The sequence below is a fragment of the Candoia aspera genome, chromosome 2, assembly GCF_035149785.1.
Source record: "Candoia aspera isolate rCanAsp1 chromosome 2, rCanAsp1.hap2, whole genome shotgun sequence".
Lineage (NCBI taxonomy): Eukaryota > Metazoa > Chordata > Lepidosauria > Squamata > Boidae > Candoia > Candoia aspera.
In genome coordinates, this window is record NC_086154.1 from 217,574,522 (window position 1) to 217,718,161 (window position 143,640).

General features: G+C 38.1%; 1 protein-coding gene across 10 annotated transcripts; it reads left to right on the forward strand.

Moving 5' to 3' along the window:
* The first annotated feature begins 56,074 nt into the window (after positions 1 to 56,074).
* On the forward strand, positions 56,075 to 121,038 carry PJA2 (praja ring finger ubiquitin ligase 2). 10 transcript variants are annotated; one of them, XM_063295351.1, is made up of 10 exons: positions 56,093 to 56,164; positions 65,162 to 65,274; positions 69,091 to 69,291; positions 70,325 to 71,375; positions 74,690 to 74,875; positions 89,181 to 89,366; positions 90,748 to 90,859; positions 112,391 to 112,505; positions 112,710 to 112,831; positions 116,912 to 121,038. In XM_063295351.1, the coding sequence occupies exons 2-10, from the start codon at positions 65,232 to 65,234 to the stop codon at positions 117,038 to 117,040; spliced, it is 2,145 nt and encodes a 714-aa protein (XP_063151421.1). In that variant the 5' UTR covers positions 56,093 to 56,164; positions 65,162 to 65,231; the 3' UTR covers positions 117,041 to 121,038. The 10 variants fall into 10 exon arrangements, with proteins under 10 accessions (XP_063151424.1, XP_063151421.1, XP_063151419.1 ...); XM_063295349.1 differs by lacking the exon at positions 56,093 to 56,164 and adding an exon at positions 56,582 to 56,820; XM_063295350.1 differs by lacking the exon at positions 56,093 to 56,164 and adding an exon at positions 61,829 to 61,915.
* Positions 121,039 to 143,640: the final 22,602 nt, after the last annotated feature.

Here is a 143,640-nt window from a genome sequence, read left to right on the forward strand (position 1 = left end):
TTTGCAGTCCATTAAAATATTTGAGAAAGTGTATTGTTATTTCTGTCCTTTGGTGTTCTTCTTGTGCTTTAAAGCATGTACATTTCTTGACTCTTTTCTTCACTGCATAGTGGTTCTATTTTTAGCGTATTCCCATTTCAGGGCTTTTGACTGGAGATAAGGAAGAAAGTAGGTGTTATATGAGCTATGCAGTACAATACAGCATACCCTAGAGGAAAAATATACCGAAGGAGATGAGCTACCATTTGAGGTGAACTCCATCACAGGAAGTAGTTCAAGTGGACATAGTCAACTCAAAGAGTGTCAGGCATCTTTCAGTTGCTAGGGTCTGCCCTAACCTGTTGAGATGGGCTGCCTCAGGTGGTAGATGCCAAGGGTCCAATCCATCATTTCTGTGGCATTATAGCTTCCTAACTCAGTGTATTTAATTATATTAATGCAAGTCTTTTAAAAACATGCTCTTCAACCAGAAAGATTCCCAAAGCTACTCTAAACAGTTATAGTTAGGTTTTGTGTAAGTGGTTCATGGGGCATATTCCAAAATTCAGCTAATTGACCCAGTCAGTGCAGAAAATAAGGAAAATGACCCTGACAGAAATATGCAGGAACCATTACCTAGGCAAAAGGGGCTGAAGCATTTTTTAAAGTCCAGAACAATGAAATAACATATGGAAGTCGCTCAGGCATATGCCTCCCTAATTCACTAACCTATTAAAAGGACAAGGTATAGCAACATCAGACTTGCAAGATTCTGTTATTATAGCCAATCTTCATAAAAGTAGTTGCAGTTACCCTGTGAAGTTGATTTCCTGGTCCAGTCTACTTAGGGGGGCTTACAGTCAGTTAACCAGGAGGTTTGAATTAGTCCCAAACACCCCTAGTTCTCATTAGAATTAAACTACCTTACATGCTGTATGAATCTCTTCCTTGAGGATTCCTAGAAAGGCACTGCAAAGAAGGGCCTCACTAGGCAGCCTGTCTCTGTAGCCTTTCTGGTTTTTACCATCCGTAGTCATTTATGGGAATGAGAAGGGCAGCTTCCATGTATAGGGACTGGGAATATCCCTCCAACTCTGCAGATTGACCCCAATTGCCTCCCCACGGATTTTAAAAAAACCTGGGGGAGGGAAATTAAAGGTAGGAAGTGGGAAGGTGGTTGTAATCCCATAAATAATGTTTTTGAGACAAATACTAACTGATGGATGAATTAAAATTAATTCTTACTCCATGGGTAAGTAAGATTGGGGGGCAAAAAAATGCCAATTTTTTAAAAATGGTCAAAGTATGTGCTTAACGTGTTTGGCTCCAAAGTAATTATTTTGTGTCTACACCCTATTTTTGATCAGGGATAAACTAGGACTGCCAGATCTGGCCTGCAGAAATCTGAATGACAGCTTGGTCACAGCAAAGAGTTGGAGTTTTCCTAGTAGTCCTATCTAATGTTCAGCTTCACTACAAAATTTCCAGCATTTCTGTAATGTACCATATTTATACATAAATATTCATTGAATATAATAATGCTTCACAGCATTAACTTTGCAACAGAATCCCCTTTTCCACAAGTTTTTAACAGTGGTTTAACACCATAAAAGCAAAGTTAACTCCAATGCCAAGTTGACTGAAATATCAGCTAGGCTGGCTCCTTCCCTTTGCCTTGAGCAGAGAAAGGCAACCTGAGGCCATTCAGATGCGGAACCCCAGTTGCTATCAGCTGTAGCCAACATGGCCAATGGCAGGAGTTGAGGTTCAGTAACACCAGGGAGACTATTGCTGCTTTTTAGTGGCCTAAAAAATCAAAGGGTAAGTCTTCTTACCTTCTGAACAAGGTCTGACAAAATTGTCTTCCCTTTAGAGTAGGGGCAAGAGGCTTCCCACCAAGTCCTAAATTTCTTTGCAAAGAAAGGTCTTATAAGAAACCCTTGAGCAACCTTTCAGCACATCAAAGCTGGAAAAATACCTAAGTTTCCTTTTACCAATCAGTGCTTTTTGAATGTGTGTGTGTGTGTGTAAGTGAGGGGAGATTGCTTTCCCAACTTTTAAACTTTACTACCATTTCTCTTTCAGATTTTTCCTTAGATTCTCTCATTTTATGCTCTTTTGCATTATATTAATTCAGGAGAAAAAACACACTCTTGCCCTTTTTATTCTGCATTTTATTATTTTTGTTCTATAGTTTTCTCCCTTCTCCAGACATCTTTGTCTCAGTTTGTACAAAGTCACCTCAGCCAGCCAAGCGAGACTTTTATCTTTCTCTTACTGCTACCTCTGTAAAGTATTCACTGATACACCATATGAAGGACATTATAGCAAAAGAAATCACATCCTCTCTCTCTCTTTTAATCAAATATAACATGAAAAAGTAGGTCTGAAGGGATTTCATAAAAAACAGAGTCACTGTGTGTGAGTTGGGTGGCCTTATAAACTTGTTTAATAAATAAATAAACAATAAATTTGCAAAATTACTCACAGAAGATAAGCTCAATTAAAGGAAGACCTGGTGTGGGGGTGTATGTATAGGTATATGAGCAATTCTAGGATTTGAAGTAAATACAAATAATACCAAGTATAATTCATACAACTATATGTACAGTATAGAAGCAAGATGAAACAAAATAATATGCACCCCCAGTTCTTTTTTTAAACTGCATACTTCAGGATCTTAATAGTTTTATACAATATACATAAGACTAAATGTGCTCAAAACATTGAAGGAAGAAAGGAAATCTTTATTTTGCACATCTTACACCTGAGCTGTTGAATCTGAGTGGAATTCTGATTTCCACCCTGAAATACGGAGACACATACTGTATATACAAGAACAAGTAGAAAGAGATTTAAAAGGTCTTATTTATTTATTTATTTATTTATTTATTTATATTTCAAATTTCCATCACTGCCCATCTCCCCCAAAAAGGGGACTCTGGGGGGTTTACAATCAAAATTAAAACACACAAATTACAATACAATACTCTATAAAATAAAATAAATATACAATATAAAATATAAAATCCAGCAGCGAAGATCTTATTTGTTGGGAAAGATCTATAATAGCCACCCCCAAGCTGAACTGGTGCCACTCCCACCCCAAGCGAGGCGGCAGAACCAGGTTTTTTGTATAGATTAAGTTTGTTTCTCTCTTGCTACACTATAATCCCAGTATGAGGCACCATCTGCATCCATAACGTATTTCCATCTCTGTGAAATTTCACTTTGATAATTCTTTGTGCTTTCTGTCCTCTTTTGGAAAATAAATTCAGTTGAACCACAGTATTTGCCCTTTAAATTCAATGTGTCTCCTAGCTTTGTCCTCACTGATCTACTGTCACTTTTTCCAAATATATATACTGAAAATCTGGTTTGTTGTTTCAGGAAAATTAATAAGCTTGTTGATTTCTTTAAGCATAAACTCTTCATAAATTGTTAATAATGCATTAGTATCAAATTATAAAACTGCCCCATTTCATATTTTTAAAGCAAACTTACTAGCATATAGCTCAATGGACCAATCTTCCTTCTCATTGGAAGAATGTTTTTCTTCTTTTCCCAGACCCCATTCTCATAACTCCACCATGCCTATAAAATCACTCATTCATCTTGTTCAAATAAGAGTTTGTGATCTGGACCTTGCTAGATTCATATTTTATCTATTGTCTTCCTCTAATAAAATACCCATGATAATCTAACCAAAACATATTTGAAGAAAGCTTTCCTAACTCTGGAACTTCCTCTCCATGTAAGCTCAGTTGATACTTTGCTTAAATGTTATTTTGCCAGGTGTATTTGTTTGAATATATTAGTTGAATATATTCTTTTTGTGTTTATGCTATGTTCTTTTTGTTTTTTAATATCCCATTCCTATGCTTAACAATTCTGTTCTGTGTTCTTGGATTTTATTGTACTAGCTGTGAATGCAAAATTCCAGAGGTTAGCCAGAAGAGATGAGGAATTATTTTTAAACAAGCAATGCGCGGAAGTGGAAGAAGACAATAGAATAGGAAGGACTAGAGACCTCTTCCAGAAAATTAGAAACATTGGAGGTAAATTCCAGGCAAAAATGGGTATGATCAAAAACAAAGATGGCAAGGACCTAACAGAAGAAGAAGAGATCAAGAAAAGGTGGCAAGAATATACAGAAGACCAGTATAGGAAGGATAACAATATCGGGGATAGCTTTGACGGTGTGGTCAGTGAGCTAGAGCCAGACATCCTGAAGAGTGAGGTTGAATGGGCCTTAAGAAGCATTGCTAATAACAAGGCAGCAGGAGACGACGGCAACCCAGCTGAACTGTTCAAAATCTTGCAAGATGATGCTGTCAAGGTGTTGTTGTTTATTCGTTTAGTCGCTTCCGACTCTTCGTGACTTCATGGACCAGCCCACGCCAGAGCTTCCTGTTGGTCGTCAACACCCCCAGCTCCCCCAGGGACGAGTCCGTCACCTCTAGAATATCATCCATCCATCTTGCCCTTGGTCGGCCCCTCTTCCTTTTGCCTTCCACTCTCCCTAGCATCAGCATCTTCTCCAGGGTGTCCTGTCTTCTCATTATGTGGCCAAAGTATTTCAGTTTTGCCTTTAATATCATTCCCTCAAGTGAGCAGTCTGGCTTTATTTCCTGGAGGATGGACTGGTTGGATCTTCTTGCAGTCCAAGGCACTCTCAGAATTTTCCTCCAACACCACAGTTCAAAAGCATCGATCTTCCTTCGCTCAGCCTTCCTTATGGTCCAGCTCTCGCAGCCATATGTTACTACAGGGAACACCATTGCTTTAACTATGCGGACCTTTGTTGTCAGTGTGATGTCTCTGCTCTTAACTATTTTATCGAGATTTGTCATTGCTCTTCTCCCCAGGATTAAGCGTCTTCTGATTTCCTGACTACAGTCAGCATCTGCAGTAATCTTTGCACCTAGGAATACAAAGTCTTTCACTGCTTCTACATTTTCTCCCTCTATTTGCCAGTTATCAATCAAGCTGGTTGCCATAATCTTGGTTTTTTTGAGGTTTAGCTGCAAACCAGCTTTTGCACTTTCTTCTTTCACCTTCATCATAAGGCTCCTCAGTTCCTCTTCACTTTCAGCCATCAAAGTGGTATCATCTGCATATCTGAGATTGTTAATGTTTCTTCCAGAGATTTTAACTCCAGCCTTGGATTCCTCAAGGCCAGCTTGTCGCATGATGTGTTCTGCATACAAGTTGAATAGGTAGGGTGAGAGTATACAGCCCTGCCGTACTCCTTTCCCAATCTTAAACCAGTCTGTTGTTCCGTGGTCTGTTCTTACTGTTGCTACTTGGTCGTTATACAGATTCTTCAGGAGGCATACAAGATGACTTGGTATCCCCATACCACTAAGAACTTGCCACAATTTGTTATGGTCCACACAGTCAAAGGCTTTAGAATAGTCAATAAAACAGAAATAGATGTTTTTCTGAAACTCCCTGGCTTTTTCCATTATCCAGCGGATATTGGCAATTTGGTCTCTAGTTCCTCTGCCTTTTCTAAACCCAGCTTGTACATCTGGCAATTCTCGCTCCATGAACTGCTGAATTCTACCTTGCAGGATTTTGAGCATTACCTTACTGGCATGTGAAATGAGTGCCACTGTTCGATAGTTTGAACATTATTTAGTGTTTCCCTTTTTTGGTATGGGGATATAAATTGATTTTTTCCAGTCTGATGGCCATTCTTGTGTTTTCCAAATTTGCTGGCATATAGCATGCATTACCTTGACAGCATCATCTTGCAAGATTTTGAACAGTTCAGCTGGGATGCCGTCGTCTCCTGTTGCCTTGTTATTAGCAATGCTTCTTAAGGCCCACTCAACCTCACTCTTCAGGATGTCTGGCTCTAGCTCACCGACCACACTGTCAAAGCTATCCCCGATATTGTTATCCTTCCTATACAGGTTTTCTGTATATTCTTGCCACCTTTTCTTGATCTCTTCTTCTTCTGTTAGGTCCTTGCCATCTTTGTTTTTGATCATACCCATTTTGGCCTGGAATTTACCTCCAATGTTTCTAATTTTCTGGAAGAGGTCTCTTGTCCTTCCTATTCTATTGTCTTCTTCCACTTCCGCGCATTGCTTGTTTAAAAATAATTCCTTATCTCTTCTGGCTAACCTCTGGAATTTTGCATTTAATTGGGCATATCTCCCCCTATCACTGTTGCCTTTTGCTTTCCTTCTTTCTTGGGCTACTTCTAGTGTCTCAGCAGACAGCCATTTTGCCTTCTTGGTTTTCTCTTTCTTTGGGATGTATTTTGTTGCCGCCTCCTGAACAATGCTGCCAACTTCTGTCCAGAGTTCTTCCGGGACCCTATCTACTAAGTCCAGTCCCTTAAATCTATTCTTCACCTCCACTGCATATTCCTTAGGAATATTAGTGAGCTCATATCTAGCTGATCTGTGGGTCTTCCCTAATCTCTTTAGTCTGATCCTAAATTGTGCAAGAAGAAGTTCGTGATCTGAACTACAGTCAGCTCCAGGCCTTGTTTTTACTGACTGTACAGATGTCTGCCACCTTTGGCTGCAAAGGATGTAATCAATCTGATTTCGGTGTTGTCCATCTGGTGAAGTCCATGTATAAAGCCGTCTCTTAGGTTGTTGGAAGAGAGTGTTTGTTATGCAGAGTGAATTGTCTTGGCAAAATTCTATCAGCCTGTGTCCTGCTTCGTTTTGTTCTCCCAGGCCATACTTACCTGTAATTCGAGGTGTCATTTGACTGCCCACCTTAGCATTCCAGTCTCCTGTGATGAAAATAACATCTCTTTTAGGCGTGTTGTCCAGTAGGTGCTGCAGATCCTCATAGAACTGCTCTACTTCAGCTTCTTCAGCATTTGTGGTTGGGGCGTATATTTGGATCACTGTGATGTTAGATGGCTTGCCCTGAATTCGAATTGAGATCATTCTGTCGTTTTTTGGGTTGTATCCAAGCACTGCTTTAGCCACTTTACTATTAATTATGAAGGCTACTCCATTTCTTCTGTGGTCCTCTTGTCCGCAGTAGTAGATCTGGTGGTCATTTGATGTGAAGTGGCCCATTCCAGTCCATTTCAGTTCACTGACGCCCAGAATGTCTATCTTTAATCTTGTCATCTCACCAATAACCACATCCAATTTGCCCTGGCTCATAGATCTTACATTCCAGGTTCTGATGGTGTGTTGATCCTTAGAACATTGGATTCGCCGTTCACCACCAGCACCGTCGGCCGCTAGCCGTCCTTTCGGCTTTGAGCTAGCTGCGTCATCACGTCTGGGGCTAGTTGAGCTCATCCTCTGTTCCTCCCCAGTAGCATTTTGACCATCTTCCGACCTGGGGGTCTCATCTTCCGATGGTATACCGACATATCTCTGGTTGTACTGATCCATTTAGTTTTCACGGCAAGAATACTGAGGTGGGTTGCCATTACCTTCCCCAGGGATCGCATTTAGTCTGACCTCTCTGTCATGACCTTCCCGTCTTGGGTGGCCCTTCACGGTTTAGCTCATGGCATCATTGAGGTGCTCAAGCTCCAGCACCACGACAAGGTAACGATCCTTTGCTGAAGGCTGTCAAGGTAATGCATGCTATATGCCAGCAAATTTGGAAAACACAGGAATGGCCATCAGATTGGAAAAAATCATACCAAAAAAGGGAAACACTAAAGAATGTTCAAACTATCGAACAGTGGCACTCATTTCACAGGCCAGTAAGGTAATTCTCAAGATCCTGCACGGAAGACTTCAGCAATTCATGGAGCGAGAACTGCCAGATGTACAAGCTGGGTTTAGAAAAGGCAGAGGAACTAGAGACCAGATTGCCAATATCCGATGGATAATGGAAAAAGCCAGGGAGTTTCAGAAAAACATCTATTTCTGTTTTATTGACTATTCTAAAGCCTTTGACTGTGTGGACCATAACAAATTATGGCAAGTTCTTAGTGGTATGGGGATACCAAGTCATCTTGTCTGCCTCCTGAAGAATCTGTATAATGACCAAGTAGCAACAGTAAGAACAGATCACGGAACAATGGACTGGTTTAAGATTGGGAAAGCAGTATGGCAGGGCTGTATACTCTCACCCTACCTATTCAACTTGTACGCAGAACACATCATGCGACAAGCTGGCCTTGAGGAATCCAAGGCTGGAGTTAAAATCGCTGGAAGAAACATTAACAATCTCAGATATGCAGATGATACCACTTTGATGGCTGAAAGCGAAGAGGAACTGAGGAGCCTTATGATGAAGGTGAAAGAAGAAAGTGCAAAAGCTGGCTTGCAGTTAAACCTCAAAAAAACCAAGATTATGGCAACCAGCTTGATTGACAACTGGCAAATAGAGGGAGAAAATGTAGGAGCAGTGAAAGACTTTGTATTCCTAGGTGCAAAGATTACTGCAGATGCTGACTGCAGTCAGGAAATCAGAAGACGCTTAATCTTTGGGAGAAGAGCAATGACCAATCTCGATAAAATAGTTAAGAGCAGAGACGTCACACTGACAACAAAGGTCCACATAGTGAAAGCAATGGTGTTCCCCGTAGTAACATATGGCTGCAAGAGCTGGACCATAAGGAAGGCTGAGAGAATGAAGATAGATGCTTTTGATCTGTGGTGCTGGAGGAAAATTCTGAGAGTGCCTTGGACTGCAAGAAGATCAAACCAGTCCATCCTCCAGGAAATAAAGCCAGACTGCTCACTTGAGGGAGTGATATTAAAGGCAAAACTGAAATACTTTGGCCACATAATGAGAAGACAGGACACCCTGGAGAAGATGCTGATGCTAGGGAGAGTGGAAGGCAAAAGGAAGAGGGGCCGACCAAGGGCAAGGTGGATGGATGATATTCTAAAGGTGACAGACTCGTCCCTGGGGGAGCTGGGGGTGTTGACGACTGACAGGAAGCTCTGACGTGGGCTGGTCCATGAAGTCACGAAGAGTCGGAAGCGACTAAACGAATAAACAACAACAACAAGCCCTGAACACTGCTGTTCCAGTTATAAAACACCTTGAATCTCATTCCACTATCACTTGGAACTTGCAAGGGAAGTAGAAGCAATCAAAGGATGGATCGAGTCCGGCGGGCTAGGCCTGTTCACTTTCCCCAGCAGAAATAAGAACTAAGAAATAAGCAGAAATAAGAAATAAAGAGAGCCAGTTTGGTCTAGTGGTTAAGGTGCTGGGCTAGAAACCAGGAGACTGAGAGTTCTAGTCCCGCCCTAGGCACGAAAGCTGGCTGGGTGCCTTTGAGCCAGTCACTCTCTCTCAGCCAAACTCACCTCACAGGGTTGTTGGTGTGGGGAAAATAGGAGGAGGCAGGAGTATTAGGTATGTTCGCTGCCTTGAGTTATTTATAAAAAAAATAAAGACAGGATAAAAATAAACAAACTATAGATGGCTCTTATTGGAGCCTGCTGGCTAAGCTATAGAGGAGTTGTCTCAACAAAGAGCTGAGTGACCTTACATTAACTGACAGCTGTCCATTCTTCTCTGAAAGAGCTGGCTGTGCCTTTTTATGGATGTGGAATCTTATGTAAGGACTCATCTTCTGAAGGCAGAAGCAGGGCCACAACTGCAGGGGGGGCAACCAGGGCATGTGCCCCGGGTGCCACGCTGGGGGGGTGCCAAAATGAGCACTGGGGGGTGCCAAAATGAGTGCTGGGGGGTGCCAAAATGGGTGCAGAATCCATGTTTGCCCCAGGTGACGCAGACCCTAGTTGCGGCCCTGGGCAGAAGGGCTACATCTTAGGCAGAAGCAGGGGAGTCATTACAGCCTTCTCATTTGTATCTTAATGAGGGCACAGCAGTAAAATAATTCAAAGGCCATGACATTTGGGGGGGGGGAGGCATAACCTATCATCACCTCTTTGAAAAGTAACACAACTTTTGCTAGGAATCTTATAGACTCTTTGCAAAAAATAAAAGGCTGTTGGGAACAGAAGGAATATGCTTTATAGATAAAATAAATGGGCAACATAAAGCATGCCCAAAGAATTCTAGGTAGAAATAAAGAAGAATTTCTATAGAATACAAGAAGATCTTTATTGTAACAAAGTGCATAAATAGTCTGCCATACTCTATGGTTTAAGAGACCATTTTTTCTGGTAACTAAAATTGGTGTAAAAATAATATACTATAGGCCATCCATCTCCAATTACTAAAATTTCAGATGTCCTTGATAGTCTTTCATTTCATAATCATGAGTTACTTGGAAGCATAATTACCTTTATAGATAAAAAGACAAATTTTCTATAAGGAATTAATTGTAGCAATTTAAAATACCACTGTGAATCGTTAACATCTCTTAACAATCACCGAGAGACTCATGTTGTAAATGTTAGTAAGGCTATTCAAAGCATGGCATAAATTCATGATTTAATCATGTAATGCAGCACAGTTTCTGAAGCAATATACTTTTCCTAGGATAATATACATAGGACATGATGCTACAGTAACATTCTATAGTTTCTCAAAATAGGAAATGATCAAATATTTATGATAGAACAAAGTGGCAATAATAGTTTTATATTTAATGAATTGTTGTTTATCTTTTTCAAAGCCAGCATATACATTTTAGTGAGCTATAACCCAATCATGCTTCCAGGTATGTTACACCCAGATACAAGGATATCCATGATCTGTTTTCACAATTTCTGTGTTTGCTTTGGGAACAACCTGTGTAAAAATGGTGAGTCTGCAAGCTGTGAACTTAATATTAATGATGAGATAAAATTATGTGAGTTGAATCATAGCACAGTGAAAATTCTTAAGCTTTCTGTGACAAATCTGTGGCTGCTAACTATTTTCTGTGCCAATTCTCCATTCCTTTTTTCCCCTTCTCTCCAAAGAAAAATATTTTCACGTGAACTGCAGGTAACCAACGATAAGGAGGATGCACTGAAAGTAGTAGAAAGTAAGCCAGATTTTCCTTAACTGTAGGTGACATTCCTAATTATACTCAAGAACATAATTTCCTGCTAAGAAGCAGAGGATAGAATTATGGAGCAGAGGAAAGAACAGATCCTTTGCTCAACAGATGTTACATCTTAACAGGCAACATAGGACTGAAGTTTTTCCCTAATACTTGGGAAGCAGAGGATAATACAATAGCTGTGTTTCCTAGGAGATATGGTGATTATTTTTCTGATAATGACAAGGTGGAAAGGTCTTTATTCTCTCTGAGCCTTGTCTATTGCTTGTCCACCTATGCTCTCTCAAAAAAGTGGGGGGGGGCAGTAAAAATGCAGGTGGGGGTTGGCAAGGGAGGTTTTTATGGCTACAGAGATTAATGGGCTTGTTTTTTTTAAGCTTCCAGAAAAATTGCTATTAGAATTTTAAGAGTTCTTATGGAAACAAACATTTTACATTTTCAGGCAAAACTGGAAATTCACCAATCAAAAATAAAGCAGTAGTAGTTTAGTATGTATCCATGAAATCATGGATATTGTTCTGTTTTTTTCAATTCTTAACAAATATAAGCATCTTAAGAAAGTGAAGATGTAAACACTATACATGAATAACGTATCAGTAGCTGGAAGAATCCAAATAAAACTGGAAATAAGATCTTCAGGATACATTCATTACATTATTATTTCCAGCAACTAACTTGTAGAAGATGGATGCAAAGAATACAGGCCTCCTTTCTATGGAAAAATATAGGGACATATACTGTACCTGCAGAATTTTGTGGACACAGTCTTTTTACTACATTGCCTTTGCCTGAAAGAGATTTGACTCCATTAGATACTATGTGAAAACTGAAATAGTAGCTTTGTGGAATAGTGGATTCTGCTGGCTTTTGGGCTTTCACGAATATTCAACCTTTCTACTGTCTAGACTTGTCCAGTGGGACTTAAATACAGGTTTCTATTTCCCTGTTGGAGGGGAAGAATTATGGATCAATGGTAGAGTGCTTGATTTGCATGCAGAAGGTCCCAGGGACTATCCCTTGTGTAATTCAGCCTAAGAAAGACTTTTTCAAGATCATAAAGACCTGTAAAATAGAGAGGTGGATGAGATCTAGTGGTTTGTTAGGAAATGTTATCAGAGAATTATCAGAGAAAAAAGACAAAGGTAAGCTGGGTAGTATACTCTAGAGTAACCTGGGGAGTTAGAATGGTAAATAGGGAGGGTTGTGACTAGCAACCATTATTGCAACCATTTTCAAAATGCAGAACTCACATTCCGAATGATGGTCATTTTGTGAGAGGATCAACAATGGATTCTTAAAATTCCAGATGTTTCCACCAGCTAAAAAATTTGCCTGCCCTTGGCTTAGTTCTTAGGATCAACTGCCTGTCAGAACCAGTATGGAATCACTGAACAGATGAAGGAACTAAATACAAAAGTTAGGTAGCACTTGATAAGGCACTGGGAGAGAACACATTAGAATCTGGACGTAGAAAATACTATTCTTGTCATTGCAAAATCTAACCTGAATGGAGAGATTGTCCATTTTAATCCAATGATTAACTTGAGTAGGTAGAATTATTTAGCCTTTCCAGGCTTGGTACCTCCTATATACTGGACTACAGTTCTCATCATCTATCCACATTGTGACCATTGGTCATGCTGCTAAGAATGAGAATGCTGCTGAGATGCTGTCATATGGAAGACACTAGATTAGAAAAGATTGGCATACACCTATAGGTAATTACATAATTGTATCCCCTCTATTGTAGCTTTACAACCATACCTTAGTAACCTGCTTGATTTACATAGGTGCATTCTACTAAATTTGCCGTTTAAAAAGATAGCATTTACCCATGGAAAGTATGCCCTACTTGGAGGATTAATATATACATTGTCTAATTATGGAACAAGTATTTTCTAAGAATACCTGTGGACTAACAGCTGGTTAGTCCCAAATTATTCCATATAAACAACAATAGATAGTGTAGTTGTAATTTACTCTTATGTAGAAAGGATCTAGATATGAATGAGTATAACATGAATGCACAGAATAATATTACTTATTAGGATAAGAAGTCATAATTTTTCTTCAAGGAAATCTTGGAATTTTACATTATTTAAATTAGAAGTTATTTAAAATAAATGCGTCCTGCAGTGAAATATTCTACTGTATGCTCATTCTTAGTTTAGTATTCCTCTAGATTACTATATCATCCTCTAATTCATACACATTTTTTCAAGTTTCCTTTTGCATTTCACATTCAACATTTTAATCTGATGTTACTGAATATCCTTGGTTGTCTTTGTTGCAATGTTTTGGGGCAGGTGGATCCCCATTTTCATTTTTTAACTACTTCTGTATACCTGATGGTTACCTGAGCATGCTGAAACTTGCTTCTTGCTTTTTGGCTCAATTATTGTTGGCACACAACTGCCTGAATTCATTGTTAGAGTAATGTTACAGCAGCACCGATTTCTGATTCCTGTTATTTATTGAGAAATCACAGTTCTGTGATAGATAAAGAACAATTATTTTAAGAATGTTGTGTACATAACTGTGATACTGAATTTGCATTATATCTTTGCATACACATAATCTAATTTTAAAATCTGTCATCTACTCTATTTGCATGAGTTAGGATTTCATCTCCATACCACATTCACACAACTCAAGCTAAAACATACAAAACAAATTAGGTTTTACTATGTTTTCATAGCCATCTTAAAAGCCTAGACCTTTTTTGCACATAGATTTTTATCATCAAATAATAAAATGCAATATAAGTGTAACTGCATGTGTGAATGTGTGCAGGCTTTGAATGTGATGATATAATATTCTTCCTAGCTGAACCAGAGGTTATGTTAATTTAATTGGAATTCCAATTTTTATTAAATTAATATATAAAAATGGCATACTGTGAACTTACACAAGAGGTTCAGAAGATACCAGCTTCACTATAAAATAAGACATAGTGGGTCATAATTTTATACTGTCTGTAAATGGTAAAATCTATGTGGCACTAAAGATATTTAAATGCATTTATTGGTATGTGCCCAGTTTCTTTGACTTTCAAGGCAATGACTCTTATCTCCAGTGGAATATTTTAATAAAGGGTGAATTGCTGATGAGGACTGCTAGAGCAATGGGAGAAAAAGAGTTAGTTCTGAGCACTGTTATTGAATTGGCTAAACTTGTCCTTTCTTAGCATTAGCACCTTCTAATTTAGAAAGTTTAGTTTAATTTAGTTTAGTATAGAAGCATCTGCCAATTTGGGGAAGACTGGCTAACCTAAACATATTAATTTGATTCTAAGTATTTTTGAAAGTAGTCATTAAAAGTGTTGGCATATCCCAAATATATGGAATGTAAAGGTTTGATTCAAAAGTGCAGCATTGGTTGCTAAAAGGCAGATATTGCATAAATGAAAAAAAATAAAACTATGTCTGACATAGAATACTGATAGCATGAATAAATGGTATCTCTAGATGATAAGGTACATGTGATGGTATACAAGTAATTACAAAGATGTTCCAAGTCATTTGTACTAGAAACAATGACAAAGCCAAGGCCATATTTTGGGAGTGGCACAATATGCTGCTTATAGAGCTTCCATAAATAAATTTCAAATTCTTACTCTCTAAAAGTTGTAAACTAATTGTTGATTAGTTGAAAATAAAGCGTTCAAATTTCAAACATTTTGCTTTTGCAAGGGAATTGCTGGTCCTTGACAGCAACAAATAGCAAATAGCATTACAATACCAATTACAGAAATAAACAGTGTTGAACAAGGTAGAAAACAGAACATTAATACTACAAATAAATCATTAAAGATGATAACACAGTATACAAATTAATTAACAGCATGTCTCTATATACAGAAATGAAAATATATTTACACTTACAAAAGAAACTTAATTATTTAAAATATTGTGATGATCAGTATGGCTTAATACTACTTGAAGTTAATACCTGGCTATTCTATTAAAATAAAGAACACTTTATTTTTGCATACAGGAATATATTTCTAAGCATAGCAAAATGTTGGAGAAATTATATGCCCCAAGTTACATCCATGTTTGATAAAATACAAAAATGAGTATATACATGGAACATTACTGCTTGTTTCCCCATAGGCTTTATATTATTTCAGTGGCGAGTAGCACAGAAAGAAAAACCAGTGGATAGATTGCTTCAATGCCCATGCGTATAACACAGTGAACTGTTATGACTCAATCTGCTGACTAAATTTTATTGACAAGCAAATGCAAACTGCTTTTTGTTTCCTGATCATGTCCAGGAAACAAGGCTGTGCCAAGGATTAGCACACTAACCATAAAGAATGAGTATTATTATGTGAGTGACATCTTAATTAAGTTTAAGACATTGTTATATATAATGCAAAGCAGACCTGTAACTTGTTTAAATTAGATTATATTTCACACCAATAATGAACATTTGGGTTTTTCCTGCTGTTACCACTGAAAATTTTTAAATGTTGAAAGGTTGAAAAGTAGATGTAATTAATTAGTAATTCAAGTTGTCATACATACATACATACATATATAAAACTAAGGAAATCTTAACATAACTTTTGATCCAAAGAAGTATAAACAAAATTGTACACATTTCCATAAAATGGCACTTAGAAAAATACAGGTCATGAACTATAGAAAATTTGGGGGAATATATTATGTGAATAGAAGTACCTTTCTGCTAATATCCAGTATGTTTAGATCCAAGCCATTCTTACTGCAACCTGTATAATATGGAAGGTATTGCAATTTGTGTACAAGATCACCCAAATTATGTTGAGAAATCACTTTACAACTTGAGTATCTTTGAAATGAATTATTACTGATCTCATGATTTCTGTGATTGAGTTTTGTGTCTGGTTAGATTATCTGAGGCATATTGTTCCTAGGTGACCAGTACCTTCCCTTTGTTAGGGAGACTTAACTGATGGCTTTCGTTGCCAGCTACTGTATAACAAACGTTCTGGGAAGGAGAGAACAGTTTTAGAGAAAAAAGAATGTTTGATATAGATTGATATCATCATGCTAAATAACTATGGAATGGAAAATTATGGTTGGAAGAAAGGCACATTAAAAAAGGGAAAGATATATTGACTATGAAAACCCCTGGAATGGTAGCTATTTCCAAACAAATCCGATGTGGAAGTCAACCTTTGAGACATCAGCTGGATGTTACTAAATACCAATTATTACAACATACCTGTAAACCTCTGAGAATCACGTTTCAAAGGAAATCAAATTGGGGCAATTCCAGCATCCTTGACATATTTTATTGATCAATGAATTGTTGCCCATATGAAATTGTTTTTATGACAAGGGAAAATTTGAGTAGAGAGGAGCTGCTTTCTCTTTTTTCTGTATTTTACCTTTTCATGACAAATATATTGAGTTTATTCTTTGAAATAAAGGAAGGGTGGAACCAAAGACCATGTAATTTGGGGATAAAATGATTGAGGACCTCCTCCTGTACTTTTTCCCCCCAAATATGGTGAAAGCAGATGAGATCAACATTCTTGGTATATATTCAGATGGTTCCCTAAAATTAACTTCTTTTTAAAAATATAAAACACTTCAGTATTTAGCTGCCAGATGGTTAATGAAGGCAAACCAAGCAACTTCTATAATTCACAATAATGAGTATGGTAATGAGCCCGCATTATAAACTAAACTGCCAAATGATACATAGTACCAACTTCATATAACAAAGCCTTTGGAGTGGTTGATTCTAAAAAGAGAAATGATTCATTTCTGTGGAGAAATATATAACTAACAGCTTTCATTAAGCACTCACTCTAACTGGACAGGGTTTCCTATAAACAATTTTTAACTGAAAAAATTTGTAACTTATTGTAATGGAATGAAAACAGTAGATTATAAGTAAAAGAAACAAATTCAGATTTTAGTTGCAAGAAGAACACTGCATTATCTTCCACCTTCTTTTGCTATTAGATGAGAAAAAAATGACATTGATTATGTTCAATTTGATTGTGTCCTCTAGATTGGTTTGAGCTGCTCTGTAAGATTCAACAGGCTAGTATTTTGCACTGATTTACTCCCAAATTATGAATAGTTTGAATGTTACAATTGTTCCCCAAGATATTTGCTAAAGAGACATTGTAAAAAATTAAAGAGGGGGTATTCAAACACACCACGAATGTCTCCTAAACTTGTGAAGGAAACTAATTTCCATTTGCACTAATGAAATATTGTTAATGCTTATAAAACATTTATATAACTTCCAAATCATTGAGAACTGGGAATTCTTTAAATCTATGTAAACAAAATAAAAAAATAAAATCACAGTTGCAGCCTAGATGTTAGGTATGAGTTTTAAACCTGCACACCATTTCCTCTCCCTCTCATCTCCTTCACAGTACGCCCTTTGGTTACTTTAAAATAGAGTGAGGGTGTGGGGCTCTCCGCATATTGCTGAACAAGAGCTTCCTGCAAGCAGACACCACGGTTCATTGTTAGCTGCATGTGATGTTCATGCTAGATGCGGTATAATAATGCTGTAAGATCCTTGGCTAGTTACCTTGTTAAGAGTACTTTCTAACAGGACTGTGCAGTGCATTCAAAGGGGGATTTTTCAAAGTGCTTTGACATGGACAAATGCTTCCAATGCAAGCTCTAAGGCAGATACATTATCCAGAAGGCTCAGCACGGCTATTTTAAAGGACTTCCCAGATCGCCAGCATGTAGCATGTGACTCCTTTTGCTATGACTGCTAAAATGTAGGAGGAGACGACCTGAGAAAATCTTCGAAGGAGTTGTGCCAAAATTCTGGAAGAATCCAGCTGCTTGAGCACTTCACTGAAGGGCACTCTGTTCGTTGCAGTTGAAGAGGACTACAGCAGTGGCCTTGACGAAAGTATGCAAGAACGATTATGAAAACATCAGCTTAGCCTGGAAGCTCAAGACTGCCTCACCTTGACTCTCTTTGGTATAACAGGTAGGGGGAAAGAAACTCTTTGAGGCTTTCAAAATTCTGTTATATTCTATGGCAATAAAGTAGAGTCTGGTAGTTCTTGTGGTGCCTGTTTTCTGACTTGGCCTACCTCAAAGGGTTGACATCTCAACATGCTTTGCAAAATAACCCTTCAAATGCTTTGCACAGCTCTATTTTCTAGGATGACAGCTAAGACAATATACAGACATATATTGCATTAAGTCACAAACTATTGTTTAGTAGCTGATTTCATATATTATGTTAAGCAAAAACTAAACAAACCAAGACGGTGCCCATCTTCACCACACACCTCTGCCTGGGTTTAGTATTTCTTTCTTCCCCAGCATCTTCCCACACCCAATCCAATTTAGTAATGAGCTTTAGGGAATGAAGGTTGAGACTGAAGTCTTTGTCTAAAACTAAACAAAGGAGAAATTAATGTACATTTGCAAAATGTTCTCAGGCTGATCTGCAGTGATCACATGTAATTATTGACTTAACTTTCTTATTTTCCTAAAAAGATTAAGTTTTATCCACACTGCAGTGGCAAAACTATTGCAGATTCCTATAGGCTACATTATGCTCTTAACAATAATATAATTTAGCCTTCATAGGTCATGAATTCACCACTTTGACAGCAATGTAAAATACTAGCTTTTTAACTTCACAGCTCATTTTAAGCCCACTATACTATTTCCATGTCACATTCACACAGCCTTTTAAATGTTGTGGAAGAACAAGATTGGTAGAAAAAAAGTGAATCTCTACTGCACATTTATTCTGTTTTCATGACAGTTTAATCATTGAAGAGCTCAGCCAAAGAACCCTGGAGATAGTAGTTCACTAAAGCATCTAGGGATCTTGAATGAAGAACATCCACTATTCTCACAAAACAACTTTAGAAAATGTCATGCACGTTTACCCTACTTTAAGCCCAGTTTAATAAAATATGGGTACAACCTACCAGAAATTTCTCCACAAGATCTGTTAAAATCAAAGGGGGAAAATTGTTCTATACTTTTTTGTAGGTCCTATGCGGAAAAAATCCTGCGGAATTTAAACTAGAATTAAAGTCTATGCTTTCTCATAGTGAGCTAGTATTTCAGTTTTTAGATGGCTGAAGCTTTACTAATGATTGCATTTATAGCATCCAGTTATTTTATGTGTGTGTGTGTAATTTGTAATAGATTTGTACTATTTCAGAACAAGGTGGCTGTTTAATAAATAAATATTACTCAATGAAGATGGTAAGTTCCTATTCAATGCATTTCTACTCAACCATTATTTTGTCTTTTCCATGAAGATTATGGTGGAACTTGTGTTCTACCAGGAAATATTGAAAAGCAGTATTGATAGAAACATGGTCAGGGGAGTGTCTATTTATTTTGAATCTGTATAAAACACCAGGATTAACTCCATTCTAGGATACTGAAGGATTGCTGATAATCTGTCTGAATATTTATATATTACCATAGAGAAATCCTGGGGAACAGAAGGAGTACCAGACAACTGGAGGATGGCAGATTTTGTACCTATCATTTAAAATAGGGAAAAGGAGGATCCAGATTGCTATAGACCAATCAGTCTAACTTCAATGTCTTATAAATGATTTGTGAAAAGAATATGAGTTTATCTATCTACCTAGGATAAATTACACACACACACACATATACACACATAAACATATATTAAATTAATATAATATAATATAATATAATATAATATAATATAATATAATATAATATAATATAATATAATATAATATAATATAATATAAATAGTAAGAATGCTATAGACATACCATATCTAGAATATTGAGTTACAGTTAGTTTTCTCTCTTGGCTAATATGGCTCCACTTAAATATTTTTTTTTAATAAGACAGCTATAAAGAAGTCAGTTATCTCATTGTTTAACTTTTTTTGAAAAAAATAATTATAAATTATCCTTCCCAACCCAAAGGAACAATCTCAAAAATTTATAGATTACTAGAATTGGAAGTGTGTGACCCTCCTGTAGGTTTAAAAGAAGCTTGGGATACAGATTTAAGAAACAAATGGAAGAGACATAGTGGCAAACACTTTGGAAATCAGGTGGTTTTCTATCAGCTTCCATATAAGAGATGGAGTGGAAGATTTTACATTGCTACCATTTAGCTCCAAGTAGACTAGCACAAATAACCCATAGCTATTGGAGGGGTTCAAACAGGATGGAACATTTATAAATATGTGTGGACTTATGAAAAGGTGGTGCCTTATTGGAAAACAATATTCAAAGAATAATAACTAAACAAAAAGAATGTGTCCCAGAGTTGGGATTATTATATATTTTTGAGAGAGATAACTCGAAACTAAACAAAAAGGAGCTTATTATATTCTGACTCCTGGCTGCAAAATTGAGAATTGCTCAAAACTAGAAATTTCTAGATAATCCATCCTTGAATAATTGGCATGCAAAAGTATGGTCAATTGCTCTCATGGAAAAAAATTACTGATAAAATTTGAATGCTGACTTCTCAAAGGGATTAATCACATTTTTATTGGATCTGGAAAGATTAGGTAAGTTATAATAACTATTATAACTCTTCTATTGATAAATTGTGTTATTCTAGAAGATTTCAGCTTACACAACATATGACAGCTTTGAACACCCACAGCCACAAACAAAGATATAGTTCTCACAATAAAAGATGACTCACAATACATAATTCCCATGTAAACAATAAGATTCAGTGGAAAAGAACCAAGAGATGTGAAAAGTGTCCCAGGGTGGGAATGGCCAAGCCTTTACATACTGTGTAGGGAAATTGTAGTCCTTTGGAGCCATCATTTGGAACAAAGGTACTATCCCATCTTGATTCTTCTGGAATTCACTACTAGCCTGGCCAGCTAGAACTGTGACATTGGTAGGTATGCATGTGATTATGTGTATGTGTGGAGCTTTTAGTTTAAAAAATGAACAATAAAAATTGCAAACCTGTGTTTGTTTCCATATGTCCTGAGTCTCTGGATTAAAAAGAAAGCCTTTGGAAATGACAGCTGGGCAGGGTTATGATAGGACTCATCAAATTCAAAGGATGTCACACAAACAAAGGTGAAGAACAGCTTTCCCTTGTTCCAAAGCGCAGGAAAAAATAGTGGATGTAAACTACAGGAAGGAAGATTGCAACAATGCACGTTACTGAAACATCCTTCCGAGGAAGGCCTTTTCTGTAGTGGAATCAGATATCCAGAAAAGTGATAGATTCCCCTTTATTGGACGCCTTTAGGCAGGACACAGACAGCCATTTGTCAGGGAAGTTTTAATTTAGATTCCTACACTGATTAAAGAGGGGGGATGGGTGTGATGGTTTAAATGGCCCCTTCCAACTTTTTGATTCTGTGATTCTACTTTGAATATTCAACTATTTCTTAAAGATGTTTAATGTATGCCAACTAGACCTTATAAAATCCTAGTCAAATAAAGCTCTATTTCCTTAAAGAGAGTTAAGATTGAAGACATGTAAATTAGTCCCATACAAAACAATACATAGGTCTTTTCCACACTTGAGCCTTCAACTGCTTGTTTCTAGTTGGAAATGAAGCTAGGTTAAGAAAACCCATTCCAGATTTCAACCGTTTTCTTCATTTTGGCTACAATGATGACTTGATGATCTGTCCAAACTGTGTTTACCGAGGACCCTAAATAGGCACATTCCCCCATTCCTTTACCAGTCCCAGAATGGTAAAGCAAAATACCTCCCCCCCAGCTTTACCATTTTCCTATCACTTGGGTTAGAAGGGGAAAGTAGTAGAATTCTTGTCAATTTTACTTGATAAAAACAAGGCAAGTCCATTCTTATATAGTTTTCAATGAACTTGCAAACAAGAAAAGAAAAATGGGGGTGAGGGAGATCCATCACTGCACTATCAATGAACCATCTATTAAGTCCCATTTTTATACATCTTTGGGGCAAAAGCGTACCATTTTTAACATTGCAATGTTTTGTATATTTAAAACATTTGTTTTATTGAAATCTGGACAGCTCTGGAAATTATCTTCTTTTTTGAATGTTCACATTTTTAATATTTAAAGTTACAAAGAGGGTTACACTTAACTTTTTATTTGTAAATAAAGTTTTATTTTGTTTAACTCCAGTGAGATTAGTGCAGTTCCCCAGGAGGTAAAGAGGGCTGAATCATCTAGTCCAGAGGTTTACAACACCCTTAGTGTCTCAGTAATTTTTTCATGGCACTGATAGGCTCACAGTTCACACAGTGTTCAACAGATCTCCAGTATCACTGTGTTATCCTGCTGCACCCCTGAAAGTTCACAGTGGCACTCTGGGGTGGTGCGACAGGGTTTGGGAACCACAGATCCAGTCACATGCCTTTGCACTACATGACCAGGAGGTTGCAGTTTTTATTTCTTTCCTTCCTTCCTTCCTTCCTTCCTTCCTTCCTTCCTTCCTTCCTTCCTTCCTTCCTTCCTTCCTTCCTTCCTTCCTTCCTTCCCCAATCATAAAAAGTGCAGCACCAAGTCTGAGATCCTTATTTCTCATGCACACTGGGGCTATAAGTTAAGACTTAATTTAGCAGTAGAAACTATTAAGTTGCTACCCCAAAGCAGGCGGTGGGGCCAGGATAGAGGGCTTTGGGGAAAGGAGGTTTGAGATCTTCAGTCTCCTATTGTAGAAGTGCAGCCACTGGTATGCAGATCCAATTCATAATTCAAGTGCATAGGTACAGTAGTGTGAGAATCAAACTTGCCTCTGACTCAGAAAATGAAACTTCTTCTGAGTCAGAGGAGAAAATAGAAACTTACCAGGCTGAAACCAGGAAAATGAAACCTGAGGATGAGTCAGCAGCGCGGGAAGAGTCCAAGGTGCTGATTGGCCAGGATTTGGGGGAGGATTCGAATCCTCCAATCAGCGTGCTCCAACAACAGGCAGAAAAGTGCACGAAAGAGAAGGCAGCCTGATTGGATGCAGAAGGGTCCAGGTGCACGAAGGATTGGCATAAAAGGCAGACGCGCGAAGAGCAAGCTGCTGGAGACAACTGATCCTACAAGCCTGCAGCTTCAGCAGAAGAGTCCCTACCAGCATCAGAGACAGCGTCTGTTGCCAAAGAGGAATCAGCACCTTTGCTCTCCACTGAAGAGGACTTGAATCCTGCTTCTGCTCCAAGTTCCCAGTCTTGCTCCAAGTCTCCAGCCCAGAGAATCCAGCCTAGTCCAGGGCTTCCAGCTGAGTCTAGCCTTGCTCTGAGTTCCCAGTCTTGCTCCAAGTCTCCAGTCCAGAGAATCCAGCCTAGTTCAGAGCTTCTAGTCGAGTCCAGCCTTGCTTCCAGTTCTCAGTCTTGCTTCGAGACTCCAGTTACCGGCTTCCAGTCCAGCGTGGGTCATCAAGTTCTGTCCAGTTTGGCCCTTAGTCCTCAGAAGAGTCCAGGGGGCTCTGATCAGCCTCATCCAGTGTTCTAGTGTCAGTATAACTCAAGTACTGTTCCAGTTCGAGACCTGTTGTCTTCAGCTTCAGCAATACCTTGCGTTCCAGTCTCTTCTAGCCTTCCAGTTCCCATTGTGGAGTCCTGTTCCACTGCCTTGTCACCAGCTCCTCGGGCAATCCTGTTGGTGGCCTTGCCGTTGCCCAGTTGGGCTTGATTGAATCCAGTTCTCCTTGCTTCAAGGACTTAATTATTGTAAATATTTATTTAATAAATAATATTTTGATATTACTCTGCCTGGTTGCATAGTCTGAACAGGGCAAGTAGCATATTCAAAGGAAATATTACTGCAGCACCCAATCTGCTATGCCTCCATCTGCTAGATTTAACAATCCTTAAGTTTAGGACCAGTGAAACTTGTTAACGTTCTGAATAGGTGGAAGAATGGGATGCAGTTTATGCAAGAGTCTAAATTTCTGGGTAACCATGAGGTCCCAGTTCTGAGATTTCAACCACTGGCTTCTCATTCTCCTTCTGAATATGAGTTGGAAACAAGAGCTACCTAGTCCTTTGTCATCTCTCCCTCGCATTGAGCCAATTGTCCAAAATGTATCCAGAGGAATGCTACACAACTTGAGATTGCAAGCTGCTTCCACCATCTGAACCTACCTCTTTCAAGTCTCTGGAAAGAGATGAAACAGGCTGATTATCTGCAGAAGAAAGGAAAGAGCGAAGAAATAATTGTTTCAGCTGATGGGGCTTTCATCAGCTAAGCAGCAATTCTATAAAGCACATCTTGGGAGCCTATTCAGTTCAGTAGGCTTACTTTCAGATAAGTGTTGATCCAATTAATTCCTACATAACTGCTCTCAACCAAAATGAAGACATATTTTTTCTTCATTTCGAAGTGTGCATAGTTGCTTCCACTGGAACTTGTAACAGAATATGTCATTTAAGCATAACTATATGCAATCAAACCAGACACGGGCCAAAAGATAAAGCAACTGAAAGCAGCTGTACAAGATCGGAAATCATGGAGAGAGCTGGCTTATGGAATCGCCAAGGATCAGATATGACTGAATGGATAATTCGATTCTATCGATATGCAACACTTCAACATATTGTTAGATTCATTGTAATATCTATATTTAATAAAGTTTCTTGCTGTACTGTATAATGTAGCACTGAGTTTATGAACTATCATTTACTGCTTTGATCAAGGAGACATAAAAACTAAAGCCTCAGACTGCCTGAAGCTCTGTATGAAGCTTCTGGTTATCTATTATGTGTGTGCAGTGACCAGAAAGTAAAATTGCACTGAAAATAGTGAAACTTACTTTTGAGTAAGCACAAATAAATATACTTAGAATTGAGCTGCAAATCAATTTGTCCCTCATACATTCTTACGCTTTGAGTATCCATCTAAATGATATCACTAGTGACAATAGAAATAAAACAATGGGGACATATCTTTTTAATCACATGACTCTATAATAAATCACTGTGCATAAAGATAAAATGTTGTAAACACTTTCTCTTTGAATACTTTGCTAGATAATTAAACTCTTTGAAAATGTGTAATCTTTCTGTCTATCACAGTAACAGCTTTAGAATGAGGCCATTGTTCATCATGTTAATTTGCTGTGCTAAGAGAGAATGTTTACTACTCTAGTTGACTTTTAGGGTGGTCACTGATGCATTGAAAAAGAGAGAGAAAAGGCATCATGGAGGGGGAGATAAAAGAAGATGTACATTTATAATCTGCACCTTCCATGAATAGGGGTATACAATAGAGAAGGTCATCTAAATTCATCATCAGGCTTAATAGGACAGCTGAGTATTTTAGTGGTCTTTGTTACAATACATGGATGCCTTTTTATGCTACACTATTTAGAAAATCTACTGTTCTTAGATTTCCTGATTGTTGAAGAAGATGTATCACATGGAAAAGGCTGCTTTTAAACACTTATTATCTGATTTTGTGATCAGTATCTCCTATGATCCAACTAATGACTGATTTTCCAAAGCAAATATATCATATTTTTCAACATTAATTCAGTGGTCCATGTAAGAGCTGGAGATGATTTGAATCATAATATTCTACCAGTGAAATTATATTTTTTGGACTGGAAATATTTTGGAAGATAGTCTGAATTTTATTTAGTAGATGTTTATTCAATTTATATAGTCACCCATCTCACTCATTCATTCATTTATTTATTCAATTTATATAGCTGCCCATCTCACATACATGACTCTAGGCAGCTTGCAATAAAATAAAGTACGTAATATAAACAACTATCAACACAGCCAGGAAATGGGCTCTGTCACCCACCAGGGCCCCAGGCTTGGGGAACAAAACCCTTGAAAGCCAGCAGGTGCAGGGTCAATCTAATCTCAGAGGGATGATCTTCCAAAGGGTGGGGACCATGGCAGAAAAGGCTCCCCTTCTGGGCCTTGCCTGCTGACATTTCTTAGCCAATGGGACTCAGAGCATGACCCTCCTGCTGGACTGGGTAGGACAGGTACAGACAATTGAGGAGAGACAGTCCTGTAAGTAACCTAGTCCTAAGCCATAAAGGGCTTTAAAGGTGACAACCAGCACACCTTGAATTGCACCTGGAAGCACATTGGGAGCCAATGTGGCTTGTGGAGCAGTGGTGTCACGTGTGCCAAGTAATTGGTGCTATTAACTATTTGCACTACCATATTCTGCACCAGTTGAAGCTTCTGAACACTTTTAAAGGACAGCCCCATGTAGAGTACACTGCAATAGTCCAGTCTGGAGGTCACAAGGGTATGAGTGACCATGAGCAGGGCCCCTGGTCCAGGAACAAACACAACTGACACACAACCTAAAGTTGCACAAGGCCTCACAGCTTCCACCTGCTCCTTGAGCAGGAGCAGCAAGCCTAGGAGGACCCCCAGATTGTGCACCACATCTGTGCCATCCCATCCAGAAACAAAGATGGAAGTTCCTGGAATCAGGAGATCCAAAAACCCAAAGCCACTCAGTCTTGCTTGGGTTGAGCTGAAGCCTGTTGTGCCCCATCCAGGTGCCGCAGCTTCCACGCAGTGAAATAGAACCTCCATGGCATTCCAGTGGCCTGCAGTAGAGATATAAAGCTGAGTATCATCAGCATACTGATGATGCCTCTCCCCAAACTGTTGGATGACCTCACCCAGCAGCTTCATGTAGACGTTAAACAAGTGTCCTGTTTCAGGTTTCAAACTCAATTTGTCCCTTTGTGTGAGATGGGCAGTCATATAAATTTGATAAATAAAACTGATAAAAAATTTACTCAAGGCTGAGTAGGTATGTGGCAGCTAAGCAAAGGCATGTAAATCAAAGCAAAGTCTCTTAGAAAGAAATCTTGCCCAAGTAGTTATGCTTTCAACAAGAACATGTAGAGAAGTCAAAATCCAATCTGAAGTTCAGAGCCAAGCCAGGTTCATCAGCCAGTCCAAAGGTCAGAGTTTCAGGGTGTTTTACACAAGCAGAATACGCAGGAATCACACACCAGAACAGGAGATTAGATGTCTGTTTCCAACACAAAAACATTGCTCAGGATGTCTCTTAAATCAGGGTGCAGCCAGCTATCTTTAAGACAGTTTCTCCTTGCTTGTCAAGGAGCCTCATTGAGTGTCTTTGTTCTGCTCTCCACTCTACTGAGTCTGAGGGGTTGGAGGCCATGCCTAATCATCTGACTGCTCCAGCTGTTCTGATGGTGTCTGTGTTTGATTAGCCTCAGGTGATTCCTGGCTTGGTGTGTCCTGAGGCTGACATTCTATTGGTTGGTAAGCTTCTTCAGAGTCAAGAGTCAGAGTCCTGGGCCATGACAACAGGAGGGGAGAGAGTACCACGCCACTGCCTTCTTCCCAGATATTTTTCAAATTTCCAGTCTTCTATAGCCCTGGCATATCCTCGTAGTATCCCATCCAAGTACTAGTCAAACACAACCCTGCTTAGCTTTTGAGTTCAGACAAAGTCAGCCATCTGCTGCCACCTGCTGAGGTTGTAGGTACACAATGGCACTTTTTAAAATAACTCCCTTCCTTTTAGTTTTAATGGAGAGAACATATCATCTGATTACAGACCTATTTCCTTCATAAATGGGAATATTTTTAAGGATACAGTTTGTTCTTCCAACTGTTGTGCATTCAACTCCAACTGGATTTACAGAGGACTGTCAAGCTTCTGATATTATCAGATTTTTAAGTGATGTTCTTGCTTTAGCAAGAAATAGACAGTACCCTGTACCTATCATTTCTTCCAGAAAGTTTTTGATATATTTTTTGGGGAGGAAGTTTTGCGGGTAGGTTTTGACTTATTTTGATTTTCCCTAACCTTTTATATTTTTGATTGATAGGATTTACCCAACACCTAAGTCACAGGTGATTATTAATGGTGATACCTGTCCTTGCTAAAATTTATGTCCAAGTCATACCAAGAAGGGCCTCTTTCTTCTTTTCGTTTAAATCTGGCTTTAAAACTTCTTGCCTGTATAATGAGAAATTCTGAAAACATTAATGGAATTACAATGGAGAGGACAGAGCATAAAGATTTACTATATGTAGTTAATATTGTATGCTTTATAGACAGACCAGAAATTTCTATTCCTCTTCCCATTTCATTAATACGTAAGTTTAGTGTCCTATCTTATTCTATAAATTGAAATAAATCAGATTCAAAACTACTGAATCATGACAACAGTTTAGGGAAGCATTAAGGATTGGGGAGTTAGACTGTGTTCTTTGTTTATTATTATTTATTTATTTATTAAACAGATTTATAAGGCCACCCAACTCACATACGGTGCCTCCGGGCAGCTTACAGAATTAAAAACCATAAAAACACAGTAGACACCCCCCGGCGGCAGCAAATACATTCATACCAGCCACTTGATTGGCAGCTTAGGGTCCCCAGGCCCATTGACAGAACGTCTTCAGGGCCTTCCGGAACAGGAGCAAGGAGGGGGCCAATCTCATATCTGGGGGAATGATGTTTCAAAGGGAGGGAGCCACACCGGTTTGTTCTTCCAGCTGTTGTCCTAACAGTCAGGAATCACGCTGAGATGAGGAGTAGGTCTCTAGTGTTTATTACTGCTACATAAGACAGAATCCTAACAAACTGAAGAAGTGTGGGAAAAACCCAGACAGATAAACCCCAAAAGTTAAGGCGGGTCTGATCTGTGTCTCTTTGAATGGCTGCTTAATTCCTCAGTACTACGCATGCGTTTTCCCCCCTGGATAGAGGCCCCCTCCTGCTCACCATCAGTACTCATGACATCTGTTGTGCATTCAGCTCCAACTGAAGTCCACCCATCTTAAAGTTGCCAAGTTTGAAATACACTGGTCTAGTTTGATGTATTGCTAGGGAGAGTGGAAGGCAAAAGGAAGAGGGGCCGACCAAGGGCAAGATGGATGGATGATATTCTAGAGGTGACAGACTTGTCCCTGGGGGAGCTGGGGGTGTTGACGACCGACAGGAAGCTCTGGCGTGGGCTGGTCCATGAAGTCACGAAGAGTCGGAAGCGACTAAACGAATAAACAACAGTTTGATGTATAGGTGGCATTTCCCTGATGGGAAGAAAGAATCCAAGGCATAGCAGATGTTTCTTTCTCTCCTCAGAATGGGATGTGGCTCTCTCTTGCTGCTTCTTTCCATTTTCTCTCCTCTCAAACTTTTTACAGCTTAACTCTCTCCACTCCTACTCTGCTTTCCTCACCAGATTTCTCAGCTTTTACCTTCCATGCACATAGAAATACAAAAGGAAAGGGTTTTGGATTGTGACACCGCACCTACAATCTTGCAGATTTTGACCCCCTCTTGCGGATGCTGCCCAAGCTGTATCTTGGCTATGTTTGTGTGCTACTGCCTGATACTATCTGTCTCTCTTTAAAATTGGCGCTTCCAACAGCTGCCAGCACATCTCACATGCTTCCTAGGTAACGAATAGTTGCTGACAACTTGCTTACATACATCAATTTATATGAATATAAATGTAAATGTAAATATAAATATAAATATAAATTTAAAAAACATATATTACATTAAATAGAAGTATATTTTTCTCTGTAGAGAGAACACTGACCAGGTGATTCAGCAATCTGCTTAGTTTGCTGTTCAGGAGTTAATTACTGAAGGATGGGTTCAGTGCTCTTGGTTATTACTTCAAGTTTCTTGAATTGTGTAAACAAGGACATTCTTAAAGACCAGGTTTGTAGGTGTAGAGCTTAAAGGTAGTTCTGTCACAGATCTGGCTAGAAGAGAATTTGGTTATTGTACTGCTAGCAAATCCATAGTGGGATAACTGGAATGTATTATGGCTAAAGTCTGTTCTTCTGTAATGCTGGCAGTTATAAGTTGCACTTACATCCTAAACTTTCCAAATTGGATGAAGAATCTCTTGTTTGAACACTTCTTCCCCAGTTCCTGGAATGACCAGTGACCATATAATTTTGCATTAGCTTCTAATTTTTTTATATAATTTTGGTTGGCTGCATTACCCCCAGTTACAGATGAATGCACCCCAAAGAAATTTGACCAAGTTGCTTGGAAGTCCTCTTTTATCCACTGTTAAAAGAATCAGTTCGACCACTGACAAAGAATACACTTCAACACTTCAGAACAAGCCTGTATCATAATTTCCTTAGCTACCATCCTATGCAGGATTCCTTCATGTGTTGCTACATTTCATATACTGGAAGCACAGCATAGAAGAACATGAACATTTTTCACATATTGCTGTGAAATCATGTTGAGGGTCCTTTGCTTCCAGACAAAAATGTGCCAGTTAGTGACTCCCTCATGTATCACTCATGCTGGCTCATTGAAATTGAAGTCTAATATATCTGGAGGATAGCAGGGAAAGCTGTTGTAAGAAGCAACAATACATATCTGGAAAAAGGACTGGTGAAGAAAGCCAACTTACGTAAAATAATATATATGGCCTTTAAAAGCAATGTGACCAGATATTTTTAATATTGCACTCTAGTAGCACAATGCAAGCAAGTTTAGGTTTGGGTTCTGCAAGTTTATTTTTCATCTCTGAGCCCATTTTTCACTGTCACAGTTCTCAGGATTTGATGAAAAACATAGTGCAAAACACTTTTTGAGGGTTTTTTTTCTTCAAGACAAATACATACTTTTCTTTTTTATGAAGACTGCTTCTACTTTTGGTTTTCCCAGTCTAGTTAGATACGTTTTCAACTGGATAACAATCCATTCTCCATTTGATGATAATGCAACATAGTTTTACTTTCCAAATGCCTTGGGAAGTGGATTTTTCTACTGAATATCATGCAGCGTAAGTGTCCTCTGCCTGTGTACATGTCCATTCTATAAAGCTAGCTTAACATATATATACACTGTTCAATTTCTGAAGACTCTAACTTCCTCTATTAAGAGTAAGAAAATGGCTTTTATTGGAGCTTTTTATGTTTTTACTACTGTTCTTGTGAGCCACCCAGGGTTACTGTACATAAGATGGACAGCCATAACAGAGGGAGGGAGCAGCATTCTTTCTCTCAGGCTGGCTGCAATACTGTTTGGCTTAGTCTTTGGCTAATAGAACATGGTCTTTCTCTTCTGGTTCCTTCCAGAGCCTTCTGAATGTGATAGATTCTGTGCCCTGCTGGTCCCCAATCTTCACATTTCTTCTGTGAATTGTGCCGTCCCCCACTTCTGAGAATGTTGCCCCAGTTTCTTCCTCAAACCAACAACAAATCTTGATCAATGCAACACTGCCCAGTCCATCTCAGGTTCACCAACCAACCTTTTTATTAAAACCATCAATCTTCAACAGCCAGGGCTGTCTAGATAGGCACATCTTAATTGTGCTAGCCATTAAACTTCCTCCAAGAAAATTCTCCCTTTCCTTCCCAGAGTTCTGTTTTTCAAGACTCCCCCTTTCCTGCCAGATGAGCATCCCCATTTCTCTCTCCTATGGGAAATCTTATGCATTTGATACACAGTGGTCACTGCAATTCTTTTGTAATGATGTCATAGCTTTTCTACAAATAAATCTTACCAGAACTTGTGTCCTGGAAGTCTATCTGTGCCAATTCCTTGCCTAGCCCATTGAGAGAAGCCTGACAACCAGTGAGAGATGTGAGTCCTTGAGAACATCAGGCAGAACTTATTATTATTCCTCCTACAGTAAATGGTGATATCATTAGTGGAATAGTATGACAGTCTAATGAAGGATTATTGAGCAAAGATGTGTTAATTGTCTGTGAGGGATTATTACTTACTGTAAGTAGGTTCAATGTGTGTTATACTTCTTGGTATTATTTATTAGGGCTATGTACTTCAAAACTAATTATGAAGAGGTGCTTTGGACCTTGAATAAACATATCACTTGAGTTATTCCTTATAGCAGTCTATCTTTTTTTAAATATGATTTTATTAGAGACTTTTACAAAAATAAAAATGTTCTCAAGGACTCACATCTCTCACTGGTTGTCAGGCTTCTCTCAATGGGCTAGGCAAGGAATTGGCACAGATAGACTTGAAACTATATAAAGGAAAGTTAAGGAAAAAGAAAAAGAGTAAGTGTGGAAAGCAATACAAATACAAAAAGAGAAAGATAATTAAAGAAGCAACTTCCAACATCCTTTACAGCAATTACAAACAAATTTAGTATGCCTCTTCCCTCTCTAAAATTGCATTACACAGTTCCCTTCTATCTCATATTCAACCCTTTTTAATCAACAAATCCAGAAATCACCATTTCACTTTTTTTTATTTTCAAAAAAAAGTCCATAAAAGGTTCCCAGTCTTTTAAGAAAGTACTTATGTTTTATCCCTGATCAAACAGGTCAATTTTGCAATTTCTACAAATTCTGCCATCTTCACAATCCAATCCTCCATTGTGGGTGTTTCAGCATTTCTCCATCACTGTGCATACAATAGTCTTAATGCAGTTACCATATACAAAACCAACGGAAGATTTTCTAATTGGCTATCCATAAGTCCCATTAAAAAGACGTTCTGGTTTCATCTGAATATTGAACTTTAAAGTTCTTTATATCATCATGTGTATTTGTATCCAGTGTTGTTTTTTGTTTTTGCTTTATCACAAGTCCACCCTGCACAGTAAAACATCCCTTCCTGTTTTTCACATTTCCAGCATTGACTGGAAGTACCTTTATACATTTTACATAATCTCTCTGATGTCATATACCAATGGTACATCATTTTATAAAAATTCTCTCTTAAATTAGAATACAGTGTGAAATTCAATCCTTTCAACCACATTCTCTCCCATTGATCCATCTGCATATTAGCCAAAATTCTTAGCCCATTTTATCATGCACTGTTTATCTTGTTCTTCTTCAGTTTCAAATCTCAACAAAAGTTCATACACTTTAGCAATCACATGTTCATCATTTGTACATAATTCAACTTCAAATTCTGTTTTATGTTGTTCAATTCCTGTTATGTTTTTATCTACTGTATATTAAATCTTTCTCTTCATTATGCATATGAAAACCATTGAAAATGAAATACCTCTATAGTCAATTGTTCTCTTGACTTCCTCTTAAGTTACTCATATTCCTGTACTAACAAATCTTGATACATTAAACATTTCTCTTTGCCCGCTGTTTCTTTCCTATAAAATTCTTCTTGTGTTGAAACCAATAAAGGTATTTTTGGGCACAGGCTGAATTTGTATCTATTCCATACTCTTAATATGGCACTTCTAACATAATGAATTTTAAAATCTACTTTAACTTTTATCATACCATAAAAATCCATGCCATCCAAACCTCAGATTATGTTTCTAATTCGAACATCCTCTAATTTCTTAACAACACCCACTCTTTCATCCAAACCAATCAGTAGGCTGCAAAATACAGTCTGAAATCCAGCAATCCCAGTCCTCCTCCTTCCTTTGCACCTTGGAGAATTTTATGTTTAAACCTAGTTTTCTCCCCATCTTTTTTTTAATGCTTCTGTGAGAACCTGAAAAAAGTGGAAGCTTAAAAAAGGAAGTTTCTTTAAAGTATAGCACAGAGGTGCTGTGCTTGCAAAAGGTTTGAAACATTTCTTCTGAATCATTTTCAAGGCCAGCAGTGACCTAGTATTTATCTTATTATGATGGTGAAAAGAATGTAAATCTGTATCAAAATTCCAATAACTTGGCTGAAAAAAATCTGATAACAGCAAAGAGACACAGAAAGTTCTAATCCGTTGTTTCCATCTAGCAGTCGTTTGGATTTTTGCAGTCCAGATATGGTATGCCTAAATGAAATGAATTATGCATTCTAGAGTAGACAGAGGTTAGTATATGGAGCCACAGTACAATAATAAAATTGGAATGTCAAACTTTGGGGAACGGTAGGTCCTCAGGATCCATCCATACAAACTCCAGCAAGCAAAGCCCTTCATGTGAAATAGTTGTTGTTGTTGCTGCTGTCGTTGTTATTCATTAAATAAAGACAGGAGAGTACAATTCAAGTAAGTAACTTAAGCAAATTAATAAATCTCCCTTCCTGCCAGCCAACACTTCAAAAGAGAGGTTGGAATGTGGCAACTTGATTTATAGATTGTTTCCCTTCCTAGACTAACCTCCCTCCCTGTAAAAGTAATGCTTTACTACTGTATCAATTTATTTTAGAATGTAGCTCATGTGTCGCGATGGCCAAATGCCCATCTTAGAATTAATCAAGGGTATTAATTTTCTGTCATGGTCAGCTCTGACTCTGAGAGGTTGGAGGAGGAGGAGGTTGCTTCAGAGGATCCTGTGAAACAGCAGCCTGCCTCAGAGAGCAGCAGGGAGACACCTGGGGCTGATCTGGCTGCAAAAAAGGCAGGATGATATTATTATTATTATTATTAAAAAATAATATACATAATTACACCAGCATTTATTCTCTACAATGACTTTTATTCCGGGTAGAACTAAGGAGAATCAGAGAAAGGGATCCCACTGACCTCCTTCCTATTTTTTCCTGTGTAGTCAAACAATATATGCCATCAACATTCAGTCTTTTCCTCTGCATTTACTGTAGAAACTTTGGCTGGCCCAGAGGCTATTAATTGCTCTCAGAGCTTACTCTCCATTTCAGGGAATTATAGCTATCACAGCTGAACACTGAGCGCATAATCTCTTTATCTCCAGCCTCTCTCAAAATTGCCATATTGCAGTCATTGTTATGGTCTTCACCACTATTACAGTCTTGCTGTAAAATCTAATCACTTCCCATATTCATTTCAGTTTTTCCTCCCTCCAGTTAGCTTTCTGACATGATTAGTCATAATTGGTACCATTTTTGTCAAGCTTCTTTACAGCAGATGGGACAAACTATCAGATTGCCTTCACGATTGCTAGATAAAGGAAGGAGGAGGTTTTAAAATCTCAAGATTTAGCTATATTTTATGGGAAAGTACCAAGTTTCTATTATATGATAATACAATGTTTCTTCAAATTGAAAATACCATTCTGTATTTTATATTATAAAATACACTCATTTGGATACATACACACAGAGACCCACAGTAGAAGATACATAAAACCATTTAGGCACATGTTTTTAATCACAAATTCTTGAAAAACAAGATTTTAACATGGAGCCGATCTCAACTGTGCTAGACAGCTGATGACTCTTACAAAACAAATGAGCAGCCTTCCTTTCATTGGGAGTTGGGCATCAATTACCTCCAGTGATAAGGCATCATTCCCATCATTCAAGCAGTTCAAGTTCAAAAAAGTGTCTCATACTGAGGAGGAAGTTCCTAATTTCCATGTAGGAGGAAAGGAGGTGATATGAGGGGCAGTCACAACTGGGGAGCAGGATTTAGTTTCCTATCCTTGCATAATATAAACCTGCCCAACATTCCTATGAAAGTCCTGGGGAGAATGACGGAATGTATGTGTGTTAGGAAATTGCAAATGGGGTTGAAATTCTAGTCACTAGGGTTTTACTGACCTAGAAAGAAACATTTGAGCACTTATTAAAATATGTTATAAAACTGCTCAGTGTATTAGCATTTTCAGTGCTATCTCACTGCAAAGAAAAGGAGGCCATTTCATTTTTTTAATAATAATTTTATTAAAGTTTACAGTTACAAAGGTAACTAATACAAACTAAGAAAACTATAGAAGAGTAAAAATAAAAATAAAAAGTGCAAAGAAAAAAATTATACTGTAAAGAAAAAAGAATATATAAAGAAATAACTCACCCCTTCATCACAAGTACAAATATTGAAATATTAATTTCAATAACTTATCACCTTCTCTGATACAACAAAAGCTCTTCTTCCCCTATTTCATCTCTTAGCTATAAACAAATCTTTAAATCCTCATCATTCAGTCGTGGTTGGCAAAAATCTATTAAGAGTTACCAGAAACAACAACAATATATGATATATACTGTATATATACAGTATATAAAAAAAATCCCTTCTCACCCATATGGGTGGTGTGTGTCTTCCTCAACTTCGGGTCCTCTACCAGAGGCCTGGGAGTTTTAGGGTTCTGCGCAGTATCTCAGCTGTTCCTAGCACTGCACTGTTCTGGACAGAGAGCTCTGATGTTGTTCCTGGGAACTGTTGGAGCCACTCTCCCAGCTTAGCAGTCACAGCCCCAAGTGCCCCTATCACCACTGGGATCACTTTGGCCTTCACTTTCCACATCCTCTCTAGTTCCTCCTTCAGGCCTGGTACTTCTCCAGCTTCTCATACTCCTTCTTCCTAATGTTGCTGTCACTTGCCACTGCTACATCTATCACCACTGCTGTCTTCTGGTCCTTGTCTATTACCACAATGTCCGGTTGACTGGCCGGTACCTGCCTGTCTGTCTGGATCTGGAAGTTCCACAGGATCTTAGCCTCGTTTTTTTTGCAAATCTTTACAGTATCTGATTCAATGGAAACATTTTCCAGATCCTGAGTGGGTTAATGCATGTCATGTTAATGCTCCTATTTTAACCAAAAAGTTTCATGCAAAGTATCCTTCTAAGCCTCCTCCTTACTAACCTCAATTTTCAATTCCATTTGATATGTTATTGTTTTTCTTATTTTCTTAATCTTTTTGGGGGGGGTGGTATGTCAGATCCCCCTGATCAAAGGTTTTACAAAACCCCTTATCAGAGCATCTACCATCATTTCATTCTCCAAGGAATAGACTCTGTGTCGCCAGATGGGAGGGGGTGTGAAGTTGGAGTGTGAAGTGGTTTATTATGGCTATGGCGGACATCAAGGACAAGGGGTTAAGATATACCAGGAACACCACCTGGATGGGAGGGGGGGGGTGACATGGTTTCATGGGAAAGGGGACTAACTAAGAGAATGTAGTTTTTAAAGTCAGGTTTGAGCAGGAACTCTTTATTCACAGCTTGCCTTCTCTACCATTCATTATGCTTCATTAAAACAGTTAAAGGAATCCCAGCCTCCTGATTGTGATTGTGTGAATGCTCAAACGATCCGGTGCTGACACTGGGCAATGGACTTCTAAGCCCCAGATTCCCCACTTAAAGGATTTCAGGCTGTTTTAAAGTCTTGTCTGCATATAAAAAATAACCTAAATAAAAAAGTTAGTAATAAAACTCTGGCTTTAGGATCTTTCCCTCTTTTCTGAGAAAGCTATTTATACTAACCCAGCTCTTGTCAGCTTTCTGCCATCTCCATTTTATTTACATCTTGGCCTTTCTACCATATGTCTGTTGATCTTCTGGACTCCCTTCATGGGATGCAGCCAGATGCCCAGAGCACTGTTTCTAAGAAGGGATTAGAGCACAGGCCTCAGAGATAAAAATTGGAATGCTGCATTCTATTGTAACTCTAGATACTGGTAACTCAGTGGCATAAGTATGATCTTGCAACCTTGCATTCCTTCACCTCAGTGTGTGGTGTCCTTTTCAGGAATGACCTGCTTGACAGCCACAACACCATCCAATTTTTTTCAGCCAGCCCCCAAGCAGTTTTGATTCTCACATACATTAGGACAGAATGGCAAAGTGTGTAGGGAGAGGAATGAATGTTAACTCTGGGTTTCACAACTGAAATAACATACATACCAAGGGACTCCAAAAAGAGCATTCTGTTTAGGTTTAAAGTCAGTTAACTGCTTGGGAATGTTGATGGCAAATTCTGGAATGTAATATATTTAGAACATATTTCACTGATATAATAGTTCCTCTGCCAAGAAGTTTGATAATCAGAATAAAAAAACAAAGAACATGTCCCCCCCCCCCGCCCCTGCTTTTGTTCCTTGCCAACCATATTGTTTTCTATTAAATTCTGATATTCCAAATCTTGAAATATAATCAAAGATATACATCTGTGACAATTAAAAGGTTATATTCATTACATAGCAATCAAGCAAGTTGTAATGATACAGGTAAAATGTCAATGAAAGGAACATTAAAAATTACTATGAATGCATTATTCCTTAGCATTTCTTTCTGTTTAACCAATCAGGATTATCTACATTATTTACACCCACAAAATGATCCATTTCCCCCAAGCTTTCTATACAATATATGCTTATATGCAGGATTACTTTCTACAGCTTTTTCAGCATTTGCATTCCATAACTCTGAACCTATTTATAGTAATTGTACACACATATATACCAACAAAGAATAATTGATCACAGATTTAAAGCAGTAACCCCAGCAATTTTTTTCCTCAAGGAATGGCCCAAGGGATGGCTTAGCTTCATGCCATTTACACAAAGTTCAGGATTAAAGTGCTTCCTGTTATCCAGCTTTTCTTCTGTGAAGTATCCTTCACAGTATCCAACATCAATCCTACCATTTCCTTTTCTATCTCTAAACATTTGTTCTGTGAGGGTCAATGCATGTGATGTATATGCACCTGGCACCCAAAATAGGTCATGTTCCTGAAATAAAATAGAACACAAGCTGTTAGTGGATGCAACTGTGGATGGTTGACTTTTTAGATGGATCATAACATTGCAGATTAGTTGCTTTAATGAGTATTTTTAATGTAATTTAATTTCTTGTCATGCTCTACTGTCCAGTACCAGACTGGGACTTTTCACAGTAATGCCCTCAGATTAGTGACATAGATGATCAGGCTGGAGATTAATTCTGAGACATAATTTACTATTCCCAATTTCCTCTGAACTGTTTTCTGCCATTTTACTTTTAGTACATTTACTAGTACATTTCATTGGTATTTTTCCAGGATACTGGATTTCCTGAACTTTGAAACAACTTTTGCTTCTGTTTAATTTAGATTCTAAGGTTCTGACTTTTTCTACTAGTGTCCTGTTCAGACTATGGGACGGCCAGGCAGAGTACTAATAAAATTCTTTATTGAATAAACTATTTACAATAGTAAAAGTTCTGCAATAGATTAGAATATGTAGTTCAAATCAAGTCCAACCAGATGGCAAAGGACACACAGGTAACACTGAAGGGTCAGACTGTGGCAAGACAGCAAGGCAGAACTTGACCAGTCCTCTGATTGAAGCTGCAAGACTGGAAGGAGCTAGAGTGTGTGGCAAAGAAGAGGCTGAACACTCAGGTTGGTATCCTGGCACTCAGGCTGGATCAGGCTGGCACGCAGAGGCTAGACAAGGCTTGGCTGGAGTATCTAGGCAGGGCTCGGATCTGGAGACAAGGCTGGACTGGAGTGTTGAGGCAAGGCTTGAATCTGGAGACAAGGCTAGACTGGGCTGGAGCACTTAGGCAAGGTTGAGATCTGGAGGCAAGGCTGGACTGGACTGGAGCATTTAGGCAAGGTTGAGATCTGGAGGCAAGGCTGGACTGGACTGGAGTGTCTAGGCAAAGCTGAGATCTGAAGGCACACCCGGATCGTGCTGGAGCAATGCGACGAGGCTTGGAGCTGGACGCAAGGCTGTGCTCAGCATGGACGGCAGGGAGAGGCTCTACGGGAGCAACCAGTGCAGAAGGCGGTTCCGCGAGGGCAGAAGGCACTGGTGCTGGTTCCACGCTGGCTCCAGGCAAGGCTTCTGATGCTGGTAAGGATTCTTCTGCAGGTGCTGTGAACTTGAAGGATCGTTTGTCTCTGGCAACTGGCTCTTGGTGCGCCTACCTTTTTATTTGCTCCTTTTCACACTGTTTTCCATTAGCAGCCAATCGGGCTTCTTTTTCTTTCACAGGCTTCTCTGCTCTCCTCTCTCGAGCACTGATTGGAGGCTTCAAATCTCCGTCTGGAGTTTGTCCAATCAGCACCTGTGATTTCTCCCACTCTGCTGAGTCACTACCCGGTTTTGATTCTCCAAGTTCTTTCTGATAGGTTTCGTTTTCCCCTTCTGACTCCGAATAAGTTTCGTTTTTGGAGTCAGCAGCAGGCTCAAACCTCACTAGTAGTTTTAATCAGTGAACATGTTGTTCTTCTATGGAGTCCAATATAGTATACTTAATCCTTCCAATGCTTTCCATTTGCTTTTGTGTGGTGTGATAAAACATTTCCAGAGCCAGATCCAACCCAAAGGATATGCTCCAAAGGTTTATCAACTAAACTTATATAAACATGTCCTTTCTTCTTCCAGTGGTATTTGCCAAAACCTGCTAATGCACCCATCTTGAAAAATATCCTTGGGCTGCCAGTTCTGCTACATGTTCTGCTACAGTTCATACATGGTTACTGGATACAATTCTGGCTTAGGTTTCAGTTGGTTGAGGTCACTTTTAGCTATTTAGACTGATCTGAGCTGCTGATAGAGGAATAGGTATCAGTTAGGAGTCTTACTATGGGTTAAAATAATTAAGCTGATCCTCTTATCAATGGAGAAGGCCCCACTGAATTCAGTAGGAGGTCTTCTGAGTAGTCATGCCTAGAAGTACTTTTAGCTATCCTTTCTTCATATCCATTTTAATTCCATCCATTTTTGAAGCTTGCAAATAAATAAACAAATAAATAAAAAAAAATCTGGTTTACTGAAACTGTACTTTGAGCATTCAAATTATTAAATAAAATAACTGCCTTTGACTTTATACCAGAATCAAGGGATCACTGAATTGTGTAATAAAGCTATGAAGGACCACAAGTGACAAAACAAATTCATCATTTTTCCTTTGGCAAAGAAAATGGAATCACTGTTATACAAATATGCCAGCATGTAGGGCTTCTGAACCATGCTTTATAACATGGTTTTCCAAAAACAAATTGTTTGTTGTTCTTTCTACACATTCTTTGTTCACACACAATTAATATGAAGAATATTATAAGCTTCCAATTATTTTTTTAACAAAAGCAACAATGCTGTGAAGCTATTGCAAACTGCATTAAACTGCAAGCACCAAGTTAACTGGTGATTCCCAGAGCTAAAAGGCTTTTGAGTTGAAGAGGCTCCCCTCCCCAATTACCCACCCACACAACAGATGGCATATTATACCCTGCTCTATGAGCTCACAATGTCTCCAGTGGCAGTTCTTTTTTAATGGTACTGGCAGAATGTGTGTGCTGTGTGATGCTTGCACCCTCTGTACTTTTTTTGTTTTTGGTTCATGCCATGTTTTTGCATATTGGTCCGTGCACTGTATACTGATACTGCACCCACCTCCCCTCTCCTAGAGGACAGACCAAACCAACATTCATGTGACAATCGCTTCATTCCACTGTTTATTCATTTCTTGCTCTGGTTCTTCCTAAAAGGACAGCAATGCTCCTTCTTGATCAACATTCCAAACTCACTGAACATGTAACCAGATAGCAAAGAATATCCCTATGTTTTGAAGAACACAAAGTAGATCTATATTGAATGATATTGTCTAAATATCAGTTGAGCAGCACTTCAAAAGGTGAGTAAAAAAGCAATGTCATGAAATTCAATATTTTAGTAAATACAAAATTGTACAACAAGCAATCATTACTGAATCACATATGAAGTAACATCAAAGGGTAGATGGTGTCAGATAAGTAGAGATGATCAGTTTTTGTTCTTTTCTGTTTTCCCATCTTTCGTTTCCATATATTTTGCAAAGTTACAATGTGGCTTGTTATTTATACCTAGTATATTGTTCAAACCCAGTAAAATGTGGTTGGCTGAATATACTGAATAAAGTTGTGATTTATTCAATAAATGATGATTAGGCAAACCTTGACCAAGAACAGTGTGTGAATTCAGTCACCGAAATGTTCGTTGCACTAACTGTAAAAGTCATTGGCCACTATGCGTATAAATGTGGCAGAAAAGAAGTGCCTGAAGACTCTTGTGTTTAATTAAATGAGAACATATATATGTGAACCCAATTTTGCACATACAGGCACACACTTCACAGGAAAATATCACCCCATTCCTAATTACCTCAGTTGCCTATTTACACCATAGTAAAGGTAAAGGTTTCCCTTGACATTAAGTCCAGTCGTGTCCGACTCTAGGGGGCGGTGCTCATCTCCGTTTTAAGCCATAGAGCTGGCGTTTGTCCGTAGACCCTTCCGTGGTCATGTGGCCAGCATGACTAAACGGAACGCTGTTACCTGCCCGCTGAAGCGGTACCTATTAATCTACTCACATTTGCATGTTTTTGAACTGCTAGGTTGACAGGAGCTGGGACTAGCAACGGGAGCTCACCCCGGTCACACGGATTTGAACCGCCGACCTTCCAATCAGCAAGCTCAGCAGGCTCAGCGGTTTATACTGCAGCGCCACCGCGTCCCACATTTATTTACACCATACAATGTTTTAAATTTGACTGCATTATTTTGGAACTTATTTGTAAACTGTCTTACTAGGCAAAAATATAACTAGGAGATTATAAAAGGAATGAATTATCTTATTGAATGTATCTTGTTAACTATCAGTCTCTCTCCTAAGCCTTTTGGAAAGTTTTGCCCATCTGTTAGTGAGAAGATCAGAGAAACAACTGGGAAATAATACCAATGCAAACTCTTCATTGATTGCCTCTTTTTCACCTAGTTTCTTTTTGTCTGGTAGATACATAGGTAGGTAGGGTAAAATAGGTATTTGATATTCTGAGGAAAAAAGGATATGAAAATTACTACTGTTTTTGTGATATTTGATTTAAAATGCAAAAGCATATGGGATAGCTTGGAGAGGTGGGTTGGAGCTCATTCCATACGTCCCATGAGAGGAGGAAGAGGAGGAGGAGGGCAGCAGCAATTATAATGGTGGTGACAGCCTCCCAACTTCAGGTTTTCTGCCCATCCTTCTTCTCAAGCAGCCTCAATCTGCCTTTTAATCACAGAGAAAGCAATATACATTGCAACTGTAAACCGCCCAGAATTCCTCCTTGGGGGGAGATGGGCGGTGATAAAATTTGATAAATAAATAAATAAATACAGTAGATTGGGCCAAAGATAGAAAAAATATCAGATGAACTTTCAGATGTGACATGATGAATTAATGTGCTCTTGGATATCTAGGCAGTATAGATTATGCATAAAATAAGAGCAAGGGGAGAACTGTTCTACAGGTTTTTTTTTTCTTTCCTAGCATTTTTCCTGCAAGTGCAGGGTCCATGTTTTCATATCAACCAAATGTTGCTCCATGAGTTGCAACAGGAATTAACTGACCAGCTTGTTGCTCAAGCCTGACATCGTGGGCTGAGAGAGAGTGACTGGCCCCAAGTCACCCAGCCAGCTTTTGTGCCTAAGCCAGAACTAGAACTCCCAGTCTCCTGGTTTCTAGCCTGGAACCTTAACCAGTAGACCACACTGGCTCTATAATGACCTCTGGCAATTAGTAGGCATTATCTAGTGCTAGACTATACTAAATGCTGACACTATTTCAGTGGCTGCATGCTGTATAGGATGGTAGTATAAGTAATCTCTATTTCAGGGATTCTAATAAACTCTCAAGAGATGTAAGCACCAAGGAAAATTCACCAAGAATTTTCAGCAATGCTTTGTAACAAAGCTCTGCATTTTCTGACTTTAGTAGTTCAGTTAATTACACACTCCCACTGAATATACTTCCCACTGAATATACTTACAAACTTCTGGAGGTTTATGTATTCTCGTATGCCTACCTTTAAATGGGGAATTTTCAGAGCAGAAATGAGATGACAGGACAACATTCTTTCATTATTTTAGTAGAACAGAGAATGAATCAAAGCTCATTACAATTAGGTGATTCATAATCATTAGCCTGAGAATTGCCATCTCAAAATAACTACCATGAAATAGCTGATCACTATATTCAACACCCTTTTAATGTACTGTAACTCTTTTGTTTGCCAGTATCTAGAAAGTGATATTGTCAGAGACTCATTGCTTTTTGTTCTGTTTGGGGGATTCGATTGTTAGACAAACAACAGTGATTATGGCTCTTGGTTATTCAGCCTCCAGCAATGTCTTGTAATAAAGCACTGGACTGTATTTTCAGACTTTAGGAGTTCAGTTAATTGAGCACTCCCACTGTATAAACTACAGATTAATCAAAGCGCTTCTTGCCTTGCTTTTTCAACTTCTGCAATGTGAGACTACTGAACCTATAGGCTTCGGTTGCTTGTGCAGAGTATGTGATCAGTTCAAGCATCTTGTAAATTTAACCAACGCTTTTGCTTTACTGCAGCAGGCATAATTATAGAGGAAGATTAGTGGGAGGGATAAGATTTTTTGATCCACCTTACATCAGGAGTTTCTAAACTTTTTGCCATCACACCTCCCCTAAAAAATTCAAACACCAAAATGAACATAAATGAACAACAAAAGCAATACAATGAACTGGAAAAGGTGGATTTATTGTAACAATATACAACTAATAGGTTCTTCACACCTCCCCAAGGGAGGTACACCTCACAGTTTGGGAAACCCTGCCTTACACGCTATTACTGATCTTCTTAAAACTCTTAATTAGCTTCCAACAAAGTTTCAATAAATATTCTTCTAGCTTCCTATTACAGAAAAGTCCCCATAAACTTGATTTTTGGTGTATTTGTAATCTATTTATTTAAAAATACACAAGGGCAACCTATTAAAAAAGACCAAACTCCTACAACAAGAAGCAAAACAATCTTTCATCAGATTCCCAAAGGCAGCAAGCATTTCAGTTTTAGCTAGCTTAAACAAGCAAGCAAACACATGAGAATCAACCATTTTAAATTCTGTAATTCTATTTTCTAATACATTCTAATAGGGATTTTTCTAATGGCATTATTGCTACTTTTGCTTTTTGATTTAGAGAATATCTCAATTTAGCAGTTTAGCACTGGCTTTTATACTGCAGGAAAGAAGATGCTCTAATATATAAGGAGTATGTAAGGAGTTTAAACTGTCTAAAGTTGTGATGCTTCTTTGAGGGTACATCCCTTCCCATTCCTAGATAAAACTGCTTTACTTGTGCTGTTTTACTTTTTTTTAACCTAATAAACAATTGTCCAAAGTATTTCCAGCCGTATTAATAGAAACAATATAGTTTCTTTCCATTCAAAGGAACTAACTCTATGTTTAACTCAAGAAATGGTTCTGTTCTAAATAAACTATCATTTAAAAAAAAATACAAGATTGTTTGTTTCTTTAGCATAGCAACTTGAAACACTCTAACTGATCTAGCTGCAGCTTCCTTTCACAGTCTAATTATAACCCCATGGCTTGAGTATCAGTCCCAATTTGTTTCCTCCCTACCCCCTTTTTCCTTTGTTGCCATCATGCCTAATGAAAAGTTCCAGAGCCCCTGAAAGCTTGCATAGTATTTTATGATCACAGATTGGCCTGAAAAAAAATAATCCTAATATGGATTTTGGAATGGGCAGAATCAGTAACCAAGGATTCTCCTACATGCTAGAAATCCTGAAGTGTATAACTGAGTTTTTTAAATGATACATTCATCTTAGCTTTATAAACAATTGACGCTGCACTCCCTCTCTGTAGTATGGTTATTCAAACTTACATGGTTCCCAGATATATTAGCAACTGGGCTAGTAATAAGATTGGCTTATAATTGAGCTTGCAGTTAGCTGAAACTGATTAGCATACTGGCTTGCCTATCTTAATGAGGACACCGATCAAAAATGGTGATTATTATTTTCTGCATGTGCTCCAGTTTCCTATTGCTTATACTTTTAAAAAATAGCACAAATGTTAATATCAGGCTATTGGCAAGCAATTTTTATGGCACATTTTTCTCACATTCAGCACGAAAATGTTGCTGCTGTGGAAACCTCTCAGTACTGCTCAATATATAAATTATTAAAGCTTCTGTTGGAGAAAATTGCTCATTCCTAAATCCTCTGTGCCACAGAAATATTTGTAGGACCTTTACCACACTTGTTTATACTAGTTCGCAGAAGAAGTTAGGATACAAGTTGGCAGCATTTGGTGTTCAGTATGTGGATTTATACATACAAGCATATATTCATGTTCCCTTTTGCAGCCACTTCCAGGGAAGAAACAGCGAACTGAAGATGACTGTGCCAAAAGCGGAGCCAACAACCATGGTGGAATAAAGAGCCGGCGAGAGACTGGCACTTCGTAATTCCTCCCCAGACAAGGAAAGGATTGAGATTACCCACAAGTACTCCAGACAGTTGCTCCTCAGGAGACCGCAAGACAGTGCTCTCTGGTGGGCTTAAAACTCTGAGAGATGAGGGAATAGCCATCTTGCCCAAACCACGGTTGGTGCCTTTAAAAGGACACTGAGTTTGCATACTTCCTTTTCTAATCACTTTCAGGAATTGTTTTTCAGATATTAGGAACTTTTGGATCAACAAGTTTTACAGCACTGGCTGCATTTCCTTCAATCCTTAAGTTTTAAATACAAGTTTGATAACAAGTTTTATTTTTTCTGGAATAAACAGCAAAAGAGTGATTAAAACTTTGATTTTAGAAAGTTACAAATAAACTAAGAGTCCAGCTAAATTTGAAATAAGATTTTGGAATAAATTATAAAGAATTGTTCCTGTGGGAAAATGCTTTTGTTTTGAATTCTTTAAAAAACATAAGATCATGTTCCGTTTTGCAGTAAATAGTGTTATGCAAAGCACAAAAAGCAGTAAGAAATAGTAAGGAAAGGAAATTAAATGCATAGTGTAATCTAGTGTACAGCCATACCATTGACTGTAGCTCTCTAAACTCTTCTTGCAAAAATCTTTTGACTCTCTCACCTCCTTATGCCCCTTCAAACACTGTCTTTTGTACCTGAATCTTCAAAAAAGGAGAGGTAAGAATTTTAATCAACCCCAGCCAACTCATTCATTCTCAGTCTTTCCCTTCCATTCAGCACACTCATTCTTCCTTCATGTGTTTTACAACTTGACCTACATTCATCCTCTTTGTGTGATCAAACAACCTCAATATATATATAGTATTTAATATGGGTCACTCACTTTTGCATTCAATCCACATTCATTCAGCAACTGTTCAGTCTTGACTCTATCTCTTATTTTATACCACTTATTTCTGAAGTAACCCATTCCCACTGTATTCAATTTATTTGTATGTTTCTTCTAACAAACATGTCTCATTCTCACATAACAAAGCATGCTGAAGCACATTCTTATATTCCAGATACAAAATGTTCTTGTATAGATGCTTACATACCAGATAATTCAAGTCTTTATTCAATGTTTCCTATACACTTGAGCATCAAATCTACTATATTCTAACAACTCTTTATAAATAACTAGTATAGGCTGTACCAAATCACATTTTAAGAGGTTCCCCCCCCCCATCTATAGCTGAAATTACTCAGAGCAAAGCTGCAGTAGCTAGATGGCTAATTCTCAGCTGTCTCCTCCTTGCAATCCTTGGATTATTCCAGAGAAAAACCTATTTGAGCCATCTAAGGCCAGGTCTCCTTAATGAATTGGATTTGAGCTTTGGACTATGAAAAAAAATTATCAGAAATAATCAAAAACATTTTTTCTTTCTTTTTCTTTTGGTATTTGTTGTCAAATCTGTTCTGTGTATCTTTTTCTCCTTATTAACATGTATAAAAAACAATAAGCAATAAGTAACAATACAATGGAGACCATAATACTAAGTAATTAGCTTAAGACTGAAACCCTTATTGCACAACAAATATTTTGATGTAATCTGCAGCAGTTTTTTTTAATATTATATTCAATTTTGGATGAAAATGCCAAATAATCTTATGCTTATTAACATTGACATCCTAAATTGTAATTAATATTGATAGAATATTTCTTTCTTTTTATTCTCAATAGTCTAAGTTTTCTAAACATTAGAGTATAAACAATCTTCAGTCAATACTGTACAAATATTGTTGTATCGAAGGAACATAATGTATTAAGATTTACAACAACATAATAAATTTTAAAAAGCTAAAGGGATATGCTAAAAAAAAAAGAAATAAGAAAAAGGAAAACTTTATTTTAGCTTGAGTAACCAAATGCCCAAAAATTAGTTGGATGGAATAAAGCATTTAGCATTGATAAATTACTGTACCAACAGCATCTCAAACATCAGTCTTTCACAAAATGCAAATACTTGATGCAGGTCCAGATGAATGGAATCTGAAGTTCAAATAGCTTAGATGGAATAAATATGTAAGCATGGAGTTTGCAATAGGCAATAAACTTCTGATACAAAAGTCAGAGATAAGTTCCTTGAGACAATTAACAGATACTTTCAAAATATCAGAACTCATAAACTAGCAAAACTAAAAACAAAGTAATCTCAGTGCCGATCCTGACCTAGAACTTTTACTTTATCACCAAGATGAAGAATTTCCCCCTAGCTTGCTTTTCCAGCCAGCAAGCCAGCCCTGACTCATACCTGACTCTCATAGTATGCAATCGCTAAGCATTACTTTGTTCTCTACTTCTCCTGGAAATTAGCTCGCCAAGACCATGTGGCTGTTTCCAGCTCATATCTTGCTCACATCTTTCCATAAGACTTCCTTTCTTCCTTTTTCCTCCTCTCTGAGGTATCTCTCCTTCTGCGTTGTCCCAAAACAAAGGGTCCGCCCACAGCAAGGAGAACCTGTTCAGCAAGTCCAGGCAAATGTCTCTCCCCTTGGTCTTGAGGCTTGGGTTTTAAGTTAATCAGGAATCCCTTTTGTTTTACTTGGACTTGTCTCCCTTGCTCACCCACATGTTCTCAAACACTGTAGGTTTGCTTAGGTGAAGCTGTTGTTCTACTGTATGTCTGGGAATCATATATCAATCTTGAAGTGGTTACTAAATGTGGGGAAGGGAAGGGCCTGGCATGCCTTGCCTGAGTGAAAGAGGAAAATGGGTACCTTAACCTGCATAACAGAAGCCCTCCCCTGGAATATGAGACCTGGCCCCACCTACTTTCAGAATGTGTCCCTTTACATATCATGCTAAGTAGCCTACAAGCTGCTGGAATTTGCACATTCTAGGTTTAGCACAATATGCAGATCAAGTCAGTCAGTTATCCCTTTGCAGAAGTTTTAGTGAACAGATACATATGGGGGAACAGCAATTAATCAGAAAATAAAGGGGGATCATTTGATAGAGAAAATGAAAATAAACGACTCACGATATCACTTTTCTCCAGCAACAGGCATATTTTTGGCCAAGCCCTTTCAGCAGTACAAGGCCATGTTTACACACTTAACAAAAATCAGTTTCTCTATAAGGGTGTAAATCTTTGTTCTGGAGCTATCTTGCTCAGATGTTTATTGCATATTTTCATTTGGCAGCATCACTTTAGAATTTTTTTGGAAAAAAATCATTGTAACTACTTACTTGAAAATGAAATCTATTATATTTCCCTCATTTGCCTCTATAATTACAATATTAATACATTTTACTCAAGCATCAGGAGAAGTAATTCTATCTTGATGATCAGACAAGTCAATATTATTCAATAAAGTGTCAGGTGCTTAGAAGCCACACGTACACAAATTATTTTTAGGCACATAATACAACAACCACAATTGTGATGGTAGAAGAGTACTATTTGACTGGACTATACCAATCCATTGTTCTTTTTAACATAGATTCTGCCATGTCATTCTCAGTAAAGGGTATTTCAAGAGTGAAGACAAAAACACCTGAAAGCAGCTGAAGGGAAAATCTTAGTTGGATCAGATTATCAAACTGGGGGAATACTCCTATTTGCCATTCCCACTTACAAAGAAAAATAAGCATAAGTTCTTATCAAACAGCACTGAGCAGATTTCTGAAAATGGCATGAATCAAACTGCCAATTATTTTGCCCAAGCATAGCTCCTATGCATAGTTCCTACGTCTTGGAAAGTTGCACAGGAAACAGCAACATAATAGATGCTGTTCTAAGGCAACCAATTGTGAAAGGAAATGGGTTTCTGGCTCGTCATATTTACAGAGAAGCACCTATCACCTGGTATAACTTAAAGGTACAACAGCCCTGGTTCACCTTAGTTGTTTTTTCATTCCCATTCAGAGCATGACTTCACCTATTAGCTGCCTGTCAAGCTGCTTCCAAACACAGGATAAGCCCTTCAGAATAACTAGAATTACAGTGATGTGGATTGTGCTGTGGGCTTTGAATCGGGTCTGTAAGGCTTTGTGAGCAGGAAATACCCCTCTGCCTATGGGAACCGAAGAAGAAACCAAACATAAGGCTTAACTTTCAACAGTTGCAGTAGGGAATATGTGGACCAGAGGTCACAGTAGATGTTTGTCAATAAGTGCTTACACTCTGTGCCCTTCATTCAAGCATTTCTCTTGCTGTACAGTCTCTGAAATAATACTTCTGCTTTCACCTACAGAGTTGCAGTAGAAATCAATGTGTAGTGTTTTTTTCCTGTGTAAGGGCTGGGGACCTCAAAAGCACGGTAGACAACTTTGGGTGGCCAGTTGCCATAAAATATTTAACATCTGAAGAAGCAAGCAGCTTCATGAGTTTACATATGAAATCTATTTTAGAGTTTATGCTACAGGCTAAGCATGTTTTCCACCTCAACTCACAAGAAAATCCCACTAAGGAGTTCTAGTGGGAAGAGAAGATGGGATTTACAAATGACAAGCAGTCACTTAGCCACGTGTTGCCTATTCTTGTTCAAAAATATGAGTGTGCCAGTTAAAGTAATAATAATTGATTGGACAGTAGCTTCTGGCAAAGTGGGGGCTATAGTCACCTCTCTTGAGGTGCATATAGCTATTGGGAAAAGGAAAAAAAAATGTTTTATTAATGTTTTACCCAGGATACTTTTGTTTTAATATGAGAGAGATGCAACAGATGATGCATTTCAAACCACAGATTCCTTCCTATTATTCATGTGTATGTGTGATTTTGTCTGGGTTGAGAGAATGTAAATGCTAAGGCCCAAAGCCCATCTGTAATGTTATCATCTGAATGAGGGGCACATAACTAATCCAGGGACTTTCTATAATTATTGTCTTATTACTTGATTTGTAGGTTGTCCTGTAACAAAATATTTCTGAGCATCTCATAGGTTAAATAGGAAGATTTCAAATAACATAATTAGCAAAGGCTAATTTGTGTTATCTGCCTTAAATTACAGTATTTGCAACTTTGGTTAATTTTAAAACACAAATATGGGATATAAATGAATATTAGTACAAGGTTCAGGCAATGCCAGCTGTCTCCGTTATGATTGATTCTTATTCTGCTAGACACCAGCTCCAACAGGGTGTCTGCTCAGGTGGCACATAGTCCTCATCTCCATATTCTTATTTCTACCCCTTCTTAAGGGCTCTGTTCGCTTTGTTTTGCTTTGCCTTGGGACGTAATCTAACAGAGGCCTATCTTATTCCTTTTTTCTCCTGTCACTTTGATTGATATCCTTTTTAGTAGGCTTTGGCATTTACTATTGTTAACTTAGTTTAGTTTAGTAGTTAGTTAGGTGTTAACTATCTCCACCTGTCTCTGGAGATAACCTAGTTCTTCCAAGACCATTCCAGTGTTGTTTTTGATCCCATTTATTCACTTCACCAATTGTTTTCTTTTTCTTCTACTTCCCTCTGCCTGGCTAAGCACAGTCTTCAGTTTTTGTTTTGTTTTTTCTTGCATTACATGCCCAAAATATGTGATATTATTAGCTTCTTGCTGACCATCCCTCAAGGGAGTAATTCTGTGGACCAGGATGGAATAATTGGAATTTAATTTATCTGCAGTCCTTGATACTTTTACTAACTATCTTTATATCCATAATTTGAAGTCATATCTTTTTATCACTTCTTCTCAATGATTAGCTTTCACAGCTGCACATTACTATGGGAAAAAATTGTTGCTTTAAATATTCTGATCTTTGATATCATACATATATCCTTCTTCAATATTTTGTCTAAGTTCATCAGTACCTTTCTCTCTAAAATTAATCTCCTTTTTACTTCTCCAGTACGCTGTTCATCTTACCTCTTGTTGACTTAAAGAAAACAAAACTCTGTATAGCCTATACTTCTTCATTACCAACTGTAATGAAGTTCACTAAGCATGCTAGTTGATATTACCATTGTCTTTTTAACATTTAACAGTGACCCAGATTTTTTTTACTTCATAATAAGCTCTCCTAAATCTTCATTTTCAACAAAAAAAAAGGATGACATCTTCTTCTCAAACTGTTAGCATGTCAACTGCAATTTTCTTCCCAGCTATCATCCTTTCAAATCCTGCCATTCTCATATATTCTCTGTTTAAATTAAAATATGGGGACAATATACATCCTTGTCTCACTCCCTTTTTTATTCTGAAGCACTCTTTTTCTCCCTTTCAGTTCTTATAGTAGTTCTCAGCTCAGAAGAATAATCAGGTATTGTAGCACATCCATTAACTTTAATATATTCCACATACTAACATGATTGACATAGTCAAAGGCCTTGCTGTAGTTAATACCTTGCTCTCTCCATTATCTATCTTATTTTCACTATCTGATCTTGTGTACCTTTTTTCAACTTGCCTGGTCATTTGGCATTTCTCTTTATATTGTATGCATGGCTCAATTCCTCCTTGAAAGATCTTAATATTATAATTGCAGTTTTGGCTAGAATTCTAACTGTAGGCCAAGACATTTGGAAATGAAGTGTTTTCCATACATGCAGGGGTCCCGGAGTAAGACAATGTGGTTTTCAAAAGAATACAAGGCAGTATGAGAATTATGGAAGGGCAGTGTAGGCCTGTCAAAGTTGTCAGTCCCATAATTTTCAAGATGTAGAAGTACCATTATTGAGAATGCAACAAACAGTGAATTAACTACATATATTTTAGAATTCTGAACTGTCTGTTTATGGCATTTTTAATATTTTCCAGTCTTATTTAATTCTAAAAACACTATTGAATACTGCTGAGAAAGAAGATATGTACTGAAGCCCTTCCAGAGTGTTTGATTACTGCAACATGGATATTTCCTTTTGGATCCAATACAAAACATATATAGTACCAACAATAAAACTTCCCCAGTGAAGTTTATTTGATGTGTTACATTCACTTCAATACATCTTTCATTTATACATTTAGGATTGTTTTGTACACATCAATTACTTTGTAGTTGGCTGGATATTTTGTTAATTTCTGTATTTTATTTTTAAACATTTTGCAGTTATTAGAGCTATGCTAGACCTTCAAAAGAGATGGCAACAGACTAGCATGTACAAAGCACCTCCATTTGAATGACCTGAGCAGCCATGCTGTGCCTTTTTCCAGGCGTGAGCAGGCAATGCTATGAAAATGAACAGCCATTTTGCACATGGAGACACTGGGACAGCTTGTGAAGCACACAAAATACAACTAGTTCTAAATAATAATTGAATTAAATGTCATTAAAATCATTATACCCCATGTATTTAATACATGTTTCCTTCTGCCACACTAAAAACACAAATCAGTGGCAACTTTCAAAGGCTGCACCAGGGCTTTTAGGAGCACTAGAGCACCCAGGACATCAGGTTGTACATTCTTAGGGTAAGTAATCTGATATGAGTTTTGCCTTAAGCCCAGCATTTCTCAATTTTTCTGCAATCAGCAATACTAATTAAATTGTCAGTAAATGCAGGGATCACCCAATTTACTAACCACTCCTTTCTATGGTCTTTAAATGCAAAAGAGATAACTTTTTTTTCATGAATGAGGTGATTATAATTGCATTCATGTATGCCTTTCCTTCACCTTCATTTTTAAAGGCTGCTTAAAACTAAATTTTGTACTTTAAAATTTAATCCAAAAGTATTTGTTTGCCATTCATATTAGTTTCTGCATCCCTTCCCATATATCACATTGTAGACCAAATCTGAATTTCAATATTTATGTTGATGCTTGTATTATCAGCTGTATGGTCCAATGAATGAATTTTCAGCCACTGATCCATTTGCTCAATCCAGTAATATTAACGCCTAACTCTGGTTTGACCAGCTGACTGGGATCAGAGAACTGACAGCGTAAGAACTGTTGTCTCTTTTTCTTCTCATGGTAAAGCTGCCTCCTGCAGTGCCTGAACAGTGGGTAGGTGTATGTTTTTGATGTGTCTAGCAGTGCTAGGAATGGATGGGCAACTTTACTAGGGAGCTGGTGGCTAAAGAAGTAAAAAAGCTATTTACTTTTCCCCCACAGCTGCCCAAGGTATATTGTCCTGGGAAACAGTGACCAAAGATTGAGGGGTATATATGCCCAAAGCAGTCTCGGGTAACCAATAAAAGCAGGGCTGGTTCCCACCCTTAACTGTGCCTCAGGTCATTACAAATTGTCCAAATAGCTAGGTTTGAATTGGCAAAAGATAGAAAACATCACCTTAAAAATGGAACAAGAAAAGGTGAGGCTGCTTTCATGGTGGGTCAGGGTTGACAGCTTCATCCATTTATGTCTTCCTGAAATGCTTAATAAGCTATCTTTCTGTCCAATTAAAGGGCCACACAGAAGAGTCCAAAGTAGTGCCAGACCAGATTAGTAGCTGATTGAGAGAACTCTTGGGAATACCAGGACTATAGGGTTGGCTGACACAGGGCCGCAACTAGGGGTGGGCAAGCGGGGCATGTGCCTCGGGCACTGCGCTTGGGGGGGGCAAAATAAGTGCGGGGGGGGGCAAAATGGGTGTGGAATCCATGTTTGCCTCGGGTGACACAGAACCTAGTTGTGGCCCTGGGCTGGCAAACCATTTCTATATTGTTGCCAAGAAAACTGTAAGAATGTATACATGGAATTACCAGAAACGAACTCAAGTCAAAGAAAGCTTCGGTTTTATTTTTAAACCTGATAAATAGCCATTCAGCTGCAGACAAATGGAAGTGACATATTTCTTTATCTTCTTTTTATGTCTTCTCCTGATTCTGTATCTGTACTGGAAAAACTGTATTCACTGTTTCCCTACTTATGTAGCTGTTAAAGCACATAAAGTAAATGGAGTAGCAGGGAGGTGTTATGGTATTGTTGTTATACCATTATAGTTTCTTATAGCTTAGCTTATAGCTTGGTTATAGGGAAATTGGTTTGTATGTAGGCCTGCAGTGTAATCTTTGGATCTCTAATAAAACACGTCAGACTGCAAGTATTAATGTTAAACAATCTTGGCCACAAAGCTTCCTGGGTGGGCAAATAATTTGAACTGGTACAAGGCAATTTATATCTCCCATAGTTAACATCAGGGTGATACTTGCGTTGATTTTTCCATGAGGTGAATCGATCAGTCTTCTGTCATTATTTTATACTAGAAGAAAAAATGCCTTTCAACCTTCTATGTATTTCATATTTTCAAAGCAATAGTGTCTATTTGGGATGTCCTAGTTATAGCCAGAAAACTAATATGTATGGAGTGATTCTTCCTGACTATGCCCGCTTACTATAAGCTAAATTAAATGGTGTTAAGGAAAGAAAATTTTATTTTAAGTCTCTTCACCATTGACATGTAAAGCCTTCTGATTCTGAAAATAAGACATATATGATAACTGAAGTATTTAAAGAAGAACAATCATCATGCTCAAACTATGAAAACATATGCACGTGTACAGTTTAAAAACTTAGGTGAAATTGTGTTGCTGTTGGAAATACAATAATCAGTTAGAACATTAAGTCATGTGGTTTATTTTTGCAATATTTGGGGTTTAAATCGATAGGACTGTTTAGGCTGATAGTTGCATAAAAATGTATACATTCTTCATTATAGACCAGCAGTTGGAAATTACTAAGACATTAAACATTTGGGGCATGAGGTGTGGAGGCTGGCCAAAATATTCAGGAATAATCTCCGCCTGATTTGTAACAATGGATTGTTGTGATATGATGTTGCCTTTTGTATGAGGATTTGTTTCTGTTTTGACACAGGAGCATCAGAAAAACTCCTACCTGGACCCCTGGAGAATTGCTGCAAGCCACTGCCAACTATATTTGGTCAAGTCGGCCCTGATTGAGAACACGGAGGGGAAATACGACAGCGCTCTCCAAGTACCTGAAGGAGAATCGCACAGATCAAGACCTGTTCTTTATCTCCGAGAGTGCTGGAAATGGAATAGTTATCGTTTCTTGATTTAATTCTAAGAAGGCGGACTCTGGTTAGATATTAAGAAAAACTTCCTAACCCGTAACAGCAATTTGACAGTGAAGCCAATTACCTAGGCAGCTGGTGGGTTTTCCATTGCAGGACAGCGGCCCTTCCGGCATGTTTTAACTTGGATTCCTGCATTCCGCAGGGATTGGCCAAAATGGCCCCTTTCGGTTCTGCGATTTTGCTGAGACGACAGCAAGCCGCCCGTTCTCTTTAAGCGTACCGGGGAGGGTGGAGGCGAGGGGAGAATTCTGCGCTCTGCAAAGAGGCGAGGACGGGATGCGGCTGTGCAAGATTCCGACGGGGTGGAGTTGTAGACGCGGAGGGAAGCGGCAAGGCCCCGGCAAAGGCGTGCGGGGCAGACATCCGCAAACCCCAGCCCGCAGAGAGCCGGGCCGTTCCATCCAATCTCTTCCTTATGCTCCTCCTCGATTGGCCCCTGTCGGCTAGGTGAGAGCCGGGATTGGCCGGCGTGGCCGAGGCCGCGGGCGGGATTGGCTCGGCCAGCTTTCCGTCCCGAGACCGTGTGTTTCGACTGCTGCTGCTGGTGACCTCTCGGCCTTTGGCTTGGGAAGCGGGTAAGTGGCTGCGTCCGGAGCCTCGGGCCGCAGAAGGCTGGACGAGAGACGGGCTGGAGATGCCTTTGTCCTTGCGGAGGGTGGGAAGAAGGCGGGGGCGGGGACGCGGCGGGGGCACGGGCTGGTCCTCCACCACCTGCCTGTCTCGGCGTTGCGGCCTCTGCAGGAGGAGGGAAAGAAAGCCGCTCCGGCAAGGCCAGCTCCTTCCCTGCCTCGGGCTGATGTTGGCTGCGGTAGCCCAGCTGAGGGGACTGGGCCGGCGCCCCGCACAAGGCCCTTGGCTATTCTGAGGCTGAGCCTCAGGAATCACTTGGGGCTGAGGGGAGGAAGCGGCTGACGGCCCCGGGAGGGCGCGAGGGCAGGGTTGTGCGATACCCTGTTCTGGGGCGGGGGAGACGGAAAAGGAAGCCGGGCTGGGTGCGCGGACCTGAAGGGCTGGGTCGCGAGCGCCCCTCTTAATCGAGCCCTTACCCGTGTAAATGGAAAGACGGGCGAATGCGGTGGAGTGAGGCTCACTTGACAGCTTTGGCAGGTTTGGACTCTTTCCAGGCTGCTGTATTAGGGAGATCTGAGATGTGTTGTTAATATTACTCAGGGGTCCGTTTTTTCTTAAAGAGCAGCGAAGAACCATACGAGTGGGTCTCTTCTGCATTGAGGTATTTTCTTACACTGTTTCAGAAACAAGCTAAGCAGGGGGAAATTGTTTTAAGCAAAGGGGAGGGGCATAAATCTGTTTTTCTCTTGTATCTGCTTCTTTATGCTTAGAGTCGTCCCCTCCCCCGTATATAATGGGGACAGACATGTATACAGTATCTTACTATTCTTTTCACATCAGAACGTTTTCTCTAATTTGATACCAGATCAGTCTCATCAAGAGATGGCTAAAACTTTTGTGTAATAGAAAAGACTGGCCCATTGCATCTAGTTTGTACTTAATTGTCTGTGAAATAGGGTCATACAACTGGAACAGTATAACATGGAGTTCTGAATCATTCTCCCCCCATTGCATAATGTATCTGTACATATGATAGGCATTATTTATTCACTTTGGCTTGCATCATTAATGCATTCCATAATATACATTTGTACAAGATGTACATGGGATTATCCTATTTTCCCAGTCCTTTATTCTTTCCTCTATATTATTTTATCTCTTGACCAATCAAAACTAGCTATTAACTAGTATTTCATAGAATATTAGAACATTTAATCCAAGCCTTGCTAGACATTATTTCCTTTTCACCCTTCCCATCAAACTATATGGCCCAATATATTATTGTCAGAAAAGGTGTTCTTTGTCAGAAAAGTATGTTCTTTTATAAGAAAAAAATCTATGTGGCAAGCAGTGATGACATATGTCATCCATGAATAAGAATTGAGGATATTTATAGCTGAGCACTATCTCAGAAAAGTGCAGTTGACATCCTTTTTTTTCTTTGCTGAAAATAAGAAAAAAATAGTAAACTTAAGTATACTTGTAAAGGTTTGGTGCATTGGTTAAAATAAAAATGAAACAGCTTGTTTGTATTTATACATCCATTTGATTTTGATTAATTGCAATGTCTTCTCAAAGTTGTACACCTTTAAGAAATTAAATGGAAAGTGGGTGCTGTGCTAAGTCAATGTACTCTTGTTCTTAATTTTTAAAATGTCTAAATTGAGGATGCATTTCCAAATGTTGGTTTATAACGTGGCAGAGTTTATGCCTGCACTCAGTACACTCAGCTTAGAATGTTTTAATACTGAAAAGTGCTATATGATGACCAGTTGATTTGGAGTAAGTTTTATTGAAGTCGATTATTGTTACATTCTAAGATCTATACTTAGAGTGTTAAATCTATTTTTTTTCATCACAGTTAAAATTAAGGTAATGTCCTCCCAATTCTATTTTGTTCACATGTGGATAGTAGTACATAACACTGTTTTGTGCTTACACAGCTTCAGTAAATAATATATCCCTTTTTGCTTGGTGATTTTTGGAAAACAGGTTTCGGAGATTCAGCTATATCTGAAATACATACTGATCCAAGGCATGACTGGCTGCTATTTGTAAAATACAGGAGACATGCCAAAGAAATAAATAATTATCAAGAATAACTTCATGTATTGCATGAAATCCATATTGAAAAACAGATCTGCAAACGATTATGCTGAGGCTGTAAAGCTGATTGATTAGAGAAAGAAAAACAAGTGGGAAATTTTAATATGGGGGGAATATGTCTGTGGTGGGCATAACAGTTTGTACCCTGAATCAATGAAATATTACAAAATGAGTTAATATATGTTAATTATATATTAATATATATGTTACATATATAATCAGTAACAATATCAGCATAAGATATTAGGCACTTCTGCTTATATGTTTTTTTGTGGTTATTTAGATTTACGATACATCTGGTGTTTGCGTGTTGCATACACTATTTTTACAAAAATCAAAATGAAATTCCTTGGAGACAGACTAACTTAGTAGAAACAGTTGTGTCAAAATGGCTGATGGTGTACTTATAAGATTTTGCGCCCTAGCATTTCATTTTTCATCTGGCAGCAATGAAATACTGTGTATACATAAAACCCTAAAATGAATGTTCCAGTAAACTGTATAAAATAGTGATGGCTATAGGAGTTTCTTACAATTAGTTACTGATATAAGAAAAAAAAATATCTTAAAAGGGAGTATGAACAGATTCACAAAATTGTTAAGAGATTTCCTTTAAAAAATGCCTCAGAGAGAGAACTTAATTCTGTCAAGTTCTGAAATATTTATAGAGAAAATTGTAGAAAAACAAGTTAGTGGTATGTGCTTGAGAGTATGGGTTTCCAAACTCTTTCAGGCTGCAGAACTGTTAGGTGCATTCTTGGAACCCATGATCAAGAGATGAAGTGCTAATGACAGAAAATCGGCAATAAAATGAAAAACGAACTGTTATAGTAAATTTTATATATTTATTTATTTATTGAAAGGATTTATATAGCCACTCATATTATGACTCTGGGTGGTTCACAAACAATACAAACAGTAAAACAAAAAAAACCAGAATAAGAAATCCTGGTGCCCTGGGGCAAATTAACATTTCCAATATGCAAATAATAAAAGATGAATTTCACAATTATTTGGGAAGTTAATGTTTTAACCAAACAGAAACATGTTCAGTGATTGGGATATAATTGCTTTTCAATACATGGAGCAATTCCACTCCAGAGATGCGCGTGCACTGCAGCTAAACAGTGCAATCCTAATTTTTTTTATTCCTACACAATTCAGTGGGGCTTATGCCTAAGTACGTTTGCACAGGACACCATCTTGATAATTAAGCAGACCTCTTTTGGACAAGGACATGCGGAGATTTTCTTTGGTTTTGTTTTTTGTCCTGGGGAACCCATTCAAGTCCTAAGGGTTCCATGGTACTCAGTTTGAAAACCTCTGCTCTGGAGCATCAAAGGAAGAATAAGCTGAAACTATATATATATATATTTAGTTAAAAAACTCCATGTTCCCATAATAGTGATTATGGTTCTCTTTATTCTGTTAAAGCCGATAGTGCAATAACATATTTAAAGATACATAGGTTTATGACAGATGTCAATATTAATTTATGGGAAAAGTTTATCTAGTAGTTGTTTGTTCTTTGAAGACCCCTACATATCGCCTGAAAGCCAGCTGGCATCCTCTCTGTAGAAAGCACTGTTCAGTTTTGAGAGCAGCTCAAAAAGATCTGACAATGTCTTTGAAAAAGCTTTGGGATTTGGAATTGAAGAATTGTTATTCAGTTAATACAGATATTTTTGTAAATGGAGATAATTTATTAAGGAATGCTTGTTAATATAGCTGAAATGGTGATAAAATGTGAGTAAAATATTTGGATTTTTTGCTGTTCAGTCAATGCAATTTTTCATATTGATCCAAAGAAAATCTGACTGTTCATATATTCTTGATACCTGAGCTTGGCATGCACATAATACTTTGAGAATCATTCTTGAGCAGAATAATATCAACCAATTGTAGTGCCTAACAGGTGAAAATTAACATCTTCAGTTGTGCTGGGGGAAATTGTCATCCTGAAGTGCTATATAATGAGACATAGAGGGTTCAGTAGAAACAAAAGGCAGGTTGTGGTATTCTTTTTCTTAAGATATAAATTAAGACTGCTAGATCTAAGTATGATTTTAAAAAGGGAGAATGGAACAAAATAAATATTTTTTTCTCACATCCTTGAACTGCCCAAGAAATTATCAGTGCAAGTAACATTGTGATTGTCTTTTCTAGTAGGAAAGAAGGTGCAGATATCTGTCATAAACAGTAAACTCATATTCTACAGATAGTCATGGTTAGTGACGGCAGTTGGGACCAGAATGTCTGCCTGTCACTAAGCAATGTGGTCATAAAGCATGATGTCACATGACCGCATTGCTTAGCAACAGCAGTTCCAGCACTTCCCAGTTGCCATCATTAAGTGAATCCCGCGCCATGGTTAAGCGAGGACATCACACGGTCTCCATTTGTGACCTCCTGCTTACTTCCCCATTGAATTTGCTTGTAGGAAACTGGCAAAGAAGGTCTCAAATGGTGACCATATGACTGCAGAGAGGCTGCAACAGCTGGAACTTTGAGAACCAGTCATAAATACTGCTCGTTCAGCACTGTTGCAAGTTGAAATGGTCAGTGAATGAGAGGTTGTTAAGCAAGGACCATCTGTACTTTAAAACAGGGTGAAAGACTGACTTTATCATTCATAGGACAAAATGAATGAAAGCAGAGCTGGTGAGATGGAGATTGAAGTGGCATGGCTTCCATAGAGTGAGCAAGGAAGGATCTTCTCTCAAAAATTGTGCATCTTCTGATCAGTAGCGATAGCTCAAAAGAAAATACTTTTGAGATGATATAAATACTAGAATGGGCTGGTTTAATATTCCAAGGTTTGTTTTTTAAACTAGTGGAACAGTCCTATCAGTACTGTATAGTGAGAATATGATGAAAGACCTACCAAATCTAGTAAGAGGGAAGAACATTGCTTTTGAAGTTCATTTATTTATTTAGCTTTCAGTCTTCCATGTTTTAGATGTGTTTTTTCTCTTAAACTGTTTAAGAGCTTTAAAATGTACTGAAGGGACAGAATTGCATTGGCTCCTGAGTTGGCAGGAAAGTGCCACAAGGAGGAAGGCCTCCCAGTAATATTTACCACCTCCTGGTATGCCAGAATAATAGCTCAAATGTGCTCTTAATAAGTCTGACTTTAGAATATTATAATAAAGAAGCACCTGCTGTGGTCTTTCCTGAACCATTATGCAGAGTAGGGAATTGCAGTAGATAAATACTCTTTGACCCCCAGGATGCTCTTGCCATGTAGTCTATGTGCATTTTTTCTGTAACTAAATGCTTCAATTTATCTATTTTGATCTATTGGAAGTATTTGAAACTTTACATATTGTGCACATTATATGTTTATATAGTTTTGATTATCAAGCTAAATCCCATATTAAAAGATAATAACTCAGTTTAGGACATTAAGAATTTTTGTTGTAGAAAACTTGCACTGGTGACCAACAACACTCTATATATTAAACAGATATTTCAGTGTACCATCAGTGGTCCATAGTCTGCCCATCCTTTGAATATACGAAGAACCCAATTCAACAGCATTTCTTTTAGCTGGCTGTGCAGTACTAAGAACCTAGCAGGAGAGCTTCCCTTAAAGTCAGAAAGGACATGGAATCTTGGTTGGATGGAGTTGGTTCCTCAGAAAGACAGAGGTGAGAAATTCTAAGAAAAAAAGACAACATATACAGTAAATCAGTATATGGATGGTTTGCAAGGATACAGGTAATCCTCGACTTACAGCCATTCATTCAGCAACCATTCGAAGTTACAACAGTGCTGAAAAAAGTGACTTACGTCAGGTCCTTACGACATCATGCTTATGACCATCACAGCGTCCCCATGGTGACATGATCAAAATTCAGGCACTTAGCAATATATTAAAATTGGCAAAATATTGAAATGAGCAGCAAGTATAAAATGGTCTTGTATATTTTGTTGATATGAAATCAACAAAATATACAAAACAGCCAAATCTTGTCTAACACTTGCTAAAAAAAACGTAATTGACTAATAAGCAGGTCAGAAAATGCCTTATGCTTTGGCAGACTTAAGAAAAGACTATCTTTTCTAAACTTGGATCAACCAGATTCATCAGATTCCCATTAATTCCCAGATAAGACGAACAAAGGGAGTCTATTACTTCCAGTCTTGCCCTGTAATTAGAAAAGAATGTAAGTACTGGCTATTATCAAAACAGGGTATCATCGAAGTTAATAGCACAAACTGTATTACTGATCAACAGCTTCTTAGTTACGATGAACAATCTATGTAGATACAAGATTTCTAGGATGTAATGATTAGATTAGACTCTGTAGCCTTGCAATACCCTGCAGTATATTGTAACTTGAGTTGTGAGCCAGTTGATATGCTGGGAATTCTATAGTTCTATTCACAGTATATCTGTCAGGCAACAGGTAAGGGAATGCTGAATTAGAACATTATCCTGATGCATTCATTGCGAGAATTGCATGTTGCTTGGGGGTGAAACTTCAGGCTTTCCCAACTACCTTGTTTTTTATTAAAATCCAAGATCTTTCAACTGGAGTCTAGTGCAAAATGCATATTTACAATTAACATGCTTCTGCACACTCTGAACCTGGGGACCAGAATCAAACTATTCTCAATTTCTTTCATATAAAAGTTCATCCTGTTTATCCCAAGCTTTATACATTTCAATATAATTTTAGAAGATAAAGGCATTTTGTTGTTGCTATTGTTAAATAATTGGGCATTTTCAGGTGATTGAAAACTTGCCACCTGCCATTGTATCCTTGGTTTACAATAGCCATATGAAAGTGGATTGCAGAGGCAAATTAGCATAAACTGGAGCAACATTTTTGATCCTTCAGTAAAGCATTAAGAAATCAGCTAGAAACAAGTAGCGTCTGCTGACTGTTGTTCATTTATTAGAAAAAAATCCTAAAGTGTGCTTCTAGTAGTTCAAATCCTTGGGAGAAGAGCAATGACAAATCTCGATAAAATAGTTAAGAGCAGAGGCATCACACTGACAACAAAGGCCCGCATAGTTAAAGCAATGGTGTTCCCCATAGTAACATATGGCTGTGAGAGCTGGACCATAAGGAAGGCTGAGAGAAGGAAGATCGATGCTTTTGAACTGTGGTGTTGGAGGAAAATTCTGAGAGTGCCTTGGACTGCAAGAAGATCAAACCAGTCCATCCTCCAGGAAATAAAGCCAGACTGCTCACTTGAGGGAATGATATTAAAGGCAAAACTGAAATACTTTGGCCGCATAATGAGAAGACAGGACACCCTGGAGAAGATGCTGATGCTAGGGAGAGTGGAAGGCAAAAGGAAGAGGGGCCGACCAAGGGCAAGGTGGTTGGATGATATTCTAGAGGTGATGGACTTGTCCCTGGGGGAGCTGGGGGTGTCGACCAACAGGAAGCTCTGGCGTGGGCTGGTCCATGAAGTCACGAAGAGTCGGAAGCGACTAGAACCCTAGGGAAGTAAAATTTAAGAATTTTATATGCAAAAGATTTATCATACATTTGGCAAAAATATGAGCAATTTCTCACTTTTCAAGCATAGGGCTCATCACAGAATTATAATACTAGAGTTATAGTACTATTCCCCCCATCTTGCTGGTATGAATTTTGCTGTTCCCGTTGCTGATCTCCAGCCTGCCTTTCTTGGCTCTATTTCAAGTCACAGCAGCCTCCAAGGCAATGGGTAACAAAGCATAACAGACTTTACACACCTCAAAGCTTCACTGTATGGCCTAGAAAGGGTAGATTTCAGATATTAAACTATATAATTGGCAGTGCTTTTGTCCTCTTATACTTCTCAGTATAGGAAGTAACAAGAAATAGCAGACATTTTTTGCCTGACTAAATTGTCATTCAGGCTAGAAACTGGGAGACTGTGCGTTCTAGTCCCACCTTAGTCACAAAGCCAGCTGGGTGACCCTGGGCCAGTCACTTTCTCTCAGCCCTAGGAAGGAGGCAATGGCAAACCACTTCTGAAAAAAAAAACTTGCCAAGAAAACTGCAGGGACTTGTCCAGGCAGTCTCCAAGAATCAGACACAATTGAACAGATAAAAAAAGTGTCAGTTATTTTACCAATCTCAAAAATACATTTTTACTTAATATTTCTTAACTAATAATATGAATACCTGGATAGCTTAAAGTAATATCTAATGACAAATTTCATGTGATCTGAAATAGAATAGGAGGATGATTCAGTGAACAGTTTAGAAACTTAATATTGGTAGGCAGTGTTCATTTGTTCATTTATAATGGGCTTATTCCATTATCATCCCAATAAAGTTTCTTTGTCATTTACCTTATAGAAGTGCCTATTGCATTAAAAATTCAGTTTAAAATCGAAGTTATTGCATTCTTCAGAAATGGTTGTTAATGTATGGATAATAATTTTTTTTTAAACTAAACAATTGAGTTTCACATGGGTTGCTTCGTCATTACTGGAAGCTTTCTGGTGAAATACTTATCATTCTGGAAGTATTCTGAGCTCAGATGCTCCTCCCCTCCTCCCCCGGTGTGGTCAAGGCAGTGCCAGAATACTTCCAGAAAGGTCAAAACAACTCATTTCAAAATCAGTAATTTTTCAAGCTTTGAAATAGGGCATTTTGAGCTTGAAATGTGAAGCATTTGGAATGTTTTTTATTCCCCTGTTTAAAGCCATATGCAAGAAAGGATTGCTTAATAGGTACAAAAATGATTTTGCAAAAAAAATACCAGTAATAACATGTGGAATTTTCTTTTTTAGATTTCTGTAGAAGACAATAACCGTGTAAGAAAGCAACGGGCAACTTAATTACAATGTGCCATTTCTTTTAGATACTTTATTTTTTATAAATAGTATGTCCAAACTTTGTTTAAAAAGTGCTAATTAAAATCATGTGATTGGCATCACACAGGTTTCATGGACAAATAAAATGATAGATCAGATGGACAGAGAGATGACAGAAAGAAAGATTCTGGGAAAATATGGCTCAGACTGAAGTACTTTCTAACAGGACCCTGCTGAATTGTAGGTATTCTGTAATAATCAGGCTTTTGATGAAATTGTACATGGAACTCAGGAACAACTCTCTATATACAAGGGCCAGTTTAGTTGTTGCAGCAAAACTATTGAAAACACATCATGAACTTATATACATTTTGTCTTGAGATGACTCTTTCTCCCTTTGTTCCTTGGCTACCTATGGTTAATGTTAATCAAAGTTCAGAAACCCACTTGAGCTGCAGTATCTTACTTTGATTTGGAGAATCTTATTCAGAGATGCATGGGGTTGCACAGTAATCGTGATTTGACATTGTGACAAATGAATCAAGATGCAGAGAAGATAATGTGAATTAAGAATGAACATGAAACATGTGCCTTGATGAGCATTGGGTATGGCATTTCAACTGTTCAGTTTATCTGAACCTATAAAATCAGTTTATACATCAATAAATTGTTCACTTACTATATAGGTGTGAATCTAGATGTCCTTACTCAAAATGTATTTTTGTTTCAGTTGTAATATCATTTTCTACCACTCTGACTGTAATGTAAAGTTGATTGTGCAGCTAGTGATCAATGCTTGTTAAAAAAATGTCCTGAGCAAGGTTTTAGTTATTTAGGAAATTCAGATAAATCACTAAAAGTGATGCTTTATAGCACTTACCCAAATTGAAATCAATAAGATTTACTTTTGATTAGAAGTGTATATAGTGGCACTATAAGCCTGTATTAAATAAATAAATAGGTATACAGATTTTTATGTGGTTTAATACAAATCCAATATATAATATATTGAATAATAGATGAAGAATTTCTACTAGCATTAACAAATAAGGCAGACTAGATATGATAGTAGACTGAAATTGTATAGCCTCAAGTCAAACAGAATCTGCTCATTAATTTTTGTAATTCAACTAGCAAGTTTATATTTAGACTTCGTCTTGATATACTAGCTGGATACATTGGTTAGTTGCTTCTCAGCATTTGCTTTGAAACTAATTAGCTTCAGTTCCTGGAGAGAAGCTGCAGGTACTCCTGTTGAATTGTTCAACGTCCTCCGCAAAGCTGCATATCTCTACCAAGATTACACTAAGTTCAGTTTCATTTCAATAATCAAGATAGAACAAAGAATTAGATAAATTGTGAACTAAATTTTCATTCGTATGTGATAGCCAGTCCACAGTTTGAAGTAGCCATAACTTCACGTAAATGATGTGAACCAGAAAGAATGACAACTTGTGAAAGGGACTAAATACTGAAATAAATATAAGGGAGAGCACTGTTGATGGTCCTGTGTTCTAGTAATTTTATTATACATGTACTTTTTTTCTAAAACTCTTAACCTCTTCTCCTTACTTTCAAATCAATTTGTCTCTGCTGCTTACGAGTTGGAGAAGGGTTAAAGTCTTCCAGTTTTGATGTCAGATACTGAGATCAGTTAAAAAGTTCTGAAACTCTATTTTGACTAGAGGCAAAGTAGCCTCATCCTATGTATCTGAGAGCTCTGATCCATCTTCTAAGGACTGGAATACAGCTTGAGTTTTAAATTATAATATAATTTATATAATGCTTCTCACATATTTTGAGTTGAAATCTACCTGTAAACTTAATTTTCCAAGACAAACATATTCATATTTCATTTTTTGAGCCCTACAGGTAGTCCGTGCTTAACAACCTCAATTGGGACTGGAATGTTGGTTGCTCAGCGAAGTGGTCATTAAGCAAATCCGACCTGATTTTACAGCCTTTTTTGCAGTGGTTGTTAAGCGAATCACTGCAGGCATTAAGCAAATCACATGGTCATTAAGTGAATCATGTGGTCCACCGTTGATTTTGCTTGCCAGAAGCCAGTTGGGAAAGTCAAAAATGGCAATCGCGTGACCACATAAATGTGAACCAGTTGCCAAGCGCCCAGATTATGATCATGTGACAGTGGGGATGATGGTCATAAGTGTGAGGACCAGCCACAAGTTATTTTTTTCAGCACTGGCATAAGTCCAAATATCACTAAACGAATGGTTGTTAAATGAGGGCTACCTGTAATTTCTTCAGTGGGTTTACTGGACTTCGTAGAGAGTTACATACATGATGTTACATATGTTTACCACCAGAATGCCTATTCAAAAATATTTTTATGGTGGGAATGGTGACTTGCAAAATACCAGTTTCAAGAAGGGCAGTGTAATGAAGCTAAAAGTTAAGTAACTGGCCCAAGAATCATTGTGGCATAGTGATTTGGGCACTAAATTAGGACTAGGGAAGGCCAGATTCATACCTAGTTATAAAGGTTCACTGATGACTTGAAAAATATTATCTCCTAGGCCAACACATCTTACAAGATTATTCCTAAAAAATTAATGGAAATACCATGTAGGCTGCCCATGGGATCATGAAGGAAAAATGGTCTATAAATCTAACAAACAAATGAAATAAGGTTCCAAATATAACACAAAGACAGTTGCTGAGCTTCAGGATACAAAACAGTTTTTTTAACTCAATTTTTTATCATTTTGTCTGGTGGTTCTCCACTATCCCAAAAATATAAATATGGAAAATTTGGAGAAATTAGGGATTTTTTTCCTCCTAAAAGATAATTGAACATTTTGAGGAATGTGAGCAGAATTTTTATTAAATATTTTGTTTTCTGGATTAAGTGAGATGATTTGTAAGATAAGATTTTATTTAATATACAGTATGCTGTGAAACATTTGTGTAGGTCACTGTACAATATCAGAAAATAGTAAGTTGTGTACAAAATGGACGTTACCTGAACTCAGTTTTTTAACAATATTGAAAATATTGCTTAACATGCAACTAAATAACAAGTCCTTATTGTTTTGACCATGGGACACTGTTAGCAAAAAAACACAGTTGAAGGTGCCTCTTAAAAATGGTTGGTTTTGTTGTTGTTGCTACTTTTAAGTTAGTATAATTATGACAATGTTCTTATGATAATGCAAACCAGTTCTAGGGCATTTGCTAATTGAGGTAGATATAAACCAAGTATGTAAATAAACTAAATTTGTGCTTAATATCTGTCTAGTATGGGTATGTTTACAGTTTTGCTTATATAAAATAATGCACTTACCCTGTTCAGTTTGGAACTCTTGTATATCTGCCCTTTCTTGTTACATCCCCAACTTCCAGGTCTCTTCTTTTTACTTTCCATCGTCCCCAGACTTATAAAGAAGCACGCACACAACACACACACGCGCACATACATTTTCTTTGCTTCCCCACCCCCACCCCCTTTTAAAATAAAGTCTAATTTGGCTACAGCTGGAAGACAAAAGTACCAGCTTCTAGCTGAGTTACCCTCTTCTTTCTCTAATGGCAGAATGCTCAGTACCTAGAGGACTAATTAGAATTTAAAGAGTGATTTGTTTGGCAGTTCTTACTCCGCTTTTCAGCTCCCCCAAATTAAAAAAGCATACTTCAAAAGTGTACGTTAAAATATTAAAAATTAGAAATCCTTTACATTGTGCCAAGGGAATTCACCAGTATTATGATATACATGGATCCTGTATTACCCTTCTAGAATCTTTGAAAAAAAATTGTTCGAATTGATTCTTTTCCTTATGCTCTGATGTCACTGCATATGTGATGTTAATCTTCAGACTTGAATTTGATTAGATCTTATTAAATAATTTTAAGAGTTTTCATAGCATAAAAATGATGCACTTTGATTCAGTTTTTGATAGCAGTATTGATATTCTTTTGTTAGCATTTATATTAAGTTATACCACATATTTTTAGTATTAAAACTTTTAATTAAAACTTGTGTTATATTATATTTAGAATTATCTTTTCCTCCATCCCCCCCCCCCGCCTCTCTTGCAGTGATGGGTCAGGAAGCTGGAAAACCCACATGGCCAAAACCAGCAGGAGGCTATCAAACTATTACAGGGAGAAGATATGGAAGAAGACATGCCTATGTCAGTTTTAGACCTTCACTGATGAATCAAGAAAGATACTCAAACCAACACAGTGAAGAATGTGAAGGATTAGAACTAGACAATGTTCCGAAAGAAAACTTATTGTGTGTGTGTCACATAATTACAAATTATTTTTTTTCTTTTGGAGAAAGCTTTTTCTACTATGGGCAGAACATTGCACAAAAGGCTAGGCAGTTGTGAACTTCACATAATTTTGATATATCATCTTGATCATTTTTACCTCTACAATATTTCTGAATCTTACTAGAATAAGATGTGGTCATTATGTTGTAATCAAAAGGTTATCCCTGGCCCCAGGTTTGCATTATTTATTTTTAAGTCAGGCTGACTTACAGTATATAAAGGTAGATGATAAAACTAGGTCATCAGTGGCCTTTTTCTTTTGTTACACATTCAAAGATCACATGAAATGTAAATATGTTTGAGGTATCCATAGTTAAAATTATTATCTACTATACTTGTAATTTCAAGTTCATTATTATTTTCAGGTTTGCTTTAATTGGTGTATCCAGTAGTTTCTGTTAATTTGCCTTTCAAAATCATTAAATTTTTAATGCCTTTCAAAATCATTAAATTGGTTCTCCCTATGTTGAATAGTGTTATATGTATCAAATTTCTGTGTATTGTTTTTGCTAAACCTGCTTGTATTTTAATTATTCTAGGAACTATTAGAGAAATATCTTACTCATTGTGGTACCTAGTGTTCCTAACCACATTTTCTAAATGGCTTATATAATTCGTTTATGTTCTGGCAATTTATACTTGAGTCTGTGGAGTCCTTGGTGCTCTCTGAGCCTTGTTGTTTTCTTGAAGACGTTTCATTGCCAGACTAGGCAACATCTTCAGCACTGAAGATGTTGCCTAGTCTGGTAATGAAACGTCTGCAAGAAAACAACAAGGCTCAGAGATCACCAAGGACTCCACAGTTCAACCCTGAGCTACAAATACTCGCTTTGATTGATACTTGAGTCTATACCACTTCGCTGTTTTAATTAAAAAAAAGCTGTAGATAGATTCAACATAATTAAATACTGATTTTATCATGTCTGTTTTACTAAATAATCCAATAACTGGCCCTATCCTTCCAATATATCTTTTTTTTATAATTCTATATAAAGGTTCCAGTCCACGGGTCCAAGTATGTTCTCCATTGGCAGATGCGTCATTATTACCAAATGTTGGATTAGAAGAACCTCTTTGTGAAGCGGAATCTAGCCAAGCAATCAACACAGATACTTCTATATTTTCTCCATCATGCTACAATTTATGTGATAGCCAAATCCTTGCCAACAATGAGAGTTCTAATGGCAGTGTGGAGTCTGGTTCTGAAGAGCACAATAATCTTCATGGCCAGAGTGGAATTGCCTTTGTAAATATTGACTCTTATGAACCAGACAGCAGTGATGGAGAGGAAGATGGTTACCAGAATGTTGTATCATTAGCTAAAGAAGAAACAGAACTATTTCAAGAAACACTGGACAATATGCTTTCCAAGTTAGAAAAAGATATGGACTCCTTCAGTGATCTGCAGTCACATCTGCCTAGTTTCAGTCATAATACCATAAGTAAAAGTTTTGAAGATCTTAGACTAGTGCCTTTCAGAAGACTTTCTAGCATAGAATCAGATACTGTTCACCAAAATAAGTCACTTTTGAAAACATCTAATGAAGAACCTTTAGCAAAAAATAACCTTGTTTCTTCTTATGAATTGGAACAGCAAATCAGCAGTATAGCTGAACCTACAGTTAGGACACATGTAGGAATTTGTGATGCACTGAGTACTACAAGCATGAAAGTGGACCAAGAGAACTCAGCTGAGTTGGTAGTACGACCCAAAGTTAGAAAACAGAATCCTATTAGCCAGATTGATAAAAAACCGTCTGTAATGAATGAAGAGGAAGAAAAGAGAAGTACTAAAATGTGGAATGAGAATGTGGATGTCCAGGAATGCAGTGCTGAAGTTATCACAAAGCACAGTAAAGAAAAAAAATCTAATACGGTTTTTGATCCCAAAGAGTATGAATTGGCTCAAAAGAAAGTAAAAAATGAACCAAGGAAGCAAAATACAACTCTTCAAGACAAAAGCAAAATAGATGATAGTGCTTTTTGGGAAGAATTTGAAGACTGTGGTAGAAATTTGTCTAGTTCCAACAAAGATGAAGATGACAGGTAAGAGATTGTTTACAAAGTTTAATTTTAAATCTTCCAGATATTTAAATAACCTCAGTTAATATGCATAATAAAACTGACCAAAAAATTCCTAAATCCTCCATATTGCAGCGCTATAATTCCTTTTCATATGGACTGTGATCTTTAGTATTTCTTCTAACTGTGTGTTGTACTTAAAGGTAGGTGGATCAGCCACTGTGCATTTAAATAACACAATCCGTTTAGTTTCAGCTAAATGGATTCAGCTAATTTTCTCTGTCTCTCAATAAATAAGCAAATAAATGTTTTGAGAAACTGTACAAAAATGTGGTTTGCATTACTTTTATTTTTGGAAATAAGTTCCTTCTACTAAGAAGAGTATTTTGCTGACTTCTATAACAACATTGCTTGGATCCCAAATCATCTTACTAGAATAGAAAATCACTCAAATGTGCCCAAGTCCACCAAACTCCCTATAATCGTGTGTCCCTCTCTAAGCCAATGTGACTAGTTTTTAAGATTATAGCCTATCCATCAGTCTTTTGACGTGATTTTTGCTTGGGGGAGGGGACAAGTTAGGAAGACCCCTGTTATGTAAGAGTTCTGCTCAGTGATCTCTGAATCCAACATTAACAATGAAATAGCATAAGTATACTTAATTTTTCCTTCAGAGTTAATGTCTGAATATCCTAAGAATATTTAACAATTTTATAAGGCATTATTGGCATCTGGAAGAAAGTTGCCCATGTGCAGTAATGTGTCTGTCTGAAGTTAAAAAAATATAGAGCAATGAAGAAGGGGAAAGTATCAGAGATCATTAAACACGTGAGTGATATCTGATCTCATACAATCACAGAGAGTTTTCCTCTTAATCCTCAGACCTTCAAAATTTGCTCTAGAGGGTTGGGAAACCCTCCAGAGCAAGGTACAAGGTAAACAACTACCACCCCTGCATTTAATTGGTTATATGCTTCAAGTTTTTCCATTGTTTTCTGTTCTTTTTGAACTGTGGAGATGCAGTGTTAATGGACTTCTTAGAAGGATACAGGTTTGATTAAAGCCTAAGATTGTACAAAAGTGTCCAGTCTTCCAAAACTGCTTCTGAAAGTTCAGTTGTAGGGAAGGTTCTTTTTAAATAATCACTGTTAAAGGATTATTATATTTCCTAATAAATTAGGAAGATTTGTCAGGTGGATGGAATACTTCAGGACTTAAAATATTCCTCCTGAATATTTGAATGTATTTACTTGTTTTTCAAAAACGTAACTGCCGAAAAGTTCCTCCTCCAATCTGTCTTTAAATCTGTGTTGAAGAAGAGCTGAGAAATTTTAGCTTCCCTTGTACCTTGAACCTGGCTTCCAAAGAAAGAGACATTAATCTGAGATTACATTACTCCAACCTTTCTCCCTGGTGGTTGCCTCACTTTCCTTGCGGGTTAGGAAGTATCCACTGTGTTCAGATAGAGTTTTTAACTTACTTGTTTTGGAGATGAAACGTATCTTCAGATAAAGAGAACAAAGAAAATTTTGGAAGCCTAAGATGGCTCTCAAACCGATTTTGATTTTTTTCTATATACCTAAAGAAAGGAGATAGTGAATTTGGAAAACAAACAAACAACACTTTGAAGTTGCCTCTACTATTTTAGTATTTAAATGAATGAGAAGCCTTTAGTTTCATAATTTTAGGATGGTAAGAGTATTTATAGTAAAATACTATAGCCTAGATTTGAATGAAAATGAAATTTCCAAAAAAAATTTAAAACAAAAACCCTTTCACAAAGAGCAAAGTTATTTTTCTATTCATATTATTATTTTATTAGATTTATATCCCTCATTTATTTTGTATGTTGAATCTACTGTGTGATACAAGTTATTTAAAAATAAAGAAAAACAGAAAATAATAGAAGTGTCCATAATACTTCTGTAAACTGGCAGCATTCCAAATTTGCTCTTAATCATTCCCTAGGTACTTACAGGCATTGCTGTGCAGCATCATTAGGAAAAAGCTTTGGATTTTAAATGTAATTAGAAAGTGTTGGAATTTTACAGTTGTGCCCTGTTTGCAAATAATTCAGGAACTGGGGCTTATTGAAGGTTGAGGGTGAGGGATAAATGAAAAATAGTACAAAGGCCATAATTTATATTTAAAAATAAAAGCTTTAAAATATTCAGGAGCTTCTATTAAAAAAAAACATTCTGTGTCTAGCTCCTAGTAGCAAGAGATGGTTGATGATCTTTATGTTTAAAGAAGCAAAATTATGTTTAGCAACTTCTGTTCTAGCAAGCTACCAACTGCCTGTTCATTTGTTATTTGTGTGTTAGTTTGTTGAATTTATATAGCTGCCCATCTCACTTGCATGTGACTCTGGGAGCAGGGTTGTCTTTTAATTGAACTTCTGTAATGTTATCAGCACATTTTAGCTGCAGGTAGGAATAAAAACCAGATGAAATATTAATCAAATATTTCTTCTGTGCTGTTGGAACAACACAATAAAATGCAATTTCAAAATGCTGATTTAGTTGTAACATATAGTTCCTTTGTTTGTTTGTTTTTAACAAAGTGGTCATGAATATATGGCTGAAGATAAAGTTACCCATATCTGTGCATTGCCCCTTGGTCAGGAAGAAAGCTTAGCTTTCTTACAATCAGTTTTTAATACAGGGCTTAAATAAATGTAAAGCCAATTAAGTTAAAGTTTGTCTATACAATTGAATTTGTTTAAAAGTCAGGTTTTTGTAAGAAGAAAAATAAAGCAATATATGAATGTCCATGGAATTGTTTGTTTAATCATGTTTTCAACATGTCTTTTTTATTAGAAGTTTAGAAGAAGTTTATTGCCAGTCCTATATAAATACACATTTTCATATCAGAATTGAGCAAAAAGTATCCTTTTTCCTTTGCATTATGCCAGTTATAGTCTGATGATGCTGAAGGATCTAAAGTCTAGTACCTGAGAGGGGATTTTTGATAAAATAGATCCTAATTTTCTTGGTGCTTCTTTCTCAGAACACTCCCATCAGATTGCAAAGCTTTTATTTCTTCAATAGAATGCAAGATTAGGATTTCAGGAAGAGAGAAGTAGCAGCTTTCTATTTGGCCTCTCCTGGGAGAACCTGTAAGGGATTTCTTTTTTGTAGTATGATTTTAGTAGGAAATTATCTCCTGCTTTTATGGGCAGAAAGTCATCCAAACTTGAGCATGTTCAGATCCAAGGAGGGAACTGAACATGTGCTTAGATCTTTCCCATTATATTTAATACCCTTAGCTTGGTTGAATCATGGCAAATATTAACTCTATCAATATTTTAAGTGCAACTGGACTCTCTTAAATTGCAGCTCAGAATGCAGTGATGGTGAATGGTCTGCATCCCTGCCCTCTTATTTTTCTGTGACTGTGAAAGATCAGTCCTCCAGTGATGAGAGCTGGGAGACTCTTCCAGGCAAAGAGGAACAGGAACCTGAAGAGCAGAGTGATAGCAGTGGTGTGGAAGAGGAACATAATGAGTTTGGTTTCCAAGCACGGTATGTCATTCTAATAAGGTTTATTTTTTTAGAAAAATCTATGGTATACTGTATGCACTATATAGTTCATAGACAATATACAGTAGAACATACACATATGTTCATATATTATGTACCACTACATTTTACTACATTTAACACACATACAGTGTTGCTCAGAGCAAAGGAGAAACGGAGAGTGTTAAACAGGAAAGTTGGATGGAAATTGGTCATAAAAAGGACAGGTGAAGAGTATGGGTCAAGGAATTAAGTGAGGTTATTGGGGGAGATTACCTCTGTGTTTGGTAAGGTTTCTGAATATTTTTCTGACTTGAGCTAGCTACTGGACTTACTGTCCCTAGCAACCAGGGGTGGAATTCAGAGAGCCCTTGAGAGGGAGGAGGGGCTAAAATTCAAACTAAAAAAAACCTAAAAAGAAATAGAAGAAATAGAATCTCCAAAATATATTTAAACAATTAGGCTAAATGTAGATTAAATAAATATATAACTTCTAAAATAGTTATGAAGGTAGCCATCCAGTATGGGTGTAGAACATATGTAGTATACTGAACTGAGTGTGTCATGTATGACTGACTGCTAGACAGAAATCATGGATAGTAGGAAAGGCAGAGAGGCTGATGGATGGGGCCCTCAGGGACATGATAGCAGAGTCCCACTTGCAGGATAACAGCTTCTTGGCTGTTACAGACAATGAGGGTCCAGGGGAAGGATAGAGAGAGTAAGGAAGATGGCTTTGACAGAGATATGCAGGTTCTGTTATCAAAGCAATGAGGGGAAAAACATACCTTAAATCCACAATAGACAGAAAATATGCAGAAGTGACTTAAATATCTCCCTAATTCACAAGAGTATAAGAAGGGGGAGGAGGTAAAACACAATCAAAATTGCAAGATTCTGTTATTAAAGGCATTTTTTATAAAAGTAGTTTTAGCCTTCCTTTGGAGTTGATTTCCTTTTTTTATTTTTATTTTTTAAATAGTCTTTATTAAATTATTTACACAAATAATACAAACATAAAATGACAAATCAACAATGAACATAAAATGCAAAAACAAGAGAAAGAAAAAAGGAAAGGAGAAAGAAGAAAGAGAAGAAGAGGTTTAAAAGAAAGGAAATGGATTTCCAACTCCCTAAGTAATACAATTTTATACCTTAACTAAATAATTTCTTTTCACAATTCACTAATTTGGTTACAATAATTCTACAGTTCTATTGAGATTATATAAGTCAAATACATAATATTTACATCTTGTATTATATTCATATGTTTTATACATTTACGTTAATTTTGGGGTCGATTCTACATAGTTGAAGAAGGGGGTCCAGTCATTTTGAAAATCTTCCACATTTTTATCATTTAGCTGGTCCGTAAGTTTTGCCATCTGCGCCAGATCCAGGGATTTAAATGTCCATTCTTCCATTGAGGGGGTCAGTTCTTCCTTCCACTTCGATGCATACATAATTCTAGCTGCGGTGATCAAATATCGTAAAAGTTTTCCATGTTCATGTTCCAAATCCTTGTCCATGATGCCCAATAAATAGAGTTCCGGTGTTCTATTAATTTCTTTAGTCAACATTTTACAAATTATATTGTGTATAGATGTCCAAAAGTTTTTTGCCTTCTTACAAGTCCACCACATATGATAAAATGTTCCTGTTTCTTTTTTACACTTCCAGCAGACATTTGAAGTATTCCGAAACATTTTGGATATTTTGTCTGGAGTAATGTACCACATGTACATCATTTTGTAAAAATTTTCTTTTAAATTATAATTTAAAGTAAATTTCAGCCCTTTGGTCCACATTCTTTCCCAAACATCATAGTCAATGTGATGTCCAAGATTTCTCTCCCATTTAATCATGTTTAATTTGTACATTTGCCATTCTTATTTGTAATAACATTTTACATATTTTGGAAATCATGTGGTCATTGTCGGCATAAACTAAATTATCCCACCAGGTTAAATCTTTTGTGAATTTGTAACTTTGGGCATCAATTTTAAATTGTTCCTTTAATTGAAAATACAAAAACCATTGGCATGGATGTCCTTTATTTTCCAATTCATCTCTTCTTTTCATTTTATATATAGCCCCTTCAAATTTTATTAGGTCCAAATATCTTAGCCATTTGCAAATTCCTGTTTTTTCTCTCCTACTATACGCTTCTTGCAGGGAAATCCATAATGGTAGAGTGGGTGTTAGAGTAGATTTATATTTTTCCCAAATTCTAAGAAGGGACTTTCTAATACAATGATTATTAAATACTTTATTTACTTTCAATTTGTTATACCATAGGAATCCATGCCAACCAAATTTCAGGTTGTGGCTTTCTAGGTTTAATAATCTATAATTTTGTGAAGTATTCCACTCTTTTACCCATAATAATCCACATGCTTCATAATATAATTTAAAATCTGGAAGACCCCAGCCTCCTCATTCTTTAGCATCCTGCATTAATTTAAGTCTAATCCTTGGTCTTTTCCTTTGCCAAATGAACTTTGATAGGTCTTTTTGCCATAATTTAAAAGTTTTGTCAGTTAATAATATTGGAATATTTTGAAATAAAAATAACATCCTTGGCAAGATATTCATTTTGATTACAGAGATTCGCCCCATAAGTGATAAATTTAGTTTTTCCCACTTCCCTAAGTCTTGTTGAATTTCCTTCCATATTTTTGCATAGTTGTTTTGGTATAGATAATTAGTTTTAGCTGTAATCTCTATCCCTAAATATCTGACTTTTTTAACACTAGAGAATCCTGATTTATTTTCTACTATATTCTGAATATTTTGTGACGTATTTAAGTTTATCATTTTTGTTTGTTGTTTATTTATTTTGAAACCAGCTAATTCTCCATATTCTTGTAGCGTTTTTAATAAGTAGTCAAGAGATGTTAGTGGATTTTGTAAGGTAATAACTAAATCATCTGCAAAGGCTCTTAATTTATATATTCCTTGTTTTACCTTTATTCCCTCAATCTGATTTTCCTTTCTAATATTCTCTGTTAAGACTTCCAAAACCAATATGAATAGTAAGGGGGAGAATGGACAACCCTGCCTGGTACCTTTTTCTATTACGCATTCTTGTGTTGTATCTTCGTTTATCACAATTTTGGCTTTTTGGAATGTATAGATTGCTTTGACTGCCTTTATAAATGTGTCGCCAAAATCCATAAATTCCAAGGTTTTAAGCATAAAATTCCAGTTTAAATTGTCAAAGGCATTTTCTGCGTCTAAAAAGAGTAGCATAATCTGTTTTTCATTATGAATTTGGGCATACTCTATTATACTTATGATAGTCCTTATGTTATCTTTTATGTGTCTTCGGGGTAGGAATCCACTTTGGTCATGATCAATTATTTCTTGTAATACAATTTTTAATCTTTCAGTTAGAATTAATGTAAATATTTTGTAGTCATTATTCAATAGCGAAATAGGCCTATAATTTCTACATAGTGTCGGATCCTGTTTCTCTTTCGGAATTAATATAATATTCGCCTCAGACCAAGATTGAGGTATTGGGTTTCCTGATACAATCATATTCAATAAATCCTTAAATGGTGGTAGTATTTGATCTTGGAAATATTTATAGTATCCTGCAGAAAAACCATCTGGTCCTGGGGCTTTGCCTGTTTTCAGTTTTCTAATAGCATCTATAATTAACTGTGTTGTAATGGGGTTGTTAATTGTTGCTTTTTGATCTTTAGTTAGTTTCTTTAAATTGTGTTTTAGCAAATAGTTTTCAATTTTGTCAATTGATATTTCTTGTTTCTTATATAAATTTGTAAAAAAGTTATAAAATGCCTTCTTAATTTTTTCATTGTCAACTAATTCTTCCCCATTTTCTTGAATTTTGGTAATGGTTTTTTTTCCCTTATCTTTTCTTAATTTATATGCCAACCATTTACCCGCTTTATTAGCATGTTCGAAGTGTCTTTGTTTGATATATCTCAGTTTCCTTTCAATTTCATCTGTTGTAAGTATTTTTAATTGTTGTTGCAAAATTTTTATTTGGCGATTTATTTCCTCATCAGATGGCTTTAATTGGAGCTCTTTTTCTTTTAACTTAATTTGATCTAAAATTATTTGAGTTTTTTGTTGTGCTTTCCTTTTCAAACACCTATTTTGATACATAAAGAACCCTCTCATATAGGCCTTACTAGTATCCCACACAGTACCAATACTTACTTCTTTATTTAGATTCCATTCAAAGAATTCCTTTAGTTTCTTTTTGCAATCTTCTACAAATTCTTTATTTCTCAGCAAAGTTTCATTTAATCTCCACCTATAATTTTTTGGGTGGAGTTTTATGCTCAATTGAATCGGGTTATGGTCTGAGAAGGATCTGGGGAGGGTTGTTACATCAGAGATTTTATTTGCCAGATTTTTAGATAGCCATATCATATCAACCCTGGAGAACTATCTGAGTAGAAGGTATAATCTCTGGCCAAGCCATTTTTATGTCTCCAGGCATCTACAATAGCCAAATTTTCGGTCATGTCAAAAAAAGACTGAGGTAATTTTCCTTGATTTTTTTAATTTGTTGTTCAGACTTTCTATCAATGATAGGTAAAGTAACCCCATTCCAATCTCCCATCATAATCCAATAATTATAGGATAGTTCAGAAAGAACAGTAAGTAAATTTTGATATTTTTTTTTCTGATTATCATTCGGGGCATATACTCCAACCACTAATACTTTAAGGCCTGGCAGTTCCACTTCTATTACTATATATCTTCCATTTTTGTCAGCACTTATCAATTTAGAGTTTAAATGAGACTTTGCATATATTACAATTCCATTTGTTTGTTTTTCACTTGCTGCTATAAATTCATTTCCTAATTTCTCGTTTATCAAATATTTATCATCTTTTTTAGCAATGTGCGTTTCCTGAAGACATAATATCTTGTTTCAATTTATATAAATAATGAAAAACTTTTTTCCTTTTAACTGGGGAGTTGACTCCATTTATGTTCCAGGAGAGGCATTTTAGTTCATTCATTTGAGAGAAGTATTGTAAACTCTTTAGAGCTAGAAGCTAATTCTTCTACACTGGGGTCTTCAGAATCTAGACACTTCCCTTTACTTTCTTTACTTTTAAATCTGTCACTCCCCTCTGCATCTCTCTCCAGATCTTTCTTATGTTTTTTAAGAAATTCCTGCACTTTTGAGATAGTATTCAATTTGTATCTTCGTTGTTTAAATATAACATTAACTCCCTCCAGAATTTCCCATCTGAAGGGAATTTTATTTCTTTTTAAGACATCAGTAAGAAAAAAGTATTCTCTTCTCTTTTTAAGTATTTTCAGTGGTATGTCCTTCAGTATCATGATTTCCTCTCCTTCAATGTTAATTTTTTTACCATAAGAGGCCTGTATTATCAATTCTTTTGTCCTCTTTCTTGCAAATTCATTTATTATGTCTCTTGGTTTCCTATGAACCTTTGCATATTTCGAGTTAACTCTATATATTTTTTCTATATTTTCTTCTAATTTTTCTTCATCCCAGTCAATTAAATTGGCAAGCATTTGAATCACTATTTCTCTAATTTCTGGCTCTTTTTTCTTCTGGTACTCCTCTAAGCCTAATACAGTATTCTTTTTCTTTTAACTCTAACACAGTTAAACTGTCTAATTCAGTGTCCTTTTCCCATTCTAATTTCTCCACTCTTTCTCTTACTTCTTGGATATCTGCTTTTATTATTTTGTCCATTGTCTCTAATTTATTAATATTTTCTCAAAGCCATCAATTTTCTCTTCCAATAAATGAGTTAAATTTTGAGTGATGTTTTGAATTGTTTTCTGTGTAAAGTCTTCAAACATGGCTTTCAACCATTCACCTTCCCCTGCTTCTGAGCCTCTCCTAATCTGTCTTCTTGTATTTATTTTGTTTTGTAAATATCCTTCTTAATTTTTTAGCTTATCTTAACTATTAATCCTAATACACTATTTGTTTATATGTTACAATATACAATATCTATTTCTACTTATGCAGTACAAAATATGCTTAAGTATTTATATAAAGCTATAGTATATTACAGGGACGCGGTGGCGCTGCGGGTTAAACCGCTGAGCTGCCAATCGGAAGGTCGGCGGTTCGAAACCGCGCGGCGGGGTGAGCTCCCGTTGCTCGTCCCAGCTCCTGCACACCAAGCAGTTCGAAAACATGCAAATGTGAGTAGATTAATTGGTACCGCTTCGGCGGGAAGGTAACGGCGTTCCGTGAGTCATGCCGGCCACATGACCACGGACGGGTCCTTAGGGACAACGCCGGCTCCAAGGCTTAGAAATGGAGATGAGCACCGCCCCCTAGAGTCGGACACGACTGGACTTTACGTCAAGGGAAACCTTTACCTTTTATAGTATATTACAATATGGCGTGATGAATTAATTAAATAAATCAGTTTTCCCCTTATCGCAGCAAGGACTTATAATAAAGATTTTTCCCCCCAATCGTAAAGTTTTTTTTTCCCCCTGCTTAGGACGTTTCTTCTTTTTTCTTTATTTAGTCAGTAATTATTGATCCTTTCATCGAAGTGAAGGGGGCAGCAGAATTGCCTAGAAAGCTAGGCTACTCACGCAGGCTCTACAGTTCTTGCTTCCTGGCTTCCCGGCTGCTCTTTTACGGCGAAAGTGAAAGTGACAAGAAGAAAGTTAAAGCTTTCGCCTGCCTCTCCAAAGCCGCTGAAGCTCTTCGTCGGCAGAGCTCTTCTTCCAGCGCTGCCTCCGTGGTTTGCCTGTCTCTCCGACTCCGCAAAGCCACCTTTGTCCTGCGTTGTAGATGAGAATATTCTCGAACTCTCACATCGCTCGTCCTGCCGCCATAGTCCTTCCTTTGGAGTTGATTTCCTGGTGGGGCTGACAAAGGAGAATGTCAGTCTGAGGAATAGGAAGTTCTCCCTTAGAAGGGACCCATTCCTTAGGGGCTGAAGAAGTTTTCTCTCACGCTGAGGATTCTCTTCCTGGGGGAGTGGAGCTTCTGGTGGTCAATGACTTGATCACTGGGAATGTACACAGCAGGATATCTGGTGGGCATGCTGTCTGCATGATGACTTGCCTGCCTGGTACAAAGGGTGTAGAAGTCACATACCATCTAGATAGGCTGCTAGAGAGTGCTGGGGAGAAGGCAGCTGTCATGCTGCACATGGGCACCAGTAACATCCTTAAATGTGTTCAGGAGGTCCTAGAAGCCAAATTTAGGTTGCTCATCTGGAAACTCAAAGTAGGACCTCCTAAATAGCTTTCTCTGAATGCTGTCTCTTCTACCCACAGGACCAAGTAGTCAGGCTGAGTTGAAATATCTTAATGTATGGATGAGACATTGGTACCAGCAGGAAGACTTCCTATTTATTAGGCATTGGAGAGTATTTTGGGGGAAAGCTGGACCTGTAGAGGAGGGAAGGGCCCCACTGAACTAAAATGGGACCAAACTGCTGACACTTAAAATTATAGTGATGGCAGAGTAGCTGTTAAACTGAGTGCAGCGGAAGACCCGACAGGAGCTGAGGAGCATCTGGTCCAGAAACAATCATTGCTTAGGAAAGCAGTTGAAAATTATGTCTCTTTTAAAGGGGAGGTAATAGAAAGCAGAAAGGATAATGTAGTCATATAATTTTTCAACAAGGCCAAATGAAAAAAGGGAATATGGTACAAACCACATCATTTAGAAAGTGAAGCTGCACTTTGCCTGCATCTTCACAGGAAAAAAGTTGGGGAAGATCCTTGCACCCAATCTTCCGTTCTCAGGAAAGGAATCAGATGAACTGAGCCATATAGTGGTGATAACAGAAGTGGTGCTAGGCCTTACTGACAAACTGAACATCAGCCAATGACAAGGCCTTAATGGCATCCACCCAAGGGTTATTAAGGAGTTTAAAGCTGAAATTATAGACCTCCTAACTAAAATATGCAACCTGTCTTTATACTTGCCCTTTGTAGTGGAGGACTGGAAGATGACTAACATAACTCGAATTTTTAAGAAGCACTCACAGGGCTTGTTCAAGAATACCCAACATGGCTTTGCTAAGGGAAAGCCCTGTCTAATTAATTGATCAGAGTTTTTTTGAGGGTGTTAATGTGGAAGGGTGAGTCATTAGACATTGTCTACTTAGATTTTCATAAAGCCTTAGATAAAGTCCCTCATCAAAGACTTCTCATTAAGCTTAACAACCATTGAATAAAATGGCAAATCCTCTCTGGATAAGCAACTGGCTAAAGAATAAAAAACAAAAAGTAGGAGTAAATGGACATTTCTCACAATGGAGGAATGTAACTAGTGGGGTCCCCCAGGGTTCTGCCTTAGGACTGGTGCTTTTTAACATACTTATAAATGATCTGGAATCAAGCATGTCTAGTAGAATAGCTAAGTTTGCTGATAACACTAAATTATTCAGTGTGGTAAAAGCAATAAGGGATTGCAAAGAGCTCCACAGGGATCTCTGTACTTTAGGGAATTGGGTGTCAAAATGGTACATGTCATTCAATGTGAGCAAGTATAAAGTGATGCACATTGGTGACAAAATCATAACTGCTCATACAAACTAATGGGATCAGAGCTAGCAGTGACTGATGAGGAAAGAGATACTGGACTAATGGTAAATAGTTCAGTGAAGGTGTTGAAAAAGTGTGTATTCACTGTAAAAAAGGCCAGCAGCATGCTAGGGACAATAAGAAATGGTACTTTTCTTGGTATGTCATGGTAATAGCAAGCAGCTCAGTATTCTTAAAGCATTTAAGCACTTTAGAAAATAAGGAGAAAACAGCACTCTTTTTTGGGTAAAACAAAGGGAATTCGAATTACTCCATATGCCTTCTGGAATATCACAGTCTTACTACAGGTAGACCTTGTTTAGTGACTATCTCAGGCAGCGACCATTCAAAGTTACGACAATGATAAAAAAGTAATTTTGCAACCAATTCCTGCATTTACAACTTTCACAGTGTCTCTCTGTCACATGTTCGCCATTACAGATAAGACACATCCTGTGCCTGACCATTTTTTTTCTTTTTCTCCCCCTCGCAGAGTGGAAAGATTGCCTAAATAAGCAATCTCTTCCTGAGCTGCTTTTCTCTGCAGTGCAGCTTCTCCTAAAAAGTGCTAGCTGGCAAGTTAACAAGCTCAGCTCTATGACCTTAATTAGCCTGCTTGCAGCTGCTGCCTACAACTGACAAGACTTGAATCAGTTTCACACCTTCAGCTTTTGTTTGCCTCCTAAATTGGTCAGGGCTCAGAGCCCTGAGCACCTAGGCAGACAGTGGGTGCTAGAGCATTCCTTTTGATATGTATTCCCCATTGTGTGCCTGCTTACTCTCTCGTAATCCCTTCCTTCCCAATGAATGTAAATACAAACATTAATTCCCTGTTTGCTAATTATCCCAGTGTCAGGTTGAGCATTCCAAAGGGCAAGGAGTCAAGAAAAAGGGCTATAAGATTTGCCATTTTACCTGGTTTCCTCATGAGTTTCAGAAACTTCCCTGTTTGGGCTCACCTAGCTGTTTGGTGTCGTATTCTTCTGACACTGTAAAGCAAAGAAAAGCTGAAGTAAAATTGTAAGCACAGTCGCAGTCACATGATTTTCCACTTAGCAGCTGTGTCACTTAGTGACCCAGTTGATCCCAATTGTGGTCACTAAACAAGGACTACCTGTGTATGATATCTGCAGATTGACTTACTTTCCACTATAAATAGACTATGATTAGGCTTTTACCTAGCTGCAAAGTGAACTGATGCGATTAGGACAGTAAGGGCTGTTGGCAAAAAGGGCAGTTAGACTGCTGGTAACTAAAACTGGTGTACATAATGATGTGTAGGAGTAAGTTTACTCCTTATTTAACACGGTGTCACTAAAGTCAATTTGTTCGATCTTAAAGGGAAAGAAATCTTAATGATGATGCTAATAAGGGTGCCAATATGGAGATTTCCTCACGGGAACACAGATAATAAGCATGTATATGTTATTAACCTTTTTAGGGGAAATTGCATTACAGTCAGCTGGTCTTTGCTTATCTAGGTTTGATTGTATACTTCCTACCAGAGAAATAAAAAGTTTAAAAGACCAAAGTGCTAAATTCTAAAAAGAGTTGAAAATTATAAATACTATCTTACTTTTAATGTTACTATCTTGCTGAAACAATATTTGGCCATAGGGCAAAGGTCAAGTCACATTTAGAACAATATTACAGATTATGTAATTTCATCAGATGTTATATTACATATTCTGATACAAAAATAGGGAAAGATCTGCAGATTTATCAAAATGAAATCATCAAATTGATTAAAGCTTCTTAGTCTCCCCTCCCATTCTGCTGAATATTTTAACATCTACAGTACCAAATAGCAAAACATTTATATTAAATATTTTATTAAAATTTTATTTTCAGGTGAAATTCAACTTTGCCCAGCTACTTAAGAATAGTTAGCATTATTGCTTGATAAATGTATTTATTGCATCTTTCAGGAGTCTCTCAAATAGTTTATCATTAATATAAACAAATGAAAATAAATGCAATAACAAGTATTTTCAAGCACTTACAAAATTCTAGGATCATTTTAGCAGAGCAGTTGGAAGTAATGGACTTCTGGGGAGGAATGTACAGGCTTCTGTAACTATTGTTGCTTAGATTCTTAACATATTAAGAACGTTATCTGATGTGCACAAGAATTACACAGTGCTGGAGAGATTATTAGTAAAGATTATAAAAATCTTACCTATATACTTTGGTATACTGTTTGAGCAATACAAATGGCCAGTTGAAAATAAGAAGTGAGCTATTAAGTGATTCATTCGAAAATACTAAACTCTTTTTTGAAAAATGAACCAAAATATTGTTAAGACTAATTTTGTCCACCTACACATTAGAGTTCAAAAGGAAATTGTTTCACTTGCATTTTAATGATATTCTTTCATGTAACATGACTAAGTATAATAAATTGTGACTCTTACAGATGACTTAGATAAGAGTTACGTATTTTGAAGGCATGGCACTGACAGTTTTTAAATAACTTATGCACTTTAAAATATTCCTTTTGTATTTTTACCTCCAAAATCTCTTGTAAATCATCTGATATTGTTAATATGGTATAATGTCAGCTGCCGTTCAGATAAGTAAGGAAGAGTCCAACTGGAGTTAATTAAATTAAACTGTAGTTTAGTTTAGAAGTTTACCATTCTCATCAAGAATAGAATTATTTAAGCATCACATTTCTGGCTAAGACAAGCTCACAGTGTCCTATTGTAGAAGAATGAGATCTAGAACTTTCCTAAGAATATGCAAATATCAAGCTAATTTAATGCAAATAAGTTTTATGCCTGCTTTAGTATATTAAGACATTTCTGAATCTTAATTTTCTCTTCAGTAGTATTAGTGATCCCTCCTAGTTTCTTATGTCTCCTAATTTGATAAATATTCCATCTTCAACCACCTCTAGCTCATTTATAAAAATGCTGAAGAACATAGAACTTTATGGAATTCCATTAACTTACAGTTTGAGGAAGAGTCATTAATATGAACCTACCGGATAAATATTTTTTGAGCAAATTTTGAATCATATTTTGCTATTGTATTTATAAGGATGTCAGAGAAGATATTCTCAGTTATTTTGTTGAATATGCCCACAAGCTTTTCATGCTTTATGCAGAATAAGGTAAAAGTTAATCTGGTATGATTTATTCTTCCTAAAACCATGCTTCTCTTAGTACTCAGTAAATTATTTGTTTAGGTATGTAGAAACTTATTAGTTAGTCTGTTCCAGAATTTGGTCTTGATTAACAACGTTTATAGTGTCTTAAACCCACCTTAACCCAAGGATAGGGCTGATGATTTTTCATCTCTAATGTTCTGATTCCTAACCTGTTCTCTAAAAGGATAATACAATACAAAGAATAATACAGCTGTTCCTAAGCACTTTTAGGATTCATCTAATTCTGAAGACCTGAATTCATTTGCCACATACAAATATGTAGCTTTGGTTCATTTTTCTCAATAAATGAATGAACAAGTATAATGTTTTTGATTCATTTGTTTAATTGGGTTCTCTTTATCTGGTTTTAGGACAATATTTATGCAGAAATGTTGAAAATTCAAAAAGGTTCACAAATTTTTAAGCACCACTGTAGCTAGCAAAAACGTTCCTCATTTTCCCTTGCAAAATAGAAAATGAGAAGTTCAGCCTTCTTTTGATCACAAATTGATGTTTCACAATCTTTCCCTAGCAGCAGATCTACTTATTCCTTTTTATTCTGGATATCAATAAGCACCTTTTCTTTTGTCTTGCTCTGTAAAAGTGTTTTTAACACTTCTTGCAGGATTCAGCTCATTCTGTGTTTGAGCCTTCCTGGTACTATATATAAAGGTTGTTGTGTCATACTCAATCCTTGGTTCTGTGTGCATCCTTCTATCTCCTATGTGTATCATTTTTAAATTTTCAGCTCATTATGCAGCCATACTAGTTTATATTTTTTCACATTAAAGTGGATGCGTTTTCCAAATACTAATTCTCAAAATCTTCCACCTGAACTGATTTTTTTTCTTCTGAGTTTCTAGCCATGTAATCCTAACCAACATATATCCAAGTTCCTTGGAGCTAAAACCTAGAATACACCATAATCCTTTGTTTCTTCTTCTTTCTGAGATACAAAGTGATCATCAAGACAGCTCTAGAATTTAAGTAGACATTCTTAACAGTATTTACAGCATCTCTAAAAGTTATGCCATTTCCTTCAGAATAGATTTACATATCTTCCAGTCATCTAGATAGTCTGTAATAATACAATACCACTTACTTCTTTGTCTTTCTATATTTTATCAAAATTTTTTCAGAATCTCTTTCATTCTCAGTTCATGAATTTCCATAGAGATGGCGTATACATACTTCATATACAATGCTTTACTTCTCCATTTTTGTTCTGTCTGTTCCTTTTGCAACCTTTGTGCCATGTTAGAATCATAAATCTCATTCCACTTTCAACAAATATTAGCCATAGTTATTTAGTAGATAATTAGGAAAGATTAAAAAACCCATCTCCTAATGACAAGTACATTATTTTCTGATTTGAGAAAAAAAATATTTTAAATATTGATAGTGGAGATCCACATCTGTCCACTTTCATATCCGGAAAAGAATAATGTTAAGATATCTTTCATCCTATTTTCATGAGTCTTTTGTTTTCTAAGACTCACTAAAGTTTCACTGAGGTCCTGGATGTTAGAGGAGTCTAACATGCAGTACATCGGTTTATACTATGAGTTTGTTACATGGTGCCTTGGTTTCTTTTTGTATTGGACTATGTATTGGACTATGTTTAACTAGATAAATCAATAGATACTTTATTATAGTCATAAATCAGCTCAAAAACAAAAAGAAACGATTAAGTGGGAGGCAGCAAATAACAATCACAATAACACCCATTAATTATAAGATTGGTATGATATATTTTAATACAAAACTTAACCATGTTAAGAGAAATAAATAAAATCACGTTGATTGAATAGTAGCAACTATAAATAAAATGGAGCCAGGCAGCCTGGAAATCTGTCCTGATGAGGTGGAATTAGCTGCAGCTGGGCATCTTTGTAATGGGAGCAGTATAAAAGTACATGGATTAGGGTTTCAGGATCTCCGCCACAGGGGCAGTCTTTGTTTACACTGGTCTCTCTTCAGATCATATAAATATTTTGCCTATTTTTCCTATATCCTTGTTTTATTACAGGGCAGTTGGTTGGTTGGTTGGTTTTTGTGAACTGGCTGTTGGCTACCCAGAGTTATGTATCTAAGATGGGCAGCTATAGAAATAAAATGTATTTCTTCCTTTATTCCCCACTGGAATAAAATTATTGTCTTTCATTCTCTTTATAGCATGGCACAACAATATTAGGTTATTTTTAAAAATATATATAATAAGCATTTGGGGTTATTGCTGTGCTACAGCACTTGGGGAACCCAGAAGTAAATTTCCCAGGGTGAGTGTTATGAATGGGGTTAAATGATAAAAATAATAGGATGATAAACTTGTATAGTTCTGTTAGAATTTTAGCACAGATCACTGGGGCAGTTGATGCTGATGTTGTATCTTAAGATAAAAATATATACATGTCACATATAAAAATAGTTCTATAAAAGCATTGCATTTTAGCTGTGCTGTTGAATTGTGCTATCTACTATTATTTAAAGTTGTGCTGTCAGTTGAAAATGGGTTGCAGGTATTTACTATTAGCACTCAGCAAAGATAAAGGATATTTTCTGTACTATTTGCTTACATGTAGTTTTAATTTCATTTTCTATAGCTTTTCTCATTTTTATATAAAGGGAACAGACCTCTCTAGAGGATGGAGAAATTCCGTGGTTGCAGTATCATGAAGAAATTGAAAGTAGCAGTGATGAAGAAAATGACCAAGCTAGCCATTTTGTACATCCTGGCTTTTTTATGTTGGATGGGAACAACAACCTAGAAGATGATTCCAGTATGAGTGAAGACCTAGATGTGGAATGGAGGTGGGTAGACTCTTCTGCTGTCTTAAGTATTTTGTCCTAGGTAAATGGTGATTGGGAGCACATATGGCTTATATTTTATTTGAAGCAGAATTGCAAAACAACACACAACAATTGTTCCATGGTAGCTGTAAGAGCTTGTTAATGTTATTTCAGAAATGTATGACAATGGTGGGGATCAAAACCAAATTGGGCTCAGTTGTAGTTGCCACTTGCTCCTTGGTTGTCATCCTCTGCACAGATTAAATGCTTAAAGGTTTGAGAGAAAACTCAGAAAGTTGAAAGAATTAGAATGTTGAAAGAGGTGGGGGAGTAAAATAAGAAAATATTGTTTTGATAAGTCTGAATGTGATTCCAGTCTCAAGAACTGATCTCATATGTCAGCTGTTATCTCACATGGGGGTAAATGGGGTTTTCTGGCAAGGCTGTGTTCAGATTGTCACTCAGTTCACCAATGTCCTGTAATTCTAGAGTAGCCTCATGAAACAGCTAATCTCTTACTGTTTATGTTCTATTTATTTTCATATCTGACTATGAAATAACACATTTTTTTTTTCACATTGTATAAAACTCTCCCCATGACCCGAGTTCAATCCCAGCAGAAGCTGGATTATCGGCTGGCCGGCTCAGGTCGACTCAGCCTTCCATCCTTCCGAGGTCGGTAAAATGAGTACCCAGCTTGCTGGGGAAGGTGACGACTGGGGAAGGCAATGGCAAACCACCCTGCCAAGAAAATGTCTCAGTGGCATCCCCCCAAAGGGTCAGACATGACTCGGTGCTTGCACAGGGGACCTTTCACCATCACATAAATTAATAATGGAAATTTTTAATCTCCCTTTCTCTAGCAAAACTTGGCATTTGTTGATATATAAAACACAAATGTTGGCTATTTAGGATGACTGAGAATGCAACTGTGCAGTTCTTGATGAGCAAGCAAACCCAGAAGCAAGCCTTTTTGTCTTTATATCAAACAAAATATTAAGAACAAAATACTGTGAATACTCAGACTTCTATTCTTTAAATAAGGCAGGACCTCCCAAACTCACTCCTGAGTATCATCCTATTGTTTGAAACATCTTGACTCTAATTTTCCCTTCAAATGAACTGATAATCCTTAGAGGTTCACTTACTTTTGCCACACACAGAACTGTGGCTTTGGATCATTTTCCTCAATAAATAAATGAACAAGTATAATGTTTTTGACTCATGTGTTTATCAGGGTTCTCTTTATCTAGTTTTAAGACTTGTGTGGAGAACAGATGTTTAGGTCATATTTATGCAGAAATATTGAAAATTCAAAAGAGTTCACAAACTTTTAAGCACCACTGTACATGTTTTGGTCCCTACTTAAAGTTAAAAAAAATAATGTTGTATTTTCCTATAGGCTGCTTGACGAATTTGGGGATGGTCTTGGTGTTGCTCAAGCAATTTCATATGTGGATCCCCAGTTCCTTACTTATATGGCCTTGGAAGAAAGATTGGCACAGGCCATGGAGGTAATGCAGTAATTTAAAGTTTTTATTTTGAGATTAGATAAGGTGAGAAAAAATATGGGTTAAGTCTGTTTATCATTACACTGACAACAAAGGTCCGCATAGTTAAAGCAGTGGTGTTCCCCGTAGTAACATATGGCTGCGAGAGCTGGACCATAAGGAAGGCTGAGAGAAGGAAGATGGATGCTTTTGAACTGTGGTGTTGGAGGAAAATTCTGAGAGTGCCTTGGATTGCAAGAAGATCAAACCAGTCCATCCTCCAGGAAATAAAGCCAGACTGCTCACTTGAGGGAATGATATTAAAGGCAAAACTGAAATACTTTGGCCACATAATGAGAAGACAGAACACCCTGGAGAAGATGCTGATGCTAGGGAGAGTGGAGGGCAAAAGGAAGAGGGGCCGACCAAGGGCAAGATGGATGGATGATATTCTAGAGGTGATGGACTCATCCCTGGGAGAGCTGGGGGTGTTGATGACTGACAGGAAGCTCTGGCGTGGGCTGGTCCATGAAGTCACGAAGAGTCAGAAGCGACTAAACGAATGAACAAAAAAAAAAACTGTTTATCATTAATTTCCACTATGGATTTAGATTTGTTTAATGTAATATAACTAATAATGGTGTAATATATCTTTTTACCTAAAGTCTATATCACAATTACCATAGAAAAAGTAGCATTATAATATTGACGGTATTTGCATTTCATCCTTAAAATTCTGTTACCACATACCAGTCACCATGCTGCATACTGATAATATCTTTTACTTACCATGTAGAAAGGGTACCAGTCAGTGTCATGCCATACTCTTTTTAGCTGTCATGCATAGCCTGCTAGATGGCCCATGTAACAGTTCCTCTGCTAGAAATAACTCCTATTAGGAGGACAACTACTGACGCATGTATCTACAGGCTCCAGGAATTTATAAAATGGGACCAGATATAACTAAGGGAAAAATCCATGGCCAATTGGCAAGACAAGCCATTCCAGTTATAGTAGGTGAATGCTATAACCCATAGTTGGGAGGGGTCTGCTAACAGCAGAATGCTACTGCAGTCTAATTCTATGCAATAGTTATATTGCCTTCCTCTGCCTGCTTTCAGGGATGCTTTTTGTGGGGAGAGAGCATGGTTTCAAAATCATGGTAAGAAGAAATGGGCAAGGATATTCAGGCTTACATAAGAATCTCAGTTTGGTGTAGTGGTTAAGGTGCTGGCCGAGAAATGACTGTGAGTTCTAGTCCTGCCTTAGGCATAAAAGCCGGCTGGGTGACTTTGGGCCAGTCACTCTCTCTCATTCCACCCCACCCCACAAGGTTGTTGCTGTGGGGAAATAGGAGGCAGGAGTATTAAGTACATTCGCAGCCTTGAGAGAGAGAAAAAATAAAAGGCAGGTTAAAAATAATGATGCACCTGGCAGTTTGTTTTATGAGCCTGGAACATAGGTGTTGTAAAAATTGAAAGAAAAAAAAAATTGTGTCGACATCATCTGATGTGGAGTGAGGGTCTCAATTTTGTGCATTTGTCAATGTGCTCCAAATTCTTGGGTTCTGTGTGTACCTGTACTGGGTGGATTGCACCCTCCAAGAAATGTCTCCTTTGCTAAAAGCTACCTTTGCAGCCAGCAGCTCTTTATTGAAAATATAATACTTATGTTCAGTTGGAAGAAGATATCTGGAATAAAATGAACAAGGCAAGTAGTCCAGTTGGGGAAGTAGTCCAGTAGTCCAGGAAGTAGTCCTGCCCCAAGTAGTCCAGCTGGGGAAAATTAAACACAGATTTTTCCAACTTAGCAAAAAGGTTGTGTTTGCGGAGTTGTTTTAAGACATTTCTGACATGAGTCTCATGCAAAGATGGGTCTTCTGGAAAAAAAAAAATCAGGATGTTATTCATGTGCACCACCACTTATTTGTGCAAATATTGGAAAGTGTTTTCTTCATGAACCTAAAGAAGACCGCTGGACAATGAACCAATTCATACTATGTATTCAAATTTGCTGCACTTAGTGTCAACCCTGTTGAAATTCACAGTCCACATTCATTCTGATCAAATTCCAAGTGCCTCATAAGTCCAATTACATGACTGAAGTCGGTCCACCAGATCTGAAATAAGAGGCAGTGGGTTATGAGCTGTAATGGTTACAGAATTAAGCCTGTAATTTTATTTACTTGTTTGTTAATTCGATTTTGTTGTTGCCCGACTCCAATTGATTCTGGGCCGCTGACAGAATAAAGAAAAATATAAAAACAAAATGCAGTAAAATAGACCAGAAGAAATTGCAGAATTATCACAAGATGGCATTCTGGACAACCGATCAAAATATAAAACTTCACAACATAATCATGTACAGCTGTCAAATAATTATTTTTCTTTGGTGCAAAAAATGGGGGTGCAGATGCTGAAGACGTAGAAGGACAATTGCGTGTTAATCAGATTGCCGCACCATGTACCACATGCAAATAGCATAGTACTCATGCACAGTGCTGGAATCTGAAGAGGCAGGGGGTGGGAAGTGGGGGAGAGAAGCTGTAAAACTACCACTTATGCTTCCTTTGTGCCTCAGCTCTTCCATTCACCCACTGATTAATACACAAAGGTGAAACAGTTCTTCCAATTCTCTGGTGTGCCTTGTGTTACTAATTAATCACTTAGTTCATCAGAAAGTCCTTTCCAAAACTGGTCAGTCAGGGCAAGTCCATTCCAGAGCACATCTCTGTGGAATGGAAATACCCTGTGTGCTCCAAATTCAGTTATTACTTGCTTCAGCTTGTGAATCTCCCATTTTGATATTGCTCTTTTGAGCATTCAGAAGCAACTGTAAATCTTTGCATGAAGTTCTGGTAATTATCTGGCTGCCTCTTTCTGCAGACTAAGAATAAAGGCAACCTTGGTCCAATCTGTAGGAAATTCTGCTGGGTGGCCTGCCACAAACAATTCACACAATACCATGATAGTCAGGAATTGATCTTGAGTGCCACAAAACTTCTCTGGTTAACTTCCAGAAGAACAGTACAATACTAGTTCAGCAGCAACTTGTGGGCAGTCCCAGCTGAGATAAGCCTTGACCCAATTGCTGTGTTAGCTATAACACTGTGCAGGCTCATTATTTTATCTATTGAGGACCAGTTTTAAAAAGAGTGCCTCTTTATCCATTCCCCTTGATATTTTAAAATACTAATTTCACAGTTTACATGCTACAGTTCAAAACAAAGGTTACAACTACAACCTTTCTCTGAGATCTGAACAAGGATACAATCCTGTCACCGTCTGTTGAGATTGATGAGGGAAGGGAAGGGGAAGGATTTCCACACTGTGCCTTGGAGGCATTCAGAAGTATGTGAAACTACGTATCACATCACAGAAGCAGTTTGAGTGGGAGGGACAAGGTTATTGACTTGTGGAAGTCGACAGCAGTGTGGCTTGTCCTTTGATCCAATTCTTGGATCAAAGCTTGAACAGAGTGCTTGGCATCAGCGTTTGACAGCTATTATTCTCATAACAGTGCAACTCTTTCTTATTTATTTAATTTTGTATCTCAATATTATTTGAGAGATCAGCTTAAGGGCAATAAAGTTACTAAATAACTCTTTATTGAAAAATAATGTGGTTTCTGAAGATTATTTTTAAAATAACATCGATCACCAGTAACTTAGATTATGGATCAATTTTTTCACTGAATACTTAGCAAATAAAAAGTTTTTTGTAATATTTTCAGTAGCTTTTTGTTTTGTTTTACTGATTCAGTGGAAAAACAGTTCATTGAGCAATTCTGATCAAAGCTTGAACAGAGTGCTTGGCATCAGCATTTGACAGCTATTATTCTCATAACAGTGCAACCATTTCCTATTTCTTTATTTAATTCTGTATCTCAATATTATTTGGAAAGATCAGCTTAAAGGCAATAAAGTTACTGAATAACTCTTTATTGAAATGCACATCTGTTTTATTTAGGCTAAAAAGTCTCCACTTATTTTACAAATTGTACACATGGTAGTACCTTATTTTTTCCATTGTAAAGTAGAATAATGCATATACTATCCTGTCACAAGATCTTGAATGGTACAAGAACTAATTAACTTGTAACCTTTCTCCATGTTACCTGTATTTTTCACAATAAATATTTTTATTTTAAGGCAACTTATGTTGACATTTTCCAACTGCAGTTGTAGAATCTGCATATACACATAAATAGACTGTTGTCATATCTGTATCTTCTGAAAATTATCATACCTATGCTTAAATATATAGATTCGAAATATGGACTTTTTTATGAACTATCAGAAAAAAAATGGTCAGAATATAAATAAAAGCATTGCAACTGAATTATTGGGAGCATTGGCATCATGTTTTTTTTGTATTGCTTAAAGACAGTTTAAATTGAATTTTAAAGTTTTTTTTACTCATCTAAATATTAAAAAAAATAAATTTATTTGTCATCTTGAAGTCCTGTGGTGCTCCTGAGTGAAGCTCCTGCATTGATGGCATTGCTAGTGTGCTGCTAGTGGCATTAAGAGCCAGCAGGAATGCTCCTGACTGTGCCCTACCAGAATAGCATAGCAAAACTAACCTGAGAGCCAGACCCATATACTTGGAACAGTTATTGCTGTTGTTTTAACTCCACCACCCATGCCTCCAGTGTTCATATTAAGAACTTACAAAGCCAGAGTAATTATAATTTCATACGAGCAGATGCCATTTCTGGTCAGTTTTATTGTCAACATGCTTCCTCATTACCACGCAATCAAAACATGTTAATAGCAGTAGCAATCTGCTGACAATGTTAGTAAGCTCTGACACTTGTCATGTTCTGGCACTGGACTTGCAGTTTGTTCAAAATCCTGTTAATTCACTTCTCTGGGCTTTTTTAAATACAGTGATTTGAAAACAGTTACAACTTGTTCATTTCTAAGTAAAAATGTAACTTTTAGCATACAGAAAACATAAGTATTCTAAATCCGTAAGTAAATACACATAAATCATTTTGCTATTTTAATAGATTTTACAGTTTCATAAATGTAATCCCTTTTTTCCAAGTACAGTTGAATAAATTATACATTTTGGTCTAGTGGTTAAGGCAACGGGCTAGAAACCAGGAGACTGAGAGTTCTAGTCCTGCCTTAATCATGAAAGCCGGCTAGGTGATCTTGGGCAGTCACTCTCTCTCAGCCCAACTCACCTCACAGGGTTGCTGTTGTGGGGAAAATAGGAGGAGGAAGGAGTATTTGGTATGTTGGCTGGCCTTGAATTATTTATAAAAATAATAAAGGCAGGATAGTAAATAAATAAATAAATAAATAAAGACCGAATCCGACCAAACACTGGTTAGAGCTGCTATTAAGGCCTACCTGGTGGCGGTAAAAGCGGCGAAGCGTCAATACTTCTCTGCTCTTATTGCGTCTGCAGAATGCTGCCCAATGGCCCTATTTAAAATCACTCAGTCCCTTTTGGGGAAGGTGGGTGCAGTGACCCACCTACAGGGCCGTGCAGAGGAGTTCTCGGAGCATCTGCAAGACCAAATCTCTCGGATCCGCTCTACACTAGACTCCAAGCATGAGGCAGGGTCTGTGGAGATACCAAGGGATCGTACTTACCATGTTATCTGGGAACAGTTTGATCCTGTTGGACCTGAGGAAGTGGACAGGATCCTCCAGACAGTAAATGCCACCACTTGCCAATTAGATCCATGTCCCTCCTGGCTGGTGAAAGCAGCTCGGGAGGTGACATGTGGTTGGGTCCAGGCGATGGTCAATACATCCTTGAGGGAGGGGGTATTTCCAGCTGCCTTTAAGGAGGCACTGGTACAACCCCTCCTCAAGAAACCATCGTTGGACCCTACTGTACTGGATAATTTTTGTCCAGTCTCCCAGCTCCCCTTTTTGGGGAAAGTGGTTGAGAAAGTGGTGGCATTACAACTCCAGAGGATTCTGGAGGAAATGGATTATCTAGACCCCTTTCAGTCAGGTTTCAGGCCAGGATATGGGACAGAAACGGCATTGGTCACACTTATGGATGATCTCTGGCGGGAGTGGGATGGGGGTAGTGCATCCATCCTGGCTCTTCTTGACCTCTCAGCGGCTTTCGATACCATCGACCATGGTATCCTTTTGGGTCAGCTCAGGGAGTTGGGGGTGGGCGGGATAGTTTTGCGCTGGTTCACCTCCTTCCTCCAGGGCTGGTCCCAGTCGGTGGTGATAGGGGGGGAGAGATCCGACCCTCGACCTCTCTTTTGTGGGGTGCCGCAGGGTTCGGTGCTCTCTCCTCTCCTATTTAACATCTACATGAAACCTCTGGGCAAGATCATCCGTCACCACGGGATGAGGTATCATCAGTATGCCGATGATACTCAATTGTATATCTCCATCCCGGGTGAGGTAAGTGATGCAGTGACTGCCCTCTCCTGGTGCCTGGGGGCTGTAGGGGTCTGGATGGGGAACAACAGGCTTCGGCTGAACCCCAGTAAGACGGAGTGGCTGTGGGTTAAGGGTTCCTCCGTATCCGGGACTTTGCCATTTTAGTTCTGGATGGGGGTGCACTGCCCCAGACAGACCCGGTGCATAACCTGGGGGTCCTCATAGACTCATGTCTCCTGCTGGAAGAGCAGGTGGCAGCCGTGGCTGGAAGGGCCTTTGCACAGCTTCGTGTTGTGCACCAGTTGCGCCCTTTCCTGGATCGGGAAGCCCTTTGGATGGTCACTCATGCCCTTGTTATCTGCCATATAGACTACTGCAATGCGCTCTACATGGGGCTACCCTTGAAGAGTATCCGGAAGCTTCAGCTGGTCCAGAATGCGGCCGCGCGGGCTATTTTTGGCACCCCTAGAAGGGCACACATAACACCTTTGCTACGTGAGCTGCATTGGATACCAGTTTGCTTCCAGGTCCAATTCAAGGTGTTATCACCTTTAAAGCCCTACATGGCATGGGACCGGGTTACCTGAGGGACCGCCTCTTCCCCGTATCATCAGCCCGTCCCACCCGCTCATGCAGAGAGGGCATGCTGCGGACCCCGTCAATAAGAGAATTCCATCTGGCGGGGTCCAGGAGGCGGGCCTTCTCGGCAGTAGCGCCCGCCCTTTGGAACATCTTGTCCTCGGAGGTAAGATTAGCCCCATCACTTTTAGCTTTCCGGATGAAGTTGAAGACCTGGCTCTGCCACCAGGCTTGGGGCAGGGAGGAGAATCGACATACTTGGGGTTGGCTGGTGCCTTGAAGTGCCCCTCCTACATGATGGTTGAAGAGATCATAGCCATCTGGTTTTTATGAGCTGGGGTAGTCAAGAAATTGTTCTGGTTTTTAATGGGATTTTATTGGAATTTTATTGTTTTTTTATTTGAGTTTTTATTGTATATTTATTCTGTGTTGTAAACCGCCCAGAGTCCCTCTGGTCAGAGGAGATGGGTGGTGACAAATTTGATAAATAAAGCAGAATAAATGCTTAATATTCCCAGCTAGGCAGTAAAAAATATTTAAGAACCATCCTAGTGTTATCAGAGCACAGTATTTCAGTTATTTTAAAGTAGGCTATCATGTTAGTAAATGGATTATCCATTTCAGTTAAATTTAAAACAAGCCATTCCATTTAGTCTATTGCCAAAGACTCCTATTTCCCTTATTAAAATGGACCTCTATTTCTCATCACACTATGAATCTTTTGTATAGAGAGTACAGTCATTAACTGCTAATGGTAATTCTTTTTAGAAGATTTTGAGTTTCTTGAAGCTTTGTGAAAAGCAATACAGGTTTTGAACAATGAAATGCATGAGCCTGTATATTAACAAAATGTACATTCTTTCAAAATATTGTGGGTGCTTGAAATATGTAGCTTAGTTTCAGTAGAAAATTACAACACCAATGTAATGTAAAACCGCTTAAATATTTTCTCATTTAAAACACATATTACAATGACTTTTCAAGATACTACATTTAAGCAACTTGAATGAATACTAACAGGTTTTCAGGAAAATATATACTGTTATAGCTTAAAAAATAAAGATACATCATAGCTAAATAAACTTGTATACACCATCATAGAACAGTTGATACATATGCTGCTATAAAATTATTTTATGAAAAATAGGTAAAAGAATAGTAATGCTTCTTTGTTACATTGTATAATTATCAAATAGCATAAGCTTTCATAACTAGATTTCAACATTTCATTAGTTGCTTGTGATGTGTAAAGTGAATCAGTTCATTTTACACTAATGCTGTTCATCTTTTCCTCTGATTGGGTGAGAGTAAGGTGTAAGCTGCTGTATATCATTGACATTAACTGAAATACATAGAGATTGTTATTTGTTGAGAAAAAACACCAAGAAGCCAAGACATCAATTCATGACATGAGGAAAATTCCTCTAGGCTAGTGTATTCTGTTCATCTTCTACAATGCTGTTGTGCATTGGTTATTTCCTTCTGAATTTAGATCTTTTTGGCATCATGTCCAGATCAGTAAGGTGTACTTAGTATCTTGAATTGGATCTGTGATTTTTGAAGTTTCAAATAATTCTATAAACTATGACAAATGGTAGGATATTTTAGGAAGAGGAAATACATGAAAGGGTAGATGTGAAAGAGATTGAATACAGTTGCATCTTCTGTATTTTGGCATTATCTCTGTATTAAGTCATATTGGACTTGCTTTGACTATTCCTTCTGGGTTTCATTGATCAGAAAATGTTGAAGAACATTGTATATGGACAATATTAGTTGTGATAGTTTTAATATATCTGTGCTCTGACAGTGACAGTAAAAATAGCTCTAGCTAAATCTAATACCTGGAGGTTATCATTTGAAGCAAATAAGCCATTTTATATCTAAAATGATTTACCAGCAGATACAAAACCACTGTCTATTTAAATGTAAGTTTTCATTTATTTTTGGGGAAAAAAGGAAGATTCTATCAGTTGTGCTAATCCTGAAACGAAAATATTTTGCAAGTTTCATGAATAAAAGTCTGTAGTTATTTAGGTATGGGGTACAATTTTTTAAAGGAAGTTGTACTCCTCCCTTCACTAACCTGAATCTTTTCAAATTCAGGTAACAAGCATGTTCATGGAAATGACTTATCAGCGTCTACAGGTACTTGCAATTTCTGATTGCCTACATTCCATTTATGTAGATAATGTACTTAAACTGGGAGGTTGGCAGCATTTTATTTTTATTTATTTTTGTGGTTGAGTAAGTCACTTATGTGTGAGTGTAAGCCAGTGGTCTTTTGAAGTGCATTGTACTGCAGGAAACTTGCATGGAGGTTTTGGAATCCCAACCATTCTAATTTCTTTAAAATGGCATAGTATGAAATGTTAATCGTATAAAGTAATTAATACATGTTACTGGTGTTGATTCTTGTAGTTATTTATGTTGTATGAGTTTTAGCCATAATTCTGTGTGTATATATGTTAGAAATTGTGATAGATGTATTCTACCCTCATCAACAGAATCCCAGATACTGTTTTGCTTTTACTTGAGACTGTCCACCAGAGGTAACCAATTTCTATAGCTAAAGAAAAGTTTAGAACCTCAGCTGAAAATATATGCTTTCCGTAAGAATTATATTTTAATAAGTTTGCTTTAAAAATAGTAACTGTGTGCTGTGAAGGCTTTACCCATGAACTCTGCACATTGTAATAATAATAGCATCTAGGAGAAGTATACTTGAATTTTACAGAGGGAGAAGGGGACTGACTAGAGTGGTTTTGAAGTTTGATTTCATTCATTTTTCTGCAAGTAGAAAGAATGTAGAGGTTTACAAAACACAACATCATTTTGGCTTTCTCCTTTAATTATAAGTTAGCTACATCAATATTAATGCATGAGTGAAGATAGATAGATAGATACTTTATTTTGGTCATTGACCAATAAAATACATTCTATAAAACAAGTGAAGTTATCCCCTAGTATCAGTAACTGTTAACAACCATTTGTAGGCAAAACTTACACATAATGTAGCAGAATTTTGCTACTTTCAAAGAAATACATTTGTCTTCATTGTTTAACAGATAAGGTAAGTAAAAACTATCAGAGTGCCCAGGAATTTAAACAAAAGGGGGGTAATCAGCTGGTGGCGAATGTCCCTGTAAAACTGACAATACAAGAGAACATGGACTGTGGTCTCTATAGCACTGGTGTCACAGGGGCAAAAATGGGTTTCATATGGGATTTTCTTATATTTCCCCTCCAAAACAGCTGTGGGGAGGGCATTCAAATGGGCTAGTGATAGGGATCTCCTAAATTTGGGAACTCTAATGTAGTATAGATATGGAGCTGGTTTGGACGATAAGGTTTGATTATTGACAAATATATTACGAGAAAAAGCAATTTCTATTTGGCCGTCTATATCTAAGATCCTTTGCCTTAGTAGTGATCTAGCTTGGTCTGATTCTAAGGCTAAGATGGCATCACTGGAGAAACCATAGAGGCTCAGTCTCTTTTGGATAGCTATTTCCCAGGAAGATTTAAAATTATCTGCCAATATTAGATGGGTCAGTCCACTGGGGTTGTGATGCAATTTTAACAGTAAGTAAAGATATTTATGCAGAGGTTAGATTCAAGTTTACTGACTCCTGCTTCCTGTTGAAGTACAGCATTTGGAACACAGAGGGTAACCTGGAAGATATTTCTTAGAAATTTTGTTTGGATTCTTTCTAAGGCAGTCATGTTGTTATATGGTCCCAATTGACCCCATATAGCAGTTGTGCTTGGGCTCTAGCTGCAAACAACTTAATTGCAGCAGGGATAAACTGTGCTCCTCTGGTAAAGTCATGTGTTTGGATAACTTATGTAGATCTCTGTGCATTGGGAGTTACATAGTCCAGGTAGGCATTTCTGCTTCCTGTAGCTTGAAAAACTATCCCTAAGATACCTAAATATCTTAACCTGCTCAATGGGCTGCTCACCTAAGTTCCAGTTTCTCTGTTTTGGACATTTGGATAAAGTAAGTACCTTAGTTTTGGTGTTAATTAATTTATTATTAATTCCTCCTTCGTACAGTAATGCATAAGTGATCTCAAGGCTCTTTTGAGGCCAATAGAAGTTAATGACAGTATTACTGCATCATCGGCATAGAGTAATAAATTGACATGTCTTTAGGCTAATTTAGGGGGATGAAAAGTGGAGTTACTTAAATGAGGGACCAATGAGTTTATATAATAGTTGAATAAAACTGGAGCCAATACACATCCCTGTCTGACTCCCTTCCTTACAGGTATTTCCTTTGTGACATGTCCTTGGTTACTGTACCTGACTTTCAATCTTGTATTCTCATGTATTTTAATGAGCAGCAGGAGTAGATGTTTGTCAATTGTGGAATTTTTCCACAATTTTATACCACAGTCTGGTTCTAGGTACTGTGTCAAAAGCTGACCTAAAGTCAATAAATGTTGGATAAAGGGATTGTCCTGATTCATGGGTATACTTTTCTACTAAATGATGCAGCACCAAAGTATGGTCTAATATTTATTTTATTTTATTTTATTTATTTTTCTCCCACCTTTATTATTTTTATAAATAATTCAAAGCAGTGAACATACCTAATACTCCTTCCTCCTCCTATTTTTCCCACAACAACCCTGTTAGGTGAGTTGGGCTGAGGGAGAGTGACTGGCCCAAGGTCACCCAGCCAGCTTTCGTGTCTTCAGATTCAAGCCAATCATTTAGTTTCTCCTGGAGATGTTTAGCGTACATTTTGCTGATCTGACTTAACAAACTAATTGGGCGGTAGTTAACTGGGTCATCTCTTTTGTCCTGCTTATATATTGGTATTATAATACCCAAGCCCCAATCCTATGGTATCATGGTTGAAAAGTGAGGCTAGCACTGGGATCCTCCATTCCAAATTATTTTTTATTACTTCATACATAATAAAGTCTGAACCAGGGGCTTTCCCTAGTTTGAACTGTTTAATTATATTTCTGATCTTTGAGAATGAGACTGGGGGCCAATGGGGGAGGGAGGTCACATCCAACTCTGCCAGAGAATTCTCTGCTTGACTATATAGGGTAACAAAATAGTCTTCCCATACTGTGTACTGGCTAGTATATGTGGTGAAGAGCTATAAGTATTGTTAGAAAAAGAAGGGGCTACCAACCTTCAAAAGACAGCAGGGTTTTTTGCACTGGCAGCCGCTATTAAGTGTTGCCAGGATACCCTCATAGCATTCCTTTTTTTTTTTGACAGGTTAACTGTTTATATTGTTATTTCAACGTCATTAACTCAGAAATTGTACAAGAACCAGGATTCTCTTTGTAAAATTTAAAATGGTGGTTTAGAGAATTTCAGGCTTCATGACATTCATGATCAAACCAGGCATGACGTATTCTTGGATCATGCCTAATTGTAACAGACTTGGGGGCTATTAACAATGATAGAAATAATTTGGTCAAGTTATTAAAATTAGCCAGTATGATGTCATCTGACTTACCCTCCACTATTGCTGAATAAAGAGACTTAGCTGGTTCCATACTAACAAAGTTAGTAACTCTTGCTGCTTGCTGAAATGTTCATTTAGCACAAATGGGGCAAAGGTCATCAGCCACTGTTGCAACATGACAAGAAAGTAGAAACAATCTATCAGAGATTTTCAAGCACTGAGTAATGGGGAAATGGTTACTTTCAGGTTGACCGACAATTACAAACTTACATAGATAGGAGATTAATGAGAGATCCCAGCAGAGTCTAACAGGGAAGCTTGGTGCCAGCCCAGTCGGTATACTCAGCTGGGTAATCATCACTAGTAGACCCATTTAAAATTACCAAGTTCAGTTTTGTGAAAGTTCAAACAAGGCAGAGCCCTCTATAGTCACTGTATATATCCTTAGATTGGTGGCATAGAATAGGGGGTGTTATTATAGAGGGTAAAGGTTGGTAATGAAATTTGGCAAAAAGTGATTTGTCATTTGCTCCAATTCTTGCATTAAAATCACCAGCCAATATTAAGTATGCTTCAGGGAATGCCACCATTAGATCTTCCACGTAGGTATCTATTTTATCCCATACATGTCTTATCTGTGAACGTATACGCAGGGGTGGGATGTACACAGTAATCCAAGGGAGTTGACTCCTATTGAATTGAAGCAGAACTGCCAGTGCATACTGGTCTAATGGTTGTAAACTAGTTAACTGAGCCTACAGTGAGGTGGATGTTAAAATACCTGAACCCTGGCAAAGCCTCCCATGGCCTGTACCAGGCACAGCTTCCAGTGTGATTGTCTTAAACCTCTCTGTTAGCAATGCACCAACGTGCCATGTTTCCTGGAAAGAAACTACGTCATGGCTGGAGATATAGGCAAGAAACAGTGGATCTCTGCTCTTGGATTTCCACCTTGTGGTGTTCCAGGAAATGAGAGACGGGGTAATATTGGTTAAATGTCATTCAGTTTGAGTGAAGCCCTGATGCTTTGCCTACCACCCATAATACTGTAACCGTTACCTATAATGATTTCCCACCTTATTTTATCTGAATCCAATTTAGCATAAAAATATGAAATCTCTGCACATTTTAAGGCCATGGAACTCTATGGAGAGACTTTCAGTGACTTGGAACAAGAAGAAAATTCAGAGAGATTATTTCCTATCATTTCATAAATGGATTTTGCATGCTTTACTACTTTCAGTAGTACCGCTACACACATATATTATCCAGGGAGGTGCCACTATTAGCATAGGAATGCCACTGAGTAAATTTTTAGCTTTAAGTTATATTTCTATGATACTAACTTTAAGTTACTTTAAATTGAATGTTAAGATACTAAGGTGGTTTTTCTTAATGGAAATATTTTCTTTATCTAAATTATGGCTATTGTATTTTGATGGGCACTTTAACTTAGCTGATCTTTAGTTTTTCCATTACATGTATTTTTTTACATCAGTTTCTCAGTGGAATGCCAGTGACCAAGTTAAAAAAAAAACACTATGGGCACAATTAGAAAGTTATTATATCACCCCTTTGACATCATGGCAGGCGGTTATCTTCATTTTCAGCAGTAGCACTATTGTATTCCTTGTTTAAAGGCTGAGGGTCTTAACATATTAAGTACAAGTAGTCTTTGCTTAGTGATGGTAGTTGGGACCAGCAACTCCATTGCTAAGCAACAGTCATAAAGCACAACATCACGTGACCATGCTGACTTATGACGGCAGTTTCAGCAGTCCCAGTTGCTGTCATTAGGTGACAGCATCCCATGACCAGGTGCTTACCATTTGCGACCTCCTGCCAGCTTCCCCATTGACTTTGCTTGTCAGAACCCAGCAGTGAAGGTTGCAAATGGTGATCACTTGACTGCAAGACACAGCAATGTCATAATTGCAAGCCAGTTGCCGAGCGCCAAAGTGCGATCACGTGACTGCAGGGGCACTGCAGTGGCCAACTACAAGGACCAATCATAAGTCCCTCTTGTTCAGCACCGTTGTTACTTTGAACAGTTGCTGAACAGGTGGTCATTCAACAAGGACTACCTGTATCTTTTTAAAGATCTTTAATTACCTTTTAATGAATAAGATAAGACTTACTCAACAAAAGATTTTCTTTTATGTTTACTGAGTATAAATGGTTCTTAATATTTTACTCTTATCAGAGGAAAATACTCATTTAAACTAGATGTTAGGTGAAAAAGATGTTCTTTGACTGCTGCATAAAACACATCTGAGATAATACTGGTTTCGCCATATTTTTCTTGTAATGCAGTTAAAGAACAAAAAAAATTAAAATCTCTCTTTAGTTAACTTGCTGTGTCCATAAGAGTTTTTTGTTGCTTCAGCTTTTTTCAAACTTTAGTGCCTTGTAAATTCTAATTTAACTTATTTAAAAGCCAAAATATGTCAATAAGTAAATCTCCATTGTTAACCAATCAAACTATGAAACCTGTCTTTACATCAGCATTATTTGTTGACAGAAGATGTCACTCCAGGAAGAATAAAATTTTATCTTTAATTTCAAAGACATGTTTCAAAATGTCTTTCTTTTGATAGCCATCCAACCATGAAGTATACTAAGAGATACTCATATTCATTTCTTTTTCTTTGCCCAAGGTAATAATAATTCAGTAATTTGAAGTACAAATGATAGAATGTATAAACTTCAAGTGGAATTCAGAAGGGAGGGCACAGTTTTTACAGGTGGCGCTTCTCTGTAAATACTACAGTGCACAGTCTACCACTAGTGCTTGAATTTGCAAAATAACCCCAGTGTGGCACCCCGCCATCGCTCATGCCCCATCACTGCTTAGTCGAACACATTTTTCCAGTCAATATTGCTTTGAATAATAAAACCATTGACCACCTAAAAATGTCCTCAGCTGTTGTCCTAAACAGAGATCTCGAATATAGCCTTTGAAATCATGTCTAACAAAATACATGAAACTTGACAAAGTTTGCTATAGCAGTCATGTACCTTTAATGCAAAAAAAAAAAATTGATTATCCTGCATTAGTGTGTTCTCAGTATTTTCCACCATATCTTCAGTTCTACATTTCACTGAATTGTTGGATAAAGACAGCGAACCCAACTAATTTGTTTTCTTCCATAGACTCAGAAGGTAGTAATGTTCAGTGTAGGAACTATTAACTTTTTGCCAATAGGTGGTAGATAACTTGTCTTGACTATTGGTTGGAATGTTCATATGTAACCAACACAAAGTTTTTATTAGAAGAATACATTTAGAAAGTGCGCTATTTTTTAAAGTAGAAAATAATTCTTTGGTAGCTCTCCGTGAAAGATGAAAATGGGAAGGCACTTAATTTTTTTAAAGGAAACATCCTAAGTAGTTAACCTCAAAAGTTACACAGGTGGTTCTCATTATCCATAGTTTCTTGTATCTGTGGTTTGGGTTTTTGTACAGGTTGTCGGGTTTTTGTGTATTCATAAAGTTAATTCTGTAAGGCGTAAGTGGCCTGATTACCAATGCTGTGGTTGGAAATTTCAAAGCAACAGTTTCTTCTTTCCCTTCTGAACAGAGTGTTGGCAAGTTCACAACTCTAACACTCTGGTCAGAGGGGAAGAAAATGATTATTTGTATATTTCCTTAGAAGTGGCATTTTTTTATAAGAACTGGTACTGGATCACATATCACACTTTAGGAAATACTGGTCTGTTTTGTGTGCATTCTGACATAACAGCAGTTTCTATAGCTTGCTTTGTTAGTGACTTTATAACAACTGGAAAAAAGGCATATTAATTTGGAATTAATTCTCAGCTTAATACAGTAAATTCTTCAAAGTGTATCTTTTGGAGGCAAAATGAGAAAACTGGGCTAAATTCAGAATATTCTTTTCTAGATTTTACATAATCAGGTAAGAAATGTTGAACTTTTGAATAATATGTTGTTACATCTGTTAAGGTAACAAAACAATAAGCTCAATGCATTTTGTATTCCATTTCATCCCAGTAAATAATATCTTTGGCTAACACCTCACATTTATTTCACTGGCAGGTAAGCATAAATAATTTAGGCTGCTTTAACCCCTTGAGAGTAATGTTAGTAAAAGTGTTATCTGAATAATCCATTCTGTTTTTGAACTTTCAGTTTGAATCATATTTATATATGTAACCAAACTGAAACTAATTTCGCAATTCTTTTGATGTATTCACTTTCCCATGATTGTGTCTACATCTGTCTTGTGTACACAAGGGCATTTAAATATTCATCAGTTTCTTTTCATTTTGTGTAGAAGACAGAAGAGTCAGGCAAATGAAAAACAATGCATATTTAGTTGGAAACAAACATTGGCCCAAGCAGCATACATGGCACTGTTTGAATTCTTACTGTGCAACATCTGAAAGCTATCATATCAAAGTCCAAAAGATTTGTTTGATTAGTAATCTTAGCAATGAAGTAACAGTGTTACCATCTAGTTGGTTGGGTTGTGGGTTTGAGTTTCCCAGTCAGTTTGCCATATACTAAGAACCATATTGAATGTAAATGTTACAGTATAATTTAGTTTAATTTCTTTTTTGTCATTCTTTTTCTTTCTTAAAGTTTAACATAATATAATTCCAAAGTGCTTAAAAGATTACATTTTTGAAGTGTGAACTTTCTCACTCTGATCAGTATTCAAACTTACTCGTAGATTTGTTGTATGTGGGTTTCCTAGTTTTACAATGCAGGACTAGATACTTGGAGATACTAGCTCTTGCTTTTTATTTTATTTACCTGTTCATTTATTGTGTGCATGTCCCTCCTTTTTTCTATAGTGACTGGACAAAGTCACCCAGTGAGCTTCCATGGCTGAGAGTGGCCTCCCTGTCCTAGTTCATGAGTGTCCTCAGGGGAGGGCAAGGGGGCAAATGAGAAGTGTATGATAAGGCATCACGATAGATGTTATTTTGATGTCATTGCTTTTTTTTTACAGATGCTGCTGTCCTAGTCCAACACCTTATGAACTATACTATGATGGTTTTAAATGTGTTGTTTTTATTGTAAGCAATCATGTTTATAAGCTGCCAGTCAAGAGTGGCAACAAAATATCCCTGCAAATCTGTGGTAGAAAATTGGAGTTCTGAATGTCAAAGCAACTCACTATATTTTCACGCCTCTCTTTTGAAAATAGCGGAGGCTGACAGTTTAGATTTTCTATGCAGTGGTAACCAACTAATACGGAATTGAGGGACATAAAGTGTTTCACTCCAGATTCTCTCAAGCTAAATGAATTCAATTGGTAACATTCTTACTGATTAGTAAGTTATCTGAACTTTGAAAAGGTCCCTATAAAAGGACTTTCATTGGATAAGCAAATAATGCTTTATTAAATGCATAATTACAATAATTATGTATTTTAGTGTTAATGACTCAGAGTGAGATTCTGTCAGATATTTGAACAACCTCAGTGGAATACGTACAGTAAAACTTTGAATTAACAGACTGGGAGAATGGATGTCTGTTAAGTCCAAAAATCCATTAAATTCAAATTTATCTCAATGACATTATAAATATAATTATGTAATGGACATATTTATGCCATTGACACAAGTGATATAAAAATGTCAATTATGTGAAAAACATAAATGAACAAATGGGACTTATGGAGGCACAGATAGTTCTATTGCCAGAGTTGGTTATAATCCTTCTAAGAGCAAAACCTTTGAATTTGGCTTGGTACAGAACTGAGCATTTCAGTTTAATGTTTGTGCTCTTGTGCGAAATCTATAAGGTATAAGTCATGAAGTTCTTGATATGAGGGAACGTTCTTACCCTGTTATCTGGGAACAGTTTGATCCTGTTGGGCCTGAGAAAGTGGACAGGATCCTCCAGACTGTAAATGCCACCATGTGTCATCTAGACCCATGCCCCTCCTGGCTTCTGAAAGCAGCCCGGGAGGTGACATGTGGTTGGGTCCAGGGGATGGTTAATACATCTTTGAGGGAGGGAGTGATTCCAGTTGCCTTTAAAGAGGCACTGGTACACCCCCTCCTCAAAAAGCCCTCACTGGACCCTACTGTTCTCGACAATTTTCGTCCAGTCTGCCACCTACCTTTTTTGGGGAAGGTGGTTGAGAAAGTGGTGGCATTACAACTTCAGAGGATTCTGGATGAAAGGGATTATCTAGACCCCTTTCAGTCAGGTTTCAGGCCGGGATATGGAACAGAGACTGCATTGGTTGTGCTTATGGGTGATCTCTGGCGGGAGCAGGATGGTGGCAGTCCATCCATCCTGGCTCTTTTGGACCTCTCAGCAGCTTTCAGTACCATCGACCATGGTATCCTTCTGGGATGGCTCAGGGAATTGGGGGTGGGCGGCGTGGTTTTGTGCTGGTTCACCTCCTTCCTCCAGGGCCAGTCCCAGTCAGTGGTGATAGGAGATGAGAGATCCAACGCTCGACCCCTGCTGTGTGGGGTGCCACAGGGTTCAGTTCTCTCCCCTCTCCTATTTAACATCTACATGAAACTGCTGGGTGAGATCATCACCACAGGATGAGGTACCATCAGTATGCTGATGATACTCAGATATGTATCTCCATCCCGGGTGAAGTAAGTGATGTGGTGGCTGCCCTCTCTGCCCGGGGGCTGTGGAGGTCTGGATGGGGAACAACAGGCTTCAGCTGAACCCTGGTAAGATGGAGTGGCTGTGGATTGACGGCTCCTTGGTATCTGGGACATTGTCATCTTTGGTTCTGGATGGGGTTGCACTGCCCCAGAGAGACCCAGTGTGGAATCTGGGGGTCTTCCTGAACTCACGGCGCCTGCTCAAAGAGCAGATGGCAGCCGTGGCCAGGAGGGCCTTTGCACAACTTCATGTTGTGCACCAGTTACACCCTTTCCTGGATCGAGATCCCCTCTGCACAGTCACTCATGCTGTCATGAGTAAGGATGGCGAGCAGGGGGCTCCCATCCAGACTGTCAAGCGCATGCGTAGCACTGAGGAATTGGTCAGCCATTCAAAGAGACACAGATCGGGACCGCCTTAACCCTTGGGGTTTTCCCACGCTTCTTCAGTTTGTTAGGATTCCTGTTAAATACTAGCAATAAATATTAGAGACCAGTTCCTTGTCTCAGTGTGTTTCCTGGCTGTTAGGACACATGCCCTTGTTATCTCCCATATAGACTACTGCAATGTGCTCTACATGGGGCTACCCTTGAAGAGTATCTGGAAGCTTCAGTTGGTTCAAAATGCAGCCACGCGAATAGTGATGAATGCTCTAAGATCAGCACACGTAACACCTTTACTGCGCGAGCTGCATTGGGTTCCAGTTTGTTTCTGGGTTCAATTCAAGTTGTTGGTTATCACCTTTAAAGCCCTACATGGCATGGATCCAGGTTATCTGCGGGACCATCTCATCCCCATAACATCGACCCGCCTGACTCGATCATGCAGAGAGGGCATGTTACGGACCCTGTCTGTAAGAGAATTTCATCTGGCGGGGTCCAGAAGGTTGACCTTCTCTGCAGTGGTTCCCCTCCCTTTGGAACATTCTGCCCCCCGAGGTGAGGCAGGCCTTCGCTCCCAACCTTCCGGAAGGGTTTGAAGACCTGGTTCTGCTGCCTCGCCTGGGATGGGAAGGGCAACAGCTCTTCCTGGGGGTGGCTGGTGATGTAGAGTTCTCCCTACCAAATGGAAATTTCCCACTTGGATTCCATATTTATATTTATTTATTATTTTAGTATTGTAGGTGTTGATTTGGTGATTTTATGATGTTGAGATTTTAAGGAGAATTTTATTGTAAACTGCCCAGAGTCCCCCTTTTGGGGGGAGATGGGCAGTAATAGAAATGTGATAGATAGATAGATAGATAGATAGATAGATAGATAGATAGATAGATAGATAGATAGATAGATAAGGTATAAGTCATGAAGTTCTGTATTGAAAGCTAAGCCTTAGATTGGGAAGCTTGAACCACAAATGTTTATTTCAACCTCACTTCTACAATATGGATTAAAAGTGACATATACTGTATGTGAAGAATTCAAACGATAAAACATAGTGTAATAGAATAAATATTTATGTATTAAACAATGCATAGATGTTATTACTATATATATATACATTACTATATATATATGAAAGTGCTTTGTAAGTAATGGATAGAATATCACTCCAGTATCTTCTCAGAGACATAAATTTAGTAGCCATCTCCTATGCATTCTGATCCACTACTGAACATGAAATTGACATCTGTTCACCAGGCTTGGCAATCTGTTCATACAGTATAAATTTGGGGTCTGATAAATGAGAACTTAATTGAAATAACATTTACTAGAAACAAGATGAAAAACAAGCCTTTTTCAACTGCTGCCCCCCAAATATATTGAACTACAAATTCCACAATTCTTACGAGCATGGTAATTAGGCACGCAATCTGAGAAAGATAGTTACTGTACCCCAAATATATGGAAGTGCTTTTTATTTCAGAAGCAATTCTGCATAGGTTTGTCTTTGCTATCAGCTTGGTGGTAACCATCCTCTCCATAGACACTCAAATAGGATTTTCTGGAAGGTTACGATCTACATAGTAATGGGTGCTTAACTATATTATCCACATAAGCATTCATGGTAGACTGCTTTTCTCCTGAGCAATAATTACACTGATCAATGACTGAAATAAAGATTTGACTTGATGAGCAGTAAAGCCATGCATTAGGAGAGAAGACTGTTGGTTAAAATTGTGGAAAAGTTAAAGAGAGATGTCTTTGTGTGTGGCATTTATAAGGATGACATTATTTATATATACCTCCTTAGTGTTAGATTATTGAAGCCACTATTTTTATGGTCCAATTTCAAGTTACAACTACAAGTAATTGAAAAAAAAGCCATAATTCATGACAGTATCACACTGTTACTAAAGCAATTGAGTTTGGAATAGACAGTTAGCCACTTTAATAAAATACACTCAAGTTAATTAACAAAGTTTATACTGTTATTTCTCATAATTTAATTAATATTTACTATAGAACTTTGCTAATGTCATTTATATTGATACGGTCTTCATTTCTGCAAAAATAGAAGCAATTAATTTATATCTAGTTATAGAATCCTACACAATGAGAACAACCAAACACACATATACATACACATATAAATATACATGTTTGTTTCTTTTCATGTATTTTTCTAGACTGCTCTGGCACATCTAGAATCTCTTGCAATTGATGTTGAGCAGGCTCATCCACCAGCTAGTAAAGAGAGCATAGAATGTCTGCCACAAATTATTATTACAGAAGAACACAATGGTAAGGATAGATGAGATACTCATTGTTCTGGTCAAATATCTTTATATGATTTAATATTATGGTATTAAGTTACCATCTTTTGTAACTTGATTTGTTCTAATCTGGCTATTTCCAAAACTATTTTTAATTTATTAATAACTATGCCAATTTTTTTAACAATCTAGATCTACATTTGTATATTAATATGCACATTGTTTTCCTAAGCTGTAGGTCAAGAGCAGTGTTGTGCTATTTGCTGTAGTGAGTACATCAAAGAAGAAATTGTAACAGAGCTTCCATGTCACCACTTCTTTCATGTGACATGCATAACGCTTTGGTTACAAAAGGTATGTAATTATGTTATAATTTAATGCTGCTTTAAAACTTGGAGTTCAAAAAAATTATGATATCTGTCTGTCTGTCTGTCTGTCTCTCTCAATCAAACTTCTATGTCCCATCTACCAGAAGGAACTCTGTGTGACCAACAAGAATAAAAAACACAATATAATTAGAACAAAAAACAATTTGAAACAAACAAATAACAACAACAAGCCAATGTTGATGCCCTTATAAAACTTGCATCCATCAGTCAACCGTACTATGCTGGCCCATCAACATCCTGGCGCCAGTGCCTTGGCAAAAGCCAGGTCTTTGCTGTTTTCTTGAAGGCCAACAGGGTCAGGGCCATCCATACCTCTAGGGCAAGCTGTTCTATAAGATAGGCACCATGACAGAGAAGGCATGCTTCTAAGGCCCCATAGGTGATAACTACACTGAGAGAATTTGTTGCATGCCCACTCTATCCATTAGAGATAGGCAATTCCCTAAGTAACCTAGCCCCTTACCATGTAGCACTTTAAAGATGATAACTAGCACTTTGAATTGCATCCAGAAGCCTACTGGAAGCCAGTGCAGCTCATGAAGGAGTGGTGTTACACGGGCATACTGCAATGTGATCACTACTGCCCAAGCCACTCAGTTTGGACCACCTGCAGCTTCCAAATGCTTTCAAGGGCATCCCCACATACAGCATTTTGCAGTAGTTCAATTGGGAAGTGACTAAGGCATGAGTGACCCTGAGCAATGCTTTCTGATCTAGGAAAGGGCACAACCGGTGCATAAGATGTATTTGTACAAAGGCTCTCCTAGCCACATTCAAATCCAGGAGAACCCCCAGCTTGCACACCATCTATGACTGGTGGAGTGTAATTCCAGGCAGAGTTAAAGACAGCAAATCATAAGGTGGGGCAAAACACACAGCCACTCAGTCTTGTCAGGGTTGAGCCAAAACTGGTTCATCCCTATCTCGACCTGTATAGCTTTCAGGCGCTGAGAAAGCACTTCCCAGTATCACTTGAATGGCCTGGGACAGAGATGTACAATGAATATCATCAGAGTACTGATGATATTTAACCCTGCACCAATGGATGACCTCACCCAGCAGTTTCATGTAAAAGTTAAATAGGAACGGAGAAAGAGTTGAGCCCTGTGGTACCACACAAAGCTGAGGCCTTGGGCTAGACTTCTCCCCACCAGCAACACTGACTGGAACAGGACTTGTAGGAAGGAAGAGAACCGTTGAACAACTGTGATTTCAATTCCCACTCCCAATCCACTCACTGGCCCAGAAAAAATACAATGATTGATGATATCAAAACCTGCTGAAAGATCACAAATGGCCAGGATATATATCCCACCCCCATACTGGGCCCACCAGAGGTCATCCACAAGCATGATCAATGGTACTATATCCTGGTCTGACACCCAACTGTAATGAGTCCAGATAATTTGCTTCCTTCAGAGCCCTTTAAAGCTGCAGGCCTACCACCTTCTCAACAACCTTCCCCAAAAGGGGTATTGCAAGGTCCAGTGATGATTTCTTGAGGATGGTGCAGACCACTGCCTCCTTCAAGGCATGCAGAACTGCTCCCTTCCACAAAAAAGTATTTATGGGACGCAGGTTACATGTCGCCTCCCAGGAAACCTTGATCAACTAGGAGGGACATGGATCTAACACATAGATGGCAGAACTCAACAACCCAAGGACTCTGTCTATTTCCTCAGGACCAAATGGCTGAAACTCTTCCCAGATAACTGAACAAGACCATGCTTCAGTCAATTCCATGGGAACTGCTTAGCCAGAGCCCAACTCTGAGTGGATCCAAGTTACTTCATCACTTAAATGCTTAAGATAGTCCTTGCAGCAACCCTGCAAGAGTTCTCCCAGCCTCTTCTTACAAACAGGGCCACTTGACCTGATAAGAGCAGAGTAATAAGCACATTTCACTGCTATTATTACTACACAAGATATGCTTTAATAAAGGTTCATACTTGTGTTCAGATTCCCTCCAGCTGCACTCTAGGTGTCTCTTGCATCATTTCATCTCACTGAATTCCTCTAAAAACCGGGGGGCCCTCTGGGATCCACAAGCACAAAGATTACACCCAGGCATTATCAATTCAAGGCCTTGATCGCCCACTCATTTCAGATTGTGACTAAGGCCTGAGTCAGACCATGGAACAGAGCTTTGGGAGCAACCCCAAGTTCCCTTTGGAATCTTGCTGGGTTTATCAGTCACCTCTCTGCAGTAGGGGGTGAGAACTTCAAGGATAGAAGGGGTGATCTGTCCATGACAAGGGACACATCAAGTGTGTAACCCCTACTGTGAGTAAGTCCCCAAGTAATCTGGAACAGGTCCATGGCTGGGGAGAATACTGCAACCTCCAACTGTATTTTCCACAAAACCAGTTTAGCAAGCAAATAAATATGGGTTACTGGTAAAGATTTGTACAAATGAAAGTGCCTCCAAAGCAACTCAGATAAAAATGATAAAGGCAGCAACCTATTTCACTGGCTTCTTCAAAAGCATTTAGTCAAGGTATTCATGCCCATTGATTTTGTTGCTTAAGATCAGTGACTTAGTTCAGTTCAATCTTGGTTGGAAACACATCAACAGTAGCAGTTATCATATGATGTATATTGAAGTGCATAGTTGTGATTAGCTGGATTGGTATGGTACTGTGTTAGACAATCACAAAATAGAATTACATAGACTGCAAAGTTGTAAAGCCATCTTGTGAAGAAAGCAATCTACTTTTTTAAAAGTTTGAATGAAAAATGGGAAAGCATTTTCCATCATACTTAAAATGTAGTGTATACTATTACGAAGCAACCTTACATAGTAAAGGTTTCTGAAATACTAACTATTAAATGTTCATTAAAACTGGACAGTTTCATGAGAAATAAATAATGTATCTCTAAATTCAGTAATTTTGAAATACATTCTGGTCTGCTGAAAGTCATGAAGCCCTAATTCACAATACACTGCTACTTAAATAAGGCTCATTATCCTAATAAACTCCTGTTATAAACCATCTCAAACCATTCTGATTGAGATGGTCGTTATCAATAGAGAACAGAAATGAAGTAAGCACGCTGAAGCAGAGATTCTCACGTTCAAGAATTGAATATTTTCTAGGGTTGAACAAGGCATTTGAAAGGGTACTTTGCAAAATGAGTTACATAAGCAAAGCACTATCCTTGAAGAGTTAAATGACTTCTCAAAGATTTCAGATTCTATGCTATGGATCACCATGAAGGCGACTGGACGTATAATTTCCAACAAGTTCTGGGCAATTAACTAAACTTCCGCATGCCCTAATAAGTGAAGTGAATACCGTAATTCAGTATGGTATTCAGTAACATTCAGACTACATAGTAGTATCAGTAAATAGTTACAAATTGATTATTACTCAATGTAGAGAATTTACAGTCCCTTCCAGATAACACAACACTTCTGAAGAGTTTTATTTTAGTTAACTATAATTTAGACAATTGTTTTAGCAGTGTGTTAGGTCATTTATATTGGACAAGGTGACTGGATTATCACTTTGGTAATGACTTGAACTTGAAAATTACAGAAATCCCCACTGTGCCTACTAGTTGTGAACTAATCTTACTCCATGAAATTACGTATATTTTAAGAGATGTGGGAGAGTGAATTAGGTGTCACATAGAGATTGCCATTTCACTAGAGAATACTTGAATTTAATTAACTGAAATGTATTTGACATGTTGCCTGCTTCATATGGTAATGTAGATTTCTGGTATATTTTAAACACACAAACCTTATGTAATATCTAATTTTAAGAACCTTCTTAAAATATTTAATAATATTAGAGCTCTGTATATCATATTTATGACACATACTCTCTGTTTTGATTAAATATTTATACCATAGAAACTACTGTGAAGCTGACACAAGCATTTTAAAGGGGGCAATGTAAACATTTAAATCTGTACATTTTTAGCTTTTGTTTTCCCAGTTTGCAGTTTTTTTCCTAAATATATTTGAAACTGTACTGTTGGAAGTTCTTGAATTTCTGACCTGAATTGTAATGAAGCAATGGTGTTTTCTCTTGTCTAGTCTGGAACATGTCCTGTATGCCGCCATGTGCTTGCTCTTGGGCTTCCAGAGACAGCCTCTCCCATGTTCACCTTCTTCCCCGATCAGGATTCTACTGCTTCAGTCCAGAGTGCCTCAGGAACACAATAAAGGAATACCTGAAAAAGAACTTAGCCATCACATTGTACTGTAAAGTTCTTCTGTTTAATGATGACATGGAATTGGTTTTGTGTGTGTGCACATGTGTACGTGGCATATACACAGACACAAAAACATGTAGAAATTCATACACACACATGTTCTGCAAGGGAATGTATGAGCTTACAAAATGGTTTAGAGTTAGAATAACAGACTGAAAAACAAAAAGGTTGCACTAGTTTTCTGCAGTAAACATATTGCTCTTAACTAATGTCTAATAGTAATATTCAGTTTGTCTTGAAAAATGATCATTAATGTGGCACATATTCAAAGTAATACAGCTGCAGTGCAGTTGGAGCTTACACAAGTTATGCATATGATATGTTTTACATAATATAATATTAGAGCCTTGGATTATTTCTTTTAAAATAGTGCCACTTAATTACTTTGTATTTAACTCTTTCATATTTGCATCAAATGTGAAGATGTTCTGTGATAACAGCAGTAGTATACTTTGGTTTCACTGGAAAATAAACCGCATAATCAAAGAATTACCCTGTGATTTCATCATGACCTATGTGTGCATGAGAGTTTCTGTGACTAGTACAAGATAGACTTAATTTGGATTATTTTATACAGTTCAAAATCTGTACTTTCAAGTTCCTGTTATAAGAATTGAGGGAACAGCAGCTGAATTATAGAAGGCTTATAGAGCTAAGTAGCTTGATTCAAGAAGAATCAGCAAGACACAATGGAGTGTCAGGAGCTGAAATCAGGATGGGCACATTTTCATAAGAACTGTGCAAGTATTACAAAGATGTAATACTCCATGTAATATTGATACACAGTGGAAATCAGGTGACCTGTTATTAGGGCACCAAAATTGCCTCACAGTGCAGTTTCTCAATACAGTATATTAGTTTCCAAATGTTTCTGCCGCCTTTATACTACAGTTTTGTTTTGAGTGAAACTGCAATGCACTTCAGTAAACTACTTGGACAAAGCCCTATCCACTCACTAACTCCATTCGGTTTTATGTATTACAGAAAGATTAATCAAAGCGGAAGATTCTGAGTGTTAGAAAATGGTTTCTTACGATTAAAAGAAGAGATAGCATTTAATGTGTATAGGTTATTTTATTGTACGGTGCCGTCAGATATGCTTTCAGTGGTCCTACCCAGGTCTTCTTCAATTTATCATATTAGCTAGATTGAGCCTTTATAGAGAAAGAATCTATTAATCGCTACTTTTTTTTTCTTAACTATTGTTAGAATCTATTCTCCATTTTGTTCAGGAAGAATACATTTTGCAATAAAGCTTAGCACAGTAAGGGGTTGTGGGGGTGGAAGTTGGTAAGGTAATAATCCAGTGTTTTACCCACAAGGCCATCAGCTTACAATTTCTAGAGCAGAGGAGAGAAAAACAGCTGGGCTGTTTCAAAGTGGAGTAGACTAATTATTACTAAGACTTCCAGAGTATTAATTCACTCCCACTCCTGCAAACTTCTGCATTTCTGAAGACACAACCTTACCATTTTTTCAGGACTAAAGGAAAAGGAAATTATGTTCTCAGTTGCCTAGTTACGAGATATTTTTATTCCTCTTTTCTAAAAGACCAGGTAAAAATGTATAAGCTCTTTGGTGTGAGAAGCAAACTTTAGCATACTGGAAATTAAGATGAGTTCCCTTTTTAACCACAGAGGACTAGGTTCCCCTGGCTTCTTGGTGACATAAATATATCTATCATGAGAAAAATTGGGCATTTTCTCTTCTCAGCAATATAAAAGATGCTTCTTTAAAGTTAAAATCTTAGCCCAGCTAAAAATTGTTCTTAAATCAAGGCTCTTGCTTAGAAATTCATAGACTTCCTGAATAAACATGCATTCTACAATTAAAATATATTGCAACTAAGTGACTTTTTGTACAACTATGTAATTTGGGGGCATAATCAAAATATATGAATATACAGCTCAGATATCTTCTGTAGCTGCATAGAGTTACATGCTGCTGATTCCTTTCTACCCTCATAAAGATACTAAGTGAGCTCATTTAGTTGAAGATCATTGCTTCAACTTCATACACATTCCAGTGTTGAAGCAAGGACCTTTAAACAGTATGATGGCACTGGTCAGTAAAGTTATAACTACTTATAATCTGAGGAGTAAGCATATAGCAGTTACCAAGTTACAATGTTTCTTTCAAATTAAGGACATCTGCAAAAGAGAAACAAAAACAGCTTTTCTTTGAACTTCATAGGAAATAGTGGTGAAATAAAAGATTGATCCTATCACCTATATGAGCTATTAGTCCATGAGTCTCATAGAAAACTCAGAATACACAAGTTAATGTGTCATTTATAAAGTCAATTATCCACGATGCATTTTGGCTTCTCTTATATAGATTAAAAAATAATGCACAGCATCTGAACAGCCATTCAACCAGTACCGTATCTATAGAAATAGAACTAAGGTAATGACTGCCATGAACATACAGCAACACATTTTATGCTCCTGTCCTGCCATACACATAGAAAAAAAATTACATATATGCAAGGCAAAGTGTAGTCAATAGAGTCAATAGTGTTGGAAGTGAAAAAGCAGTGTTAGTAGCCATAAATTTTAGGGCTTCCTCTTGTCTGTCAGGAGATTCTTCTCAACAAATGTAGCCTACTGCAAATGGCAGCCCAACATAGCCACATCCAACTGGAAAGTACATGGAGAAGAAAAGTTTGTCATTTTTTCCATTGATAGAAAAAAGGTCCTGTACAACCAAGATTTCAGCACTTTGAATTGGGATGCTGAAAGCTCTGTTAGGGAAAATAAGACAACTACTAGATGACTGGTGCTCAGGCGAATAGCTTTTAGCAGTCAAATAATGAGCCCACCAATCTGAGAGCTGATTCAGACCAATAGGAACTATTCAGTATTTCCAAATATAAATTATTTGGGGTTGTGCATTTCTAGTACTAGATTAGGTTTTTCATTGATTGACCCAATGCCACCATCAGTTTTATTTCCTATAAAACATTTTCTTGTCCATTTTTGGACTTTTGGATGATGTCTGCATAAACTTACAACATGTCGCCTTTCATAAATACTGAACTAAGTTCCAAATCCTAGAGGGGACCTACAGGCAGCATTTTTCTGCACAGTAATCCTTTTGCATGCTGCTTCAACAGCCAGTAAGCTGCCTTTCCTCTGTTCTCTCTCAAACCATCACCATTGGCTCCCATTTCATCAGAAATCAAGTTTCTCTTGGCCTGTGAAACTGGTATTCACAGCTCTGATATTTCAGTAGAGTGTCTTCATCCATATTTGAATATGAGAGGTTCCCTTCTTTCAGCCTTTTCTGTCTTTAGGATTAGAAATGTTAAATAGAACAAGCAAGGGCAGCCTGAGGCCATACTATCCCTGGTACCCACAGTGGGTAGAGTTGAACATTTTGGCTGTGTTTCTATTGGTATCAGAGTTAAACTCACCTTTCCTCTACAAGGTTAAAGTGCCATGCATAGCATTCCCCAGCCCTGTGAAATATGTTAGGCTAAGGGAGAATGATTGGCCCAAGGTCACCTACTGGGCCTCCATAGCTGAAGTTGCACTTGAGTAGTTCAACTTAACCAGGATGCCACATGAGTTTTACTGGTTGAACAGGTGCCTCAGACTTTGCAGAGGCTAAAGACCCAAGGGAGGCTATTTTAAACCATAGCCTCCCTCAAACTAAGCATAACAGATAACCGCTGAGCACAACGGATGTCATAAGCTTCTGCAAGGCTTAAGCTACCAATTTCACCCTTTAAACCCTGCCCACCCCCACCCATCCATTCTAGTTATATCACATCACCAGTTACATCCCCTGTAATCTCTTGGAAGGATACAAGCAATTCCTTCCCTGACTGAAAAAAAATGTTAGCATGTAAACTAAACCATTTTCTCTCTGTAAAAGTGAACAATTGCTTCTCCATGCTTTCTGGTTGTATGTAAAAAATAAATTGTTACTCTGTTTGAATATTAATATTTGTCTGAATTAATTCTTCCCATTGCTTGTTAGTATTGAGAGTGAATTTGAATTAGTTTCCATTAACATTTCTATTTCCCAAAGAGCAAAATTAACAGAGTATGAATTAGTTGGGGTTTGCATTACACTGCAGTTAAAAGATCCTTTTCTTTGGCTCATGGCTATATAAATATACAAGTTCATATGCACAAGAATCTCTAGCAACAGCAGCAGAATGGAGCATGGGACAGCTAGAAGAGGAGGAGATGAACTTCCTCATTTTCACTTCACATTAGGATCCAAGCCATCAGCTCTACAAGAAAATGTCTATTTTGGGAGATCATCTTTCAGACTAATTTCCTCTCAAGGAAAAAAGGGAAATAGCAAGTCCTCTTTGTCCAAAGATCCAGTAACATAGAGAAAGCAAGCACAGAGTGAGGCTTCTGCAGTTCCCTTCTAGCCCTGGACATAATTAATGAAACTATACTAGTATGATTCCTGGCTACAGATTCCATTAGATCCCATATAGTACACACTTCACAATCTTCGTTGAAAATAGATCCATTTTATTATAATTCTGATGCTGCAGAAACTAGATCAACAAGAAAATTTGAACAAGACTTCAGTCCTGTTCTAAGGTAATTTCATTGCATCCTGTCAGTCCTTAATTCAAGGTCTGTAAGCAGGTCTAAGATCCAGCTTAAAGGTTTCTGGTTAAACAACTATATGAACAACATATCCCATTACAACATTAGGTAGGATAGCTATGGCAATAACTTTGGAAGACAGAAACAAAATTCAAAATGATCTTGACATATAAAATGGGCTGAAAGTAGCAGAATGAAATTTAGCAGAGACAAGTGCAAAGTCCTTCACTTAAGAAATAAAAAAAACTGCCAAATATAGGATGGGATATACCTGGTTTGGTAATAGTATTTGTGAAAAAGATTGTGGAGTAATAGCTGATTGCAGATTGAATATAAGTAAGCAGTGTGGTGTGGCTACAAAAATGGTAAGGGCATTGCTAGGCTGCATCAACAAGCACAGACTTCAAAATTTTGGAAATAATAGTTTTATTTTATTCTGCATTTGTTAGATCGCACCTTGTGTTTTATTTCCAGTTCTGGGCAGCCTACCTCAGACAAACTGGAAAAGGTTTAGGGAAGGACAATAAGAATGATCAGGAAGAAGACTGAAGGAGTTGGGGGCTATGTTTGTCCTGAAAGGAGATCACGTAAGAAAGGGGTCAAAGCCAGTTGTCCCTTGTTCTAGAGTGCAGAATGCAGAATAAAGGATTTAAGCCACACGATGCAGGTTCTAATGGAATGTTAGATGACAAGTTCTAAAAATGAGATTAGTTCAACAGTGTAACAAATCATTCAGAGAAGCTTCTTATCACTGGATGTGTCCATGTGGCAGCCAGGTAAGCTGCTGGGATGCCTTAATTTGAGTTCTTGAATGAGGTGGGGTGGGCGGGCTGTATCTGATTACCTAAGTGGCCCCAACCAAATCCTACAATTCTAAGCTTCTAATGCAGTTCAGTAAGAATTCTGAGGGATAGCTTGGAACCAACAGAAATCTTATCAGAACAAACCTAAACTCATAAAGTGTTCTTTTAATTTGAAATATACTTTTAAATTATGTTTAATATAGTTTGAAGGAAAAATATGTAAAGCTACATTAAAATAATATTGTGAATGGGACAAATTGCTTTGTTTCTGTATCACCAGAGATAATGGCTAACACATAAAAGTTATAGCTGGTCTGTTTGAAGAAATCCAGAGCTGTAGTAGAATAATGCTTTGATTTCAACCAGCTAGATCATAATGCCCTCTGTATGTATTAAATTACAATCCTACAGTCCTGGTTTATTTTAATCAGGGCCACTGATGCTTGCTTGCTTGTGTGTGTGCATGTGTGTGTATCTATATCTGTCTATCCATTCATCCATCAGTCTGATTATGTGCTTTCAAGTCAGTGTCAATTCTTAGTGACCATATTTTCTCCATGATGATTTGTCCCTAACCTGATCCTTCAGGTCTTCCAACTGTCCACCCTTTGTTATTGTAACTGAGTCCATCTACCTTGCTGTTGGTCATCCTCTTCTTCTCTTTCCTTCCACCTTTTTCAGCTAGGTCTTCACATAATGTGTATGAAGAATAATAATTTGTGCCCCAAGTAAGGATTCTGGGTTAATTTGTTTGATGATTCATTTGTTTTCATGGCTATCCACAGTATTCTCAGGAGACTTCTCCAACATCAAAGTTCAAAGGCATCAATACTCTTTCCATTCTGCTTCTTTAAAGTCCAATTTTCACTTCCATAGAGTGTTGCAGGGATACCACTGCTTACGCTATTCTGATTTTCATAAGTATAGTCACATCACAGCATTTGAATATCTTTTCCAAAGCTTTCATGGCTTCTCTACCAAGTGTTAGTCTGTGGCTGTCCTGTTCTGACTAGGAGACAGCCAGGCAGATTACAAAAGGAATTCTTTATCTACAATTAACTATCTACAACAGAGTCCATAGATTAGACAGTACAGTTCAATCAGGTCCACCCAGGCAATGGAGGGAAACAAGGCAAAGCTGCAAGATCAGGAGCAGAAGGAGTTTGTGACAACAAAGCAAGGCAGAACTTGGCTAACTCCCTCAACGAAGCAGCAAGACCAGGTGTGGCTAGACCGCATGGCAAAGATGAAGCTTGAGGTTTGACTGCAGGGAGTGGCATGGAGATGAGGCTAGGCTTGGTTATAGAGGCAAGGCAAGACTCTGCTGGAGCGACAAGACAAGGCTTGGATCTGGAAGCAAGGCTGAGCTTGGCTGGAACAGCAAGACAAGGCTTGGTATTGAAGATAAGGCTGGACTCAGCTGGAATAGCAAGATGAGGCTTGGATCTGGAGGCAAGGCTGGACTCAACTGGAGTAGCAAGGCAAGACTTGGATCTGGAGGCAAGGCTCAACTCGGCTGGAATGGCAAGACGCAGCTTGGATCGGGAGGCAAGTTGGGGCTCGACTAGAGTGCTAGGACAAGGCACGACTGCGGAGACAAGGCAGGACTTGGCTGGAGTGGCAAGATAAGGCTTGGATCTGGAGGCAAGGTAGGTCTCAGCTGGAGCGGCAAGACAAGACTCAACTGTGGTGGCAAGGCAGGGCTCGGCTAAAGCGGCAAGGCAAGGCTTGGTGCTGGAGACAAGGCAGGACTTGGCTGGAGTGGCAAAATAAGGCTTGACTATGGAGGCAAGGCAGAACTCAGCTGGGGCTGCAAGACAAGACTTGGATCTTGAGGCAAGGCTGGACTCAGCTGGAGGAACGTGCAAAGGAGGTAAGTCCATGGTGGTGGAAGGAGCTGGTACTGGTTCTGCGTTGGCTACAGGCAAGCCTCCGGTTACAGCAAGGACTCTCCTGAAGAAGCGCTTAGCTCAATGGATCAGTTGTCTCCAGCAGTTTGCTCTTTGCACTGCTGTCTTTTAATATGATCCTTTTCATGCCGTTTCTCCTCTGTAGCCAATCGGGTTGCTTTTTGCTTGGTGTGCTTCTCCACTCTCCTCTCTCAAGCACTGAAGGGAGGATTCAAACCTCCCTCCAGATGCAGCCCAATCAGCATCTCAGAATTCTCCTGCTCTGCTGAGTCACTCCTGGTTTCTGTTTTCCCAATTTTTTTCCAGATAAGTTTTGTTTTCCCTTTCAGGCTCAGGATAAGTTTCAATTTCAGAGTCAGAATCAGACTCAAACCTTACAGTGGAATATTTCTTGACTGCTTGTTCCTTTACTATTAGGTTGTTCCTAAAAGGTAGAAACTATCTACCACTTCAATATCTTCATAGTCAATTATAAGGCTGATCATTGTATCTGTTGTCATTAGTCTGGTCTTCTTTATATTTAATGTTACTCTCATTTTTTCCCCGTGCTCCTTGACTTTTATTATTAGGGTTTTCAGGTCCTTTGCATTTTTGGCTATTAGAGTAGTGTCATCAGCATAGCACAGGTTATTGATGTGTCTTCATCTAATTTTAAAACCACATTAATCTTCTTCCAATCCAGCTTCCCTTAATATATATTCAGCATATAAATTGAATGAAGAAGGGGAGATTATACAGCCTCACTCACTTGTCTCACTCCTTTGCCAACCTGGAGCTAATCTGTTTCTTCATGTTCTGTCTGTACTGTGGCTTCCTGACCTGTATATAGGTTTTGCATGGGACAATGATACATTCTGGAATTCTCATTTTTCTAAGCACTTTTCATAGCTTGACATCATCATCATAATTGAAGGGCTTTCTATAATCAATGAAGCACATGCTGACTTCTTTTTCGGTATTCTTTGGCTTTCTCAATCTTTACTGATTCTGCTTCTGTTGCTTGCCATATTTCTGTGGATATTCCATCACTTCCTGTAATCTTCTTAGGAAGGACTGGAGTGCTGACCTAACTTCATCTTCTAGTACTAAAGATTCTTGTAAGAAGGGAATGTCTTCTAAGGTATCTTGGATGTTGACATCTCTACTGTACAGTATTTGATCTTTCATCTTTCCTTGATCTTTTTTGAACTGGTTGCATCTGTCCATTGGCATCCAAATCAAGAGTGGAACCTCCTGAGTTCAGAGATCTTTTGGAAGACTTTCCTTGTTTTTCCATATCTATTTCTATCTTCAGTGTCTTTACAAATGTTGCTGTAATACTGCTTCTTGCCTCTTCTAACAGCTATCTGAAATTCTTTGTTAAGTTCTTTCCTGAGATTTTTGTTTTTCTTAGCTTTGGCTACTCTTCTCCTGGCTATCACTGAGTTTCTCCACCTCTTTTTAGCAATAATAGAATCAATTTGACTTGTAGGTACTCTGGTGATGTCCATGCTTAGAGGCAGTGTTTTGGTGATAGGAAGCTTATGTTAGCAAAGAAGACTGGCAGATATTGCTAAGTCATTCTCCCACTTCATTTCAGTTTACTAAGCTATACAATCCAACTACTTTTATTTCCTTAATATTTCCAACTTTGGCATTCTAGTCTCCAAACACAAAGAGCACCTGCAGAGAAAAATTACACTATTTGGGACAAGGAGCTTTTAAGGTTGCTTTTGAGGTTTAGTGACACCATTTGGAGGGGGTGACCAAACTCCCTGTTGAAGTTTGAACTTATCAGTGGAATCTGGAATGCCTAAAGAGACTGCCAAAAAATTAAATCAATGACAGATCCAGTGGTTAATGTTTTTTTCCTGGCTCAGCTTCAAAATAACTGTTTTTCTCCTGGTTCAACTTGGAAAAAGCTAAGGAAGACTACAGATGACTTACGGATCAATATCCCAGATCTGGTCCTTCTTTAGCCATCAGAGATTTAGTATGATTATCTACCAACCGTCTCTCCATACTTTGCCCATCACGAAGATTGGATCATTGTTTCTTGGGACCATTTCCTGTAGAGGCTATCATCAACCCAATGGCCATTTGGATTAAGTTATCTCCCAGCATTCATGTACATCCTGTGTTTCATTGGTCCCTGTTGGTCCCTGTTGTGCCTGCAAGCCCTCATCAGTCTGTGGCACCTCCACCACCACCTGTCAACATCCATGGGGAACTTGAATATGAAGTGGCCCACATCCTGGACTCCCATCTTCGCCAGGGACGCTTCTGTATCTGGTGGACTGGAAAGGGTATGGACATTCCTGAGAAGATGTTGGTAATGTCCATGCACCCCATCTCACACACCCCATCTCATACACCTTTTCCATCAGCAATACCCAGAGAAGCCTGGGTTTCAAACTACAGGAGAAGAGGGCCCTAAGGGGAGGGATAGCATCATGGTGAAACTGACAAGGAGCAGCCAGTTCCAGAATTGCCCAACAAACCACTGCCTGAGGAGCTGCAGGCAGAGGTGGTGGAGTTGTCTGGTAACCAGCAGGCACAGCTGCCACTGGTCTCTGAAAATGAGAAGTCTGATCTACCACCCCCTTCCAGTGCAAGGGCTCACCGTGCGAAGAGGAGAGCAGAGCAAAGGTGCTCTGCAAGGCTCCTCACAAGTATGGAGCCTCACCCTTCCAAATGAGCAACACCAGGGCTGCTTCTGTTTAAGAAGAGCAGTGAGCATAAGCCTCTCTGCTGGCAACAACCATTTCTTTATCCAGACTCCGTGTGCCTTGACTCCCAATTTGAAACTTTGTGACTTTGACCCTGGACCTGGACTGGCTGGTGAAACGTCTCCAACATTTGGACCCTTGGATTTCTCTTGACCACTCTTGTGCCCACTGTTTTGGATTGGAACTCTTTTAAGGCAAGCTTGCTAAACTTTGGGGGACTTGTTTCTCTACTGTGAGTGTGTTTATGCATTTGCCCTCACATTTCCTTTGCTGCTTGTTTATTTACTTCACAAAACTTATCAATAAGGTTAGCAACCACCTCTCTGTGTGCTTGTGTGTACTTGGCCTGAGATAGGACAACATCTTGCTTGCATGTTCTGTTGATTTCAAATTGAATTTGATCATAAAATCATCAACCTTCTCTTCTTCTGCATTGGTGGTTAGAGCATAAACTTGAATGATTGTCATATGAAAGAGTTGTCCACGAAGTCCAATTGATATTAATCTGTCACTGATTGCATTGTAGCCAAGTACTGTTCTTGCTATACCCTTCTTAACTATAAAAGCAACACTGTTCCTTCTTTGTTTTTCATGTCCTGAGTAATAAACAGTGTGATCTTCTGACTGAAAGTGTGCAATCCCAGTCCATCTCTATTGGCTGATGCCTAAGATGTTGATTTGTAGCTCTTTCATTTCATCTTTCACTGTGTTGCTCCTTCCCATATTCATGTTCCTTACATTCCACTGTAATTCTAGCTTTGGGTTTTCTTTTCCTGTATGGCAGCTTCAGCAACTAGACATCCTGAAGGCTCTGATCTGATCACATCATAAACACCATTAGTATTCTGAAAGAACCTCAGCTATTCCTCAGTAGCATGTTAAGTGTCATCCAATCTGAGGGGCTCATCATCTGGTGCTATATTGTCAATCATTTTATATTTTATATCCATGTAGTTTTCTTGGTAACAGTACAGGAGTGGTTTACCATTGCCTTCTCCTGCACAATATGAATTGATGCCTTTGCTATTGTCACTAAAGTGATCATCTGCCTATGGCATCTTCCTGTAACTGCTGCTGCCCAGTATAGGTGCCTGCTCACTTTAGCTGGGCAGCTGGGATGACCTTCACACCTTGGATGACCCTGCTGGGAGTATATACTCTTGGCATACACTCCTGATGTTCTTTGCTCATCCTTCCCAGGAACACCCACTCCCTGTGACAATGAGGCAGCACAGGAGAACTTCACCCACGCACCCACATACACACACATGTGTCTGGGCAGCTCATAAGCACTTCACAAGCCTTAAAAACATTCATTAAATAACAATAATCCCCCTACATTTTAAAATAATTCAGAACAAATAGAAGTTAAAAATAAAGTTGGAAGTTGAAATAACACCTACCCTTCTCAACTGTTAAAACAGCTCCAATAAAGGAACAACCTAAGCTGTTGTGGATCTTCATTGCCTTTCTAAATGTTAGCAATATGGGTATTGTCCACACCTCAGGTCAAAGTTCTATAAGAAAAGGACAACTACTAAGAAGGCTTACCTTTGAGTTCCCACTTCCCTTGAGGGAGCAGAATCCAGGACATTCCCTCCCAGGTTGAACACAAGGGATGATCAGATTATGTTTGGAGAAGTCTGTCCTGTAAGTAAGAGGAAGCCAAGCCATGTAGGATTTTATACTTTAAAAGCAGCTCCTGTAAAATATTCAGAAACCTACTGACAGCCAAGGTAGCATCTGCAAAGGCTCTCACCCTTCATCAAGGGGTCTTCTTCATTCTGTACCAATTGCTGTTTTTGGTTAGTTTTCAAAAGTAGACCAATACAGCACATTGCAGCAATCCAGCCTTGAAGTGATAAGGGCATGAGTGACTGTTACTAAGACCTCCCATTCCAAAAAGCTTAGCAACTGGCAGAGCCTGGCAGTTTCCTGACCACCAATTCTACCTGCTGATCAGACTGGAGCCATGAGTCCAGAACTCCCAACTCCATCCATGGTTTCTGAATGAACAGTACCCATAACTTGCTTGAACTCAGTTTAAATTGGTATTGTCCCATCCAATCCTTCACAGCTGCCAGAAATGAGGACTTCTGCTTCATCTCCCATTTGTATTATGTACAAAGTAGTAATACATATACTGTTGGGCACTATGGACTGATTACTGCTTGGCATTGTTTTATACCTAAGGATTAAAGTTAAAGAATTTTCAACCATGATGGAAGATTAAACCTTAATTCAGACTTCAGTAGATGCATTAAAGTTTTTAGTTGTATAACATTTACTTGTTCAATAAGCAAGAAAGTATTGAATTAGATATTTAGCAGCTAAAGATGAGTCCCAGCAAGGGAGCCAGAAGTGAGAGATGCACTGATCCTAGGCCTTTCTGCCTGCAAGGATCAAGCTGGAGAGGTAGACCCAAGAACCTTATCTGAATGGACTAACTCTTAATCCTGGATTGCCTGAAAGAGCATCCAACCACTAGTCAGAATCAACATCATGGACAGTATGTTGATGAAGATTCTCAGTCATCCAGGCTGGCATTCCTAGACTGTGAGGTTCTTATTGGAACTGGTGGCAAGCTAGAAATAGAGATTTACAGGAAACCCACACACGCAGACCAATACCTGATGTTTGACTCCCACCATCCACTGCAGCACAAACTAGGAGTCATCAGGACATTACTTCACAGGGCAGAAACCATCCCCACCTCCATAGATGCCAAAAAGAAAGAAAACCAGCACCTGAGGACAGCTCTGAAGGCCTGTGGGTATTCAAATTGGGCCTTCATTAAATCCAAGTGTACCCCCAGACCCAAAACAACAACAGAGAGAGCTGAGACCCAGAGTCAATGGAAGAACCTGGTCATTCCTTACATGGTCAGCATGTCAGAAAGGATAAAATGGATACTTGAAAAACACCACATACCTGTATTTTTCAAACCCACTAACACACTGAGACAGAGGCTTGTACAACACTGAAACATAAGAGGAGCAATGTAGTATATGCAATCCAGTGCAGTGAGGAGTGTTCTGAGCTCTACATTGGAGAAACCAAACAGCCTTTACGCAAGAGGATGGCCCAACACAGGAGGAGCAACACCACAGGACCAGAACCAGCAGTTTACCTTATCTAAAAGAAAAAGGACACTCATTTGAGGACAACAGTGTTCACATTTTAGACAGAGAAGATAGGTGGTTAGAGAGAGGGGTTAAGGAATCCATTCATGCCAAAGTGGAAAATCCTTCCCTCAATAGAGGCAGAGGCCTCAGACACAACTTGTCTCCCCTTTTTCATGCTGCTCTTTCATCAGTCCCCAGGAAGATTAAGACCACCAGGAAGGCCACTCTTAACGATCCACTTGGGGATGAACAAAGAATTTAGGAGTAAGACATCCCAAAGACAATCCACATCTCCATTGCACAATTAACAAGCCATTCAGGTGTAGGGACCATGCAGCTACCCTGGAAGACATATATGGGGTCCCCTTACTAACCTTTACCCAGACTGAAGAAGCTGCTTGGACAAGCAGCAAAACGATTCAACCAAAAAGAGAGATATCCAGTTCCCATGACTCAGCCTACAGACATCATGGACAGTATACCACTAGAGTCTTGAAAAATAAAAAATGACAGCTTACCTTGAGCTCTGGACAATCAAATCAGGACCATCAAAGCCCCCAAAAGGTAGGTAGGTAGGTGAAAGGTGAAAGGTCCCCTGTGCAAGCACCGAGTCATGTCTGACCCTTTGGGGGGACGCTGCTTTCGCAACGTTTTCTTGGCAGACTATATCAGGGTGGTTTGCCATTGCCTTCCCCAGTCCTCACCTTCCCCAGCAAGCTGGGTACTCATTTTACTGACCTCGGAAGGATGGAAGGCTGAGTCGACCTGAGCCGGCTACCTGAGACTCCAGCTTCACACACATACTGTATACATATACATAAATAAGTAAAAGTAAGAACCCAGGGAATTGAAGACTTCAGAGGACCCAGGTCTTGTATTTTTCACCAGGATAATTTGGCTTTATTATTTCCTGTTCTCTAGCTGCCTGGACATCTAACTAGATGAACTGAACATACATGAATTGGCCAAAGAACCTTCTACCTGGGGGCTTTGCTTAATTTTCCTCTGTAATGCTTTTTTGCTTTCTGGCTCATTTGATTTATTGAATAAATAGCACTGACATCTAATTCAAATAGCTGTGGTTTTTCTGTCTCCTGCAAATCACCAAAGCCACTGGGAATGTCTTTGGAAATTTAAAGCAGCTGCTGAAAAAGAGGAAGCTTTAATGAAGATGGTTTCCAAAGATGAGGCTGTCATTAGATCTCAGCTCTGACAGCCAACTTCAGGACAGAAACTTCCAGCTCTACTGACTAGTGTGTTCCTTGAATGCAGCCCAGACTGCAACAAGAAATTCCCAACCTCCTGGGGAAAGATGTAATTCCAGAGATTTGGTTATTCCTCTAATTGCCACATTACCACTAGGGTATCACGTTAAGGATGACTCCCCTCCCCTTTCACTCCAAGGAAGCCAATCACTCTCTGTCCATGACCAAAAATAATACTTTTTATCTAATCACAACCAGGCTTTCAATACAACCTTTATGTGTAGTGGGCAGCAACAACAGACAGCAGCTTTTTTTTTTTAACCATACAGGGATGGTTTCTTCCTACAGCCTCAGTTACAGCAGTCTCAACAGCAGCATAGTGGTAACAACAGTCAACATGCCTATTGCTGGGATCACTTACCTCTATCCAGTGACACCAGCTTTGGTTCTTTCACATTTCCATGAGTCTGCCTTGTCCTTCAACAGCATCAGCAAAAATAGCATCCCACCCTAGGACAACAGCAGCCTCCACCCCACCTCACTCATGGTGAACAGCACTCCAAGTACCCCAATCTTCCAGTCAGTTGCCCTCTCAGCTGGATCCAGCTCAGCCCTTCAGCTTTCTTCATCATGTAAAGAGGAAGACAACCTTGATGGAGATATGCAAGCTCCATTAGTGATAAGGGATGAAACATGTCTTAAGTCCACAACAGGCAGATAATATTCAGAAGAGGCTCAGACAGCCACCTCCCTTATTCACAGGAGTATAAAAAAGGGGAAGAGGTACAGCACAGATGTACGATTCTACAATTGCAAGATTCTATTATTATAGCCAATCTCAATAAAAATAGTTTTAGCCTTCCTTTGGAGTTGATTTCCTGGTTTGGTCTACCTAGTGGGGCTCACACCATGTGTACTGGCCTTCTGTCTTCTCCTCTCCTCCCTTCTCCTCTCCTCTCTTCCCTCCCCTTCCCTCTGTCCTCTCCTCTCCATGTCTCAAAGCTTCTCCTCTTCACTTCCATATTCCTAACACCAGTACTAAAGCTTGTGTGAGTTAAAGTCCTAAACAGCTGGCAGATACCACACTGCCTTTTGAATAAAATGCTGCAAGGTACCACAGATAATAGTGTACTGTCACAGGACTTGAGTTTACATATTTTGAACAATCTACTCATTTTTGTAAAGATTCCCAACAGATTATAGCAGTTTAATAACTCTCTCTGTCATACACATGTATACAAATGTTCAATCTTCTCAAATTTAAATAATCCAAGGTTTTCACATTTCTCTTTGACGCCTCAAAGTGGCTGCCACTAATCAATTCATGCCCTATCTTGCTCCATCCCATTTCAATCAAGTTGCATTTTAAGATGATCATGCAGTGCAGTCCAACACATGTCTATCAGACATTCAATGGGGATTTACTCCCATGTAAATGGGTCACTCTCTCAGCCCAACTCACCTCACAGGGTTGTTGCTGTGGGGAAAATAGGAGGAGGAAGAAGTATTAGGTATGTTCTGCACCTTGAGTTATTTATAAAAATAATAAAGGTGGGATTAAAACATCTAAAAAAAAAAGATTGCAGCCTTTGTTTTTCAAATAATGACTTGTCAATTTCTATGTTTGTAGACTTCCTTTTGTTTGCAAGCAACCCATATATTGATTTCGGGAAATTTTACATCCCCTATTTCTGTTCAAAACTGACCAAGTAGGTTCCCATGCAGTGGTATCCACAGGAGCTCACCACTTTTCTGAGAATGATGAAAGTAGCATTGTGACATAAGCTCTCACTGGACACATGTGGGATATTTTGGTGTATATGAAAAAGGGGCAGGGCTTGAGTTGCAAAGCCACAACACTGCTGATACCAGTCTGACCCTCCTTGGTATTTCTGCCCCCGCCCCAACATATGGATACTGCTGCTTCCATATCCTTCCCCTCTTTGTGCGCCACGGTCTTTCCTAATTGCACCCTCTCTGCTCCAAGTGCCACAAATTAACTAAAGAAAAAACAACAACACACAAACATAAACCAGTCATGCAAAAGTGAGATAGGTGTCTATGTAAAGAGAATAATTAAAAAAAAAAAAAATTGGCTCTGGTTCTTCTTTCTTATATAGGCCTAAGGGCTGCAGGACGGGGGGCAGGGAATGAAGTTTCCACCTTCAAGTACATGAATGCTTGGTTCAAAACAGTGGAATCTGCAGGGGAACACAAGGGATCAAACTGACAAAAGCAGCATTGTGGCATTGTGAAGCAAGCCCCTCCTTTTCTATGTAGGTTGGGATGTTGCATGCATACCCCAAAGGGGCAGAGGTTGTGGTGTGAAACTACAACACTGTTTTCATCATCCTGACAAAAGTAGTGAGAACCTGCTGACCAGGTGCATCCTGGTCCATGCTGTCAAAAAAATCAAGTGGAAGGTTGCAACTGTGCAACTGAGGCCCCTACATTTTTGTACATGAATTGATGTCAACATGCACATATAGAACAGTGGGCTTTAGTCATGAAGTTGCAACCACCACCTTGACCTTTTTGACTGCCCCCATGGCACCATTGAGCAAGTCCTTTTTCTCCACTGTTCTGTTCCCAATTTATCTATTTCACCGGTAGCCTCTGGCTTTGCTACTACTATTGTATTAAGGTTTTAATTGAGGAAGAGTCAGAACTCTGTGATAGTGCAATAGACAAAGCTGCACCCTATGTTCCAGTTCTCTCTCTCTCTCTCTCTTTTTGCCATTGGACACACTATACCAAGGGGAGGGAGAAAGAAGGAGCTAGACAAGATTAAATACAGTGTTTGAATACTCGTTCTGGGATACATTCAGTAATAAATTATCAAAAAATTAATGTGCTTTGGAGGCTTTCTTCAGACCATGCTAGCTGTGCATGATGGGATTTGTAGAGTAAATAATGTGAGGGTTGTCTGGTATGAGAAGGCTGCCTTATAACTAAATGAGCACCATTTATCCTCCACTGGTTCCATTTACCTATAACATTTCTCTTTGATATTTTCTGTAATGGTAATTTATTTTCTATTACAGATCACTAGCCAGAGATAGACATTTTAAATCATATGCTACTGATTGAAAAAGATCAAAATATTTACTTGAAATCTTTCTCTTAAAAAAAAAAAGAAATATGTTTTATTTCCTATTACATTTCAGATGGCGTCTAAGAGCAAAACATTCAAGGAATAAATTGAATTGCTTCAATAAAAATGAGTAGATAAATATGAATGTATACAGACCTCTGGCCATTGAGGTCAACTAAAGAATCTCATTGAAAAGGGATCCATAATACAGGTTATATTACCTGCCATTCTCCAGGACCTTAAGAAGAAGATAGCTAGTGTAGAGTGGCAGTGAAGATATTGGACATAGTCATCTACAGCTAGTCATAATGATGCCCAAATGATGAAACATGCTTTGTGAATTATTTATTTACTTCCTACAGTTGAAACACTGCTCAATCCAAAAGCAGATCCTTCTGTAAGGCTCAAAACCCTAAAGCTTACAAAATAAAAAAATAAAATATAACCCTAAAATTAAAAGCCATAATAACCATAGCAAGACAAAACAGCAGTAGCTTGAGGAACAGCCACAGCATCCAAATCCATAGCAGGAGGGTCTCACTCATTACCAATTTATTTCCATGGTTCCCCAAAAAGTGAGGTTTTCAGTTTCCCCCCCTCCCCCACAACACACAAAAACAAGGCAGGGGAATTAATCCAATCCTGGGAGAAAGGCTGTTCCAAAGAAGAAGGGCCTTGACTTTGAAGGCTCATCCTTACGGTGATGAAGATGACATTCCTTATGAATAGGGACCTGGAGAGTGCCTACCCTTCCTGAACTTATTGGGCAGCAGAAGCCACTGGGACAAGTTAGTCCCATAGATATGCAGCCCTAGAAGAGTTTAAAAGGGACAACCATCACCTTGAATTGCCACAATACAAATCTACTCTTTTGTACTTATGATACAACATTGCATGCAAGTACTGTATGTAATTGAGAAAGCCAGTTTGGTGTAGTGGTTAAGGCATCAGGCTAGAAAGTGGGAGACTGTGAGCGCTAGTCTCGCCTTAGGCACAAATCAGTTGGGTGACCTTGGGCCAGTCACTCTCTCTCAGCCCTAGGAAGGAGGCAATGACAAACCACTTCTGAAAAACCTTGCCAAGAAAACTGCAGGGACTTGTGCAGGCAGTCTCTGAGAATTGGACATGACTGAATGGATAAAAAAACAACTGTATGTAATAGGTGGACTTTGCATGGCAATGCAATGCAGGTTTTGTCACTCGCCCGCACCACCACAATGCCAGATGTTTGTGATGGGGATTGAGGAGGTTCAGGCTCAAGTTGCCACTTAATCATGAGGTTCACTTGCTCTCTTTGGGGTACTCACTCGCTCTCTCATGGTTGTAAGCTGCTTTGAGCCAAAGGAAAGAAGGATATACATGCAATGTTACAGTTATTTGTTGTGACAGAGTTCTGCTGTTGAAATATTGTTACTATAATTTTAATTGCATTATTTCATTCAACATAAGCAAATATTTTATAAAACCTGAAATACCTTTATAGCATTTGAATGTATAAGCTTCAGAAGTTCTAACTGTGCATTTAAAGCTACTGTTTTTCAACTATAAAATCAATGCAAATACTGTCATTTATCCACCCACTCATCCAGAGGTTCTCTGCACACAGGAGCTCCCAGGTGTCTATGGAGTGATACATTCATTGGCATCTTCTTTCACTTCAGTGAAGGTGGCAGCTTTGTGCACAAATTCCTTCCTATACATGCAGAAGTTTTCTTTTTGCCAGACAGCCAGCCAGTGTACACAGGAAAGTTGCAACCAGAAGTTGCAGGTCAGGGGTTGAAGACTCAGGAATCAGAAAATAAGCCAGGAATTCTCAGCTAGAAGTTCAAAGCATTATTGCTATCTAGATAAGAAGTTAGATACACAGCAAATGTTTATTGTTCCACAGGAGCAAGTGGACATACAAATGTGAAAACTTCTTTGGATTTATTTGCTAAGCCATGCCAGAGGTAAATCCTCTGGCATGGCTTAGCACAAATCTGCTCTTAAGTCAAGTCTTTGGTTATGGTAGAAAAGCTGAACACAAACTGGAATTGTGGTTAATAATGATAATAATAATAATAATAATAATAATATGACATTCAAATTCAATCAGCATTACACAGTGTGTTCTCCCTCCAGTCTCCAGACTGCTGGCAGGAATGGCAAAAAACCCCAAGGATCATTCCTATCCTAATGTTTTAGCTGCTTCTAGGTTGTCTGAACCTACTGAATTATGCAGGTTAAAAATGAAGATTATCACCAACCAATTCAAGGTGCTGGTGATAAAGGCCTACATGGCATGGGGCCAGGTTAGTTGAGGGACCACCTTTCCCCAATGACATCTGCCCATCCCATCAGGTCCAGCAGAAGAGGCTTGTTGCAGGTTCTGTCCACTAGGGAATATCATCTGGCAGGACCCAGGAGGAGGACCTTTTTTGCTGCTGCACCCGCCTTATGGAACATCATTCTCCCTGAGGTCAGGCTGGCCTTCCAGAAGGGCCTGAAAAGCTGCCTTTGCCATCTGGCCTGGGGATCAGAAAGTGATGTGGAGCCCATAAAATGGCTGTACTGTTCTTGAATGGCTGTGCTCTCCTGGTGATTGTTTTGTATGGCTTTTAATTGTTTAATTGTTTTCTGATGTTTGTATTGTTTGTATGGCTGTTTTATTTTTTTATTTTTGGGGGTACTGTTTATGTTTTAATTATAAGCCACCCAGAGACACGAATGTGAGATAGGCGGCTATATAAATTGAATAAACAAACAAACAAATCCTATCCCAACAGTTATTCCACATTTGGGCTGTATGGTAGAGAATTACTATAAAAGAGAAGAAAGATTGTTGGGATACCAGTTATGGAGGAAGAGTCCAAGCAAGCCCTGGTTACCTTTATTGCCTGATTACCTTTGTATGGATTTGTACACATGGTTAGCTTAAACCATGGGTGGGTGGCTTTGCAATGTACCCTCTGTGTGAAAATTAAGCAACCACAGGTTTTGGGTCATTCTGGTCCTTTTTGCAGTAACTGCTTCTTTCTTTTCAGTCTGGTTACATGTAGTAGAACTGAGTGCAATATTACAGCAACATAAGTAAGGTAATGCAGAAGGGTGAACACAAGGGAAATGTTTCTTTGGAAATGTGAAAGGAATTTTCAGAATAAATCTGGGGCAACCTGAGTAAAGTTCACTTGTTTTGAGATGCATGACAAGACAGCTCTTGGGATCTATGAAATATTATTTGTCCATAGCTGAATATTATGCCAAATACAGTTTTGCTCTTTTCATTTGCTTAAGAATACATTGAGGAGCATCAAGTATCATATTAAAAGAAAACAAATGGCATTGATACCATCTTGCAGTGACAGAACTGATTAATAATGCCTAGACAGCTGCTTCAATGGTTCTGAAACTGGAAAACCTGCTGAGTTTAGGAAAAAAAAAAACCAGGCCATTTTGGTATTTTGTCTTGTAAATGAAGAATAGTAGTCAGCTGTGACAATGTAGAGATAATCTCTATAAAAGCGAGGATGAGCTTATTATTCAAGTTCATTGTTCAGCTGGTATCAAGACTTTTTCTATAATCTTAAAAAACAAGACAAAACAAATATGTAGAATCATAGATTGGAAGGGATCTCAGAGGTCAGTGCAGTTGATCATACTGGGCAAATAGCAGTCCAATCTCTTCTTGAAAACTTCCACTGATGGAGCATCCATAACTTCAGGAGCAGGCTGTTCCATTGCTTAACAGCTCTCACTGTCAGTAAATTCCTCTTTATTTCAAGTTTGGATCTTCTACTCATTGCTTCTTGTCTTACCCGCGGGTCCTCTGTAGAATAAATTACCCTCTGCCCTGTGACATCTCCTCATGTATTGGAAGACTGCTATCATGTTTCCCTTCATACCAAGTTCCTTTAACCACTCTTCATAGAATGTAGCCTTCAAGCCCCTTACCATCTTTGTCACTATTTTCTGGAGTCCTTATGCTATGACAGAATTGTATGACTGGATGGAGCAAAACTTGAAAAATGAAAAGTGCCACACAGTTTCATCAATCCCTTCAAAGATATTTTTCAAACTGATAGTTTTAAAATATTGGCTGATGTGAAGTATATGTATGAGAATTACATATATGGTGGCTCAAGATTAAGTGGCCAACTTGTTCAGCATTCATGCTGCCAACAGGTGGCCCTGGAAAGGTCACAGCTAGTGAAGACAAATACTGCAAAGATTCTAATAAAAGGAAATGGCTAAATTTGCCTTGTTAAATCATTTTCATCAATGCTCAATAGAGCACTTTGGGGAAAATGCAATTCACTCCACACATATTTCAATTCATAGCTACCTCACTGACTAATAGACAATCTGACCACAATCTATAATGGCTTGGCAATGGGATACCAGCTATGGAGAAATGGCCCAGGCAAACCCTGGTCTGCTTTATTGCCTGCTGAAAAAAGACTTTTGGGTGCCCAAGTATCTCATAATTTATGAGCATCTAGAAAAATTGGATATATTTTATTGTTTATTCACTGGCAGATCTACTTCTTTACTGCTGTATTTTCCCCTGACATAGCTTCAGTGAATAGACTGAGAAGTACATAAAGAAAGCTCTGTCCATTTATGAAAATGAACATGGTCTCTGAAATGTACCTATAGAATTTCAGAATCAAGATGACTTTGCCTTCCAGCTTCCTTTTCCCTTGTACTGTGGTTCTGTTAATCAGTTAGGAGCAAAACAGTTAATTAACTGAGCAAATTTAATTGATTAGCATTCTTACTGGAAACATCAGGATTGAAAAAAACCTGGTGATTTCAGTAGGTGGAATTAAATAGCTAGTGCAGCACTAGTTAGATGTAATTTATTGTTCCATGATGTAGCAAATCAAGCTGGATGTTGTTGAGGAGGGAAGTAATTGATTTGTTTTACTGGTAGCAAACTGAACGCCAGTCAGCACTGTGACACTGTAGCACATGCAAAAAGAGAATGTTACTGAGGCTGTTTTTCAAGGAAAAAGTCTATTACAAGTAAGACAAAACTTAATGCAGAAGTTGCAGTGATCAGTAAAATGCCAACCTGCTGATTTCTCACCTATAGTTGCTGGCATTCTTTCCAGGGCCTCATTACGGAGAAAAGACAGCGGGCCTTCATGAAAACTGTGGGCCCAACATGGTTCCTTGTCTCAGCCAAATCATGCCCTCCTCAATAGCCCTCTTAAAAGAGATGCTAAGTAAATAAGAGTAAGAGTTTGGGCCCTTGATCCTCTCCCTGCAATTCAAGTAATAATGCCAACCACAACTAGGTTGTCTCTAAGATGTTTAGAAACTTCATGGCATCACTCCTCTTTCTAATGGATATAAAGACTCTGGACATGGAAGAAATTGAGAGAGGTTGTCTCAAAGTGATACATTCTTTTTTATTGGAAAGGCTTTTTCCTAGTAATTGATGTGTGAGTGTGCTAAATTCTTAGAAGGTCAAATTAGAGTAAGGAAGAGCTGAGTTTAAACTATTGGTTACACCAGGGCTTACTCACAAAACAGGTACTATAATCTAAATAAAGAGGATACATTCTGATTTAAATTACTTCTCAGAAGAAGTAATAGCCTATGAACATTATTAAAATAATTGTTCAGAAATAAATAATCCTGCCAAATCTAAGTCATAGAAATGTTTATTCATTTAGTATAATAGGCAGGGATACATTTTGAGGTGTCACTTGATTACAGTGTTGGAAAATTTGATTGGAGAAAAACGAGGGTAGACTCTCGTAGAAATCATGAACACTAGAGAGTCCACCAGTTAAATGAAAATGTTTAGAAATTGCCTAAATCTAACAAGAATATCTATTTTCATGAGATTCTGCATGGAATATAAAAATCCCACATAAAATACCATGAGATTTTATCAACTTTGCCAAGACTTCACAAGTAATCTGAGTGAGATTGCTAGAATCTCAGAATTTTGTTTTATAAGTTCTAAAATATAGGTTGTGTCTAACATCCCATCATGGAAACTTCTTTGGCCTCACAAAAACTGTGTTAATAGGCCAGTTTTCCAAAATGTTTCATTGCTCCTGCTGTTTTCCCTCCATACCATTTCCTGTTCTGGAGTATCCTGTGGAGAGGGGGTACGAGGGACCAGCCAGGGAAAAAGGATTTAGCAACCCTCCTGAAGCAACAAATTGCAGCAGCAGGAAGTGAGGGATGAGCTACTGCCTCCCCTCAGAGATTATCATGAAGCTGCTAATGTGAATGAGCATGTGTCTGTCTACACATGAATACTTACATGAATTGTAGTCCACGATTTGGTGCTGCTGCACCTTCCCTATGGAACATCATTCCTCTTGAGGTCAGGCTGGCCCTGATCTCGATGGCCTTCCAGAAGGGCCTGAAGATCTGGCTTTGTCATCTGGCCTGGGGATCAGAGAGTGGTGTGGAGCCCATAAAATGACTGCACTGTTCTTGAATTACTGTGCTCTCCCAGTGGCTGTACTGTATGATTTTTAATTGTTTTAACATTTTGTATTGCTTGTATGGTTGCTTTATAGTTTGATCATTTGGCATTGTTTATATTTTAATTGTAAGCCACCCAGAGTCATGAATGTGAAATGGGCAACTATATTAAATAAATAAATAAATCTTGCTTTCAGGATTGAAGACTTCGTCTGCTCAGGTGCAGAGCTCACAGACTAAAGATCATATTCCAGAGACATTAAAAACCTCCGTACCTTTTGCTACTTCAGAGTCTTCCCTAGTCAAGATGTACAGCAGCCAAGAGGAGTTAAATGGTTTAGAAACTTGATGCAGAGAATCTGACAAGTACATTTCCTCATCTCTGACAACAACGTGACAACTATAGTAACGGCATAATGTAATAACTAATATAGTTGCCCACTCATACCACTTAGAAAATAGTTGACTGTCGTTTCACTCAGCCTAATGGGAGGGCCAGCACTATCCATAGCTATACCTTTCCCATCATTAAGCAGAGTGTGGCAATTGCCCACAGGATGATCCTTAGAACATTTCCATTACGTGACATGTAGAATGTGGGAGATCAGTGACTGGATCTCAATATGGGATTGTAATGTCTTCCTGTGCGCTACTGCTCTGGGAAAATTCAAGTGTCTCTACACCTGTAGTATACCTAAAAGACTGAGAGATCCAGTCTCAGATCTTATGAGTTAAAAAGAAATGTTGTCTATAGGTGGCCACACAATAAGCTGTTACTTTTAGTATTGACGTTTAGCCTTTCTTCCCAGTTTAAACATCAGATTAAAATATTGTAGAAGGCTAAGAACCTACACAAGAGATGTGATAGGAAAGTACCTGCAAAGTAGTATATTTTATTACTAGAATATCCACTCAAGGTCTCTTTCAAACTATTATTCTGCCTGAAGACAGTTATTTCATTTTTGTCATCTATATTAGAGTGGGGACAGTTCTCATTAAAGAGACATGCCTCCTGACCTTAATTATGAAAAATAGCTCACAGATTTTTCTGGCTTCACAGTTAACAAAAGTTCATTATGAGAAAACTTAATTAACAATCATAACTTTGGAGCAATCATTTTCTATGGCTTCTGTTTCATGGCAGAATTAGATCATATCTCATTTATTTTGCCTATTCATATATAGTTGTTGGTGGTGTTGACCATATGACTTAAGACATCCAGCTCAAAGGCTCTTACCCTGAATTTCATTTGTTTAAAAGATGGAAATTTGGACAAGTATGGGAATAATAATGAATTTCACCATGAAGTTATCCCTGGTAGGAGGAAAATTAACACAGATTAAATCCAGTTAGCTTTTACGTTTTATTTTAAAATTGCAACTTTTATGGATGTATGATATTGCCCTGAATATATATGATTTTGTATATATCAATCATAGGGAGATAGACACACAGTCAGACAATCAGGCTAGGTTTCTGGAAGCACAGAGATTCAAGGACTCATACCTCTCTGAAGTTCTGTAAATTTATTGCAAGAAGTAATGAAGCTGTTATGAAAGAATACCAGTTATTATCAAATGCAAGCTCTGTTGATAGAGCAATCAGAGTTCAAATTCTTATACCTTTTCTCCCATCCACACATTGCAACTCTCTCTCTCTTTCTCTCTCTCTCTCACACACACACAAACTTTATGTGTATGGACTGTATATGCAGACTCTAAAAAGAATTTGTAGCAGATTGTGTGACTATGCAATTACATGATCTTCTAAGAACAACTTTAGTAGAAAAGATTTGCAGTGCTGTTCATGTGAGGGTCAGTTACAGTAAGGAACAGATACTAGAAATCTGCCCTGAAAAGGGGTCAGATAAATGGCGCATAATCATCTGTGTCTCTTCATCCCTACACAAGAAAGGGTTAAACAAGAGAGAAAATTTACTGTAAACCAGAGACCTGTATATTTGAGGTTCTTCCATGAGAAAATTACTTTTTCCAAGTTAGTAATCAAAAAGATGGTGATGTAATTCAAAATAACTGGCAAAGAAAGGAATTTGAGCCAATTTAAATGCCCTGCAAATTGGCTATCAGTCAAGTTAGAATGGTGACAGCAGAAACATCCCCAGTTGGGATGGAGATATTTTTACCAGCTCTGCTATAATCACCAATAACCATCTGATGGCATTATTTAATTCATAAATCTGGCTCTTTCAACAATTGCCTTCTAAACTAATGGATTTGAAAGCATGTGAAGATTGTTCCATACAGCCATATTCTTATTTTTTCCTTTTTCAGAATTTGGTTTACATACACACTAGCACGTTGTTTAAGCATATTAATCTCCAAATGCTGCTATTGCAGAAAATTAAATATACTAGAAAAGACCGACAAACCTGCTAAAAATGTTGCAGCCAAGATCTGAAAAACAGAATAGAATGAGTTAGTGTTCATTCAAGCAAGACATCTATTGAATGCTATGAAGATTATAAGAATTTTTTCCCAAAAGGGTATAATCTTCAGTGTTCCTCACATTAGCATAATTCAATTTTTAAAACTCAGGCATTTAATAAATGTTGTACAATTGTATTTGGCACTACCCAATTTTCTAGACCCTTTCTAGCAACAATTATTCTTCCTAGTTTTTTTTAAAGCTACCCTTGCCAAGCTTTTCTTCAATAAATTCAGCCTTCATGTTTATTCAC

Excerpts from the sequence above, each read along its gene's own strand:
- PJA2 (XM_063295351.1), top strand. The coding sequence starts at position 65,232 with ATGGCTCAGACTGAAGTACTTTCTAACAGGACCCTGCTGAATT. Across the intron at positions 74,876-89,180 it reads GAGTTTGGTTTCCAAGCACG|GGAACAGACCTCTCTAGAGG; the intron begins GTATGTCATTCT and ends TTTTATATAAAG. Across the intron at positions 89,367-90,747 it reads GACCTAGATGTGGAATGGAG|GCTGCTTGACGAATTTGGGG; the intron begins GTGGGTAGACTC and ends ATTTTCCTATAG.